This window comes from Ahaetulla prasina, chromosome 5 (genome assembly GCF_028640845.1).
Source record: "Ahaetulla prasina isolate Xishuangbanna chromosome 5, ASM2864084v1, whole genome shotgun sequence".
Classification (NCBI taxonomy): domain Eukaryota; kingdom Metazoa; phylum Chordata; class Lepidosauria; order Squamata; family Colubridae; genus Ahaetulla; species Ahaetulla prasina.
The window spans coordinates 138,956,107-139,095,539 of record NC_080543.1 but is presented as its reverse complement, the minus strand read 5'-3'; the positions used below and the strand labels follow the sequence as shown (position 1 = coordinate 139,095,539).

Here is a 139,433-nt window from a genome sequence, read left to right as displayed (position 1 = left end):
ACACACCCTTTGAATAATTCTCCCCAAAGTCTCTCCCCTCCCTCCCTCCCTCCTTCTCCCCCATGCAAACGTATCAAGGGGTCAGTGTCCGGATTCTGCACAGCAGAAGGGATTAATGCTCTGTTTCATACAAGTTGCTGCTCTTGAAGTTAGTGATACAAAAAATAAAATAAAAAACCCAAGCAGTTCCTGCTACATCGGACAATATTGGCAAAGGCAAGACGTTTCTGTGCAAATAAGGAACTCGGGCAACCGTGGAGGCTCTCCTCTGCCCAGGATCGTGGGATGGGGTGGCTGGGTGGCTGGAAGAGGGTCAGGGGGATGGAGGTTTCCAGCTCCTACGGAGAAGCATCCCGCAGGAAGCCAACACTGCTCCTCGCTTACATCTTGACTCTCCTGTAGGTAAAGAACAGAGGGAGAGTCTATCAAGCAATGTCAAAGGAACATGCCAACTCCAGGCCCACAGGGCCAACAAGCAGGAAACCAGCTTACAAAATAGGAAGTCATTGTTGGCTAAGATCGATTCCAATTGTGTTCATTGTACAAAATCAGAATTATGCTCGGAAATAATTTAGGCCACTCCACAGAAGGACACAGGGGCTGTGTCCATACCAGAGCCTTAAATAAGCTAATTAAAGAGCTAGCAGATATGTATATACATGCAGCATGCTAAGTTTGATTAGGTGCAGGCCTCAGCACAAAGCCAGTCCATTCAGTGAATATTTGGATTAGTTAGTTTATTTTTCAAGACATGGTGCGATCTCAGAAACCAGTTCGTTAAACACTTAAACCAGGTTGAACCGTTGAATGAACCTAGCCTGTTAGCAGCTCTGTTTTAAAACTATAGGTTTCAAGAAACTTTTCCACCTGGTTTTATATTTATGTTGAAAACTTCTATGGAAAAGGCCTTTGTCTTGCCTTTTATTTATTTTAAACAGTTTTCTGATGCCTTTCCAAACTGGAGGGCTTCTTTACGAAGCCTTCTAGATCTGGATATGAAGATCCCCTCTGAGAAAATATGGCCAGTGCAGGTCAGGAGTGCAACATGATGCACGATATCAAAGCGAAGAGGTCCTTCATGCCTTCCCATCTGGTCAAGTGAAGGACCTCGGGTGATCTTGGCTGATGCAAAACACAAAGATAAGCAGAGGCCAACCTCTTGCATGTTCCAGGCTGTACACCAGACTCAAAGTAGCACCCCAAAAGTCAAAAGAACACTACTTCCATATCTAGAAAGCCATCTAGATATGTCCTTCAAGCCAACCAGAAGATGCACTCAACTCAAAGAAGTTTCTACATTTCAGGAAGACGGGTTATTTCAACTGTAAATGAAACTTGGAAGGACTTCTAGCGTAACAGGACATCTAATTACGACAGAGAACCAACACAAGATCAGGGGCATTTCTGAGAAGATAACATAGAACTGAATTCTAACTGTGGCCAAAGATTTATTTATACCGCTTGCTAATTTTAAGTTCTGAAGTGTAAAAGTATACTTAAAAAAAAAAATTAGGTGAGGAAAGCAAAGCTTTTCCTTTAGTGGGGTTTGGTCATTTAACGAGGAGTACCTGCACGCCTAACCTTCCCCTCCACCCACCCACCCCACATACACAAACAAACAATGGGGAGTACAATGCTGAAGACAATAAAGTTCCAGAGGGGAGGAAGAGGCTCCTGTGGAAAACAGAAGAAGCTTCAGAGATGAGAGGAGAGGAGGCCCGTTTCTGGGCCCAGAACCCTCTCCGCCTTCCTAGCCACTTTCTAGAAGCCATCCTAGGGACACTGCTCGCTTGGGATCTTCCTCCCACTGAGTAACACAACAGGGCTGCACCACTTGCCTGACCTCCCGATTCATGTGCCAGGGAAAGGTCTGCCAAGCTCAAGCAGAGCAACCTCAGGAGGGCTTTGCCTCAGTTTGGATTCTCCTTTATTGCTGGTGCTGCTTTTTCCCTTAACAAGGAGAGTTTGTGGTGCAATGAATACAAAGAAGAAGGACAGCAATAGCAGCAACCCTTAGACTTACCTACCGCTCCACAGAGCTTTACAGCCCTCACCAGTGGTGGGATTCAGCCAGTTCACACCACTTCGGGAGAACCGGTTGTTAACTTTCTGAGCAGTTTGGCAAATTGGTTGTTGGAAGAAATCATTAGGGCAGAGAACCGGTTGTTAAATTACTTGAATCCCACCACTGGCCCTCACTAAGCAGTTTACAGAGTCAGCCTATTTCCCCCAACGATCTGGGTCCTCATTTTACCGACCTGGGAAGGCTGGAAGGCTGAGTCAACCTTGAGCCGGTCAGGATCGAACTGCTGCCAGTGGAATGCAGAGTCAGCCGGCCATCCTGCAAGCCAACCGCTGCACCACAATATACAGAACAACAGCAGACAAAGCTAATTTAATGGCAGCCGAAGAATCTTAACATAATACACCCAAAAGGCACAACTCTCCCTCCTCTCTCTCCGTTCAGGGGCAACAAGCGTGTCTGTGATTTACTTGGACTTTAAACCCACAACTGTCCGAGAAGAAAGCAAACTGCCCTCAGCAGCAAAGTCCCTTTTACACGAAGGAGCCAAAACCTGTTAATCTTAGTGCAATCTCATTAACCTCCCTGGGATTTGCTAGGCCAGGGGCTTCCTTAACCTTGTATATCGCTATTAACGTTACTTTAAAATAACACAGCTGACTTCTTTGGATTTTCCCAGGCACAGCTCTCCTCTGACCTTTGTTTTGAACTCAGGGCTATGTAATAATGGAGGCAAAACAGAGCCAGCAGCCCTCTTGGGCAGCTGGGGGTGTTAAAGCCAGTGCAGCCCCAGGGGCGGCCAACTGGATCACAAGGATAATTTGGAAGCAGAGATCGGAAAAAACGCATCGGAGTCAGCAGGTGCAGTGATAATTCTTATCTGGGATTCTAATTCGGTCCTAAAATGTTCAGAAGCCAAACCTCACATAGGAGCCCGCCAAAGGTCTGCCCTGCTGCCCATTTCCTTTGGCCACCACCCCTGTCTTATGTCTGCTGCCATTCCAATTGGCTCTTTCTAAAGGGACTTTTTGGAGCACAAAGGGGCTTGGCGGGCTTTAACACCCACCAGAGTCCTGCTGTGACCCTGTTGGGGCTACAGCTTCACAAAGGGCTCCTGGCACTGAGCACAAAGTCTTCTCGGAAAGGTGCCAGTCCGAAAGTTTTCAGGATTCACAGAGGTTTATTGGCAGCTCCAACTGAACAACACCTGTAGCCACAGCTACGAGGCCAACTGGGAGGCAGATATAGAAAAGGTTGACAATCCCCTGTTGCTCTTAGCAGCAGGACAACAGTGGCTGGGACTGTGGGGCAGGGGAGGTGAATCCACCTTTTTAATAATTTTAAATTGGGGTACTGTGTTTTATTGGGGTCAATTTGACGGTTTTACATTTAAACTTTTAAATTTTTCGGCCATTATATAATATGTTATTTTAATTTGTTGTTTTAATATTGTAGATTGTATATTTTTAATTTGGCTGTACACCGCCCTGAGTCCTTCAGGAGAAGGGCGGTATAAAAGTCTAAATAATAAATAATAAACCTTCCCCTCTCAGCCACTGTATGGGGCACACAGTGTGTGCAAACGGGTGTGGTTCACGTGTGCCATCTGCATTATTTGGGGTAACAGTGATTCCGCTATGGGTTAACTGGATTTGGATGGTGCGAAGGGTGTAGATTAGGAGACTCCCCAGGTCACTTCCAGCCTCTAGGATTCACGTGGTGACAAATTAAAATGGAAACTGGTCAGCCCCAAAATGGCCTTTCCTCATTAGGGCAGCAGCTATTTCATAACACAACTCAACTAGTTTGGTTTAGCATGACCGAGAACTGACTGTGGCACTTTCACCTACCCTGCACCCACAACAGTTGTGTGAAAGTTGCGTAAGAGAAAAGGCAAGAGAGATTAGTGAGCAAGGAGCTGATATTTTAGCAGGAACCTTCAAGACTTCAAAATAAGTCTCGAACTTCCCAAAACTGCATTCTTGCAACAGCCTGGTTAACACAAGAAGAAAGCTGAGAAGATGAAACAACTGACAACAGCCCATCTAAAAAAAGCATAAGTTTTATTATTTAAAAAGCATTTTTTTAATAAATTCCCATATACAGTTGGGCTTTTATAGTATTTAACTAACCAATTTTGTTTGAATGTACAGTACATAATATATGCAGTACGCTGTTAGAACAAGTGAAAAGTAGATAGGCTACATTAATATAGTTTTAGATATTCGTATTACATCTGGCCACCTGTGGGCAAGACCCCCTTTAAGCAGCCGAGAGTTAAATGGCTGCAGTGCAGACATGTAACATTTGACAGACAGGAGATAATCTTATTTGGAGTTGGCTTGAAATGTGGCCTTAAGCACAGAGGAAAAATAGATCTCCGGGGTGCACGGAGGAAAATTCAAAGGACTCAGTTCGGCAAGGACAGCTATGGAGCCAACTCTTTTGAAGTCCAGCGTCTACAAAGACCCTAGTATTTCCAGTAAAAACATTCATATATAAGATTGCTGCCAAGAGACTACCCTCACTGCGTCTGACATGCTTGGGGTCAACTTCTTCCTTGAACTGCTCAAAATAAAAAGTCTGGAAGAAAATATATATATTTAAGCACAGACCATCTGAACAGACCTAAGAGCTTCCAAAATTGGCTCTGGGGCAACTTCAGAAGAATGTGCAAAAGGTCCCAGAAATCTGGTGCGTGAAATTCACAAGTCCTCCACTTGTGGTACTTGTGAGAACTACTGTGGGGTAAAACTGACGGGCACCTTGTCACCTGGTCCACGTGAAACTTTATCCCTTTAGGCCCAAAACTGAGAATTTCTCTTGGTGACAGATGTGAAGAAGCTCCCAAAACTCAGCTGAAACCGAGGCCTCTTTGCCAATCCCGGTTTCACCTGGGGTGGTTTTGTTGTGGCCTTTGGAATTGCGGCTTACTTTTGAAAGTATTTCTCCAGGTACTCTTGAATCCACTTTAACTTGGAGTCAATGCAGATCTGTTTACTGCTGTTTTTCAGTCTTGCACTGCCGAAAAAGAGAGGAAAAAAAAAAAGGTAGAATAGAAAACAAACACGTACATAAATCAAACCCGAATTTGCTAGTTCAGCTTTTGTGACAAGGGACAATAAAGACATCTGCTCCTTATAACATTACACAATGAAAGAAAGTTTTTTTTATTATTATGGTGAAATTAAAACCATTAAAAACATTTGTGGCTATTACCACAAATTGACACAAAGCAGTCTACTTGAGCGATAGCTGGGCCACCTTCAAACCAAGGTCAGGGTGGCCTGAAGTTAAATACATCCAAAGCTTTTGAGTTACCTTCAGAAGGTGTGCGGTAAGTTACATTGTTTTTGTTTTTATTTGGCCAATTTGGGGAATTTTGAACATCTTCCAACCTCTCTATGGAAAAAAAAACCCTACACAGAGTGAAGAACAATCGGGCATAGTTTCTAGCTTCTAGCTGCTGAGCAGAAAAGGCCAGAGAAGGGATCTCAAATTATCATACTTTTTGGAGGTGAACTGAAAGAACAAACTCAACACCATTTTGTACTCTCTGACAGCAACAATATTCAGCAACTCTGCAATGGGAGAACAGTCTGAGAGTGAGCAATTGATAGAGCAATGGAATTCTTATTACTGCTTGTCTGAACTCTTTCATTTGTGCCAAACCATCTTTAACATATAAACATGTCTAGATGAGTAGACCTCAACTGTAGAACGAAAGAGCTTTTCTGATATTTGCTGAACACCTTCCCCAGAAAAGGCTATTTTTTATGAAAATTTCACCCAGAATCTGCTGGTTTCCTCATTACATGAAATACCCCCCAATTCTGAAAATAGGCTGTTCAAGCTACAGACTGTGTCTCACCAGTGAGCTGATAAGGAAAGTTTGAAACTGCTTTTTGTGTTAGTCCTACACTCTACAATGATTGCTTCATTATGCTGCAGGAAAATGTTTCCACAGGACACGTAATTAATCTGCCTTCCTTAATGTTTTCTATTTAGCAATTCACGTTCTCAGGCAGAATTCTATTTATAAACAATATAAGCAGAATATAAATCAATTTCTAAAACCCATCAGTTGAAAATGAAAAGATGAAATACTTCATTTTCACATATTTTACTTTTTCAAGAAAGTTTCAACCACATTTAATAGTAGAACAGAAAGAAGTTAATTATAAAGCTTCTCTATAAAATCACCCAAGTTGAAGTACTTATAAGACTAATTTTAACTTTTCTTCAAATACACAACTATACTTATAAATAAACTGTGGCTCTGTTTAGCATGAGGGAAGCATGTAAGGCTTTGCCCCCTCTTCCTGTGTGGTTTTAACGTTTATCATGTTTATATTAGAGGGATGTTTTAAGGGGAAAGGATAATTGCAGGATGAGTTCTTCTGGATCTTGAAGACCTGGGATACAAGCAGGATAAAAAGTAAGCTAACACTTTTGAACTTTGGTACTGGAGAAAATTCCTGGTAATGCCACAGGCAGCCAGAAAAGTAAACAAATGGGTTGTTAAACAAATCAACTCAAGAGTTCTCACTTGAGACACGGATGACTGGGCTCAAGTGATCCTACTTTGGTCACCTCACATGAAGACGGAGGTCTCTGGGGAAGCCCCCCAGTGCTGGGAAGGGTGGAAGGAAAGGAGACCAGCATCAAAGTGCCCCGTGGCCAAATCATGATCATACTACCATGGGGATGCTGCGATGGCCAGTTGTAAATCTGAACAATTGCTAAATGTGGTTGGAAAGCAAGGTCTATACTACAAAGGGCATAAAACCACAAAACCAATCCCGCCTCAAAGGCAAATCCAGCACGGGAGAACAGCTTTTGCACTTTTCAACAATCAAAACTGATCTGCCAGACCAGAGTCTTGAATGCCCTCTGGCAGATTGTCAAGGGAGAGGGGGCACCATCGGGGTCTCTGGATGGATAAAGCAGATAAGATCTCCTGGAGAGAAACCCCTTCAAGGCGCCCTTATCAGCCAAGCAAACTGGACGGGGCGACTGGTACCTGAATTTGGTGGCTCTGCAGATACCAAGCTAGGAACCCAATAGATTAAAAACAGCATTATTATTATTATTATTATTGCACTGGTGAACTAAACACTTTGCCTCCTTTGATCCATGGGAACAAATAATCTTTAAGATCACCAGGGAGTGAGTATTCCCAGGAGATCAATGATTGCAATCCCTGAATGCCAGAATCTCTGCCCTTCTTTGCTTGCTACCCTTTGCACTGTATCAATCAACAAGCCATATCCTATTCCAGCCTCTGCGACTTCTGACATCCCTCTAGACACCACAAATGGTGCCTTTTTTAGGCTCCTGCCTCTTCCACGCAAGCAGGAAACCTTCTGAAACTCCTTAGGTGAAAGTTAGAAGACCTTATTCTTTCAGAAAGCTCACTCAGACATGTTTGCAAATTTTAATCCATTCTGCCATTAAATCTGCCAAACAAAATTTACAATTTCCTTCGTAAAAGAAGAACAAAACCAGAATTTAGCATCTTGGAAGAATTAATCTGCTCAGAAAAAAAATGCTACTCCTGACAACTTGATTCGCTTCTGTCAGACCAAACAAACAAAACGTAAGTAATGCCTTATTTCCAATTAAGAGTCAATGGGAGGCAGGGACTCGGATTTCAAAATCACAATTAGAGACTGAATTGAATCGAGAGACTAATCTGAGGTAGAAAAAGTCATTTTCTGAGTTTGTAACTCAGTGTTTGGTAACTTTAAGGTGCCTGCTGGGGAATTCTGGGAGTCCACACATTTCAAAATTGTCAAAGATGAGAAAGGCTGCTGTATCTCACGGCCTAAACCAGGATTTCTCAACCATGGCACCTTTAACATGGGTGGACTTCAGTTCCCAGAATTCTCCAGCCAGCTGGCTGGGGAATTCTGGGAGTTGAAATCCACCCATCTAAAAGTCACCAAAGTTGAGAAACCCCCAGCCTAAACCATCCATAAATTATAACTTGCTGCTGAGGCATAAAACTCTTCACTGAACAGATGCAAGTACTTATGGATTTGTTTTTATAGCTGCATCATTTTTATTTCCCAAAAGACCCAGAATCGTTTACAAAAGGAGAATTATAAATGAAAAATAAAACAAAATCAAAATATAAACAGCAAAATACAATAAAATAGAAAATAGCAGCAAATACAACTGAATCAAGAATCCCAAAGATAAAAGCTAATAGAAAACAAGTCTTAAGAGTCTTCCTGGAGGCCTCTAAAAATAGAAAGATTTGCCCACCAGGGAAAGACGGGAGGGAGCCGGTGGTTGTGAGAAAAATGGGGCTGGCTGCCAGTCCCGATCGACTTCATGAAATCAGATTCTGAAGGCTGCATTCCAAGATGCCTTAATCAAGTCTATTTCTTGTTCCTTTTTTTTTCTTTAAAAAGAATCAGTTTCCCATGAAATACACCTTGAAGCATAAATGAAGCATTCAACTGATACGACCAAGGATTAATATGTAAACTAGCTGGATCAAAGAAGCTTCATTTACTCTGGTTTTACAGTAGACAAAGGCCAAAAAAGAGCAAAAGACAGGAAATATTACAGATGTTAACTACAAACCCTCCTGTTGTTCTCAATGAGGGGAAAAGGCAGGCAAACTAAAATACAAAATTTTCACTGGTATAGTGACAGCAATTGAGCAATTATTGGCCATTATCAAGATCATTTCCCATGCAGTTAATTTAATCATCTTGATGAATTAAACCTAAATTTCCAGACGACATAAACCATTTATGCTAAGGAGCCACAAGAGGGCAGAAAATCTTCTCCTGTTCCTTTTCTGATCATTTTTTTCTGTTTACATTCAGGAAGATCTCATTTGAGTTTCATAAAAAGCAGGAGGATAAGAGTGTTTTTTAAAAAGTGGATGGCTGAATTCACTCCAAATCTCTCTCTCTGCTTTCACCATTTCAAATACAAAGACAATTTTTTCTAGACTTAACACCATTCTCTTTTCCAGCCAAAATAAAAATCATAGCAATAGTAACATTTTTAAAACATAAACAGCGCTGAAAATAAACAGAATGACCTCAAATTTCACAATAGCTGAGGGAGGAGGAGAATCAGATCTAGAATGAAAACTGGCCGACTTTTCCACTCAGATTCTAGTTTATATCTTTTATTGCAGACTAATTAAACGCCACCGTTGAATCTTTATCTCGAAATATAGGGAGATTGAGAGAGAGAGTTGCAGTTCTGATGGATGGGGCTTCAGAGCTTCCAACCAGCATCCAAGGTGCAAAGAAGACACTTACATGACCTGAAGGGGGCATCCAGGGACGGTCAAGATCTTCAGGTGTTTGATCTGGGACTTGGCCACTTGGCTCTCAAAATACCTGCAAGGGCATCGGTAAGTCAGGCTGATGGGTTTCCCTGCAGGGCAGAACAAAGGAGAGGCCTCACTCACAAATCATTCCAGCCTTTCTTCTTGGTTGTGATTTTTAGGAGACAAAAGTGGGGTGAGAAACTGGAACAGGCATTAGCGGGTTTTTTTAAAAGGAGCCAGCTAATTGTCCCCGCGCAATTACCCAAGATAAAGGAGGCAGCTGAAAGGCACTTGGCCTCCCCAGTGTTATTCCTGCTAAATAATTTGACCCCAGGGCCACATGAGAAGGCAGACAAGAGAAGAAAGAAATCTCAATGCAACACACACAAACACACACCTCCCCACATATGCAGGGAGAGCCATCCTGGGCAGGGTGGAAGGGAGGGCCAAGCGAGGGCGACAGGCAATTACTGCAAATGCAGGTACAGAGCGGTTCAGCCTGGCTGCCAATTAGTCTTAGGGGCAGCTGTGAATGAATGTTTGAAGTTCTCACTCCCTTTCTCCCCCCCACTCCCCAGCACTGGCACAGGAAGCCTGATGATCCCAACTCCTGCTTCAGAAATCACCATCAAAGATAGGATGGATGCTCTTATGAGACGGTTCCTTTGAACAAGGAATCCTTAGGAGCTGTTCCTTCACTCCTATAAGCATTGGAAGTGTTTTCCTCCCAGCTGCCTCGTGGCAGCACCAGGAGATAAGCGGTCTCGTATCCCCCCCCATCACCCTTATCAGTGAGAAAAGCTCGCTCATTTTAAGGTCAAAGGAAGGAAGAAATTCTTTATGATAGCCCAAAGCTACCAGCAGCACAAAAGAGCCCAAGTGAACATAAAGTCTTGGCAATACTGCAATATATAATAAAAGAGAAACACAGAAGCAATAGATCGTATATGGCAACCCAGAAAGCGAGAGAGATTACTGAGTTTGCAAGCTTCCCCTCCTTATCTACAGCGCAGGCAGCCTGTTGCTACGTAAAAGAGGTTGTTACAATTGTCAATGTGAGAAGTAGCTGGCTGCACCCACAAAAGCCACAGGCGTTGGATGGAGAAGTGTGCAACATAATGTCATTGCACGATACACAAATTAGACTGTTTAGATCAGGTTGTCTTAAAGCAGGTCACTTCATTATGGGCTGTACTGGACACCTATGAATGAGTGTGCAGAGGTGCCCTGGAATAGTTATTAAAAGGGGCACAGTACGTTTATTAAGAGAGATACCTTATAAATGCACAATGCATTTTGTCACGAAGGACATTTTCTGACCTAATTGGGGTTTTTTTTTGGGGGGGGGGAGGAGGAGACCAAACCAGAGTCCAAAATAAGATGGCTTGGTTTCCAAAAACTTCTTTAACATCCTGATAACTTTTTTCTCTAAACTCTCCCGTGAACAAGTGGCATGATGGGAGTCTAAAAGGCCAATGCAACGTTGGACTATATGAACAGAAGTCCTGGCCCAAATCAGTGAAGAGAGTTTGCAAAAGCCCCTCTGGGTGATAAGAGAGTCTGGGAGATTTGCAAAAAAGAGATCAACCATTTTCTAAAAGGCTTCCTATGCAAGGAGTGGGGAGGGGGAGGGTCTGTTTTGTGGTGAAACAGGACAAGCAGGACAGGAACCCAGGAGCTGTAATTCAAACAGGGATTTAAGAGGAATGATTAGGGCTCCCCAATCAAAAACAAAGGTTGCACATCAGCCTGTTGGATTTGGCCCAATGCTGGAGCTTGCCAAGGTCATTTGGAATTGTGAGGTATTAAACAATCCCCTCCAGCTTGCAATCATCTGTAAATTTGATAGGCATCCTTCTGATTCCATCCAATAGAAAGCTGCTCAAAAGGAGCCTGCCAAAGGACCAGCCCCACCTGATATTCCCTGCTCCTTGGGAACGGATCCTCAACCAGATGCAACTCTAACACGTCCGTCTCGGACACGAAGAGATTATGGGGGGGGGGGAAGTGTCCCACCCTTTGAGAACAAGGCACGCCGGATTCCTTGTTTCCTGGGCTGTGCCAAACACTGAATGTAAAAAGAGTTGATAAGGGTTGCTTGCGATAACTGGCTCCAAAGCTTGGCCAACTAGACTGATCTGCAGCTCCCAAGTTTTCCAAGACTGCAGCCCGTGGCTTCACAGTCACCCCAGCCACCTCCTTCCACTTCCTGGGACCCAGTGGGGGCAAAACGACTTCTCTTCAGCAGGGACACCCAGACTCCTGTCAGCCATGGATGCTCACTGGTGACTTTCAGCTTATAACTATTACCCAGGACCTACCTTGCAGGGTCATAAGGGGGGTAAACAGGAAAGGAGGGAGCACTAAATACGCTGCCTTGTGCTGCAAATAAATAATCTTCCTTGGTTTGGAGAGTTAAGATTGGCTAAATGTGGATTCTTGCAGTGCCTTGATGGATCTGGAGCTGCATTTTGCCCTCATTCAATCATGCCAGGAATGATTGGGGGGAAAATGTCAGGCAATGCAAATGAAGTGTTGAAGCAATTCTGCCTTTCCTCATTTTTATTTTCCCCTCCCCGTCTACACCAACCACCTTCTTGTCTTTTATTTCAGTCTTCGCTCCAAATCCTCCTTACAGCAAAAAGGGGGGGGGGGAGGAATCCTTACCTTGTTCTGAGCTTTTGGCTTTTTTTTGATTCCAACCTTGCCAGCCAGCTATGGGTTTAACCCCTTCTAGTCATTAGTCCTTGTGTCTATTTTTCTCCTTGTTACAAATTAATCTATTTGAATATGTTAATAGTGCAAGGATAATTGAAGGTATCCAGCCTAACATTTTACATTAAACGTTCAGTATTATAAAGACCTGAATTGGCTAATGCAAGGGACCCGTGGTCCGGGTGCGGAAGATCCCTGTGGTCTGGGTGCAGAAGATCCCTGGTTGAACTCATGGAGCAGGCATGGAGGGCTGGTTTTACCTGATGCTCTTTCCTCCTCCTCCTGCTCCGCCCCCCCACCCCCAAGGCATGCATACCTCTCTGGGCCCCCTGCGCCCCTGGGCTTCAGAGGAGCAGCACCAAGAAGCCAAAGGAACGGGGTTGATGATATCCAAACTGAACTATTTTTAAACCCATAGAGAAGCATTGATTGTCCCTCCAGGTTGAAAAAAATGTATTCTCTCAGTTTGTTCTTTAATGCAACTTTGAGACATGCAAACAATTTTCAAAACATGAAAGAATTTAGTCTTTCGATACATGAAGTGGACTGCCTCTAGAAAATAATGGGATACCCTAGAGCCCTGCTTCTCTCAACCTTAGCAACATCAAGATCTGTGGGCCTCAGAATTCTGGGAGCAGCAGTCCACAGATTTTAAAAGTTGCCAAGACTGAGAGAAGCACAGTTCTGGAGTGCCAAAATGTATGCAAATCTTACTTGCACCTTTCCTCAAAAGTGCTCCCTCTTTATAGCTCCAAGGAATTCAAAAATTCACGTTTATGCAAAGTTTTTTCCACAAGCACCATGCCATCTCTGTTCAAGGACAAGCTGAGCTGTTCAGAAAAAAAATTGGATTAATTAATTAACTTGTAATAAAAAGTAGCCATATTTAGTCCTCTTTTCTTACTGATAGATTATTATTCAGCTATTTTTCCTAATGCCTAATAAAAAGAAAAGCTTCTTTAGAAAAGATATACCTAGAGAAGTGTGGCTCGTCCATTGTCAGGGAAAATCTAAAATTACAGATGTAAGCACATGCAACGTAATCATAATTATAACCTCCAGCTGGGTTGGAAATCCTGTGCAATCAGGATTCCTAATTTTGCAGATTACAGTTAATCAGACCTTCACAAGAGGAAAGACAAAGAGGGAAGGGAAGAAGGCAGGAGAGAGAAAGAGTGTGTAAAATGCTGCATCTGTGTGTGGACCTATTAAAGCAGGTCTGTTTATTTGCAGGATTACACACAGTTGTGGTATATGCTCTTCTGCGCATTCAGAAACACCTTCTTGTGAATCGTATCTGAAGCACTGCACAACGCTAGTGTGTAGCTTTCTCTCCCCATAGCTAGAAGCTGGAGATACAGAATAATTCAGGGAACAGGATGCAAAGTTATTAGATTCCTTTCTAGCGTAACAAGTTGTGGTTCTGCAGTTGCGCTCAGCAAAAAAGGACATTTGTGTGTGTGTGTGTGAGACATATAACATAACATTGAAAGTGGAGTCATTTTTAAAGGTTGTTTTATGATGTAAACCATCTGCAGACAGAAGTGGTTTATGCTGCCCCTGGGAATATTATGCCTCTGTTTTTCAATCTTGCGCTTTTTACCCCAACTTTGTTAGAATGTGAGACACAAGCGACCTCTGGCACAAGTGAGCCTCTCTGAAGGAAGTGTGTGGTTGTGAGTGTTGGGCACAGCGTCTTCCCTGCTTCTTCCTCTCTGCAATTAAAAAGTGGAAGCCCACAAAGGGGGTTTCTTAGCTACCTTCTACAAAGGGTAGATCTAAAATCCCAGAACTGATTGATCCTCCACATCCTCCACATCAACTAAATTCAATTTGTCCTGCTAAAAATATTTTCTCCTAAACCCCTAAAAATGTCCCTCCACTTTTTGTAGGTGGCTCTCAAGCTGTGCCCCGTTTCCTGAGGGCATCAGTGCAAAATCCCTGGGAAACAATCTAGGAGGAGGAGGATTTGGGAAGAGGAGCACAGGCAGCTTCGAAATAATTTAATCCTGATTTTAACCCAGACTGCCCTTTAGAACAAGAAATGCAAAGAAATGTTGTGTATCTTGCATGCAGATGTGAATTGAAATTCCTTCGGAGAGCCTCCTGAGTGAAAAAGGTCTCAGTGTTTCAGAAATGAACATGAATCTCAGCTAGAATGCTGAACCACCCTTTCTGGGACCCCTGGAAGACCCTCCCCTGGAAGCAGCTCCCCTCTAGAGTGAGAGGGTAAAAAGGGAGAAAATGAGAAGATCCTTCAACATTCCCTGAATAGAAAGACAGAGGAAACCTCCCTTAGAAGCATCCGAGGGGCCTCCTTGAAGGAAGAGGGTGACTCTCAAGGGCCAGATCTGGCTCCTTGCAGTCCTGACCAGAAGGCTGGTCCTCCCATCCACCCACCCACCCACCAACCAAAAGAGGTCTCCTGGTGTGTCCTTTGCCGTTGGCTTCCCTGCCTCCCATCCTAGACCCAGAAGACCCAGAAGAAAATTCTCCGGAGGGGAGGGGGCAAACAGAAAGCTTCCACACTTTCTGAAACAGAGGAGCCCAACCACACACACACACACACTCACCAAACCCAGAAGGGCCAGCAGGGACCCTCTGCAGAGCAGAAGCGCTGGAGGCTTCAAGAGCGAAGATGCTCTTCCCAGGGCAATCGGGATCTCTGCCTGATGCCAGCATGCCCACAGACGGGCTCCAACCTTTTATGCTTGGGGGAGAAAGGACTTCAAATGCTAAGCGGAAAGCAGATTCTTCTGGCTTCTCAACCCACTTTCTTAAGAAGTGAGCGGAGAGGAGGGGGGACTGTGGCGGAGCTTTCTGGGCAGAGTAAGGGGGAAGTCGGGAAGCCCCCAGAGAAGCCAAAGCACCGGACTGCCAACCGGGTCTATCCGCCAGGTGACCACCCCATCCCTTTCCCACCTCTCCCGTTGGAGGGAGCGCCGGGTTTCCAGAGGGGCTCCCCGCCACTTGCCAAGAGATTCAACGCCCCTCTTTCCCTTCGGGCCAACCAGTCCGACTCTCTCCCCTCCGGGCTCAGCCGGCCCTGATCCAGCGCGGCCCTCGCTCGCTGCCCCTTCAGGGATCGCCGTAGCGGAAAGGCGCCCGGCCACTTCTCGGCCCCCTTCGCGCGGCTCTTCGCTTGCCTCCCGCCGCCTCCCGTCCAGCCGCGCCGCCACTGCCGCGCCTTTCTAGACGGAGAGCCCGGAGCCCTCGCTGGCTCAGCAGCCGCGGGACCCCAGCCGCCCCAGGCGCCAGCCCAGCACCTGCCCGGGGGAGCTCGGCGCCCGCCCGGGGCCCCCGAAGCAAGAGGCAGCCGTCGGTCCCGGGAGCGGCCGGGGAGGCTCCGGCGGACACTCACCGCGGGTCCCGTGCAGGGTGGCGAGCAGGAGCAGCAGCAGGAGGGCGAGCGGGCGGCGGTCCATGGCTGAGCTGGGCTGCGCTTGGCGGGGCTCTGGACGGCCCTCCGCCCGGCCGGCCTCTATAGAGGCTGCGGGCCCGGGGGAGGGGGCTTGGGGGGCGGGGAAGGAGGCCGGGGCAGCTGGCTCCACGAGGCCCGGGGGGCCGTTGCCAGGGCCCTCCTTCCTCCGAAGAGGCGGGAAGGGAGCCCAGCCCCTCGATCGCGCCCGCCCCCCCGCCCCCCCTCGGCAGCGGAGCCGGACTGATGCTCCAACCAAGCCTCCTCCCCTCCCCCGCCTCGGCTGCTGCTGTCCGGGCCGGCGCCTTGAACTTCTTGTTCTTGCCTGCCTTTGCCCCCTCCCCTCGCAGCGTCCAGGGACCGGAGCGCGGGGAGGCCCGGCGGGGAGCAGTGCTGCAGCGCCCCCCTCCCCCCCTTCTTCTCCCCGCCGCCCGGGCGGGCAAGTCCCGGGTCTGGGGTCCCGGCACAGCTCCTCTTGGGAAGGGAAGCCGGGCCGGATGGCAAATTTGGGTCGGGATGGGGGAGGTCGGGGGGGGGGTTGCAGTCCAGTCCCTCAGAGGGGTATCGAGGCGCAGGGCTCGCTGGGGGTGCCCGGCTTGGGAGGGCGAGCGACGGAGCGGCTGGAGGGAGCCTCGGAGTTGCAGCCGCTGCGCCCAAGCCCCGCTCTGCCCTGGTCTTGGTAAAGGGCTACGGAGGCTTCACCAGCCCGCCCCCCCCCCAAGTCCCGGGCTTCGGCTGCTGAAAGAGCCGCTCGCTGTGCCCGGCGCTGCTGGGGGTGGGGGGAGCACGCCTTTATATTTAGAGCCAGGAAGGAAATTCTCTCCAGAGCTCCAGGCAGCCCGGCTTCCCCATCCCCGGAGCGCCTGGCTCCATCCGGATGGAAGGATCGGTAGGGTTTCCCACCTCCGGCCACTTTACCTTGATGAACGTATCTTTTCTTTTATGTACACTGAGAGCATATGCACCAAGACAAATTCCTTGTGTGTCCAATCACACTTGGCCAATAAAATAAAATTATATTCTTTAAGGTGGGGGGACTTCAACTCCCCGAATGCCCCAGCAGCTCTGTGGTTGGGGAATTTTGGGAGTCCAGCCATCTTAAAGCCGCCAAGGTTGATAAAGGTTGGTTTAAAGGATGATAGCTTATTTCGGCAGAGGAGGAAATCTGAGCCAAAGGCCCCTCCAGGTGAAACGCTCCGTGGAAGAGAATGAAAGATCTTGTAAGGAGAAGCCACGCTGAGGCTTCCGTGATCACCGGGGAGTGGAGGGGAGGCGCTTTCCACCCATCAAGGTGAATGCCAGGCCCTTCGGTCCTTTAAGAGCGGCAGCCAACAGCCCCTCCCCAAAGAGAGCACGGCTGCAGAAGAGAAAGAGAAAGGCCGAAGGGAAATGACCCAGAGCCTGAATCATCCTGGCAGATGAAGGGATTCCTAAGGATTTCACTGTAATTGTTCTGTTCAGGGAGGAAATCCTGGCCATGTTTGAAAAACCAACCCAGAATGGCATCTCTGTGGCCAGGAGGGGATTCGTGCTCCCTACGGAAGAGCTTAGAGACTTTTGACACAATCAAAAGAGTTTAGAGACCTTTGATTGTGTCAAAGGTCTCTAAACTCTTTTGATTGTGTCAAAAGTTTCTAAACTCTTCCGGGTCCATTAGAAGTCTGCAAACCCAGCACCCAGAGTAAGTTTGCAGCTAAAGAGGAATCTTATTCTGTGGAAATCCATGAGGTCTCCCTGAAGTTGAAGCTGGTATCTACCTGGAGACCTCTGGGCAGCAGAACGGAAGTGGCCACCTCTGAGATGTCCTAATAGTGAGCTCTGAATAGAATCTAAGGACAAAACGATTGGTGGGCAGGCTGAGAGAGAGAGAAACTAGAAGGGCTAAAGCTTCAGGAAGAAGCCCAAGAGCATCAACAGAAAAAGAGGGAACTTCACTCCTGCTGAGTGTTTCTGAGAGAGCCAAAGTTGGCTAGCTTCTGGTCCCTAGGGAGGAGATGCAAAAATTGATCTCTTAGGGGAAAAAAATAGCAGAATTAATTGTTTTGAACTAATTTTATCCACAAATGGAAACCTTCTGTCTTGTTAGGGTACCTGGAACTTCACCAAGGGCTGCAGAAATTGGGTAGACCCTCTAAAAGAGGGATGGTTTTCCTATTAAGCCCCCTTGCTAAGATGGACCAGGAAAGTGTTCTAAGCAGGTGATCGAGGGGCCTGATTTCTGGCAAAGGAGAAGAAGGAGACTCTCGGCCATGACTTTGCCTAGGAGGGAGCCAGGTGGGGCACACCTGCAGAAGCCAGAAGAGCATCTGCACATCAAGCCAAACACGTCCTTTGGAAGAGATCAGAAGGAGCAAACCTTCCACTTCTCCCAGTACAGGGGGAGAGGCCGGGTCTTCCAGTCATGGGAAGGAAGTCCATGGAAGTGGCTTAAATACAGATGAATCTAATCAGAGTCCAGTCCTCGAAGCCAGGAACTGAAACCAGAGAGTCCAGGGAGTCCGAACAATAGGCCTTCAATGATCCAACTTTAAGCAATCTGAAGGATTTGGCAGGCGGAGACGGAGGTGGCAGTAAACAAAAGGGAACCAATTAAAGAGGAGAGAGAGAGAGAGAGATCTTGTTTATATAGGATTTGGGGGACTTAGAAACAGAATTGGTCTGGGAAATGGTCCACCTATTTGGTAGCCCCCCCCCAAACCCCCAGAATCACAATGATGGAGATCACACGTGAAGCACCTTTGTTCCCGTATTATCCCAAGTGCCAGAAAAAGGTTGAGTCATTACTGGTTTAACATGGCTTGAAATGTGAGCACCTCTCAGTGGTGAAGACTTTTAGGAAGGGTTGGGAAAAAATGGCCAAAGCACACCTAGCAGGAGCCGAGTTTTCCTTCTTTGTAGCACAGAAGGAGACACATGTCTCTATTGTAGATCATCCCACAACTGATTAGAGGCCTTTTCCAAGAGAGACCTTTATCTTCCTGTTGGAGGCTGGGAAAATGCTCAGCAGGAGCTGGACTTGCAAGAGCCCCGTGCGCTCTAAGCTGAACGGCCTTGCAGAAGGCGTGCGTGGGGTTCTGAAAACGGGGGTTAAAATTTAGGCAAGGGAATTCAGAGTGATCAGATGGGAAGGTTGCCCCGTTGTCTGTTTGCACACTGGGCTATTCCACAAACATCTACGGACTTTGCTCCCTTTTGCGTGAACGTTCAGGAGAGGCCTAAGAAGACCTGGAAGAACCTCAAACCTTGGAGTGATTTGCTGCCGCTTAGGAAGAGCTGCACTGCAGGATGCAAAACTGAATGGAAAACAAATGACTTGGGAGCCTAAACGGTAAATGGCTTTGCTTTACATGCCTGCATCAAAATGTGGACTGTCAGAAGGGCTGATAGAATTTGAACTGGGAGACTTCATTAAAGTCTGACAAATTAAATGCCTCGCAGCTTACCTTGGGCAGAATAAATTGGAGGAGCATACCTATGTAAATAAGTCCTGCTCTCAACAGTAGGAGGCATTAGGAAAAATGGAGAGAGGGAGCTGGGGGTATGTGACTTTTGTGACCCTCCTGGAGCTCTCATCATAGCTGCTGCACCCTGGAGTGGTTGAGGGAGTGAGGTTGGAGGGGCCCCTTTGCAGAGGTTCTAGGCCAGGTGAGAAGAACTTTTGCCGCTCCTCTTTGGATGATCCTGTGGGGCCCACCAGCTGCTCCCAAGGCCTTAGGCTCCTTTGGGCCTGGCCTTCATGATGTCAGCTAGAGCTTCCCTTTCCTGTAAGGTTGGGGAAGGACATCTCTGAATAACTCCGGATTGCAAAGAACTGGATGTGGTAGAAGAAACCCAAGACAGGCGAGACGTTCGTGCTTCCACAGACGGGACTTCCAGGTTTAGAGAAACGCCTGTCATTCTCCCCCTTAAGAATCAGGTTTGGGGGCGCTCCTGGGTCCTGTCTCTGGGCTGCTCAGCTACGGGACTATAGCAAGGAGGACTTCTGACTAACACCAGTAGACCAACCAGCTGCCTCGTAGCTGGAGGAGAGACCTGATCAAGGTCTAAGGCCGTGCTTCTCAAGCGTGGCAACTTTAAGATCTGTGGCCTTCAACTCCCAAGGCTGGACATTTTTCCAGCCTAGAAGGCAACCACAGGAGGTGGACGGTTCCTCCTCAAGATGCCACTATAATCCCACATTAATACAATCGATAGTTCTCTTCTGAACCTGACTCCAGGCACTCGGGAGGTTTACAAAATGCTTTACACCCAGTTGCAGGAGGAGCAGCTGGTTCACTGTCTTCCTGGCACTCTCTGGTCATCAGTGGACACTTGGTGTGGCATCTGCTAGGGATACTTTTAGTCTTGGCGGTTAATTCTGATTTTTCTATGGCCTCGTGGTGGGAAAAATGCCACTGGAACTGAAGGAAGTCCTCTCTTCATTGTTTATTTATTTAATTAATTAAACGTCTTGGCCGCCCAGCTCCAGTGGGTTTAGAACATATTACTTTGCTTACTCAGGCCTTTTAACCATTTAAACTGTTTAAAATTTAATTATTTAAAGTGCATTGTTTTATTGCTTTAATAAAGTTTTAAGGTTGTTTTTACTGTAATGATATTTCTATGGCTTTAATTGCATTTCTGCAAGCCGTCCTGACCTGTTAAGGAAATGGGCAGCATGCCAACATTTAAAATAAATAAATGTGTGAGAAATGTGGCTGAAGCAGATATCATGCCTGAAGAATCTTACCGAAGAAAAGAGAGAGGATTTTACCTGCAATTCATAAGTTTAAATGTTTCTTCAGTAACAAAAATAATCCTCCCTTTTAGACTGAGCTCAGATAAAGGAAATGGGGCTTGGCTGACATGCATCTGAAGGCAGGATTTTTTAAAATGCTGAATTTAAAGCTGAAGAAGCTCCTTGGATGCGAAGTGAAACATCTTCAAAGAAAAACCAGAAAGTCCAGTTGCCTTTGGGCTGTATTTAAAGGTTTCAAGTCATCTCCTGAGCCCTTTACCTTATGCCTGATGTCTTCTGCCTGATTCTCAGCAGATTCACCTTCAGATGTTCTCTAGCTTCCATTCTCCAGGCAGATGCGTCTCCCATCCGACTTGAGGTGCTGGGGTCTGCGAAATCACCCTTCCCATGGGTTCATATAAGGGGCTTTGGAGCGGATTCTGATGCTTAGAATATGCAGAATACCCATATCCAGCTGCAAAGGTGACCCTTCAGGCTTTCTCTTTTCAGGTAGACAATCCCAAGGTTGATGAGATGCCTTGTCAAGAACTGAGGGGCCCTCGATGCTCTCTGAGCTTGCTTGTTTTCTTGCAGACGTTTCATTACCAAACTAGGTAACGTCATCGGTCCTGGTCTTGTTGATGATGGTGTTACTTAGTTAAGAGTAATGAACGGTCTGCAAGAAAACTCAGAGAGCACCAAGGACCCCTCCTTTCAACCCTGAGCTACAAATATTCTCCTTTATTATATATAGAATTGATTAAAAGTGGAGCACAACTCAATAAAACATTCAAATAATAAAAGATATGTACTTGCTTGGGAGCCACGTGCAGAAATAAATGAATGGCCAGGATAAGCAAAAAGGGAAGGTGGAAAAATGGGCAGAGAATCATAATACTAATAATAGCTGGGGATTGGACTATGACGCTGGAGGCCTGTTGATTGAAGGAAATCGTTTGGGGGGGGGAAGGGAGAAGGAAGGGCCTCTGAGTAGAGAGAGAAACTCAAGTCTCCTTCCTCAGGGAGAGGAGAGCTGGCCCAAGTCTCCGCGGTTGAGTACGGTAACTCTTCTGAAAGAGAGCGGGTTCCTGGAATGGCACAACAGCGCCCCCTACAGCTTCTAACTGAAAGGCCTGAATACACGGTATTGAGTTTCTTCAAAGGGAAAATATGCTCAAACCATCCCAAGTCTAGCAAACTACAAGTGAGAAAAAGTAGTCTGCATCTTTATCTTTTCACTAAAAGTCACGAGGAAAGTAGCCACTGGAATATTTTTTAATTTTCCAGCTCTGGTCAGGACATTCTTTCAAGCTGTATGAACTCGGGCAAAAATCCAAAAGCTGACTCAAAAGGGAGTTTGTTTAGCTAGTCCATATTTCTCAGCCTTGGCCGTTTTAAGATGTGTGGACATCAAATCCCAGAATTGCCCAGCCAGCACTGCTGCCTGGGGAATTGTGGGGTTGACGTCCACACACCTTAAAATGGCCAAGGCTGAGAAACACTGAGCGAGATTGGCAATACTCTTTTTATTTAGAATTCCGTGCGTACAATGGTTGCTTTTTTATATTTTAATATATACTACTTTCTTTTTTTCTAAGGAAAACATCCTAATAATAATAATAATAACAACAGAGTTGGAAGGGACCTTGGAGGCCTTCTAGTCCAACCCCCTGCCCAGGCAGGAAACCCTACACCATCTCAGTCAGATGGTTATCCAACATTTTTTTTTTAATTTCCAGTGTTGGAGCATTTACAACTTCTGCAGGCAAGTCGTTCCACTTATTAATTGTTCTAACTGTCAGGAAATTTCTCCTTAGTTTTAAGTTGCTTCTTTCCTTGATCCAGTTTCTTGTTCAACCTTCAGGTGCTTTGGAGAACAGTTTGACTCCCTCTTCTTTGTGGCAACCCCTGAGATATTGGAACACTGCTATCATGTCTCCCCTAGTCCTTCTTTTCATTAAACTAGACATACCGAGCTCCGTTCTTCATATGTTTTAGCCTCCAGTCCCCTAATCATCTTTGCTGCTCTTCTCTGCACTCTTTCTAGAGTCCCAACATCTTTTTTACATCGTGGCGACCAAAACTGAATGCAGTATTCCAAGTGTGGCCTTACCAAGGCATTATAAAGTGGCACTAACACTTCATGTGACCTTGATTCTATCCCTCTGTTTATGCAGCCCAGAACTGTGTTGGCTTTTTTAGCAGCTGCTGCACACTGCTGGCTCATATCTAAATGGTTGTCCACTAGGAATCCAAGATCCCTCTCACAGGTACTACTATTGAGCAAGGTACCACGTATACGGTACCTGTGCGTTTTGGTTTTTTTGCCTAAATGTAGAACCTTACTTTTTTCACTGTTGAATTTCATTTTGTTAGATAGCGCCCAATGTTCAAGTCTGTCAAGATCCTTCTGTAACTTGAGCCTATCTTCTGGAGTGTTGGCTATTCCTGCCAGCATAGTGTCATCTGCAAATTTGATGAGTTCCCCATCTATCCTCTTGTCCAAGTCATTGATGAAGATGTTGAAGAGTACTGGGCCTAAAAGAGAGCCTTGGGGTACCCCACTGCATACTTCCCTCCATGTGGATGTAGTTCCATTGAGGACTACATGTTGAGTGCGGTTGGTCAGCCAGTTATGAATCCATCTGATGGTGGTGCTGTCTAACCCACATTTTTCTACTTTATCTAGTAGTAGGTTGTGGTCTACTTTATCAAATGCTTTACTGAAGTCCAAGTAAATTATATCGACAGCATTCCTCTGGTCTACTAATTTTGTCGCTTTGTCAAAGAATGCAATAAGATTAGTCTGGCATGATTTGTTTTTGACAAACCCATGTTGGCTTTTGGTTATTACTTTGTTTGCTTCTAGGTGTGTGGTGATTCGTTTCTTGATTATCTTTTCCAGAATCTTCCCCGGTATTGAAGTCAGGCTGATAGGTCTGTAATTTCCTGGATCTGTTTCTTTTTCCTTAGGAATCCTTAGGAATTCGGCCTTCCCTTGGAATCTCTCCCCGAATATCTCCACACAAAGTCTGCCTGGTGCACAGCTATCTGGATTGAGGCAAGCGAGGCCTACGAAGCTCCCCATTTCTCTCTTTCAAAGCCTCTTCCTGTTTTGCCAGGGCTGGGGTGAAGGGAGGTTCAGGCTGCCTTGGTTTCTTACACAGAAGGGGCCCACCAAGAGGGCTTTAAATTATCCCTCCTTCCAGATAGCAGCATTGAGACGTAAAAAGGAGTTTATCCCCCTTAGCATTATGAGAACAGCAGCGGATCTCATCCCAGAAGAAAAAATGGAAGGGAAAACTTGAGTAATTAAGGAATAAGAGAAAGTAATTGTACCGTACCAAATCTGAAGGTTTAGACTGTTAGAAAAAAATTCAAAAAAGACAATATATTTAGGTACCTCTTTCTGAAATAAATGCAGTATTATTGTATCCAATTCTCTTGGGTTGCATAAACTTGGCTTCTCTGAGCATCCTTATTAGCGGATTCTGAATCAAAGTTTCCCAGTTCACCATCAGAGCAAACAAGCTCTCCAGCCAAGACCCACCGAGCTGGCCAAGCTGGACCTTAGCAGAGGTATAAGTGAAACTTCTGAGTTCTGTCTCAAGAGAGGGGGAAAATCGTGTCAAAATGTCCCATGCAGTAATCCAAAGAAGGAGATCACGAGAGATTAAATGATTATTGACACAGTAGAATAATTTGGCAAGGGACGCTGTAGCTCAATGGCTAAGACGCTGAGCTTGTCAATCAAAAGGTGGGCAGTTCAGCAGTTCAAATCAAGTAACGGGGTGAGCTCCCGTTCCTTGTCCCAGCTTTGCCAACCTAGGAGTTTCAAAGCACGTAAAAAATGCAAGTAGAAAAATAGGGACAAGTGAGAAGGTCATAGCGTTCTGTGCGCCTTTGGCGTTTAGTCATGCCAGCCACATGACCACGGAGATGTCTTCAGACAGCACTGACTCTTCAGCTTTGAAACGGAGATGAGCACCACCCCCTAGAGTCGGGAAGGACTAGCACATATGCGCAAGGGGAACCTTTACCTTTAGAATAATTTGTGTATACTAGCAGCCGGTTGTTGTGCATATGTTGTTGTTTGATCTAGTGAAAGTGATTTGCTTCTACTATTGAACCAACGGTGTGCAATTTCTGCTTTTGGTTTGTGCATTTAGAAATGTTTGCTTTCCTCTCTATGTAATGTATATTTTGATAGTCAGACTATAATTTTTGTTGAAACAAAGCTTGTTAAACTTTGGATGGAGGCAGACACATTGGATATATTAGTCCAAGGCCTGCAGCTGGGGCTTGACTCTGAGACAGATTTAGCTTGGAGTTGACTGCTATGACAGCTGCGTAAAATCCTCCTAGGACACCATAAATTTTGAAAAACTTACTCGGGATTGCAAGAGAACTACCCACATGGCACTGCTGAATAGGTGGAATTAAAATGCGAAGGTATCAGTAATTGCCTCTCGGAATAACCCCTCTTTCTGGAAGTCGACAGTTTCACCCGTTTCCTATAAGATACTTTATTACAGAATCAAGTAACTGCAAAATATGAAGAAATGTTTTAACAAGCCAGGAACCTGATAGGAGTATTTAGATTCAGACTGTGAGTTTCCTTTTTCTCCTTTTGCAGGCTGTTCCTTGGACCTTCCAGCTGGTCTGTGTTTCCTGAATGATTCATTCTGATCCAGGGCTCCTTGGTTCTCACCTTCCCGTCTCCAACCCTTGCAAAGGGAAGGGATAAAAACATTGGAGCGCTTGACCACAAATTTATAAATTGCAGGCCTTTCCAGAAAGCATGAAATAATCATGACAGGGGTCTTAAATTACCATGCAAATTGCTGGGAGATAAATTCTGCCAACCCACACGGGCTCTCCAAAAATCCCCTCTCTCTTTTCTAATGCTGGCTGAACAAGATGGAGGAAGGGACCAAAGGATGGACATAGAGACCACCGAGAAGGGCAGGAAGGAAGATTGAGGGAAAGCAATCACCCGATGCAGGAGTTTCCTGGGACTGAGAATTTGTGGTCAGACTTTGAAAGTCCAGAAAGCAGATTTCAGGCCGTTGAGAGTCCATGGCAGAAGAGCTGGGTAAGTAAAAGAAGTCCAGAAACTAATGGGAAATATTTCTCATAAGGGTAAAATGAAAGACACCAGAAGAGCCAGAATGAGTGAGAAAAAGCCAAAGAACATTCTGATCCTATCCATGGAGGAAAGGGGTGGGGAACTATGGCCTCTTCATGACCTGTGGACTTCAACTGCTGACTCGGGAATTCTGGGAATCGAAACATCACCATAGTTCTCCCTCCGCCCCCCCCCCGCCCCCCTCCGAAGTAGGAGATGAGCAGAGGAAAGTCTGGAAAGGGGGTGTCAAGGAAGACTTGTGTTTGGAATGAGTTGGGATTTGGCAAGGATGTCGCAATTGACAACAACAACAACAAAAGTCTTTAGAGTTGCTCAAAAATAAAAGGAAGGTGATTCTGAAGACCAGGATAATGGGAGAAATGTTCATCTTTTTTTTGGGAAAAAGTTTTTTCTTTTTTCCCCTCATAAACGTATCTTAAATGTACAGTTTCTTATCTAGCGTACATATTTTCTTTTCATACTAATACATCCTAAACAATTTAAGTATATCGGGGTTGCTCTTCTACCATTTCATCTCCCTTGTTTTACAACAATCCTTCTTCTCCCTCTCTTTCCTTTCTCTCTTTCTTCCATCTGCTCTTCTACTTTCTTCTTTCCTCCTCTCTTTCTCTTTCTCTCCTTCCCCTTCCTTTCCCCCACACCTTCCTTCTTCCTCCCTTCTAACCTTCTCTCCTACTCTTGTTTCCCCTTTCTTCCTCTCCTTTTCCCTTTCTTCTTTCCCTCTCTCTCCTTCCCCTCTTCTCTCCTCTGTCCCTCTCCATTCTCTCTCTATTGTTGTATTCATTTTCAATTTAGTATTTTCCAAAGTGGTATTCGAGCAATCCCGATTTTTACTTTCTTTTCAATTACTTTTTCATTTTACTAATTTCATACATATCATCATAAATGTACATTTATATAAAAACATTTTCTTTCTCCCCCCCCCTTTCCCTTTTTCCATTTGCACAGGTGTCTTCTGGGTTTCTATTTCTTTTTTGTCTTCTCTCTCATAACTTATCTAATTTATTTCTCTATAATCTTTTATTCATATTTCTTTTCTAACCATAGATAAAATCGTCCCCATGTCTTGAAATACTCCGATTCTTCTTTATCTTTTATTCTTGGTGTTAACTTATTCATTTCTGCACATTCTAAAATCTTTATTACCTCTCCTTCTGATGGGAATTTTTTCTGTCTTCCACTTTTGTGCAAATACAATTCTCGCCGCTGTTATTATATGAATAATCAAATATGTATCTTCTTTGCTATATTTCTCCAGTAATCTACCCAATAAAAATGCCTCTGGTTTTAACTCTATACGTTGATGCGACATTTCCTCTAACCATGTCTGTATTCTAATCCAATAATTTTTTGCTTCCGTACATGTCCACCACATATGGTAATATGATCCCGACAATTGAAAACATTTCCAACATTTAACTGATTTATCCTTAAACATTTTTGTTAATCTTTCTGGTGGTATATGCGATCTATAAAACATTTTATATAAATTTTCTTTATATGTAGTTGCCATTGTTAATTTATAATTCCTTTCCCATTGTTGTTGCCATCTCTCTAGTTCTATTGTATAACCAAAGTTTTTTTGCCCATGTTATCATTGTCTCTTTTACTTCTTCCTCTTCTAATCTGATTTGCAATAAGTAATTATACAATTTCTTAATCATTTTTTCATCTGTCCAGTCAATATCTCGTCCAATTCTGATTTTTCCAAATTAAAACCATACTGTTTCAAATCTTTATTATATCTTGATTGTATTTGCAGTTGTGTATACCAATCTGTCTCAATCCCTTGTTTTTCTAGTTCTTGTTTCTGTTTTAGTTCTCCCTTCTCTGTTAAAATATTCTTATATCTCACAATATCTTTCATGTTAATCATATTTGGATGTATCAAAGCTTCTGTTGTTGAAAGTCACATTGGTATCTTCATATAATGTCTTTCTTTCACTCTCTCCCATGTTGTTAGCAAATCATTCCTTATGTAATGTCTCTGACAATACCCATGTATTTTATTTTTTCCATACCAAAGAAAAGTGTGCCACCCTAGTTGCAAATCATGTCCTTCCAGAGTCAATATTCTTGTATTTCTCAATAAAATCCATTCTTTAACCTAGGTTAACGTCGCTGCTTGATAGTATAGTTCCCAATTTGGTAGGCCAAACCCGCCTCTAGTTCTAGAATCTTGAAGCAGTTTAATTCTTGCTTTTTTTCCCTTGCCATACATATTTCCACATCATTTTGTTCAAATTCTCAAAATATTTTACTTCTCCATTAGTTGCTTTTTTTGTTTTTCTCTCATATTTTTAACTATGATTTTTCTCTTGTCTTTATTAATTTTCAGTCCGCTACTTCTCCATATTCCTCTATTTGCTTAATTAACATTGGACCTGTTTCTGTTGGTTCTTCCATGATAAACACTAAATCATCTGCAAAGGCTTGTAGTTTGTATTCTTTCTTTATTTTCATTCTTTTTATTTCTTTATCTTGTCTTATCTTTCTGTTTAAAATTTCTAATGTCAATATGAATAGCAATGGAGATAATGGATTCTGATGGATCTGCAAAAACATAAATTAAACTTAATGGAAAATGAAGAATTGGCAAATAAAATAAAATCAACAAACCAATTTTTTTTTTGAAAATTTGAACAAGCCAGGATAATGGTTGGCATACAGGATGAAAAAGGAAAAAGAAAAAAAATAATAAATCAATTATTAGATCAAGATGGAAGGATATGCTATCAAAATGAGGAAAAGAAAATAATAATTGAGAAATATTATAAAATTTTATACCAGCAAGAGATGGTGGCAGAAGGAAAGATAGAACAATACTTAGAATAAGCTAAAATACCTAAAATTCCAGAAGAATTAAAAAAAATTTGGAAGACAGAATATTGATGATGGAATTGATGGAGGGAATTAAGAAACAATAGAATGGTAAAACACCAGAACCAGATGGATTGGCAGTTGAACTATACAAAATGTTGCAAGATGCATTAAGCAATGTAATGTTACTAGTATTTAATGATTTATTATTAAAAGCCAGAATTCTGAATTCGTGGATGGAAGCATATATAACTCTTATACCAAAAGAAGAATCAGATTTACAACAAAAAAAGACCAATCTCATTATTAAATGTGGATTACAAAAATTTTGCATCAATTATGGCTGAAAGATTGAAGAGAATGGATTTATATATCCGCATCAGATTAGGGAATAATATGTGAATTATATTAGACACTTTGGAATACTATGAAGCACATCCACAAAAGCAAATGGCATTGTTATTTTTGGATGCACAGAAAGCCTTTGATAATGGCAATTTATGACTACACAATTGCAAATGATGGACTTTGGGGGTAGGTTTATAAATATGGTTAAAACTATATATAAAGGCCAATCGGCAAAGGTGATTGTGAATGGTGAAATGACAGAAAAAGTAGATATTAGAAAAGGAACTAGACAAGGAGAAGTGTTCATCTTGAGGGTCAGAAAAACACTATTTATCTTAGGACACTGAAGACATTTCCTGATATCTGGCCAAGTTATTATACAATGATTATATTCCCACAGCTTGCTTAACCAGGTGAGTTAAAGACACAGCAGCTGTGAACATATAACATACAAAGCTGAATCTATTACTACTGTAAATATATTACTAAAACTCTTGTTTCTGTTTGTCTGTTTGTAACCATTTATGAACCAAAATACTTCAAATGAAAGTAAGTTTTAACTTGTTTTCAATGTAGTTTTTAAGGTATGTTTTTATTCATGTATTTATATGGTTTTATGATGTTGGTGCAAACTTTCCAGAATCTCATAGGTGAAATGGGCAGTGTAGAAATTTAAAAATAAATAAATATCCCAGATTTATTGTAATCAATTTCTGCAGATCTTTCAGTTTATTCTAATTTTCCAGATTTAACGTTTGGATTTTCATTACAATATGAAGCGTCAACATGAATTGAATGTAAAATAAAATCTATTAAACTATTATGAATTTTTATATGCATTCTTTCACATCAGTAATTTTTTTTTTTTTTTACATTTATATCCCGCCCTTCTCCGAAGACCCAGGGCGGCTTACAGTGTGTAAGGCAATAGTCTCATTCTATTTGTATATTTACAAAGTCAACTTATTGCCCCCCCCAACAATCTGGGTCCTCATTTTACCTACCTTATAAAGGATGGAAGGCTGAGTCAACCTTGGACCTGGTGGGACTCGAGCCTGCAGTAATTGCAGGCTGCTGTGTTTTAATAACAGGCTATCTTACAGCCTGAGCCACCCACGGCCCTGAGGCTATTATAATCAATGATGATGATTATAATAATTCTGGAATATTATTTTGGTAAAAGACAAGGCATATGCAGCCAGGCTGTGGGATTTATAGGTTCTAATGCAATAATTGAAATGGAGGGAACATTGTATTGTAAAAAGCAATTTAAGGATTCCTGGTATTGTTTCCCTGATTCCATTAATCATGTCCATGGGTATTTACTTGGTCGACTTGAACACTTCCATACATTGTGAGACTGTGGGAAGTTTCAAAGGGTCGCTCCACTTTGATGAAGTTTCAAAAAGGCTCTTCTTCCCGTGAAGCAGCCATCCAGTCCATATGATCACTAGCATGTGTTCCTCAAAACAGAGATTCACTGGAAAAAATCTCCCGATTGAAAAAGACATTTTTCTCAGGGTGGAAAAAGCAATTTCATATACAAGTAAACCTGGGTACCTTTTTTCCCAGGCTTTTTCCCCTGTAATTTTTGTGATGGATGCCAAAAAAGGTAAACAATTCCCATGTCCACCTTTCCCTGCCTTTGTCCATGCTCTTCTCTCCCTGTTCAGACACCCGGTGAGCCTAAAAGGAGATTTTAACCAGCCAACTTTGATCTTCCCCTCTTCTCTCTTTCCCTCTGAATTTTTCTCCCCCAAAGCACCCCTGCTCACTCTCTCATCCTCACACTTGCTCTCTTTTCACGAGACACAATTCGACACACGTCATTCAGAGACAAACGCACACTCCAAACTCAAACATTCAGATCCTTCTCTCTTTCAGAGACATACACACACCCTCACACACACAGAGATTCATGTTTTCTCACACACCACTTATTTTCTTCTTCTACACACACACATACTCACTCACACACAGACGGACACACATACAATGTTTCTCCCACAAAAATCAAACGCTTCTTTCGTTTCCTTTCGTCTTCTTTTTAATCTGGGAGGGATCTTGGTGGTTTTGCTTGTTATCGTTTCTTGGCTTTTCCCCAACTTTGGGGAGGATTCAACTATTGGATTATACTTTATTGGACAGTAGTGCAGGGTTGGGTTTGTGGGTTTTTTTGGGTTTTTTTGTTTTTTGTTTTGCAATATGGTGTTTATATAAGAAGGCAAGTGAAGGTTGTCTGGATCTGATGGCACCATTTTGTGCTTCATTTCTGTTTACTTATACAATGATCTTGGTGGGATTTTCATCTGATATTATATCTAAACGTTCTGTTGTTGTGACTCAGTTTATTTTTGTAATAGATGCCGTTGTGGGTTATTTCATGGTGATCGGCAAACATTTGAGTAGTGGCAATATGGAACGATACAGCAGAGATAATGGACATGATCAGTAAATAGATTTAATTCACTCTTCAAGAATGACTGAAATGTTGATTATAGTGATATATATGTCTGCTTCGGTCCATTTGTAGAATCCTAGCTATTTTGAGAAGCAGGGAAGTTTCTTTTGATTGACTGTAGCATCAAGGCCAGGGCTGCCCACAAGGTATGGTCATAAAAGGCGAGATGCCAACCTGTGGAATTTCAACCAGGCCATCGCAGCTGCCATCTTGACTTTTTTTAACCAAGATTGAATATGGTTTGATTGGATACTTCTACATCATAGATGTAGTCAATTCTATTTATTTCAAAATCTTTTTATTCTGTCCACAGGATTTTAAAATATATTTAATAAAATAATAAGGTATGTCCGCAACAATAGGTTATAAAATTATTAAAATGATTTCTTTAGCTAATAGAGTCCCTGAGACTTAATATAAGTTTAGGTTAGTAAAACTCCATGTGAAGATTTACGATTAATTGATTTTATTTGTACAAAAAAGAATATAGACTATACCAGCTATAAATGGGGTTGCAGTTTATGGTTATTAAAATTGTACTTGCATTTTTAACATAACATAATATAACAACAGAGTTGGAAGGGACCTTGGAGGCTTTCTAGTCCAACCCCCTGCCCAGGCAGGAAACCCTACGCCATCTCAGTCAGATGGTTATCCAACATTTTCTTAAAAATTTCCAGTGTTGGAGCATTCACAACTTCTGCAGGCAAGTCGTTCCACTTATTAATTGTTCTAACTGTCAGGAAATTTCTCCTTAGTTCTAAGTTGCTTCTTTCTTTGATCAGTTTCCACCCATTGCTTCTTGTTCTACCCTCAGGTGCTTTGGAGAACAGCCCGACTCCCTCTTCTTTGTGGCAGCCCCTGAGATATTGGAACACAGCTATCATGTCTCCCCTAGTCCTTCTTTTTGTTAAACTAGACATACCCAGTTCCTGCAACCGTTCTTCATATGTTTTATCCTCCAGTCCCCTAATCATCTTTGTTGCTCTTCTCTGCACTCTCTCCAGAGTCTCAACATCATTTTTACATCGTGGCGACCAAAACTGGATGCAATATTCCAAGTGTGGCCTTACCAAGGCATTATAAAGTGGTACTAACACTTCACGTGATCTTGATTCTATCCCTCTGTTTATGCAGCCCAGAACTGTGTTGGCTTTTTTAACAGCTGCTGCACACTGCTGGCTCATATCTAAATGGTTATCCACTAGGACTCCAAGATCCCTCTCACAGGTACTACTATTGAGCAAGGTACCACATATACGGTACTGGTGCATTTTGTTTTTTTGGCCTAAATGTAGAACCTTACTTTTTTCACTGTTGAATTTCATTTTGTTAGATAGCGCCCAATGTTCAAGTCTGTCAAGATCTTTCTGTAACTTGAGCCTATCTTCTGGAGTGTTGGCTATTCCTGCCAGCTTGGTGTCATCTGCAAATTTGATGAGTTCCCCATCTATCCCCTTGTCCAAGTCATTGATGAAGATGTTGAAGAGTACTGGGCCTAAAACAGAGCCTTGGGGTACTCCACTGCATACTTCCCTCCATGTGGATGTAGTTCCGTTGAGGACTACACGTTGAGTGCAGTTGGTCAGCCAGTTACGAATCCATCTGGTGGTGGTGCTGTCTAACCCACATTTTTCTACTTTATCTAGTAGTAGGTTATGGTCTACTACAGCATTCCTCTGGTCTACTAATTTTGTCATTTTGTCAAAGAATGCGATAAGATTTTGTATGAACTACTCATTGTTTTCGCAATGGGTCTTATGAATAAAATCCAGATAAAAACGGTGAAATCATTGCTTTCAACACTAAGCGGTAACAATAGACGTTATTTTTTTAATGCTTCCTGCTTTTGAATGTCTCACTTTTCTTCTAGGCAGCAGATAAGTACAGCTGAGTATAAAAATAATGCATATGTTGAAATATGGAGAATGCTAACTGATTTTCTTCAGTAGTCAGCATTATTAATTTTAATTGAGCTAGAAAGAAAAAGACTGATTTTTAAAAATATTGTTTAGACTGAGCATACTGCAGGATCATAATATGCTGATTCCTCCAAAGAATAGGCAGACAGATAGATTCGCCTTGACTGTTTTCTGTTAAAGAATATGTGGGCAAGAAGGGGATAATTCTCTTTAATATTTGTAAATGATCATGACTTTAGATATTTATTATTTTAATTTTCTTGTACGCCACCAGAGCCACTTGCTTGTGAGATGGGTGGCTCTATAAATTTGATAAGTAAAATAAAGAAAATGAAAATTTCCTGCTGCTACCATTGTACTTAACTACAGCTGTGCCACTTCCAGAATTAGGTCTGGAAATACGGATGAAACTGAGTTGATTTATCAATTGCAGTCGGGAATAATCCCAGCAGTGGTATATAATAGGGATCATTTTTAATTGGGAAAAACAAGTTCAATTTTTAGCAAGCCACCATCAGCTGGAAGCAACAGTCTCATTTCTGTTCCTCTGTTTATAAAACTTGACACGTGTTGGTTGCAGATAGACTAGAGAATATTGTAACGAGAAAGGAAAGTAAATATGGAGGTTATGGTACCTGAGGAGCTGTGGCAATACATCATGCACAGAATTTAAGAACAAATTATGCTATTAATAGGAAGGTGGAAGGAAAGGAAAGCAGACTTAGCAGTGAGAAAGATGGACTCAGTTAGAATGGATATAAGTGCAGCCTTGGAAGACATGAAGGAGCCGGTTAAGAACAGATCATCGTGGAGAAAACCTGAATGTAGTCCAGGGGTGGACAATATTCCCAAGAGGCTACATGAGAAACTGGGACTCTTGTGGGGGGCCGAACCAAGAGGGCTGTGAAGATGTGCAGCATGCCTGCACACACACACACATGAAAATGGGGGAGGGGGGAATAGCAGTCGCCTTGAAAATAAAAGCAATGCAGTTTTATTGTGTCCATTTATACACCTATTTACATTTCTAATTTCTGATTGACCTCATGCAGGCCAGACAGACACAGCCAAAGGGCCAGATGTGGCCCGGAGGCCGTAAAATGCCCAAGTCTAATGTAGCATTAATGGCACATTACAGCACATAACAAATGTATCAGAGCCAACACAATCCTAGGTTGCATTAACAGAGGGATAGAATCAAAGTCATGTGAAGTGTTAGTACCGCTTTATAATGCCTTGGTAAGACCACACTCAGAATAACTACATCTAGTTTTGGTCGCCACAATGTAAAAAAGAGGTTGAGACTCTAGAAAGATTGCAGAGAAGAGCAACAAAGCTGGTTAGGGGCCTAGAAACTAAAGTACATGAAGAACGATTGCAGGAACTGGATATACCTCGCCTAGTGAATAGAAGGACCAAGAGTGACATAAAAACAGACTTCTAATGCTTGAAGGGCTGCCACAAGGAAAAGGGGGTCAACTTATTTTCCAAAGCACCAGAGGGCAAGACAAGAAACAATGGATGGAAACAAATCAGGGAGAGAGCCAACCTGAAATTAAGGAGAAGATTTCTAACAGTGAGGACAATTAACCAGTGGAATGGTTTGCCTTTCAGAAGTTGTGGGTGCCCATCACTGAAGCTTTTTAAGAAGAGACTGGACAGCCACCTGTCTCAAATTGTATAAGGTCTCCTGCTTCAGCATGGAGTTGGACTGGAAGACCTCCAAGGTCCTTCCAACTCTGTTATTCTGTTACATGAATAAATCCATATATACAATATATTCATATGTCAAAAATCCAATACCACATAAGAATAAACCCTTATGCTCCATTCATGTCATCCATAGTCACCCTAACGCATAAATACTGTACATACCACACATTTTTCCTAGACACTTGCATTCATACATATTCTCTGCTTCTCCTCCCCAGATTCTTACTTATTAGCTCACAAAACCACTTTTGTATACAAACACTCATCCCACAACTAATACCAGCATCTGCCACATTAATTTTAAAGTAACTTTAAAAAAGAAAGGCAATTTAAAGCAGAAAAGTCATTCTGAAGGAATCTCAAAAAATGTCTCCTGACATTTAAAGAGCTTCATTTTTAGAATCTGTTTTTAATGAAAATTTAATTCTTCCCCATCCTCCCCAACCCCTCCCCCCTGAAAGAGCGGAGTTTAAATTGAAACTGTGCATTGTTTAAAAACCTGGAGGTAACAGGAATCGTAAAGTCATAGAAAGTATATACAAGTTGGAAGGAACCTCAGATGTTATTTGATCCAACTCTCTGCTCAGCACAGCAGTCTCAACCTTCCCAAGAGGTTTGTGATTTTTCTAAACCTGTATTTCTCAACCTCAGCCACTTTAAGATGAGTGGACCTCAACTCCCAGAATTCCCCAGCTACTCACGCTGGCTGGGGAATTCTGGGAGTTGAAGTCCACTCACTGCTGCAGAGCAAGGAGGAGCGGCTTTCCGAGCCATAGGTATTTCTGTTGCAAGGATAACCTGGGGCTATAAGAAGGTTGTTAGGATAAAATGGGGAGGGGGAGACCTTATAGCAAGAAGGCCCCTGCCAAGAGAAGGCAGGAAATGGGTTCCCAGCCCTTTGCGATGAAGAGGTCACCATTCCACCTTCTAGACCGATCCCACTGAGCCCCTGGGAGAGGCATGTTTTTGAAACCTTGTCCTGGGGAGAATTTCTGCTTGGAGAGCAGAGCCTCCCAGCCTTTCACCGCCATCTGCTCGCATCAGCATCCGGGCTCTTTCTCAGATTTCTCAACTTCTGGGCAGCCCTCCGTTCTCCCATCCAGCTCTCTCCGCACCCAACACGCCTCCCCACCCCCTCTCTCTCTCTCCCAGGGGCTGTTTACAGCTCTCTGGTTTCCCGTTGGTGGAAACCTGGTGGTCTGGTGAGGGTCTTGTGAAACTGGGGGAGCCTCCCAACAATCCTGAGCGGGGCAGAAGAAATGCACATCCTTCTTCTCCTTATCCGGTCTTGCAGATTGCAAGATGGCTTACAGATCTCCCGTCTCCTGCCTCTCAACAGGCCGCTGATGCTGGCTTGCAGCAGCCAGATTAGGTTTCCCTGCCACCAGCCCATTTCCTGAGGGGTGGCTGGCTGGCTGGGGATGGGGGTGGGGTGGGGGCTGCATTTCCTTGCCCTTCTCGGGACCAGACCTCCCTTGTGCAGGAAAGTCTCCTCTCTCTTGGAGACAGAGCAGGATTGAGGAGGTGGGAGGACTTTCCCCCTTCTCGGGTCCCTCAGCCAGAACCCCACAGCTCCACAAGGCTTGTCCCCGAGAGACTCTTGTGCTGCAAATGGGCGGCACGACATTGACTGGGATTGAATCAGCTCCTGTCCATCAGCTACTGGCCATTTTTTTCCCATAAGTACAAAAAGCCTCACGGCTGCCAGGAGCAAAACAGAGCGAAACAAACTCATTGCAGGATCCAGTCTGGGCCGGTCACACTGGGACCACCAGAGGTTTTGCCTTCTGAGCTTTCGGACTCATGTCTGAAGCCCATCTTCTCTATGCCTCTCCATGGCATAGGGCCGGGTTACTTACGGGACCGTCTGCTGCCACCGAATGCCTCCCACCGACCCGTGCGCTCCCACAGGGAGGGACTCCTCAGGGTGCCGTCAGCTAGGCAGTGCCGACTGGCGACGCCCAGGGGAAGGGCCTTTTCTGTGGGGGCTCCCACCCTCTGGAACGAGCTTCCCCCAGGACTTCGTCAACTTCCCGACCTTCGGACCTTCCGCCGCGAGCTTAAGACACATCTATTTATTTGCGCAGGACTGGACTAGATTTTTTAAATTTTAATTGTTTAAATTTTAGATTTGGTTTTAAATTGGGGTTTTATTATTTATATATCTATTCGGCCTATTTAATAAGTTTTTTAGACTAATGTTTTACTTTGTATATTTATGTTGTTTTTAGATGGCTGTACACCGCCCTGAGTCCCTAGGGAGATAGGGCCGTATAAAAATATGAATGAATAAATAAATTAATTAATAAAATACCAGTGACTGACCCAGGTTGGACTTTGCAACATTATCCTGGGACAGGTATATTCTCCTTCATTCGTGTTTATTTAATAGATTTATCTACCGCCCATCTCATTGTCAAATGACTCTGGGACCCTCCCAACATCATAAAGGCAGACATAAAAACATGACAAAGATTAAATAAGTTAAAAAGCAAAATACAACTGGGGAGGGGTCGGGGTCTTCTTTATCCACTAACTCCCTCCAGCATGGAATGCCCCCATCGGGACCCCAGGCCAACTTACAGGGTCAGGTTTTAAGACCCTTTTGGAAGCCCAGGACGGTGGGGGTAGATCTCACTTCGAGGGACACAATGTTAATGTAGAGGACAGGAGCCACCACAGAAAAGGCCCTTCCCCTGGACCTTCCTTAGCCGATGGGGTCCTCAGCAGGCCCCGTCCCAGCAACTAGCAGGGAAGTTCCTGCAGTGTTTCCCAATCTCAGCCACTTTCAGATGGGTGGACTTCAACTCCCAGAATTCCCTTGGGGTGAGACGGTTCCTCAGGTAAGTAGGAATTTCCCTTTGATTTACACAGGAGTCCAGGGATCTGCATAGCAAGGTCATCATTATCCTCATGTTATGGCATGTAGACATCTTGGGAAATATGTAAATGGACTTTATAGGAAATTTAGTGTTTTCTTTTATACGAGTTTAGATACATATTGTATATCACGTTTTAATGGTGCCTCTCACTTCTAACGGGGGATTTTAAAATACCAGCAATTCCCAAATTTATCTCACCTTTCTGATCCCCAGAAGTTCTACAATTGTGGAAAATGCTCTTTGTATATCCAAGAGCATGAAAAGTAACTAATGGGTTCCAAAAATATGCCTGCTATTGGGAGCCGTCCAATAAACCATGATAGCATTATGGTCTGGGTTGAATAATGCCCCTTCGTAAGCAATATAAAAACATCTGCTAATCTGGGAGATACAGATATAAATTCTCTTCAGGAAAAAAACTTGGCCGTCAGACAAAAAAAAAAAAGAAATAACAATCTTCAGCAGTATTCAAACAACGAGAGAAATAAAAGTTAAATTCCAAGAGGATTAACTTTTTTGCTGTTTGATTTTTCCAAGCTTGTCTTTGGGTTGGTTCTCATTAACTTTTGTTAAACTGTGTGGAATCCAGCTTTGATTTTCACTTTTTAAATAGTTAAGCTGTTTATCTGATCCTCCTCGTGGAGAGAAATACATTCTGGCCCTCGGAGCTATTAGAATTCCAGTATAATGATTAATGAGGGAATAACTGTTAGCTGCTGTATATTTATTCCCAAGCCTTGTGTTTCTAAGTCACTTGAAGAAGTTTCTTTTAATTTGCAGCTCTAAATCATAGGAAACCCTGAAAGCAAAATGTTAGCGCAGCCTGTTCAGATCAGGATTTTACCCTGGAGAATTAAAGTCATCCATGAGGGTCAGCAGAGGAAACGGACTCAGAGCGTAGAGTCCAGATCCCACCTGAGGTTGACTGCAGTGGAGGGAGCAGGAAAATCGTTTCAAAGAACTTGGAAGCAGAAAAGGCATTGCTTGAAATTAATTTAATCACTTTGTTAGTTTGATTTAGTCAATGACCGTATCTAGGTGTTCCTTGACTAAAGACCACAATGGAGCGCAAACTTTTAGTTGCTAAATGAGACCGTTGTTAAGTGAGTTTTTCCCTATGTTACAACCTTTCTTCCCACAGTTGTTAAGTAAATCATGGCAGTTGTTTGGCTAGTAACATGGTTGTTAAGTGAATCTGGCTTCCCCATTGACTTTGCTTGTCAGAAGGTCACATAAGGGGATCACATGACCCTGGGAATCTGCGACCTTCATAAATATGAGTCAGTTTGCCAAGCGTCCAAATTTTGATCCAGTTGACCATGGGGATGTTGCAATGGTTGTAAGTATGAAAAACAGTCATGAGTCACTGTTATTTTCACTAAACGAATGGTTATTAGTGAAGGATTACCTGTAACAGTTCACCAGATTTATTCAGGTTTCTACTGGGCCAGCAGAAGGCCTGCCCTGTCTTCCCTCTCCGTGTCCCGTGGGCATCACCTTCATGCCATCCCCAGCCTTTGACCGAGGCAGCTTTAAGTGGGCCTTACCTGCACCAGGCGACAACCAGCGCTTCCTCCTTAAGCCAAGACTATTCAACAGCTGCCTCAAGGCGTATAACATCTGGGAAGCTCTGCCACCCCTTATGCTGGGGATCAGGCCACTGAACAGTTGAGGGGAGGATCAGTGTTGGGGTTTATTGACCGTTTCAGACGTCTTGGCCCTTCCTACCCCTGATGATTGGCTCAGTTCTGCTCTTCTGCCCTTAAAGAGCCAAATGAGGAGGAACTCTGTGGCCAGAAGACTTGTGTCCTCTACAGGTTATATAGAATTACATAGAATCATAAGGCTGGAAGGGCCCTTGGAAGTCTCCCAGTGCCACCTCCAGCCCAAGGCAGGAGACCCTCTACCATTCCAGACAAGCGGCTGCCAGTCTCTTCTTGGAAACCTCCAGCGATGGAGCCACCACAACTCCCGGAGGCAAGCCCTTCCGCTGGCGAATCATCCTGACCGTCAGCCCAAGGCTGGAGTAGTGAAACAACTGAGGATAAGCAGTGGCTTTTGTTTATCCCCCACTGCCCCACCCACCCACCCACTTACTCATCACTGTGTCAGACGCAAGGAAACAGGACAGGACTGGCAATGGAGCAGAGTGCCAGTTTTACGCCAGAATTGTTTTCTGCTGACTGGGGGTGATGGAGAGACGGCATCTCAAGCCAGCTCAGACTCAGGGCAAGTCAGCAGCTGGGAAAAGCCACCTAAGCCTCGATTGGGGGTTTTTATATCTCACTAGTTAGGGGTAAATCTAACTGGTCTCCTCACAAGCATGACCCAGATCAGGGCTGTTTATTTCCTTTCATTTTTCCTCTCCTGTTCTTTAGCTGAGGAAAGAGTTGAAGCTCAGCCTTTGGCAGTGCCTCCTTTCTGATCCCCTTCCCTACCACCCAAAATGTTCAGAAAACAAAATCTTGGCTCAAGATTACAAGGAAGTGGGGGGGTCAGAAAGGCAAGATGGCAGCCAAAAATAAAGCCATTTTTGCATACAGCTTGACTTCCTGACCCTGGGGCCGTTGTCTTCCATAGGCTTGTTGGCATCTCCAGACAGTGGAAGAAGACAGTAGTTCTTGGTGAAAGCAAAAATCTTTCCAGAAATCAGAGAGATTAATAACAGCCCAAGTAGATTTGGACACTTTGGAATAATAATGATAAAAGCTAGAATTAGAAATTGGCAATGTAATCATGACCTTCGTCTATGGCTGATCAAAACTCTTTGGGTCGTTCTTTCTCATTAGTGGGGAAATTAGTTGTGGTTATTCTTCCTTAAAATTGCCAGTTTCATTATCCATAATTTGATTCTGTACATGGTAAAGATTTATTTCTATATTTGTATATAATTATAAAAAGTCTAGGATTAAGGGTATCTCATGAATAGAACAGAACAGAACAGAACAGAACAGAATAGAATAGAATTCTTTATTGGCCAAGAGTGATTGGACACACAAGGAATTTGTCTTGGTGGATAGGCTGTCAGTGTACATAAAAGAAAAGACACCTTCATCAAGAATCATAAGGTACAACACTGAATGTTAGTCATAGGGAAACAGTCAATATAAATCGCAAGGATACCAGCAACAAGGTTACAGTCATGCAGTCATAAGTGGGAGGAGATGGCTGATGGGAACGATAAAAAGATTAATAGTAATTAATAATGAAAAGTACATAGAGGTGCCAATGGAGAGACCAAAGCTGAAAAATTATTTTGATAGTTTTTAATTAAAGCAATTAATTCAAAACTATTAAACCATTCTTTGAAACTGAAAAGATGCAACTGAATGAACTCAGGCTTTGGCCCTGCACACCCCTGAGATGAAGGAGTCAGTTTCCATTATCACAAATTTGTATTTACAACTTGTATCTTGGAAGTTTCCTGGCTCCTAATCTTTAACATCTTCCTTACTTTAAATGGCTGGATACTTTTAATTAGTTAAAGAATGAATTAGAGATATGAATATCAATGGGAAAAATCTACCTCTACATTTTACATAAGAATTGGCCCAAAGTTTCAACCTGGTTCAAATGAACCATAAAACAATAGTTCTTTTCCCTGCCATTCCCTTTACAGCATGTCTCTTTTGTATTTTTATTTCTTTTGGGGTTTTTTCCTCTATATATGTATCTTGGATTAATGTAGTTACCTGATACTGTTTGTTAAAATAATAAAAGTATATTTCTAAAAATTACATTTAGTCTCCTGTTAATATTATCAGAATCTTGACATTGCTGTAAATCTAGCCTGAGTTGAATGGATACCAAGAAAAGTATTATCATTTATAATTATCAAGGTTAAAGGCAGGTAATTGGAACCTATAATAAGATCATTATCTGCTTTGAAACAGAGCATAATACAAGCTCCTACAGAGACCCAATCGCTGCGTTTTATTCAGGTTTCCCACCGTTTTCCTACTTCAGGCTGAGTCTTGATTCTCTGTAATTCAAGAATCTCTACTCCATCCCTACGAACTGGTAGCATATTCAAAATTTGTTTCATAAGATGCAAAATAGTTTAACGAATTATCTAAAAGGCAATCTATGGTTACTGTTAAAATCTTAGTATCTGCATTTATCAAGGCAGCAGGTCTACAACTGGAACATAAATAAGGATCATCTCATCGCTTGGAAAAAAACTGTAATATACAAGTAACCCTCCTTGATACTAGAAGTTAAGAGGGCTTTTTTAAAGCATCAGTCTATATTTCCAGGAAAATAAGAGATAAGAAATCTAACATATATTTTATTTGGAACTGAACACACTCAAAACCGTAGAAATGGTGGTAGACTTTAGGCGAAACCCTTCCGTACTTCCACCTCACACAATACTAGACAACACAGTATCAACAGTAGACACCTTCAAATTTCTAGGTTCTACCACATTGCAAGATTGTAAATGGACAGCTAACATCAAAAACGACATCAAAAAAGGACAACAAAGAATGTTCTTTCTGTGCCAACTCAGAAAGCTCAAACTGCCTAAGGAGCTGCTGATCCAGTTCTACAGAGGAATTGTAAGTCTGTCATCTGCACCCCCATAACTGTCTGGTTTGGTTCTGCAACCCAACAAGACAGACACAGACTTCAGAGGATAATTAAAACTGCAGAAAACACTGTGGCTACCAACCTGCCTTCCATTGAGGACCTGTATACTGCACGAGTCAAAAAGAGGACTATGAAAATATTTACAGACTCCTCACATCCTGGACATAAACTGTTTCAACTCCTACCCTCAAAACGTTGCTATAGAGCACTGCACACCAGAACAGCTAGAACAGAACAATTAGTTTTTTCCCCGAATGCCATCACTCTGCTAAACAAATAATTCCCTCAACATTGTCAAACTATTGACTAAGTCTGCACTACTATTAATCTTTTTATCGTTCCCACCACCCATCTCCTTCCACTTATGACTGTATGACTGTAACTTTTTTGCTTGTATCCTTTTTATTTATATTGATGTTGTTTCCTGATTACTTATTTGTAGCCTATGACTATCATTATGTGTTGTAAATGTTGTACCTTGATGAAAATATCTTTTCTTTTATGTACATTGAGAGCATATGCATCAAGACAAATTCCTTGTGTGTCCAATCACACTTGGCCAATAAAAAATTCTATTCTATTCTATTCTATTCTATTCTATTCTATCTCAGTGAAAATTCATTGGAAATAAAGTCTCCCCAATTTTATATGTTTTGTAGGTGAAAGAGTACTTATGACTCCTTGAAAAGAGAGAAAGACACTAAGTAAATCCTGGACTAGCTATCAGAATCACAAAATCTGTAAAAAAAAAAAAATAGATCAATCTCATCCTCCATTGATGAGAAATTGGTGTGATACATTCTGTGTGACACAGAATGCCTTTGATAAAATAGGGTTGTGAAATTTAATATATCATTGGCATTCTCAGGATAAATTATTTACAGCCATAGTTGTATCTCTACCTACTTAAAGTACATTTGGTCTTGGGCTCTAGGCACCTGCAGAAGTTAAAAATCCATAACACTGAAATGACAAATTAGTGCAAGAGATCCTGTTTTTGTTTTTTTAATGAGAGCACAAGTGAATGTTTTTTCCTGGCCAATCAGGGATATTGAACAAACTTACGGCATTATTTAAATCCAGGGGATGCTGAGAACCAACGGAATATGTTCTATTACCTACATTTCTTCTGCCTGTAGTTTTGACAGAAGATCATGAAATCTGGGCACCCAAAAACTGAAGAATCCCCCAAATGTGGATGTTCTTAACTATTATAGAATAGAATAGAAGTTTTTTTATTGGCCAAGGGTGATTGGACACACAAGGAATTTGTCTTGGTGCATATGCTCTCAGTGTACATAAAGGAAAAGATACCTTCATCAAGGTACAACACTTACAACACTTAATTATAGTCATGGGGTACAAATAAGCCATCAGGAAACAATATCAATATAAATCGTGAAGATACAAGTAAAAAAGTTACAGTCATAGAATCATAAGTGGAGGAGATGGGTGATGGGAACGACGAGAAGATTAATAGTAGTGCAGACTTGACAGAGTTGAGGGAATTATTTGTTTAGCTGAGTGATGGCGTTGGGGGAAAAACTGTTTTTGTGTCTAGTTGTTCTAGTGTGCAGTGCTCTGTAGCATCATTTTCAGGGTAGGAGTTGAAACAGTTTAGTGAGAATGTTCTTAAAGATCATTGTTGAAATGCTTTACAAATTCATTATTAATCGTAAGCTACTACCTCTATCTATTCTCAACTCTGGCAACCTATTTTTTGTAAGCCAAATACTCAGCAGCAGCAGCCAGATGTCTCCACAGCCTTTTCCTGAACAAGGAGACATTGGGGAGGTGGTGCAGCTGTCTCAGAGGTCGGAAGATCTTTTGATCCTGCTAGCCATTTTTGGCCTCGTGGCCTCACCATCAAGCTGCTTCTCTCCAGCTGCAGGGGTGTGCTTGCCCTGGCCTTTTCCCCACCCGTGAAGGAAGCTTCTCCTGCTATAAATGCCACAGGAAGATCTTAATTTAGGTAATTTACAGCTCGGATTGTCCCAAGGGAATATTATCTTTCTGGTTTATATCTCTAGGATGTCCTGGGCATGTTGTCAAAGGCCTCGTAACAAGAGGCAGTTAAAAAGGGGCTCCTTTGATACAGGTGAGATGAACCAGGTGGTTTGGCCTGCGGCTGAGATCCAGGTAGGTAGCCATGGCTTTTGTTTAAGCCACAATAAAAGACGGAGCTCTTTGTCTTTACTTGCAGATTCGCCTAGATGCGAGATATGCCCCTGCCAGGGGGGGGCTTCCCTCCCAGGAATTTATCTGTGCTGCTCTGCTGGGGATGGATAATCTGAGATGAGAGGAAGAGGAGCCACAATAAAGCAGCAAGGTTTGCATTTTCCATGCTTTGACGACTGATTGCCCTGCTTCCGAAGAGTTCTCCTCTCCTGCAAAAAGACACAGGCCATTATTCATCTGGGACTGGATGCTGCTCGACAGCAGCCACAGGAGAACGGGGGGGGGGGGGGGGGGGGGGATCCGATTTCTCTTTTTTGAAACTGCTCTTATCCAGGCAGTGGAAACATAACATCCTGCCTTGATCTGCTTTTGTTCTCTGGCAGCATTTGCATGTTGACAACCTGATCCTCTGCATCACACCAGGAACAAGCCTGCCGTTGTGAGGGCACTTCGGCTGCAGTTGAATTGAAGGCCTACCTGCCGTTGACCCATGTGGCCCGTTCAGACACACAGAGATATCAGCCTGCCTGCTTGTAACGCCAGCCAGCCAAGAAAAGGATGGTTTGGCACCAAGTAAAAGAATCCGTAACTGGGAGTCGGTTTTCAGATGTTGCTGAAGTACGGCTTCCAGATTCCCTCCTGCTGAGCTACAGAGGGCCAGATGTGGAATCCTGTGGAACATCTGGGAAGCCAGACACCGTTCGGATCAGCTACAGACGTATCTTCTAGGACAACCGCAGATACAGCTCCAGCTAGCTGACGAAAGTCAATCTGAAGGTACAGAGGTCATGCAAGGAACTTGACCCATGTCCTGCTTCATTTCTGTCGTGGGCAGATTGGGCAGCAGCTGCCATTGCTGTGAGGATGTTCCCCAATTAACGGAAAGCGAATCCTTCCTACTGTGATGAGACCAGTCTAAGAATAGTAACACCTGGAAACACAGAATAACAGTTGGGAGGGACCCTGGAGGTCTTCTAGTCCAACCCACTGCTGAAACAGGAGACCCTAAATCCCTGGAACGCATGCCAGAGGTGGGCACACAGAGCCCTTTCCGTGGGCACATGCACCGCCACCCCAGCCCAGCCCAGCCCCATCGGGTTTCTCCAGGGAAAGAGAAAGAGAGAGAGAAAGAGGTGGGGGAGTAAGAGAGAAAGAGAGAGAGGGAAGGAAAGAGAAATTATATTGCAAACATTTTTCTTTTTTATTGTTGCTAAATGTAATATTTCAAAAGCAGGAAAAAAAAACGAAGGGGCAAAAAAGTGCATTTATACAGTTTTTCTTAGAACAATTAGCTGAACTCCGCCTTGTTACCATTATTTTAGGTAGTAAAACCCCAGTATTCCTGTTAAATTGCCTGTGTTGGCACTTTGCGATAAATAAGTGGGTTTTGTCCTGTCTATCCCTGCACTTTAGACAAATGGCTGTCCAATCTCTCCTTAAAAAACCCTCCAGTGATGCAGCACCCACAACTTCTGGAGGCAAGTCGGTCCACTGATTAATTGTTCTCCCTATCAGGAAATTCCTCCTTAGTTCCAGGGCATTTCCCCCACTTGATGGGTTTCCACCCGTTGCTCTTGTCCTGCCTCCAGATGTTTTAGAGACTCGGTTGACCCCCTCCTCTTTGTGGCAGCCCCTCAGATATTGGAAGAGTGCTATCATGTCCTGTTCTTAATTTTAGCCCAACGTTCTATAAACATCAGATTATTATTCTTTTTAGTGACTGGGCTGCCTCTGAGATTTCTGTCTGAGTAATTTTGACTGGGAGTTAAAAGTTCTGCCATGTTGTCTTTGGGAAGTGATGATGGCCTTGACTTGAAACTCTGAAAGTCCCTGGAAAGGAGATGGGTGGGGGTGGGGGGTGAAATGGGCCAGCAGCCCAACGGCGTGTTTGTCTCTGAGCTTCCTCTGAACAATGAACCCCACGCTGAGATTTCTATGAATGCCAAAATCCAAGGAAAAGTCCTGAATTTTGCAATTCTTATGCACACCAAGTGCCACCGCTGCCCCCTAGTGCCTAATTCTAGTGCTGTTTCTTTTAGTCCAACCTTACTGAATAGTGCAAGAATTTTGAAGGGATGTAAAACAAAAAATAAAGCCATTTCCAAGTCCAGCTTAATATCTGAGGACCAAATAGACAAGTACATTCGGTTATCTTGGCTACATTAGCCGTATGGCTTTCCCTTGCCGTTTTTGGACAATAGAATAGAATAGAATTTTTTTTTATTGGCCAAGTGTGATTGGACACACAAGGAATTTGTCTTGGTGCATATGCTCTATGTACATAAAAGAAAAGATATGTTCATCAAGGTACAACATTTACAACACAATTGATGATCAATATATCAATGTAAATCGTAAGGATTGCCAGCAACAAGTTATAGTCATACAGTCATAAGTGGAAAGAGATTGGTGATGGGAACGGAACTATGAAACGATTAATAGTAGTGCAGATTCAGTAAATAGTCTGACAGTGTTGAGGGAATTATTTGTTTAGCAGAGTGATGGCCTTCGGGAAAAAACTGTTCTTGTGTCTAGTTGTTCTGGTGTGCAGTGCTCTATAGCGTCGTTTTGAGGGTAGGAGTTGAAACAGTTTATGTCCAGGATGCGAGGGATCTGCAAATATTTTCACGGCCCTCTTCTTGATTCGTGCAGTATACAGGTCCTCAATGGAAGGCAAGTTGGTAGCAATTATGAAAGCTTAAATACACTTCTGAGAATGGGTGTCCTTCTCCTTTATTGTAAAACAGCCTGTGCCTCAAAGGTCTCTGCCACCTGTCAATCAGCACCTTACCTGTGTACAAAAGTGACCCAAATTAATGGTCCAAGCAAAATTGGTTCCCAGACTTGTGGAGCAGCTTTGCAAATGAACCTGGTCTGGCAGGAGTTGGGATGCAGGTCTTTATTAATGTAGACATTTTTATACATCCTCATGCTTTCATTATTCTTTGTATGGTTGAGATGCAAACATTGATCTTGATTGATACAAATCTCAGAGCCCGTTGACTTTTCCCGGTGTCGTTGCTCTGGATCTGCGTTAGCTCTCAACATGAGCATAGCTTTTGGGGGCTATGCAGGAGACCTTCTAGCATCCCAGATAAAAGGTCCTCCAAGCTTTTCTTGAAAGTCTCCAGCAATGAAGCACCCCCAACTCCAGGAGGCAAGCAGTTCCACTGGTCATTGCTCTCACCCTGAGGAAAGTTCTCCATAGTTCCAGGCTGCATCTCTCTTTATCCACCCTCGGGTGCTTTGGAGAATAAATCAGCCCCCCACCTCCTCCTTTTTATTGGAAAGCAAGGAAGAGTCGCCCTGTGAGTGCAAATATAAATTCCTGCTCAGACATACAAATGAATGAGGCGGGCAATGCTGTGGAGAGGAACTCTCAGAAGCAACAGGGGGGCTACAGCCCCCTCCCATCCTCCAAAAGCAACCTGCAGCTCTTTCAAAGAGCTATGAACCAAGAGTGATGTGAGATTTTTGACCATCGGAACACCAGTGGTGAGGTGGTCCTGCTAGGTAATCCCCAAATTATTTGCTTAACCTGCCTGATCTTTCTAGGAAATTCCAGATTTATTTGCTTAACAACTTTCTCCTTCGGAGGGTGAAGGGAGACGGAAGAGCAACCGCTGGCCTGGACACGAGGCTAAGCAATGGGAAAGGCTTAGCAGAGGAAATTGAAAAAGAAGGAAGGTTGGGTAGGTGACCATGAAATACCGGAGCTCCTGATTTTGGAGGAAACTGGGAGGGGGGGAGGACAGTCAATGGATACGATCGTTTATTTCTCCTCCTCTTTCCAAAGTCTGCAAGTTCCCAAACAAACTTAGACAAAGGATAATTCTGTACACTCATTTTCTCCTAGAAAGCCACACTGTTTGATAACATTTAATATAGCAAAGATATTTAATGGGAATTGGTTTCTAGAAATGTCCCCCTGCCATCTGTGTATTCCTCTATCCAAGTAGAAGTCCCTTCAGCAATGTTATCCATTGCTTGGACTGCACAATTTCACTCTTCCTGTGGCTGTCAGAGCTACTACCTGCATTGCTATGACTGAATAAGGAAACCCCACAAAAGAAAAACAGATCCCCCCTTTTAGCGGTGATGGGGACACGTGGTGACGAGAGCAACCAGCCGGGATTCTTGGCTGTTGGTCATTCCCAGAGACGTCTCTGCCTTGGACTGCTGCTGCAAGAGAAGAGCTTATTCTTGAGTCACCTGGGGCATCACATCTGGGCAGAAAGGATGAAGGCCGTTTCAGAGGTGCTTTCCTTGGCCAAGCCCTCCAGCTCTCCTCTGAGAGGCAGCACCGTCTCCTCTACCGGTTCCTCAAAGTCAGTGGGCTTCCTCATAGACACAACGCTTGATGAGGAGCGCATGAAGGCAACTGGCCTTTGGCAAGCTTGGAAGAAGCTCCTCAGAGAGCCAGCAAGGGAACTGGATTTAGGGTGGAAGGAGGAGGCTTGCCTACTCCTGTCTCCAGCCATTTCATCTACAACTTCATCACGAGGGTCACCCCTCTCTTCAGGTGCCCCATTTCCTGTATCTTCTTTCCGCTGCTTACTCAGCAGGAAATAGGCTAGACTGGTGAGGATCAGCAGGGTGCCTGGAAAAGTAGGGGGAGGGAGGGAAGGTAAGAAGGATGGTAGGTGAGGCTATCCTGATTAGGATAAAATACATAGCAAAATATAGAGGGAGACCCATTGTCCCATCTAGCAGTTCAAACTACTTGCTTCTCCAGAGGATGGTTTTGATCTTGGATTCCCTCCAATAATTTTCACATATTCTTTTTTTTTTAAATCAAGACTTCCTGATGTATAATCAACTAATTCCTTCCATCTGTTTGCAGGACACATGGAGAGAAAGCTACACTCAGGGTTTCTCTACCATGGCAGTTTGGAGATGTGTGGACTTCAACTGCCAAGAATTAATTTCTCGGCCTGGGCTCAGGACCCTCTTCTCTGACCATGGCCATCTAAGCCTCCTTGCTGTCCGCCAAGGCTATTCCCTCCGCCCCCTGCAAAGGGTGAATTTGGGCGGCCTCCTTTTAGACGGGAGGTCTTTGAATCCTCTCCCAATTGCAGCAGCCCTTCCTGGTTTCTGCACCTTCATCCCCACTTACCTGGGAACACAACCTGCCAGATGTGGATGGGGCTGAGGAAGCAGGCGATGGAGAGCAGGGCATAAGCCAGGAACTTCTGGAAAGCTCCCCGGCGTTTGGCTCGGAGCCAGCAAGCGTCCACCGTGGATCCCCTCCGGGGGCTGCCAAGAGGGAGAGGGGCTGAAGCTGGACAGATTTGCCTCCCTGCTATCCTCCCTCAGCAAAAAATATTGGACATTTTCAAGTGGGAGGGGCCACTCAGAGAAAGTGCAGGTGGGGGGGGGGGCTCCTCTCTCCCGCCTCCTCCCCCACCCCACTCATTCTTTCCTTAGCCTTTTCTCCACTGTTCTCATCCCTTGATGCCCCACTGCAATTCTGGAAACCCGAAATACCAAACTGCCCCTGTCTTTATACTGACCTGCCTCCAGTGCCAAATATTGATCTGTCTGGTCACTTCGGATACTGAATGACCCTTTGTGTGTCCACCTATGTCTCCCCCACCCCCAGGCCCTGCATCTAATTGGAAGGACAGGAACGAAACTCACGCGAAGCAGGAGATCAAAAGGAGGCTGGCAAAGAACGCCACTTCCCAGAGAGAAACAGCCATCCCTGAAATACTAAAGCATGGAGATCGGTTACGGGAGACAACCTGGGGGCAAGCGAAAGCCACCCTCCCAAAAGAGCCTCGGCTGGCCGCCGGATGCCAGGACAGGAGGCTTCGTGCTGCCCGTCTCAGCTAGCCTCCTACGGAGAAAAGTTAACATCAAGTGTCAGAAATTAAGTACAGTAGTCCTCAACTTACGACCATAATGGAATCAGCATGACAGTCATAAAGTGAATTCCCTTACTTCAGCTTCGTAACTTTGAGTGGTTGTAAGTTCAAATGGTTGCTGAATGACCTCTTTAAAGAGAGAAGCAACCTAGAACCAAGGAGGAATTTCCCAGCAGTGAGAAGAATCAACCAGTGGAACAGCTTCCCACCAGAAGTTGTGGCTGCTCCATCACTGGAGGCTTTTAAGAAGAGATTGGACGGCCATTCGTCTGGAATGGCCCGGGGTTGGGCTGGAAGACCTCCATGCTCCCTTCCAACCTTATTATGCTATGTACTATGGTCACTAAGTGAGGACTACCTGTTGCCTTTATCCACAGGGAGGAGGATCATTAAGCTTTATTCCTGTTCCTGTGTTACACAACCTGAAATACTGCTGCTCCTTCTGAGGACAGATCTAAAGTAGACAGAAAGAGAGAGGGGGGGGTCTTTACTTCTTCCCATTAATCTAAGGCTGCTTTTAAGGTCTGGACAACATCAGAACACAAAATTTTAAGATATGCTTTCACATTAAATCCACAAATGGATTCCCACAGCCATTTTGAGATGGGTGTCTAATATAGCACCATTAATATAACTAATGGGGAGGGGGAGTTAATGCATTGTGTCCAAACATGTATATTTCCACATTTAATCAATCTTGGAAGTCACAGTGGATCACCTTCCCCCACCCCCCGGTGATTTGGCCAGCCCCCAGCCCCTTTTCAGTCTTTCAGGAGGCCATCAAGGCCTGGCTTTTTACAAAGGCCCTGGGATAGGATAGGATAGGATAGGATAGGATAGGATGAATGGAATGAAGGTATTTGAGTTTGCTATGGGGAAGATTACAAAAATTTTGCTTTTGTTTGATTGTTTTGTGTTTATGTATTGTATTATGGTTCTACTACTATTGTGAGCCACCTAGATCTGTTTAAGATGGGCAGCCACACAAACCTTTTAAATAAATAAACAGATCTACACAGCCAAGCTGCTTCTGAGGTAGGGCATCTGTGAGGAGTTTTGGAATAAAGACCCGTTGCAAAGTCAGTCACTCCTTTTCCACAGATCAGAGAATGTGTGAACCGAAAAGGGCCTCCTTGGCTCTGGCTTCACCAATAAATGAAAATAAAATATATTTGGTCCAATCTCTGGACATTCCAGGATTAAAGGAGCTGACTGAAATGGATGTTATTTACATAATCTTATGAAAAATGACATATTCATGTAAATCGATACGAGTTTCTTTAAGTAATGTGAGATTTGAGCTCACAATGAGGTTAAGGCAACATAATTTTTATTTTGCTTGTCTTAAGTGCTACATTTTGGGCTCAAATCCACAAGAATATTAACTTAATATGAATTCATTTGAGATGTATATGTTCCTCTTGGCTACACCCCCAATGTTTTCAAACTTTCAAGACGTCAAATACTTTTCATGCCTGGAGGAACAATCAATAACGTTTAGCATTGGGAGGATAAATCTGTATCACATTCACAGCAACGGATAGTTTACTTGTCAATATTTACATCAGAGCTTTTCCTTTGGACAACTCAAAGAGGGCATTGGGAGGTGGTTTATTAGTCATATTATTTTTTTCTTTCTGTCCCTTAATTTTGATGTTTAGTTATATTGCTTTGGTTTTACTTTTTCTTTTGTTAGTATTTCTTTAAAAAAATAAAGACAAAGAATGTGGAACAATCATGACTGAAAGCTTTAAAACAAAACTCTGTGTTCTTATGTAGCAATCGGCTTATATTTGATTAAAAAAATAATAAAGCACAGAGCAGTTGGAAAGATGGGGGGGGGGGTGTTTCTAGAAGGAGGAGGGGGAAAACAGAGCCAGTCCGGCCTAGCGGTTAAAGGGCTGGCCTCAAAACCAGGCAAATGTGAGTTGTAGCCCTGCTTCATAAAGTTGTGTGCTTGGTGAGCTGTCTAACAAGGAAGAGATGATGGAGAAAAAAGCAGGAAGGAAGTGGGGGGGGGAACCCTCATGTGTTAGAAACACAGAGAGAAGTTTTAGAAGGAAAGAAAGATACCCAGAAGCCACTGATGAGGGAAAATGAGCTGCCTTCCTCTTGGCCTCAAATGCTTTGCAGAACTCGTGTGAAATCCTTGCAAGTAAGCTCTGCCCCCTTGGCTGTAAGGAACCTTGGGAAGGCAATTATTACTATTCACGGACATAAAACTGAAGCAATCCCAGATGCTATTAAGGGAAGCCGATAGATTTATGGTGTGAAACCCATCAATGCCCATCCCAATCGCTAAATGGAAGTTGGAACCTCTGCATTCAGAACCTCCACATGGCCTTCCAGAAGGCCAGAAGTAGATGGGCTTTGTCACCTTCTGGTCAGCTTTGCTGTTAATAAACATCCAGAAGATAAAACACTGAACTAATTCAGAAGGAGCCTTTTATTCATCATGCAATTGGGGATTCAGAATGCCTCCCCCCCCCCCCCCACTTGATCATAATTTAGAATATCAAAGGCACCCCAGACATAGTTGGGCTACAATTCCCACAAGATACATCCAAGCCAAGGGAGCGTAGTCCAGCTGCAAGTTGTTCAACAACCCTGTGGACTCCCCTCTATAATCACTGAGGCCAGGATGGGATTCAAGAGGGGCTCCGATCCAGCAGCCATACTCACAGGAGATAAAGAGCCAGGCTCTTGAACTGCCCCTGCAGAAGCCTCTCGATGCCCACACCGAGGAGCACTGGAATGCAAAAGAAACACAGCAGGTGGGAGCAGCTTGTGGAAGGTGTCACCTTAACCATGGAGAGGTGTCATCCATGCTTCCAGGGAGAACAGGAGAGTCGCATGTGGCATGACACCATGGTGCAAATAACACAAATTGCATAACCTAGATTGCTTTTACGGTATGTCACAGCACATATAATGTTATTGCACCTCACACCAAACTTTGCACATCACATTGCAGCAGCAGCAACATTAGCCTTTAAACTCCCTGGAGAAGCTTTTCCAGAGAAAGGAACATTTGTGTGATGTCACATTGTCACCCACTTAATTGTGTCTGATTCAGAGACTGCCGGGACAAGTCCCTGCAGTGTTTTTCAGAGGTGGTTTCACAGGGCTAAGCGAAAGTGACTAGCAAATGACACAGTCTTTAAGCAAATCCATCCTCCAGAAGATGTGTTGGAAACTGGAAATAAACACTGGTTTTCAGCAAAAAAAAAATAAATGCCATAAATTGTGGTCACATAACTACAGGATGCTGCAAACAGTTGTAAATGCAGGCTGGTTGCTGAACAGCCAAAATGCTTTCCCTCCCTTCCCTTCCCTTCCCTTCTTTCCTTTCCTTTCCTCTCCTTCTTTCCTGAATGCTTATCTGTATTTCGTACTTGAGCCCCAAAAGTTCCTTCGTGAAGCGCCAGTGAACAGAAGGGGTCAATTCCACCCACTGCGCTGCCAATCCTGAATTCCTGAAGTTGGCTGGGCGTCTAGCAGAATTGTCCCCAGTTTTCAGAGACACATTCTGGTGGGTCAGGATGAAATCAGCACATTTCAATAACTGAACAACTCCAGGAAGGATCAAATTTTACAACAAATCTCATTATGCAGCCACATTCTTCTTCACTCAACACCTGCAAATATGCAATGAATTAACCCATCAGATCTGGGAGTCCAGTCCTTGACCTTCCATTCGCATTCCTTTTTGCACTCTCGGTGCTTACAGTTCATGGACGTTCCCATAAAAAGGCTGCCACAGAGGGTACACAAATCACTAATTTACAAGAAGAGAAATGGCTGAGGTCACTCCCTGCCATAGTAATTCTTCATGTCTAAAGATATGGTTCTGTATACTTTTACATTCAGTGGTCTTTCTTTCTTTCTTTCTTTCTTTCTTTCTTTCTTTCTTTCTTTCTTTCTTTCTTTCTCTTATACACGATAGGTATTTTTCCCTCTTCATTTCCGAGTATGAAAGAATAGAAGAAATTAATTAATTAACTTAGGAAATCCCATAGCACATAGAACAAACCATCTTCCAAATAAGGTACATGACACCGTTCTTCAGTTACAGCTAGAAAGTTTTTTTTTAAGTCTTCTCGGGGTCTCTCTAATCTTTTTTTTTAATATCCACACATTTTTGTAGTTACAAAAGGTTTGTGAAATGCAATGAAGACCTTCACAAAGAGCAGCCATAACGTAAGTGAATCATACAATCCTAAACCTGGAAGAGACCTGTCTGTCTGTCAAATCCAAATTGAAAGCTATCTGAAAGATTTTTTTCCCAGTCTCTGCTTGAACCCATTTTGTGAAGGGAAGGGCATCGCCTCTTTGGCTGCAAGCACCAAACTGCATTTTTTATTAAGAAGCTTATTCCTACGCATTCAGTGAGAACCTGCCTTCCCATTAAATTGTTTTTGAAGTTCACACCCTGCGTTATCAATAAAGGCTCTTGATTTTCTTTTGGGAGGTGTCTTTCAAGCATTTGAAATGTGATCTGTATTGTATTCCCCTCCAGCTGCCTTTGGTTAAGGTGAAATAAATTAAATTAAATATCCCAAAGGGGGTGGGGGCTGCAGCAGCACTCCTGTCAAAAGGAGCAGGGGCTGGATGGGTGCTGGCATGTATTTAGGACGGTGGCCCTATCCTGGGGCCAGGGGATCACCAATTGGTCACTTTCCCAGCCAGCTTCTGACAAGCAAAGTCACTTGGGGGGGAAGCCGGATTCACTTAACAGCTGCAGTGTTCTGTTTAGCAACTGTGGCAAAAAGGTCATAAAATGGAGCGCAACTCACTTAGCAACTGAATGGCAATTTTGGCCTCAGTTGTAAGTCAAGGACTACCTGGAAGGACATCTGGAGAAGGCTATCTATGAAAAAACACCTAGAAAATGGGACCTATTTATTGATGAAGGAAGTCTAATAATGAGGTGGGTCCTAAGAGGGAAGAGGAGGGAAAGGAAGAAATGGAAGAGAAATGATAGAAATTGAACAATGGCAATAGTGGAATGTGTCTGAGAAAATGATTTTAATCCTAGCCTTCCAGATGTGGGTTCAGCACTAGATTACTAATCGCCTCACAACTATAACTTTATCTTCACTTGCTTGGCTTGGTAGAAGTTTCACAGACATGGCATAGAAGGATTAAAAACCGTTATTGCACTGGAAAAACAAAGCAGTACTAAGCCATTGTTTGCCAGGGATCCTTTTTATTTTAACCTCAGAGGTTCCACCTGCCTCCCTTCTGAACCAACAGAGCCCTGGCTTGGTGCTCGGTGGCCTCAAAGCCAGCCAGGGTCTTTGTTGACATGGTGGCCAACTTTAGCCTAGGAACTGGTGGAGCCCACCTCAGCCTTTATTGAAGCGGCCCTAGCCCTAGCCCATGCCCCTAGCCCAAGCCCCAGCCCTATATTATGACCCAGACCCAAGTAGGTAGCAGCAAACTCAGCCCGTGATAAAATAAACTTTATTCGAACAACTGGGAATTACTTCATTCCCAGCGCTCCCAAGCACATTCTTCAGTTATCGCAGACCTGAGTCCAATTAGGCAAACTGTCAAAGGCCCTTCACAAAAACACGGAGCAAAGAACGCAGCTACAACATTGTTTTCTGGCAAGCTGAAACACAAGTGCTGGTCTTGTTTTAAGCCTTATGGGAGGGGCCAATCATCTCTTGGCCCTACTCCCGAGTCGTCCTTTTTGCTTGGGCTGCTCTTGCCTTCTGGCAGCTCTTCTCATGCATGCATTAGGAACAGGCTCCTCCAGTTCCTCTTCCTCACTATTATCAGTCTCTGGAGGCTCTGGAGTCCGCACCTCACTTCCCCATGGCCCTGGCCTCACCTCAGCCTCATCGCTGTCCGATTCCGTTGCCAGCACCGTAAGCTGCTGACAGACCACAACACCCTAACCCTGAAGGTTTCTCGTGAATAAATGTGGGTCTCAGACAGGACAGCAACCGTGCCTTGGGCCTTCTCTCATAAGACACCTGTTGCAGCTAATGTAGATCACTGTTTATGATATTTTATTTCTCTATGTTATTTTGTTTGCCATGATTTAAGCCATGTTTAAAGGTGTTTATTGAGAAGCACTTAACACATGGCAACCCCACATTCCCATTACTCCCTCTCCAAGCAACACAGTCTGCAGTATTCGGGGCACTGAGTTTTTACCTCAGTTGACTAGTTACCTGTAAACTCTCTCTTACAGGAAGAGACACAATCTACTTTCCTTCTTCCAAAGTTTTCCTTCTTACAGTTTTTTATCCACTTCCAAATTTGATCCAAATTTCTCAACGAAAACTGGTAAAAAGCACAAAAACTTAAAAGGGCAAAGTTAATTGCTGTTGTTTTGTTCCTTCCCGGGAGCCAAGCTCTCATCGTGCCCATGAAACCTACGAGAAAGCTCTCAAGCTGCGCACATTGCCAGCAGCAGCCCTTCCATAGGAGAAAGAAAAGCAGGGAAGCTGCCCCCAGCAATGGTTCTCACCTGCTCCGGTCGAGACGCCCAGCAGTCGGCAAAGATATTCCAGCACATTCCAAGCCACGGTTTGTTTCATGCTAGGAAAGCCTTCCGAGACTCTGAGGTGATCCCTCTGTTTAGGGGGACCTCAGGAACAGCTGGGCTTGGGCCAGCTTCCTCTTCTAAGCAAACTAAAGCCATATTAATTCCAAAGACCGAGCAACACCCCCTCGGACCTCCTCGGACCGGCTAGAACTGCACCTGAGGGGCTCCTGGTGAGCTTTTCGTGCTGCCATTTATTCCGCTTTATTTCAGAGGGCAATTAATGATTACTGAGCAGAACAAACACATCAATTAATGCCTAAGGCTCTTTGGGTGCCATTGCAACGCAGGGCAAGCCCACCGAATGCGTGCCAGTGCCTGGTGGCTGTGGAGCCCAGAACCAGGCAGATTAATTGCTATGGGAGGAAATCAGAGGCTTAAGGCTTCTCCCCCTCTGGCCCAATACGTTGCTAAATAGCTGAAAAGGCTACTGTGTTATTAGCAGGCCGTTCCGCTGATTAATTGTTCTCACAGTGAGGAAATTTCTCCTCATTTCCAGGCTGGATCTCTCTTTAATGATCTTCCGTCCATTATTTCTTGTCCTCCCTCAGGAAAATATCAAATATCAGAGCATTGCTTTCATGTCACCCCAGCCCAGTCCTTCTCTTCCTTGGCTAGACATGCCAAGTTCTGTACCGGAAGGTTACCAGAAGGTTTTGCCTGGGTGGCCAATTGCGACCGTTGCACAGGTTACTAGCTGGGTTCTAGAAGCCATTCCAGCTGCTGTTTGTAGTTTGAAAGGCTTAGCACAGCTCAGGACTTGCGTATCTCAGAGACTCCTGAAAGGCAGGTAATACCTGCCTATCCAGTGGGTTCTGCAAGGGATTCCCTTCAGGGCCCAGCTCCAAAGAAATGTTCTCTTCCCCAGCCACAAAAACAGGATTTCTCCATTGCTGGCCTGCTCCTTCTGAGCCCACCCCCCACCAAATCAGACTAGCGCTACCTCTGTTGAGGTTTAGCAAACTCCTGAAGTCCTGGTTCTTCTAGAAGGGCCCCTGATGTGGTTGGAGCCTCTCCTGTCTTGAGCTAACATGATTGCATCGATTTGTGGATTTGCATTTCTTTGGCACGCTGTGATGAGAGAGAATGTTATTGTTATGTTTGCCAGGTTTACTGTTTTAATCCTTTTTACTATAAACCAGGAGCCTGCGTCACATAGAACCGATTGCATTGAAGTGGGCTGTAATCCTAAATAAATAAGGATAATTTGATATCCATGAAGTCAGTCAAAGTCAAGCTTGACTTGAAGGAAGCTTTATTTATTTATTTATTTATTAAACTTCTATACCGCACCATCTCCCGCAGGACTCAGGGCGGTTCACAGCCATGTTTAAAATACAACAATATAATAAATAACAATATAAAAACAATTAAAACCAAATATTAGATGGCTGAATCACTAAAACGGTAAAACCGATTTAAAACCCATTTAAAATTTCACTAAAATATTTCTTAGTCTAGTCCCTAAGAACTAGTTCCTAGTCGGTCAAAGGCTTTACTTTTGCTAAACACTAAAGTTCTTCTTGCTTACTTCCTGTACTCTATGCACTGGTGTAGATAAGTAGAACGTGGACTTCACATGCATCTTCCTGGGTTTTTTTTTTTATTAGATCCCTTGAAAGCAATTGCCATCTTTCTTTTAAAGCTCACAAGTCTTCACTCAGGCTTTTGATCTCCACCCTGGCAGGACTCAGTTCCAGGCCCTCAAGCTGCAGCCAAGCAGCTTTTCAAGAATGGCCATTTTTCTCCTGCCAGCAATTCATCATAAAGAATTCGCAACCTCTGCTCTCAAATGCTCTTTCTGCAGCCATAAATATCTAGTCAGGCTTTGCCAGCTTATATTGTTAGCGCATTCCCACCCGCCTCACACCTAACCCCTGTTTTATGTCCTTCCACTGTTTTCCTCTCCCTTTTTTAAAACTTCTCTCTCCAGACAATAATGCCTCGTACTAATAGATTTATTATTCTTTGAGATAAGGCAGGATTATTTTTACTGCAAAGATAAACATGGCAACTCCCTCGGAAATTATTTATGGCCGGTATTTAAAGGACTCCTGTCTCTCCCTCTGCAACCTCTCTCCTCACCCCATCCCCCCCTTTCCTTCCCTCCAACACCCTAATAATTGCATGTGTGTAAAATGCTCTTTTCTCGCAGGTCTCCTTTGTACCTCAGATAAACTACTAGACTATTATCTACCAAAGTTTAAGTGCCAGCAAAAGCAAGCCATTTTTAAACTGCCACCACACAGTTTTATTTATTTATGCATCTTGGAAAGCAGAAGGACCTTAGTTCTAATGATGTACTTAAAGAAGAAGACAAGGTTCAGCTTGTCTACAGGCTGGGCTGGTTCAAGGTGCAAAGGGTCCCTGGGAAGAAGAACCCTTAGAATAACCCTCTCTAACAAAAGTGGAGTTGGAACTTCAGCAGGCAGAATCGTTAACCAGACAAGACCAAGGGCCAGGAAAAGAGGTTGGCAATAAATAAAATCAAAGTAGAAGGATCCAGAGGTGATCTGGACCCCAAAACAGACTCCAGATTGTTGCAGAAATGAGACCACACCAGCTCTTTATCGAAGGGAAAGGTTTATTGCGCAAGGTTCAGCAGCGATAACTCTAGATAACTCAATGTCTGAACCCGGAAGGGTTGTTTCTGCATAGCTTTTATACATTTGTTATCAGGACATAAATCAGGATACAAATTCAATAGCAATTGTTACCGTATATGGTTAGAACAAAGACCGAACAATGCAGAAGAGCTGAAGGCCGCTATTGAAGCATCCTGGTCTTCCATAAGACCTCAGCAGTGCCACAGGCTGAGAGCATCCATGCCAGGCCGCATTGAGGCAGTAAGTGATGCAAAAGGGGCCCAAGCCAAGTACTGAGTACATAGGCATGCTTATACTTTTCAGAGGTCGGACATTGTTCTATGTAAAATCCTCGTTTTATTGACTTCATGTAATATTCTAATTTTCTGAGATTGTGAATTTGGGGTTTTCATGAGCTGTCAGCCATAATCATCAAAATTACGAGAAATCAAGGCGTGAACTATCTCGCTTTGCATGTACTGAGTCGATCTCATATATTAGTTTCACCTTTTAAGTTGCATTACTGAAATAAATGAACTTTTTGCACGATATTCTAATTTTTCGAGTCTCACCTGTATACCTCCCCCTTGATGGGTGACTTGGTATTTTCCCATTATTACTTCGGTCAAAGACTAATTACTTTATTGTTCTACTTTAAGATCACTGGAGTCCCTGGCCTGTATCGCACCTGCCAGGCTGAACTCCTTAAAGCCACCTGGGACCAGATTGTCCTAAGAGCCAGCCAGGAAAAGGCTGCTTTGTTTTCTTGCAAAACCCATCCGGAGCCCTTTTTATTATTTATATTTTATTTTATTATTTTACTTTCTTTTTCATTATTTTCTTTTATTTTCCCATTTATTGCAGCCCCCCCATCTCACAAAAGGAGGGACCCGGGCGGCGCGCTTTGAGTCCAATTCTCTCCCGTCTCCCGTCCGCCTCTCTCTCCTCTCCGCTCCGCCCCGGCTTTTGCGCGGCGCCCGAGCGGCCCGGGAGCGCTTAGCCGAGCGGAGCCGGGACTCGCCCTGCACCACCGCCGGCCAGGGAGGAGCGTCGGTCGGGTGCTCGGGCTGCATGGCGGGAGCCGGAGCTCCGAGCGGGCCGCGGGTGCTGGTGGTGGGCGCGGGGGCGGCGGGGCTGGGGGCGGCGCAGCGGCTCCTCCGGGGCTCCCGCCGCTTCTCCGCCCACCTGCGCCTGCTGGAAGCCTCGGGACGCGCCGGGGGCCGCATCCGCAGCGCCCACTTCGGTGAGCGGGGACGGCGGGCGGAGGAAGAGCCGAGGCGAGGCGGGCAGGCGCGGGGCTGGCTCCCGGAGGAAGGCGGCCCGGGCAGAGCCGGCAAGGGCAGGGGGGGGGGCTGCCACCTCCGAAGAGCCGGGCTGCCAACCAGGCTTCCCAAGAGCTTGAGAGGGGGGGCGGGATGGGGGCTCGCTTGCAGGGCCAGGGTCTCAACCAGGAGGAGGAGGAGGAGGAGGGGGGGGAACAATGCCATCACCCCCAGGAACCCTTCTGCCCCAGGGGGGAGGCAGACCCAGCCAGGCCCTCTGCCACCCGTGGCTGTTGGGGAGCTTGGATGAAAGAGGGGCTACTTTCCTCCCCCCCCCCCAGGAAAGGGCGTGGTGGAGGTGGGTGCGCAGTGGATCCACGGCCCTTCCAAGGAAAACCCCGTCTTCCAGCTGGCAGCGGAGGCCGGCTTGCTCGACCAAGATGCTCTGTCGGAAGAAAACCAGCGGGTGGAAGTGCAGGGGCATCCGGCAGGGCCCTTCGCCTGGTATTCCAGCCAGGGCCGGGAGCTGAACCCCGAGGTGGTGGATTCCATGGGGAGCTGCTTTTCGGGTCTTCTGGAAGAAGCCCGGGCCTTCATGCACGTGGATCACCCCCCGGTGCCCAGCGTGGGGGAGTACCTGAAAAAGGCCATAGCCCGGAAGCTGGAAGAATCGCCCGACGACGAAGAGACCAGGCGCCTCAAGTTGGCCGTCCTGCAGGCTTACTTCAACCTGGAGTGTTGTGTGAATGCGACCGACAGCCTGGACGAGTTGGCTCTGGGGCCCTTTGGGGAGTACATCATGCTCCCTGGCCTGGACTGCACCTTTCCCGAGTGAGTTTCCCCCCTCCCGACTCTGGTTTTAAAAAAGAATTAATGAACTTCCAGTTCTTATTTCAACCCCAAGTTTTTTCTGGTTGTCCTGGAGACGCCATTGCTCAGAAGTAGGTGTTGGGTGTTAGCTTTGGAAGGACAAGGTGAGTCCCACCCCAGAGACACGTGTGTGCTTTTGCTTGTGGGAGTTTCTGTTAAGTAGATGCACTTCAGCAATTCCTTTACCTGCCCCACACCTTCTATAATCTCTCCTCTGGGTGGAATTTTAAAGTTTATTTCCCTCCCCTGTTCTGGTGCTTCTCCTTTTTTATAGAGGGCATTCTGGATTCTGAACCTCCAGTTTAATAAGAGCAGATCGGCCCCAGAGTACATTTCAGGCTGCCCACTTTTGTGTGTGTTCCTCCTAGCGGTTTTCAAGGTCTCACAGACCACATCATGGCGTCTCTACCCAAAGGCATTGTGCTGTTTGACAAGCCGGTGAAGACAATCCATTGGGGAAGGTCCAACTTGGAGGAGGGCTCCACAGGCCGGCTCTTTGGCGTGCAGGTAGAATGTGAAGATGGAGAAATGTTCTTGGCAGACCACGTCATCGTTACGGTGCCTTTAGGTAAATCTCAGGGGCTGTCTGCACGGGGCCAGCTTGGGTCAACATTTTTCTGCACTAGGACACAAGAGATTTACTTTGGCTGCCTGGTCAATGTGTGGCTGCCTGGTTAGCAAGCAGTCACCTGGACAAGGCCCGGGAGAAGCCCCCTGAAGAGGAAACACTTGGGACACTGTTACTTTAGCTCTCAGATCTGACAGAGTCAAATTGTAGGGCTATGTTTTTACAGTTTTTTGTGTATCTTGCCTCAAAAAGGCAGGGACCAATGGCATCCATATTAAAACTGAGAAAGATTCAGTGGACCACACAAAGTGGAATCGATGCAAAGTTAGTCCCTGACATGTACATTTTCTTTAAAGGATTCAGTTTATTTAATGTCACTTTGTTGCTTTATTTTTTAAAAAATGTCTATAAGTGGTTGCTTATAAAAGCATGTTCCGTGTATAACACTGGAACATTCCTATAGAAACAAAAATTATAAATGAATTTACTTTAGAATGGCTTGGCTGCATGTATGCATATGTTTGGGTTTGTATCTCAGGCTCTGAGCTGCTGATTTCTAAAGTTATGTTTTCTCTCTGAAATCAGGCAACGAAGAAGTTAATGTTGAAGCAGAAGCCACCTCCAGCCCTGGAAATGGAACTTTGTCCTCCATTTTATCAAATGAGTTCCTCATTCCCTCTTTTTTTAAATTAGAAGACTGAGAAAAAGAAGGCAGGCAAATCAAAATACTTATTTTTCCACACGAAATAGTGTTAAGTCCCTCTTATTTTTGATATCTGAAGCATTTCTCTGGCCTTCATAACCAATGAACCATAAAACACTATCAGACAAACAGTAGATCATCATATTTCCTGGGTGTCAGCTCCTGTGTTGTTCTTGAATGTTTCCTCAATGAATTTATTCAATAAGGTTTGGAGGCATTTCCCTCCAATTCTGGTTTGCTCTAATCTGCTCTATCATTTCCCTCTTTGTAGGTTTCCTCAAAGAACACCAGGAGTCTTTTTTTTGCCCTCCTCTCCCATCCCAGAAGCTGGAAGCAATACGACATTTGGGTTTTGGGACTTCCAATAAAATTATTTTGGAATTTGAACAACCATTCTGGAAGCCGGACGCTGAAATAATTGAGGTGGTGTGGGAAAACAAGTCCCCACTAGAGGAGCGTCCTGCTGATTTGAGAAACACCTGGTTCCAGAAGATTGCTGGCTATGTTGTTCTCCAGCCCCCTGAGAGGTGAGGGGAAGAAGAGGGATTGAAATGGGCTTCTTGGGAAGGGAAGGGAAGGGAAGGGAAGGGAAGGGAAGGGAAACTCTTGTGGGAGCAAAGCTTTGATCGTGCCATGGATCTCAAAGCAGGGGGAACTCAAGGCTGGGCTTGAAGCAGGAGCAGCAAACAAGTTACAGTACTCCGTAACCCATAATGATGTTTGCTATCCGTCCGCTAATGCTATGTTATTTTACTATAGATCTTGCAACTCAGAGGAGAAATTGAATTTATTTATTATTTCTGAAATTTATTTGCTGCCTGCCAGTCAGGTGGAACTACAGAAACTTCTTGGATGAGAAGTGAAATGTTTTCAAAGAAAAAAAACCCCAAAATCCAATTTCGTTTCGGAAAAAGCACCCTTGGGACTTGCTTTGCATTGTTTTTCCTCCTGTCTTTGAATTTACAGGCACGGCCATATCCTTTGTGGCTTCATCGCTGGAAGAGAATCTGAATTTATGGAAACCCTGTCAGATTCTGAAGTTCTTACAACTTTGACTCAAATATTTCGTAAAACAACAGGTCTGTGGTCTTTCTGGGCAAGTGCCCGATGATGTGTAACCATGCCTTAGTATTACTCTTATTATCTATTAAATTATATGCCAGCCATTTCACGGTTCAAGGCAACTCTGAGCAGCTATCTCAAGATTCTGCTGGAAAGGTGGGCCTAAATTTTCTACCCAATTTGGCAGGGAGGGAGGATGGAAGGAAGTTCCACCCATCCAGCCTTCCCTGAATATCGCAATTTCCTGGTGGACTCTATAGTATCAAATTGGTAAAAAAGATAAAGGTGTAATTCGAATGAATTCCGGAGTAGAAATTAAAAAGTTAATTCCTCTGTGTTTGTTTTGATCAGGAAATCCACAACTGGCTCCTCCGAAGAATATACTGAGATCTAGATGGCATAGTGAACCTTACACCAAGGGATCCTACAGTTATATAGCTGTAGGAAGTTCTGGGGATGACGTTGATCGCCTTGCTCAGCCCCTCCCGGAGGACACCTCTGACTCCAAGGTAAGACCCATGGTGGGTCTAGAGCAGCCTTTCTTAGCCATGGCCCTTTGAAGATCTGTGGACTTCAAATGCTACATTGAAAAGGGTTTTGATGGATAAAAAATTGGTTAAGATTTTATGCCATCTTTATTTAAATAACTCCGGTACGGTGGACATATCTAATACTCCTTCCTCCTCCTCCTCCGCTTTTCCCCACGACAACATCCCTGTGAGGTGGGTTGCACTGGGAAAGAATGACTGCCTCAGTCACCCAGCTGGCTTTGATGCTTCAGGTGGGACTGGAACTCCCAGTCTCCTGGTTCCTAGCCTTAACTACAGCAGCGAGCTGGTTCTCTGCTCGAGTTTGAAAAGCCGGTAAATTGATTGGCTGATTATTCCTGTCAGGGTCAGGGCCGAGCGTATTGTTCAACACCCACCCACAAACACTTCTCCATAAATAGAAATGGAATTATTAAATTATAAATTAAATTGCGAAACCAGATGTAACAACCTCAGAAGCACCAGGAAAACCATCAAAAAGCAAAGCAAGGCTTTGGACTTGATTCAGTGCCCTGAAGCGGATTTGTCACATCCCGAGAACCTTTCGCCACGGCTGAGTTGGGTTAGACCCAGGAATAACATTTTTTGCCCTTTCTCCTCACAGGTCCTGCCCCAGCTTCTCTTTGCCGGGGAGGCCACCCATCGCTCCTTCTTTTCCACCACCCACGGGGCCTTGCTCTCCGGCTGGAGAGAAGCAAACCGCCTCATCCATCTCTACGACTCGCTCCTGGAGGCTCCGCCTGCCAGGCTGGAAGTTGGCAAGTGACACAGCAGCGCCTTTTTCTCTGCTACTTTTCTCACCAAAGATCAGAAAACGGTTGGGAATTCTTTTAATTAGTCTGATGAGGTTCCAGGAATCTTTGCTCTGGAGTTAATTACTGGGAGTATTTTTGTCCAGATATGACAACACTAATATCCCAACGGTGTGCCTTATCCCGTCTAAATAACCTTCTGCTTATGTCGCTATTTCTACCTCATCTGTTCCTAAAATGCTCCTGAAGTCACCACCTATCATGGAAAATGAGCCGACACCTTTAACTGCACTGGCTAAATTTATACAAAGCATTAAGCCACAAATTAGGAAACCATATTTTGGCTCACTGAGTCACTGATACAAGCATTTTAAGCCATTTTGGGAATTATTTGGCATTGACTTATTACATGAAAGAACCTAGTCTGTTTGTAAGTCTAGTTTATAGCTTGGTCTGTTATACCAATGTGATGATGTGATAAGCTATGGATTTCCATTCTGCACGAACCCACCTACTGTCTTAAACGTACTTTTTACAATACTCCCACTATGCTGCCAAGGTGTGTCTGCAAATTGTCTTCTCACACTGTGCTGAGCAATGTACGTGTGTCTGTGTTGCCTAATCCGCTTGTATGAATCCAGTCATTTTAACTCTGATCTGTTTGAAACATCTTCATGGATTATAAAGTTGATTTGTTTGAGAGAAACTCTAATGTTAGCTGTACTTATTCACCAATACAAACTGTGGGTTATTAAAAGCAGGTGTTCTATGTCCTTATGACTGGGATTTCAAACTGGATTTCTTCGAGGTCCGGATAAGCATTGTAGTTCTCCTCTGTGAGCGGGGGGGGGGGGGGGGAAGCTGGGGAGGTGGAGCTGGAGTGGATGCCTCCTGCAGCACTCTGCCAGCCAAAAACGGGGCCCATGGAGACCTCCCGAGGCTCCCACACAACCAGTTTTCAGCCTCCAGCAACACTGTGCCAGCCAAAAATGGGCCATGAGGCTGCCAGCAATGCTGCTGGGGGCCAGGGAAGCTGAAAACGGGTCGCAGGGGGCCCACAACTGGCCCGTTTTAGCTGGCAGAGGCACCGCGGGCCGGTCTTTTGATATTTCCAGGCCGGCCCCATGGGCTGGATTTAAACACCCCACAGGCTGGATCTGGCCCGCAGGCCTTGAGTTTGACACCCCTGCTACACAGGAACAAAAAGCCTGGCATTTATATGGCACGCTTATCCAGTGCCAAATAGTTTCTTCAAAGCAAATCAAAGTTTCTGATTTCATGTCGCCTCCTGAACATTAAATTAACCACAGTGGTGAAGTTTACACAACTTTCCTAGAATGCACTGTGACTGGCTCATGTATGAGCCTCTCTGCGCTCATTCCCCTCTCAACCTCTGCTGACTTCATGGAGGGATTCTTGTATTCTTCTTAGCAACAGGATGAACTCAATGACTGACGCTGCATTCCAGGATGCTTTGGGGGGCTCTTCTTCTCCTAGTATTGAAATTTTTCTGCTGCTCTCACATCCAAGTATTAACTAGGCCGTCTTGATGTGTTCTTACACTGTCTGTATAAGATACATTTGCTGCCTTGGTCAACAAAAGACTTAGAGTATTGTCTACAGAGCTCCATTCTTTCTCATTCGATGTAATCTCTACTAGCAAAGTTGATTGAAAGAAAATGTGACCAAAATATTATAAAATGTTAATATCTAAAATATGCTTTCATTGCTTTCCCCAAAATTGTCACGTAATTTGTATTTTATAAACCAAACCCTTTGTTAGAAATTCTGGTTTTCAGAAACTCAGTGGTGGATGGTCATAATTTCAAAGACCCATTTGCTTCAAAAACCACTTGTGGTATAGGGAGTAAGATGGTGACACATGTTCATTAATCACTTTTCTAGTATTTTATGACACTGTCATTGCTGAGTTAATCTTACAACAGTGATAATAAATTGTCCACTCAGACTTATAAATATGCAGGGAGAAAAATCTTTTTATGCAAGACTCAAAATTCTTCAAAGTGTCCTGAATAAAGCTTAAAGCATATGTCTAGAGCATGTTCTTCTCCTATAGAGAAAAATGAGAATCCTCTGGCTGTTATTCTCTATCGGTCCTTTTGCAGGGCAAAAAGTCTTTTCCAGTGTGGGAGGAGATGTGCCTTAAATATTTGGCCTATCACTTTCTTACATTTCTCAGCCTCACCATAGCTGTATTCACAACACATGTTAAGTCACATTTTTGTTTGTTTTGTGCAAACCCAGCCCAGAGTTTATAGCCCACATAGCGCAATGTGTGAATCCAGGAAGTTGAGTTTTCTGATTTTCAGCTAAACTAACCAGGCTTAAGTGCACAGAGTGAAATATAGTCAGAATTAAAGCAGCAGAAAGAATCTCCACCTGGTGATTTCAGGAAGCACTGGATGATCACAGCCTCTTACATCTCAAAAAAACAAAAACAGGTTGGATACAGAACGTGGCTGGGAATTAGGAAATTATGGTTAACCAAGCAAATAGCGCAAACACAGCCTGTGGCGAGGAAAGCCAGTCACGCTCCCCGTGATTTAATAACAGCCGCACATCTGGAGCCTTCAGGAGACGTGTCTTGGAGCCTCAAGATGGGTGCCGGGCCTCTCCGTGGCAGTCTGGTCCAGGAGCAGCTAATACCAGTTGGTGCAGCAGATGAGGAACCTGGCGTCCTCCAGCGGGGCCAGGAGCCAGGCCTGGCAGTAGCTCTTGGGGTGACCGGCCTCCTCAGGAGGCAGCTGCCCCGGGCTGCAGTCGGCATCTCCCTGGATGGGCTCCTCCTGCTGATGGGCCTCGGTGGGGTCCAGCTCAGCTGCTGCCAAGGGGTCTCCGCGGTCGGGGGAGCTCATTGCCAGGGGCTGGGAGGAGGGAGAGAGAGGAGAAGGGAACTCAAGGCAGAACCGCCACCTGGGCCACCAAGGGCGGCACTCGACCCCAAAGGCAACCCTGACCCTACGGAGGGGGGGGGGAGGTTGCCCCACCTTTGACAGCTGAGACACAGGCGAGAGAGGCAGGCGGTAGGCAGGAGGGAGGATGGGTGGAGGGAGGGAGGCATACATTGTGTAGAGAGAGATGCACACATTTTCGATCTAGAGAGAGAGGAGACAGACAGACAGCTCAAGGGGGGGGGGATCTCTCCTCCCTCCTGGGCGGGGGGTGGATAAGGGAGCCGGGCTGAGAGACGCGGAGCCCCCCAAGGTCATCCAGCCGCTCCCATGCCGCTGAGCCACCCGGCCAAAGGCAAGGAAAGGCCTGCCTGGCGACGCTTCCTGGGGGTCTCGGGAGGGCAGTGGGGGGGGGGCGCTGAGCTCACCTGCTCCTCCTCCTCCCCGGAGGGCTCCTTCTCCGCGCCTTCGGGCTCCAGGGCTGCCGAGCGCCCGGGACGCCGCCGCCGCCGCCTCTCCCTCCTCCTCTGCTTCCTCCTCGGCCCTGCCGACTGCAGACTGAGCGCCGGCCACGCCCTCCCACTCATGGCGTCACAAGAGCCCCCCTCCGGCGGGGAGGGGCTGCGCAGACGTCATCCGGGGCGCCCGCCGGGCCTCGCTGTCGTCATCCGAGCGCGCCGCTTCGGCGGAGGATCCTCCTGGGTCCCCGGGCGGCGCAGGATGCGGCTGGCGGCGCTGCTGCGGGCGGCGGGCGGCGGGGGCGGCGGCGGGAGCTGGCGGGAGCGCTTCGAATGCGGCGGCCGCGACGTGGCGCGCTGGTTCCCCGGGCACATGGCTCGAGGCACGGGCGGGGCGGCGAGCGGGCGGCGGGCGAGGGGCCTCCGTCGGGCTGGCACGGAGGAGGTTGCGACGATGCCTCTTTCCTCCCGCAGGGCTGAAGGACATGAGGAAGAGCCTGCGCGCCGTGGACGGCCTGCTGGAGGTGCACGACGCCCGCATATCCTTCCTTCCGCCGGGCCCCGCGGCGCTCGCTTTGCTCAAGGGGGGCTTTCACCGCCTCCGTGGAGCCTCCTTGGCCCGGCACCCTCTACCCGAGCCTTCGCCTCTGCCTCGGGCGTCCCAGAGACGGAGTGGTTCTGGTGTGGAGCCGGCCCTGATATGCCGGCACAAGGCAGCCCTTCGTCCGGGCTGGTATAAGGACTCCTCTGCCTTTGGGGCTGGACTAGAGGACCTCCCGGGGCCCTTCCAGCCCTAGGATCCTAAGGCTATCTGTGCAGGCAATATGGGGTGCATGGAAGTGTCTGGCTGAGATGATGCAGTCGAGATCAGGGATCTGCCTCCTTCCATCCAGTGGCCGGCTTTCCCCCCCCCCCCCCCCACACACACACACCTGGCCTGGCTGTGCGGAGGACCACAAGGCCTGTTTCTGCATAGTTTTTGACTCTTCCTTCTCTAAGGAAAACCTTGATCAATCGATCTAAAAGAGATCATTGCGCTGATTGAGCGGTTGGGGTTGGTTTGCACCCAACAGGTGGATCCTGAACACAGACCGTTCCCGCTCTTGAATACCAGCTCCAACCAGGCTGTGCTATGGGGCAGACCCTCTGGGGGCTTCCTCTCTGTTCCCCATTGCTCTGTCTGCAAGAGAGACCAGCACCATGGTGCATTGTACTGTCTCTCAACTGAAGAACAGCCACAAAACCTGGCAAGGAGGCAGGATTGGCAGGCTGGATTTTATATTCCCTACCTGCAGCATCTCAGTCTGCCTCTCCCAGATACCCTGGATTGTCCACATGGAATATTTTGGATGCCAAAACATCCCTCCTCTTCCAGAACACCTGGGCTGCCTTAGCAGAGGCAGGACCATGAGGTAGAAGCCAGGTCATGAGAGCATGTTCTTGATAAACAATAAGTAGCCCATCTTATTGCTGGGAAAGGAAACTGCATATGGGCTCAGAGTCCAGAATTTTGTTCGGTTCTGATCTCCAGCCTTTTGTTTTGGAGACACTGGTTGCCCTTTTTCACGGTTTCCACAGCTTTTTATGTTGGTGAGGCAGGATTTACCTTTGTGGGAACCATGCTGGTCGTTGCTTTCTTCCACTGACTCATTTTCACCACTTTCTTTAGAACAGAATAATTAAGGTGGCCAGCCTATAATTTCCTCCGGCCTTCCTAAGTTTTGAATTTGAGAATGATAGAAGTTAGGCTCCCATGCTGCCTTCACCTACCAGTCTTCATGGTGCAGGTAGTAAATCTGCCCCCTGTGATGCATCTGGATTGTGGGTCTTTGTTTCCTTAGCACATGCACATTCCACTTTCCGGGCGGAATCCTGTCCTGAAGGAGGTCCTGGGAATCCGTCCACATTTGCTGGTGTTGAATAAAATGGATTTGGCAGATCTGACCCACAAGTCGGTGAGTAGAGTCTTGTCAGTTTTTCCTCTTTCATAGACTGCAGGCTGAACCGGAGTTTGGGAAACACCCTTAAGTGTCCAAATAAGGGGATAGGATGGGAAATAGTTCTTTCAGCTTGGATTGCTTGTTAAAATGTTGGCCCTGTCAAGCAATTCATGCTAACGTTACAGTAGTGAATTTGAACTCTCGCTGTTGTTATTTTGTATCTGATTTCAGATCTGCTTTTGCCTGTTTGAGAACACCTGGCTTCTTCATCAGACTCTTGCCCTATTGATTATTTTATTGATTAATCACCCTCTTGCCTTACTAATATATTTGATTACGCTGGGTGGCTATAACAATCTAAATTATAATAACAACAGCACTAATACTTCCTATGAATCTCTTTGATATGCTTTTAGAGAATTCTGGAACTATTGGAAGAGCAAGGTTTGCAGCACGTTGTCTTCACTGATTGCTTAACAGACGAAAATATCAAGAAGGTAAAATTGCAATGTACAAAATTATATTCTAGTACAATAAGCCTGGGTGACGAGAGCTCTTTATTCTAGAGCCAATCTTCTGCTTGAGCAGGGGGTTGGACTAGAAGACCTCCAAGGTCTCTTCCAACTCTGTTATTCTGTTCATTGAAAGATAAAGCAATGCAGTTGGTACAAAGGAGTCGTGGAGTTAGCAGCCTTTTACCTTTCTTAAATGAATGAATAATTGACCTTGGCTCTAGTAAGTTTTATCTCGCAGAAGAGCTGCGGGGGAGGGGAAAGAGAGAAAGATAAGGTGGCATGGAGTGTTAGTTCCCTCCGTTGAGGAACAAAAAAGACCTGCAGTTCCATTGAATCTGCCTTTTCTTTTCTTGCAGCTTGTTCCCATTCTCACAGGACTGATCAAAAACAGTCAGCGTTATCAGAGGGCGGAGGTGAGTTAAACTGGACATTTGGAGAACAAAAACATTGCTGTGCTTTTCCTTTGTATTTAAATAACCACTTGCTCAAGAACAAAAAAGACCATCCTGTTCCTGATGTTTGGAATGGATTTGTTTTTGGTGGGCTTGATTAGCACTCCATTAGATCTGCCCCCTGTACGTGTGTGTGTGTGTGTGTGTGTGCGCACACACATGCATACTTGTGCACCTTCACGTCGGTCTTGATGACCACCCTGGACAAGTCTCTGGTGGCTCAACGGACTCAGTCTGTCTGTTATTAACACAGCTGCTTGCAATTACTGCAAGTTCAAGCCCCACCAGGCCCAAGGTTGACTCAGCCTTCCATCCTTTATAAGGTAGGTAAAATGAGGACCCAGATTGTTGGGGGCAATAAAGTTGACTTTGTATATAATATACAAATGGATGAAGACTATTGCTAACATAGTGTAAGCCGCCCTGAGTCTTCGGAGAAGGGCAGGATATAAATGCAAATTAAAAAAAAAGTCCCTGCTGCTTTCTTGGCTTCCAGGTTTTTCAGAAGAGATTTGCGGATGCCTCCTTCCTAGGGCTGGGAGAATGTGGCTGGGCCAAGTTCACCCAGCTAGCTTTGGGCCTAAAGTGGGATTAGAACTCACACTCTTTTGGTTTCTAGCTTGATGCCTTAACCACTCTGCCAAACTGGTTCTCTAAAGTTATAGGAGATAAGAGAGAGAACCTGAAGATCATGAGCTCACTTTATTCAGGATGGCACTTTTCTTGTCAGAAGGTCTGGATAGTCCTCCTTTACTTTCCTCCCTAAAATTAAATAAAATGGCAAATAATTGCCTTGACAAAGACAGTCATGAATCAGAGCAGACCCATCCTGTCTGTGTGTGTGTGTTCCTATTAACAAGTTCCTCAGAGAAATTCTAAATTTTACAAAGTTAACAAATAATTGACCATTTTCTTGCATGATGCTTTAAAAGATGAGTCCCTTTGGCTTCCATCTTTTCCAGCCCCTGGGAATATTTCTTTCTGAAATGCAGATTTCATTAAGAACAGGTGTTCAGGCCCAGCAGATGTTCAGGGCAAAGGCTCCAGGACACACGGGGTGGGCTTTTGTAGGTTGCGCCTTTCCAGCCTTGTAAGCATCTCAAAGGAGAGGAGAAATGTTTCCTAAGGGTTGTTGACAGGCCCAGGTTTCAAGCATCATCGGCCTAAAGTTAATGGGATCCTGGATATTGAGAAGGATGTTTCCATGTATGTCGCTCTCCGGAAATCTGCCAAAATCTTTCTTTTCTTTCTTGCTTGCTTGTGCCAAGCGTGTTGTCAAGGTTTCTTTCCACTGTTTCTGATTGGTTCCAGAATGTGGATAACAACATCATGGTGATCGGTGTGCCGAATGTGGGGAAATCCTCAGTCATCAATTCACTGAGAAAGCTACACCTCAGGAAAGGTATTTCCTGTTCCTTCTGGTCAAGCAAACCGATACATTTGACTAGCGCATTCAGTAGAATCGGTATACAAGGAGGAAAGTCATGAGCACGACTATAATCCTGAAAACATGGTGGAACTTTGTGGAACGTTTCACATCAGTGATTAGTGATCAATTCTTTTGAGATTTAAAAATTTTAAAACCCAGCTAAATAAGTTCTTGGAGGCCAAGAAAAGAGTTGTTGCGGAGTGTGAGTTTTTCAGAAATCTGTCCAGCAATAGTGGAAACTGGGTTGACACAGCTACGTGGGGATGGGGCATCCCTGCTTGGTTGCCAGAAAAGGACTGGTGAGCCAAGGAGGAGCCAAGATCTCCTTTTAGTTATGGCCTGAAGCAAAAGGGAGAATTAGTTCCTCAGACAGTGACAACATGACAAGCTGAGCGCTTGCGTCTTCGGTTGCACCTAATTGTGTTTTTCCTCCCTCCCTCCCTTGCCCTGCGACAAAGGAAAAGCCACGCCGGTTGGTGGGGCACCAGGTATAACCAGAGCGCTTCTGACCAGGATCCAGGTAATCCAAAAGTTTCTGCACCAAATGGGGACAAGGGCAGAGACTTGGGTTCGAAATGGAGATCCTTAAGTAGAGAACACCTGAATACAGTCCAAGGTAGTGGGGGGGCGGGGGGTGCCCGGGAGAGCCGATCATTTTTAACAAAGCTTGGTAGATGCACCCTCTTTCTTATGCCCTCTTCTCCCTTGTGACCAACGGATAAAAGGGTTGATCTTCTTAACTGAGCAGCTTCCTGTTTCATTCTCATTGGAGAGGATAACCCGGGAGGGATAATGGGGATTAATAACATGGCATAGTCCAACACCTGTTGACTTAGAGGTGCATGTCCGTGTAATTTTAAGGGTAAATTGAGCTACATTTCAGGCCTTCGTGGAAGTAAAGAATTGCAACCAAATCTAGTAACCAGTTGTTGCATTATAACAGTTTTTGAAGCAATATGTCTCAAACAATTGTGCCTTATGTCCCGAGAGCCACTTTGATACAGCGGTTAAAGATTCTAGATGCTGGGAATTTAATCCTGTTTTAGGTATAAAAGTTGGTGGAGGAACCTTGATTTTGTTAGTCATGGTGGGTAACTAAAGAAAACGTAAAACAAGTTGATGTCTTCAATCAGCTCTTCGGCATATCGAAATCGTCATGTCCTATAATTCTGTCTGGCAGTTTTTGAGACTGTAAAACTGAATCCGATACTTTCCTATTCCAGGTGTCTGAAAAGCCCCTCATGTACTTGCTGGATACTCCTGGGGTGCTGTCTCCCCAAATTGAGTCCATTGAGACAGGGCTGAAGCTGGCACTATGTGGTGAGAGGACTCTGAGTAGTCTTACAATATGAGACACGTGGCTATGCACCGATGGGACACCCTGTTTTGGAGATGGCTAGTAGACCAGTACAAGATCTCACCTCCACCCCATCTAGACATTGTTTTTTAGCCATTTTAACATCAATGTTAAGGTCTTAGCTATTAAAGCCTGATATCTTAAGGTTTTAATCCTATAATTGTTTTCTTCATTATTTAGAGTATTGTAAGCCACCCAGGGTTGCTTGGAAGAGGGTTGGGTAGCATATACATTTAATAAATAAATGAGATTAAGGACCAGAATTGAGAGAACTAAATTCAAGTTCACCCTCAACCACGAACCCCCATTGGCTGATGTTGGGTCCCTCCTTCCCACTATCCATCCCCCTTCGCCAGATTGTAGCAAAGATCAAACGAAGGAAGATCCCCATGGAAGCTGCCCCGAGCCCTTGAAGAAAAGGCAGGCCAGGCAACTGAACATGAAAATGTGAATGATAGGGTTGGTGGGCGAAGGAGCCTTCTGGTCCTGCTGGATGAGCACAGAAGGGCCCTGGAATCAATCTGCTTTGCCAAAAACGAGGCCAGTCAGCAATCACTTTGTCCAGCAGTTTTGACTTAGGCTTCTCTTTCCCTGTAACTCGTCATCTGCTCCTTTGTGTAGCCTAACTCTTCCTTGTGTGAAACTTACTAGTGGAGGGTGACATTTGCTGTTTCCACAGCCTTGAGAGTCTAATTCCTGCAGTGTTTGTCTAATGTCTGTGGAGTCCAGGTGTGTTGCATCCTCTCCAAATTGACATCCACCCTTAAGTCTGATTTTCCGGCTCTGTCACTCGGTGTCTGGAGCTTTTTGGGTTGCAGCCATCGTGCCGCTGCCTGCCCTACTTCACCAGCAGGTCTACCTCTACATTTTCCTGTCCTGCTTCCTTTACTCAGGAGCAATTCGTGATCACCTGGTGGGAGTGGAGGTCATTGCTGACTACCTTCTGTATGTGCTGAACCAGCAGCAGCAATTCAGGTGAGACGGCCCCTGAGCTTGTGTGTGGGCCACAGGGTCCCCCTCCACAGGGGGACCCTTAGGCATCTTCCCCCCTCCCCCCATTCCTATTCTGCAGTTACGTGGAGCGTTACGGGCTGAGTGGCCCCTGCGATGAGGTGGAGAGTGTACTCAGAAGCATAGCACGGCATCTGGGCAAGGTGCAAAAAGTCCAGGTCCTGACTGGCACAGGTGAGTCCTTGTCCTCTTGTCACTAGGAAGCTCTCTGGCCACAGGTCACCGGGGTGCTTCTGAAACCACGAGTGGGCGTTGGCAGAGCCCAGGGATGGATGCTTAACGGAGGGCCGAGCTTCAGTAGACCAGGTTGTCCTGACCCTACAAGTCTGAAGGGTTTTTATTTCTCCCCTTTTGGAGAGGAAAGGCCACCCGGGCTGAGCACTGAGGCTTCTCCTCCCTTCGGCAGGGAACGTGAACCTATCGGTCCCTAATTACAATGCGGCAGCCTGTGAATTCATCTACACCTTCCGTAAAGGGCTTCTGGGGAAGGTGATGCTGGATCAAGGGAGCGAGACCCTTGACTGACCTTCCTTGCCCTGCGGTTTTCTTCTGGAGACTTCCCGGGACCTACCAAGAGCAGGAGGTAGAAAGGCTGGGCCAGAGCGACATGCAGTGACGGGTAACTCCCTGCGCTGCTTTGTGAAGGCCTTTGCTTTCTTCAGAAGCTCAGCTGGGTTGGGCCTTGCCACGTCCGAGTGGCTATTACAGCCGGTCGTTTTGGGTTTATGCAAACTCCCTTGGAAGAGTCTCCCCTTGGACTTCTTTAATGACTCATCCTAGATCATTTCATATCTATTTTCCTGTCCTCCGTGCCGTATCTTCAGGGGACGGACACTCGCTTGTCTCGGATGACAGAGGAATAGCTGGATAGATCTATTGTTTACCCCTTATTTAAAAAGAACTTTGGATTGCTTTGTGATCTGTTCAAACCACATAATCAGATACATTGTTGCAAGTTAAACCATCGCTATCCCGTGTTTTGCAACGGAGCTGTATCCCATAGTTTTGGCTTCCCTTTTCGGATATTATGAATAAACAATTTTAAGATTGATTTTCCATTGGTATTGCACCAACTTCCCTCCTGCCAAGGAAGAAAGAAAGAAGAGTATAACTCCATCAAGGATGCAGAAGACACAAAGGATACAAGGAAGAATAGAAGGAAGATGTAAACTGAAGCATCCAAGAACTAAGAAGAAACTTTCTGACAGAACAATCGGCCGGTGGAACAGAAGCTGCCATCAGAGGTTGTGGCCGCTCCATCCCTGGAGGTTTTTAAGAAGAGAATAGACAGCCACTGGTCTGAAATGGTCTAGGGTCTCTTGCTTGAGCAGGGGGTTGGACTAGAACAGGGGTCTCCAACCCTGGTCCCTTTAAGACTGGTGGACTTCAACTCCCAGAGTCCTTCAGCAAAGCAAAGCAAAGCTGGCTGAGGAACTCTGGGAGTTGAAGTCCACCAGTCTTAAAGGGACCAAGGTTGGAGACCCCTGGACTAGTACAGGGTCCCTTCCAACTCTGTTATTCTATTCCATTTTTCAAATTGCAGCCATTTCTCTCTCTGATAAAGTCTTAATTTGTATCAACTCAGCTTTTTGACTGCCTTTTGCAAGACAGACCAGTCTTGTAATCAACAGTGAAATATTGCACAAAACAGATGGTGACTTTCATCTCATGTACTTCCTGTCCACATCTTCAAAGTGTACAAATCCAAAAAAATTCAAAATATCAGGAGCAGCAGTTGCTGAAGTCACATCCCAAGATCCTCCCTCAGAGTTGGAGTCCAAGTTGAGACAGGCAGATTTTCTCTGCCAAGAATAATGCAGATTGTTCACGAGGCTCTCCTGTCCTGGCTCCTCTCTTGGAACAGCTGTCGGGGCCTCTTCTGAGGAATGCAGGGGAGCCAAAAAAACCCCAAGGCCCTTTGGCTGCCTCCACTGCAGCTGTAAAGATCAAAGGGGATTTTCTCCCAAAAGGCAATGGGACTTTCTTGGTTTTTTTTCCTTGAGGACGTTTTGCTTCTCATCCAAGAAGCTTCTTCGGTTCTGGAGTTCTGAACTGAAGAGGCTTCTTAGATGAGAAGCGAAATGCCTTCAAGAAAAAAAACCCCAAGGGAGTCCTGTTGCCTTTTGGGGGGAAAAGCCCCTTTGGGACAACCATGACCACATCAAAGGCTGTGGTGGAAGGAGGGTCCCTGGCTGAGGATACGGATCATGAAGAGAATTTTGGCATCGTCCCTGATCAGAGGCAGTGCAGAAAGGCTGCCCCATTGCAGCGGCCAACAGCTGTAACGGCAGGGATGAGTCCAGGCGTTAAAAGCTCACCCAAGGGGACACCATCCGGTGCGTTTGCCATAATGTCCCTTCCTTCACCTGCTCATCATTGGAAGCAAAACCTGCGCATTCCCCCCCCCCCCGAGCCTTACAATCCAAAATATCACACATACACCAGGCGATTGTAATGACTTTTATTAAATGAGCTGATCACCAGCAGATAAACGAACATCAGGAACCGTTCCTAGTTCTGTTTGCACCCAGACATCATTAGGTATGAAATGTATGAAAATGTTTTTCTTAAAGGTCTTGGAGCTGATAAATTAATAAGATAAATCAGGGCAAAGGTCCATTTGGAGCAGCATTGCGTGCAACACGGGATCCATTCAGCTGCATCGGGGAAAAGTTCATCGCCAGGGAAAGCCGCTGTGTCTTCTCTCTCATCGCTGGCATTGAAGACGCGTCTCTTGTATGTAATGTAAAATTCATGGCCATCAAGTCTAATAGCTCTACAAATTTGTCTAATCCGTTTTATAATCTTCTCAAGAGCCGTCATAATATCTGAGGGCAGCAAATGTCGTATTAACCACGCAAAGCTGTTTATTGGACCTGAATCTCCCTGCTGAATTTCTGAAAAGACTGGCAGATTTTCAAAACCACGGTGGTCCGGTTGAAAGGAGATGGCTGACCCAATTAGCTGTTTCCCCAAAATGAATTTTTAGTGGCCTTTGAGGGCAGAAATCTCCCAGCCGAAAGACGACTAAGACATTTTTAGCATCCCCCAGCTGTTCCAAGGGCATTTGAGAAGATTTTCCACAGGAAATAAAATCACATTCATACCAACAACCACCATGGCGTCCAGCTTGGCACCCAGCCCTTTCTGTCCTCGACCCTCGCCACCTTCTGCCTACTTGAAGAACTCGGCTGCCTCTGGGTGATTCAGCCGTTTGCACCAATATGGCAACTGCCCCCTTCAGCCACTTCAGGACACAAAGCTTCTTAGGCTGCTTGTGTGTGACAGGCTGGGCTCCCCCCCCCCCCACCGTTTTGGCCAAAAGAAGAGCCACCTGCGGCAGGCCGAACTCTCTCAGTTCAAGGCTGACAAGGAAACAGGATTGAATTATAACTGATATTTCCCCATAGTAGCCTTGAACATGATAGATGTTAATACTGATGATATTTTGCTTTTGCTCAAGATAGCAGACGAGGTATTGTCCCCTCACTTGAACCTCGCAGTCACTTTGTGATCTATAATTTGGCCTCAAGAGAAAGGAGTGGCCAAAAATTGTCCGTGGTTGAGTCCGACTTGCGTCGGGCTCTTCCCTGTCCAGCACATTCTCCACGCTGACCTCCGAGCTCCCACCTGGGTGGATCTAGTGCGGAATGACTCCGAAGTTAAAAGCTCCTTTGTTGGAAAAGGCACCGGAGGGAGGAATTCTTCCCTAGAGATCCACCATATAAAAGTAGCAATAAATTGTTGGCAGAAGGTCTTTACGTCTTAATCATTACAAAAGAGCTGCATAAAGAATTGGGCAGGCAAATAATGGCCCATGTGACACCGCATCTCAGGCTGTCCACCAGCAGACACGGACCATTCCCCTCCCCCTTTGGATTGACCTTAGCATGGCGGTCTCAGTAAATAACTAAAAACCTGGGAAACCAGCCGAGGATAGGAGTGGCTTGTAATGTATTTTGGCACCATTGAGTAAGTCGTCGCAGGAACACTCGCCCCCCCCCCAGTTCACTTGTGGGGAGGCTTAGGGGAAGAGGCTGCTCAGCAGAGGCTCTGAGTGTCAGAGGGCCCGAGGCACCAGGGCCACACACCAGAGGGAGGCGGAGACGTAGAGGAGGGGCCAGGGACCGGGGTGGTGAGTGCTCCCTGCAGTGTTGTTGCTCGGCTGCATCTCTCCGTACTGGGGGCTGTCTGGGCCCCCCATGCTCATCCCCGCTGCTGCAGCTGCTGCCGCAGCTCCTCCTGCAGCAGCAGCGGCCGCCACACGCAGGGCTGTCCCGGAGGAGCGGTAACGGGGGGCAGACTTGGACCGCCGGGAGGTGCCCCGAGCGCTGCCACGGGCTGACCCACGAGCTCCACCCCGGCCCCCTTTGCAGACAATGCCCTCCATGAAAATGGCCAGCAGGAAGAGGAGAGTCCAACACATGGTGGGGCTGCACGTCACCCTCATAGTCTCCAGGAAGGGCCCGACCTGCAAAACCAAGGGGAAAGAGGGGTCAGCCATGGTTGCCTGGATTTCTCTGCCTTTAGATTTAACCCTAGAAAGCCCAGAGTTTCTCTGGCTTTGCGTAGACTGGCATAAACCATGAGGGTTGCTGTTGCTTGGAGACTAGGATATCTTGGTTTGCTTCCAGAAATGATCTAGACTAGAGCTACCCAGTTTCTCATCAGGCAGGGATATACGGACTCAGACTTGGAAGGGGCCTTTGAGGCCTTCTAGCCCAAGCCCCTGCTCAAGCAGGAGTCCTCGCTCCATCCCAGACAAATCTCTTCTTAAAAACCTCCAGCGATGGAGCACCCACAACTTCTCTAGGCAAGCTGTTCCCCTGGTTTATTGTTCCCGCTGTCAGGAAATTCCTTAATTCCAAATGGAGTTGTCCTTGGTGAGTTGCTTCTTGTCCTGCCTTCAGGGGCTTTGGAGAATAGGTGGACCCCCTCTTCTCTGGGGCAGCCCCTCAGATACGGGAAAGCTGCTCTCCTGTCCTTCTCTTCACTAGACTAGCCATGCCCAATTCCAACAACCTTTCCTCTGGTATGTTTTAGCCTCCAGCCCCCTAAATCATCTGTGCTGCTCTTCTCTTTCTAGGATCTCTGCCTCTTTTTTTTCCTATCCTGGTGACCAGAACCGAGTGCAGAATCCAAGGCTCTTGCCACTAACCCTTCACAGGATCTTGCAAACTAACTGGCTGCCCTTGAATTGCAGGAAGGTTTACCCATCTGCTGAGCTCCAACATGGGATGGCTTTTTTCATGCAACCTAAATATGGTGGCTTGTTTATTTAGGGCTTGCCATGAAGTGTAAACCCATCTCTGTGCAGCCTATTGCAAAGCCAGGGTTAAAATAATGGATTTAGCAGGCAGGGACAGAACTGCTGGGCTAGGCTTTTAAAATAATCCTCCCCCGACGCAAATTTCACCGCAGAGTCTGATTTATTCTAGGGATCGCCTCCCCCCAGGAGAACGAGGGCTGGAAGGTCTTCGGGACCCCATCGCTTTCCCTGAAGCAGCCGCGGCTCCGAAACCAGCCCCTCACTGGTTGACCCCCTTCCCCCCCCTCCCCCCGGGGCTCTGCTAGGCGGAGGAGATGGACCCAGAACTGACACCCCCCCGCCCCGCGCCCGGAACCGGCATTTCCTTCCATCGCCAGCTGGGGAGGGAAGACGACCCCCCTCCCTCCCTCCCTCGCGCAGAAGGTGGCTCCCCTCTCCCTGAGCCGCGCCGTGGAGGAGGGTTTACCCACGGGTACAACGGGCGCTCCGGGCTTTGCCTGCCGCTGATCCGCGCCGCTCCGAGCTCGCTTGTTCGCCCGGGGCTCCAGAAGCGTCGCCCGCAAGCAGAAGCCGCAGCCGCCCCGACAGCCCCGCGCTCGGCCCTCCTGCGCGGCTCCGGCTCTTCGTCACTGCGCGCCTCCCCCGCGCCTCCCGGTGGGTGAGAGGGGGGGCAAGGACGGACCCCTGGCAGGCAGCGTCGCCCTCCCCACCGCCCCTGCAAGGGTGGGGGTCTCCCGAGAGGCGGAGGCTCGTCTTGGCCGCGACCCTCCCTGGTCGGAGAGGGGTTTGGGGCTCCCCTGGGCATCCGAGAGGTCGGGGCTGCCCCCCAGGCATCGGAACCCACCGGGGATGGGGAGATCAGGAAACCCTGAGAAATGAAGAGAGCATGAAAACGCCCCCCCCTCCTTGGAAAGACTGCTGGGTGTGGAAGGAATCGGGCCAGCTCTCAAAAATTAGGGGGACAGGGTCCTTCTCCCTATGGGGTGGCTTGGGGAAAGTGGGGGACCCTTCATTCTTTCAGTTGTAAATCATTTGTCAGCGTTTTAAAACGTGTATTTACTTCGTGTATTTATGGGTTGGCATTCCTGGAAGCCTGCCAGCAGCCCAGCATAAAAAAAAAAGCCCTCCGAAGTAAACACATGATAAACCCACCCGGAAGGGCCAAAGGAAAGCAACCCCTTTTGTCAGCAGCTCACTCCAACGTTCCCAGCAAGCCTCCATCCTGGGCTGGATGGGAGGAGGCGCAGTGGCTCTCCAGGGGGAGGGAGCTGCAAAGTGGGGAGCAGTGACTGCCCTCTTCCAGAGTCGCCCCCCCCCATGGCATTCTCAGATGAAGGGCACATGGAGGGAATTGGCCCCATTCAGTTCAGGGGACCCTGCAGAGGATAGAAAAACAAGGTTACAATGGAGGCTACCTTTCGGCAATCAAAGGCTGATCTTTGTATCATTGCGGCCAACAACCTGATTTGCCGACACCCTTGACCTATTGTGTGAAGACGGGAGTGGGTGGTCCCTCAAAGGGAGCCCTGCAGGGCCTTTCAAAGGGGATCATCTCTGTATCTTCAACAGCGGCTGCAGGCAGCCAATGCAACAGTGGGAAGGAAGGCAGGAGAAACATCCGAGCTTAGATCAGCTGCAGCCTTTGCATGCTCAGGGGTAGCCCCACAAGAAGCACAGCATTAAAAGAAAAGATTCACATGGCATTTCCCCCTTTGTTCCTCCCACCACCCTTTTCGCCCTTGGAAACCTGCGCACTTCACCCCAGACCTGCTCGTCAGTCCAAATTTCTTTATAAATGACACATTATGCAAGAAGTCAATCAAAACAAATTGCTGCATTTAAGGACTGCAACTGTCTATTTGGCTGTTTGGCAACAAGGTTGTCTCCCAGAGTGATCACTTAAACATGAGCCAGCAGTGTGTGGCAGCAGCCAAAAAAGCTAATGCAATCCTTGGTTGCATAAACAGATGAAGTGTTAATACCAAGGCCTTGGTAAGGCCACACTTGGAATATTGCATTCAGTTTTGGTCGCCACGATATAAAAAAGATGTTGAGACTCTGGAAAGAGTGCAGAGAAGAGCAACTAGGATGATTAGGATACTGGTGGCTAAAACACATGAACGGTTGCAGGAACTCGGCATGGCTAGTTTAATGAAAAGAAGGACTAGGGGAGACATGATAGCAGTCTTCCAATATCTCAGGGGTTGCCCCAAAGAAGAGGGAGTCCAGCTATTCTCCAAAGCCCCTGAGGGTAGGACAAGAAGCAATGGGTGGAAACTAATCAAGGAGAGAAGCAACTTAGAACTAAGGAGGAATTTCCTGTGAGAACAATTAATCAGTGGGACGGCTTCCCTCCAGAAGTTGTGACTGCGCTGGAGAAGAGACTGGTCAGTCACTTATCTAAAATGATGTAGTCTCGTTGAGCTCTGGGGTTGGACTAGAAGACCTCCAAGATCACTTCCAACTCTTTTCTGTGTAAGTGGTGGGTAGAACATGTAGATGAGAGACATGGAGTTTGTTTCAGCCTCAACTCTGGTTTGATTGTTTTTTGCTTGTTTTTCAAGAGTTATGAGACAAGCAACAAAAGGCAGCTCTAACAGCAGAAGCTTGGCCCGCGTGCAGGGTCAGGCCTGGAGGGAGACAGAAATTGGTGTTTAGCCTCCTGCCCAGTTGTGGCTTGAGTCACCATTTAATGGCCTCTAACCCTACTCTGGGAAAGAGGCAGAGAGGGCTTCTGTTACCGTACTTCCCCTCTGACAAAATAAAAACAGGGAGGAGGAAACAACCTCTCTCTTTCTCTCTCTAAGCTATCCATCCATCCATCCATCGTCTCTTGCTCTCTCGGAGCTCTCTCTCTCCGGCTTCCCCCCCAAAGAAGGCATCCCCTGAGAAGAAGCCCAATTGGGCTTTTGAGCGCATGGCAACGAGAGGCCAATATGGAAGCGCCGGAGAAATAGACTAGAGCGGGGAATGCAAAAGGCCGCCAGGTGGCGCTCTTCCACCACGATGAATCCGCCGGAGCTCTTCCGAAGCGCCTCCGAGAGGAATTCGGGACCTGCGTTTGGGGGGAAAAGCCTGGAAAACCCAAAAAAGAAAAGAAAAAGACCCCGCGTGGGGCCGGCCGGCCTTCATTCAGCAGGAGCAGCAGCGGGAGGGGAGGGGAAAGAGGGACCCCGCCAAGCCCCGGCTTTGGCGCCTCCCGCTCTGCCCAGACGGCCGATGCCCTCCGGTCCCCCCGGGCCCTCCGGGTGGGCAGAGGCGGCCCTTCCTTAGGTGGCCAGAGCCCCCGCGGAGAGGAGAGGCCTCGGATAAGCCCTTCCAGCCCCGCACCGGAGCCCTCTGCAGCCAGCCGCCCACGGAGGGAGGAGGCGCTGCGCTCTGGGCCGACGCAGAGGTCCCGGGCGGGGGGGGAGGCAGGAGGAGGCCGGGAGAGAAAGCAGCCGGGCCTTGCGGGGGGGGGGCGGAAGCCCAGGAGGGAAAGAGGCTCCCGGGGCCCCCAAAGGCCATCCGCACGGGCTCGGGAGCCGCGCGCAGGGAAGGGAGGGGGCCTGTCTTGGGGCCCCGGCCGCCCCGTCCCCTTCCTCCGCCTCTTCCGCCTTCGAGGCCGGGGAGGCGCTGGGCGCGGCGGCGGCGGCGGGCGGGCGGGCGAGCTCCGTCCCTCTCCGGCCCCGGAAGAGGCGGGGCGGCGGCGGCGGGTCCTGGGCCCGGGCGGGCATGGAGCGGCTGCCGGCGGGCGCGGCGGTGGCGCTGCGGGGCGGCTGTCCGGGCTCCACCAGCTGCGGGCCCTGGGAGATGCGCGAGCGGCTGGGCGCCGGCGGCTTCGGCAACGTCTCCCTCTACCAGCACCGGGTGGGTGGGGCGGGGGGGCTGCGGGGAGGGCGGGAGGGGGGTCCTGGGGCCGCTCCGGAGCCCTCCCCCCCCGGGCCGCCTTAACGCCGCGCCTTCCCCTCCCTCCCTCCCTCCCCTTGTCCGCCGCAGGAGTCGGGCGCCCGGCTGGCGGTGAAGGCTTGCCGGCTGGAGCTGAGCGCCAAGCACCAGGAGCGCTGGCGCCACGAGCTGCAGATCCTGCGCAGGTGGGCCCGGGGCTCCTCCGCCCGCTCGCTCGCTCGCTCCCCCGGCTCTCGCCTGGCCCGGGAACCCTCTGGAGCCGCTTAGGGGCCCCGCGGGGAGGAAGGGCCGCCGATGCTGAGGTTGCTTTGCAGCCCCCTCTAGGATCCCCCCCCCCGTCAGTCAAGGCGGGGAAGGCGCCCAGAGCCCCTTCCTCCTCCTCCTCCTCCTCCTCCTCCTCTCCTCCCAGGGCAAGCAGCCACCCCACGGGCTGGGGCAAGTGGCCAAAGCCAGCCAGCCGTTCTGACTAAGGCAGGACTGGAACCGCTTTCCAGTCTGGCGCTTCAACCACTAGCCCCAGCTGGGGTCTCCTAAGGAGCTTCTTCCCTCTCGGTCCTCAGCTTGAATCATCCCAACGTGGTGAAGGCCCAGAGCCTGCCGGAAGACCTGGATTTCCTGGTGAACGACGTGCCCCTTTTGGCCATGGAGTATTGCTCGAGGGGGGACCTCCGGAAGGTAGGGGCCACTTTGCCCTTGGGGGGGTCCTTGCCTCCCCCTCCGTGGCTACCTGGAGGAAGCCGGGAAGGGCGCCTGGTCCTGCTCTAGAGGCAGCTGGAGTCCCGCCCGCGTCTGCTTGAGGTGAAATCCCTGGCAAAAGAGAGCTCCGACTCTCTAAACCTTCCAAGCGGATGAAACGTCTGTCTTGTGCTTCTACTCTTCAGTGGCATTCTGGGCCTTAAGGCCGTCTCTCCTTTGATGCCGGTGACCAATTTTGGGACCCGGAAGCTGAGCCACAGAGCCAAACTCCGATGGCCCCGGGACTCTCCCGCTCCTTTAGCCTGTCATTGTGGCTCATTATTTCACCTCAATTGAATTGAAAGTCAACACTCGTTTTGTTGGCCCAAATATGTTCGCCAACACAGTGCTTGCCAGTAACATGTTTTGTCTTTTGAGCTCTATATGCTGGTTGTTAAAATAGAACAATCCTATTAACCTTTGTATTATTACTACCGTTACCGTTTCAGCTGCTGACTGCACCTGAGAATTGCTGCGGTCTTAAGGAAAGCCAAATCCTTTCCGTGCTGAGTGACATTGGTATGCCAGCCATGATATCTTTTCCACGATAAAGAGAGTTAAAGGTGTTTTGTTTCCCAGTTTTCTTATTGTGCCTCGAAGCTCGTTCAAAAAGCCAGCTGGTTCTGAATGCTTATTAATAATTAATCTGTATTGATTTAAACCACAGAAGGGTCTTGGGACAGAGGTTGGGGCATCTTCTGGATTTACCACTGTGGTCAAAATGATGAAAGCCGAATCAGAAAGTGTCTCTAATGTTTTTTCTAAATGTGTGCTTTTTTTTTCTTCATAATTTCTAGGGTCTGGCATCCAGTATTTACATGAAAACAGAATCATTCATAGAGATCTTAAACCAGAAAATATTGTCCTCCAGGATGAAGCCGGGAAGGTGAGTGAAACGCTCCGAGTGTTGCAGCAACAAAGCGTTTAGAAGGTTGCAGTCAGTTTTTCCAACAATTGTTCCAAGAAAAGTGCCACAGAAAGGAAACTCCCTGCCCAGGCCCCACATCTTCTGGACAGACTTTGCAAGGATCGGTTTGGAGGGAGTTTTGCTGTCAAGACACCAGTCCTCTTGAGGAGGAATCAGGCCCTGGGCCTCCTTCGTCTTCCCCACCTGCTCTTTGGAAGCACAAGGTGCCCTGGACTTTGGGCCAATCGCCAGGAGGTCCTGAGTTCTAGTCCCGCCTTAGGCACAAAAGGGGGCTGGGTGACTTTGGCCAACCCCTCTCTCTCTCTCTCTCTTTCTCTCAGCCCAGCCCACCTCACAAGGGTGTTGTTGTGAGGGAAACAGGTGGAGAAAGAAATATTAGGTACCTTCATTGTCTTTAATTAGTTATACAGTCAATAAAGGTGGGATATAAAGAAGTATCCACAGGTGGTGGCTGAGGAGCTGGTTCTCCAGCATGTCAAAAGACATTTCAGTTGTCCTATTCCTTCCTTCCTTCTCATCCGATCAAAGGAGAGGCTCTCCCTGCCTCTCTCATCCATTTCAGACACTGGACTAGGAAAAAATGGAGGAACACCCCCCCCCACTTCTCAGTTCCTGAAAGAGTGAAAGAATGAAGAAGCTTAGGTGAAAATATGACTTGGAATGTGATTTAATTGCCAGATAATCTACAAGATCATAGACCTGGGATACGCTAAGGATCTGGATCAAGGAAGCTTATGCACATCTTTCGTGGGGACCTTACAGTACTTGGTAAGATCTGAACACGAATTGCGATGTGTTCTGTTCTTAACTGTGGAGGTTGATTTTTATCCCGATTTCTGCTCTGTTGTTTAAGGCCCCTGAACTCTTTGATAATAACCCTTACTCCATGACTGTGGACTTTTGGAGCCTCGGGACGGTCATCTTCGAGTGCATTACGGGGTTCAGGCCCTTTCTGCACAACCAGCAGCCGTTCACCTGGTAGGTCTCTCTGACTCGGGGGACAATGGGGTGCATTTCACCTTTGCCAAAGCTGGTTTTGTGTCTCTGCGCACAAAGGGACATCGAGGCAGCCCTGCTCTCTTTAAAGGCTCCAGGAGATAGGACAGCCAGCACGAAGACGCAGCAGGGAAGGAGATGCAGTTCCCTTACAAAATGTTCTTTCCCCATCAGCTGTAGCTCCAGGAACATCTATTTTAGGGGAAATGGAGATATTTGGCACACGACGGCCTCTGCTTGTTGGAGAGGAATTCCTTTGAATTCCAATCCTAAGTGAGCCCCTGCTCCAATCCTAAGTGAGCCCCTGTGCCAGGCCCATATATACACGGAGGGATGAAAATACCAATAAGACGGCCACAATTGCACAGTGGATGCCCCACCCTTGTTTAGGTCCATTGTCTCTGCTTTTTGGCTGTTGTGGGTGTCTTCAAGTCCATCTTGACTGCTAGTAACTGTGTGGACTAGTCCCTGTGAGTTGGCCTTAAGGAGTTGGATCCAAGATGATATTGAATTTTATTTCTGGCTTCTGGAATATCCCCTACCGCCTTCAATTGTGTGTCGTTTGCCAACCTGATATATCACCCCTCCAGTTCCTCATCCATGCCATGAATGAAATGAAAAAGAACACTGGTCATCTCTGTCCACTGGACACCTCCTTCCAGGAGCTTTTTTTCTCTTAGAAGCAGGTGCACCTGCTAGATGTATCATCCGGCCCATATTTAAGTGTACGCTTGCTCTGAAGTGCCTTTTGTAGGCACACATATTGTCATGCAGTTGGCAGCAGGGGAAGGCCGAGCATCGCTCTTTTGGGGAGGGGAAGGATTCATAAGGACTTGGATAGGTCCCAGAGGGGTCTTCTGAAGGTCACCCATCCGGCTCCTGCTATGGACATCATCGGTTCCAAGATACCAACTGTTTTTTAATATTTTGATCTCCATCCTCCTTGCTCTTTTCCCGTAGGCATGAGAAAATCAAAAGGAAAGACCCCAAGTGCATTTTTGCGTGGGAAGAGATGACTGGGGAAGTTAGATTTAGTGCTTATTTGCCAACTCCAAACAGCTTGTGCAGGTAATATTCATTCTATCGTTTCTCCTTAATTGGTAGAATTCCTTCCTTCCTCCCTCCCTCCCTCCATCCTCCATTCCTCCCTCACCTGGGGGAAGACCCAAGTCCTCATGTCCTTTGCATCTCCAACAGGTTGGGGGGCTGTTCCGATTTCAAAGGGGGAACCTCATTCCAGAAGATCGAGCAGCAGAGAAGATCACTTTGGGGGTCCCAGCAGATGGCATTGTTTAATCAAAGCGCCCTGGGGCCCACTGATCCTGCCGGATCAAATTCACAAGGCAGAGGCTACGAGAGACTGGTGGTCCTTCAAGTAGCCAGGCCGCAGAGTGGGGCAGGAAGGTGATAGCCCGCCTGGTGGTCTTACATTTTCCTTTTGTGTTATGGCTTAGTACAATTGTAGACAAAATGGAGCACTGGCTTCAGATGATGCTGACCTGGGACCCCCAGCAAAGAGGAGGCGGAATAGACCCAAACACGAACAGCTACAGGTGTTTTCAAGTAATGGAACAATTGTTGAGTCTGAAGGTAAGTGGACAGATTATACATTTCAGTTAAAAACTTTAATTACAATTACAATAAATAAGCTTTCATTTGCTTCTTTGATTGAGTCTTAAAATGCTCAAACTTTGTAACATTAAGACAAAATATTTGCCCTTGCTCATAGGAAATAAACTAATTGAAACCATTTTCCCAGTACATATTTATTTTTCAAATAACAGGAACATGATTGGAAATTGGGACAGCAAACTCTAGTTGTTACAAATCATAGGTTTTTTCCCTCCAATTTTATTTTGAGCATCTTAAATTCTGTCTCTCCTAAATTCACGGGGGGCTGGTGAAAAAATCTTCAAAAAAGAACATTTTCATTTTCAAAGTATTGAGTACTTTGATGTTTCTTTGCGGCTTTTTCTTTTCAGATTGTCCACATCTTAAATATGACGTCTGCCAAGATCCTGTCGTATTCTCTGAACCCAGAGGAAAGCCTTCATTCCCTGCAAGTTCGAATTGAGTCCGACACCGGAATCAGCTCGGGAAATCAGGAGCTGCTGCTGGAGATGGGAAGCTGTTTAGACCCTAGGAAACCAGCCTCTCAGTGTGTCATTGATGGCGTAGTAAGATTCCTTCTCGAATTCTGACAAATGAGGCCTCTTTATTTGCACATCTGTGATAATGATCACCGTTCATAGCAGTCAGGCAGAATGTAAGAATTTACCTCACACAAATTTCCATAAATTCTGATTTATGGAAGAGGTTTGCTGTCACCTGTAAGGCTTTTGATAAAAGCTCTGGTAAGATGCATCCTTTTCTTCCATTCCATTTTGGTAGACTATAAAATGCTGCAAAGTTTAATACTTTAGAAGCACCAGAATAACACGAAGGGGTAAGCATTACGCGGTCTGAAAGTTGAGTCAAGGCACTGGGACTTATTTTCTTACTGGTTTGAGACATTTCTCAGTTACATGTTCAGGACTCGACATCCTCTTACGAAATAATAAACAGTCAGAACTTCTATTGAAGGAAACCAAAACATCCAAGGACCAACAGCAGGTAGAAGTCCAGAGAGCTGATAGTTGGAAAAAATGAGAGGAAAAGATGAAGTTGGCCACAGACCAGAGCTGTGAAGGATAATTAAAAAATCTCAAGAGATTGTCCCTAAAGAAGTCAGAAAGATCAGAGATGGAAGTACATAGCAATGGCACTTAGACTTATACACCGCTTCACAATGCTTTACAGCCCTCTCCAAGCGGTTTACAGAATCAGCCTCTTGCCCCCAACAATCTGGCTCCTCATTTTACCGACCTCGGAACAATGGAAGGCTGAGTCAACCTTGAGCTTGGTGAGATTCGATCTGCTAAATTGCTGGCAGCCGGTGATCAGCAGAAGTAGCCTGCAATACTGCACTCTAACCACTGCACCACCGCAGCTCTTGTCACCTTCTGCTCCCGTCTCCAAATGTTTCTCCAAGAACAATCATCCAGAAGCACCTGGAGATTTCAGCAGAAGATGTCGAAGATCTTTCTATTTGCTGTACCTTCTTTCGTGGGTAGAAAAGGCCTTTTTAAATCTTGGCCTTCGTCTTCTTTCTGATCTCTCCCTTTGTGTCGTCCTTTGTGCTGTCTTGGCAGATACAGGAGCTTCCCAGAGTTGTTAAGGCAGCAGGACTGCAGGGTCCCCACTGGTGTGGGTCCTCCCCCAGTGGCTTCAGAAGAAAAGCCCTGGCTTGTGGCATTTTACCAAAGATACTTTTGTTGGTTTGTTTTGCTAACCTTTCGTAGTTTCCCTTATTGATTCTTTCCTCAAAAAATAGTTTAGGATTAAGGTTAGGGTTTGCGATTCAGCGCTTGGCTGAACTTATCCAAGCTAAACTCTTCAAAAAAGCAGATGCTGCATTATTTTTCTGGTGTAAGAGAGAACAGACTGGATCTCACAGATATCCTCCCCTTGTTGGCTCAAGCTTTTTTGTTTTGGAAGAATAAGTTAGTGTTTGCAAGGAGGAAGGTGTCTTTGCACCACTTAGCGCAAGAATTGGAGATGTTTGTTAATCGTTTAAATAAATCACCTAGATCAGACTAGGTTCTCCCAGGCTCCTTTTTTAAGACTTGTAAAATAAATTAAATCGTTACAGAATTTTTCACTCTGTGAGTGTGTATGTATATCATATATGTATGAGTTTATTCATTTATTCTTGCATGTTATTACTGTTTATCTGGATTACTGGTACTTTCTCAAGGTTTGCAAGGAAATGTTTTGATTTAATGATTTCTCTTCTTTACCAGAAAGGCTGGGATAGCTACATGGTATATTTATTTGATAAAAGCAAAACTACATATGAAGGCCCTTTTGCTTCTAGGACGCTTTCTGACTCTGTAAATTATATTGGTAAGTTTGTCTCAGTTTAGTACTAATTATTAGTTATTCTAAGATTTGGCTACAGCCAAATCTTTAGGAAAAACATTCTGCAATCACCTTTGAGTCCTTATTAAAATATCAAAGTATAAAAAAATACTAGCACTAAATTAGTCAGAAGAATGTACAAGCTTCCTCGTGCCCCATTCCTCGTTTTCTTTGAATTTGTAAACAATTATGTGCAAATTGTAAATATTGAATTCAAAGTTGCAAAAATATGTCATGTTCAACTCCCTGATAAGCAGGGATTGTGTCAGCTTTGGTTCCATCATGAATATTCTTAAATTCAGTGTCTCTCTCCCTCCTTTCCCTTTTTATAACTTTCAGTTTTTAATACACTAATAAGGATAGCCATTTTTTCCTCTCTCAGTAAAGGACAGCAAAATTCAGCTGCCTATTTTCCAGCTTCGGAAGATCTGGGCTGAAGCTGTGCACTACGTCATTGGCCTGAAGGAAGACTACAGCCGCCTCTTCCAAGGCCAGAGAGCTGCCATGTAAGTCCCAGGTGCCCCTGAGGAAAAAGGGCAGCAGTGGGAAGGGCTCGGACAAAACAGGGCTGTGGGGTCCGATTAGCAGCCCTTCCACACCTTTCTGTGGCCCCCAGTGGTAGGTAGGGGTAGGTAGGGGCATCCGTTGGGGAGTCCCAAATAGCATTGTAACAATAGCACTTAGACTTATATACCGCTTCACAGTGCTTTACAGCCCCCCTCTAAGAGGTTTACAGAGTCAGCATGTTGCCCCCATCAAACTGGGTCCTCGTGTTTCCAACCTCAGGAGATGGAAGGCTGAGTCAACCTTGAGCCCGTCAAGATTGAACTTCCTGGCTGTGGGCAGAGTGTAGCCTGCAATGTTGCATTCTAACCACTGCGCCACCAGGGGTCTCTACTCATGTATGTTTATGTGTAGTTATGACAGAGATTAATGCAAACTTCTCTTTATCCCAACCTCTAGGTTGAGTCTCCTGAGGTACAACACCAATTTAACCAACAGGAAAAACAACATGATCTCAGCATCACAGCAGCTGAAAGCCAAGCTGAATTTCTTCCAGCAAAGTATCCACCTCGACCTGGAACGATACAGCGACCAAATGACCTATGGAATCTGTAAGCCTTTGGCCAGTGATGGCCCCAATCATGCTGATGAGCTTTTTTTGGGGTGGGGTGGGGGTGGGGGGGCTGCCTGCTCAAGGTCATCCAGCTTCTCTGGGGGGTCTGGCCTGCACGTTATCGGGATCAAACAGAATCTTATAACTGAAAATGTTTATCAGCCAGTTCATCTTCTTAACATCTACATCCTAGAGAGGTTTCCTAAATACAGAACTCCCAAGTTCTTTCTTGTTTGAAGTGTACAAAATGAGTTAAATTTCCAAAGTTCATCAGTATAACTACTTCTGTTTTGGAGCATTGTTTGTTTCAAAATGAGCGTTGCTCATTTTCAGAGAATATGGTATCTGTAAATTAACTCCAGTCTATTTGTTTAAGCCTCAGAGAAAATGTTAAAAGCTTGGAAAGACATGGAAGAAAAAGCTTCCCTCTGCGAAAAGGTAGGGGTCAAAAGAAGAGTGTATTGTTTTAGACCTATTAAGAGTTTTAAATTCTGAGATAGTATCTTAATCCGTGTATAGAAAAAATAGGAAATTAATCAAAAATAAATAATTAAAAATAAAGATAGGAAAGCGATGAAAAGATTTCCATTATCCGAAGAGCATTGCTTTTAACCTACATTTATCGTTATTGTTACCAAATGTATATTTTTAATTCTCAGACAGCACCTCACGTGTAAGGAAAGAATAGGAAGCTAATAACAACTAAGCACCCCTTTCTTCTTCTGCATTTCATTACCACTAATACTGAGACGAAATGATCCTCAAATAAAGTCGCCTAATTTAGTGTGCTCGGCCATTGCCATTCTGGATGGAGAGGAAAATTCTCCCACAATTGTCTCTCTGGTCAAAATGGTATTTAGGAGCACTCTGCCGGTAACTCAGACATCACCTTGAGTCTGTGAGGAAGATGTTCTGTTTTTCCAAGGTTTCTTCAATTGAGAACATTCCCATTTTCCCCATTTTTACCGTTTATTATTCAAAATTTAGGCCATCTGGCCCTACTTGCTACTTGGTGTGGATGTTTCTCTGCCTTAGCAATAATTAAGAACCATGGACTTCAACTCCCAGAATTCCCCAGGCAGGAATTATGGGAGTTGCAGTCCATACATCTTAGAGTTGCCAAGGTTGAGGAAGGCATCTCCAGGGCATCTCCAGCAAATAACCATCCAGCTTCAATTAGAAACTCTCAAGCGAAGGAGATCCTTTTATTCTGTCTGATGAGAAGAGACATTCAGTTAGGTGATTATTCAATGTGAAAAATAAAATCCCAAAGTTATCTTCAGTCTGTCAGAGCGGATTTTATTTCTCTTTGCAGGTGGCAGATATCGGCTCTCTGGATGAGCAGATCATGGCGCTGCACACAGAAATTGTGGAGCTGCAGAGAAGCCTCCATGTGCGACGTCAAAACGATGTAATGGAAAATCTGTAAGAAAACAAACTTTCTCGTTACGCCACTAACTTAGCAGCAGGAGGCCTTATTATTGATAATTAAGCTCTACTAAGCATCATTAATAGCACCGTAGCTAATAAACCTGGCATGTGCCCCAAAATGTTATAAGTAGATGTACCGACCAATAGGCAGCTGGAGACCAAAAATGTTTTATCTCTTGATTTGGCTACTCAGAATCTTCTCTGACCAGGGTCACCCGCAAACACTGCCCCCATAATCTCCTGCCTTTCATGCGGGGGCAGTTCTATGTTGCCAGCCTTCTCTGCTTGACTCTTGGGAGCAAGAGGCCAACATTCAGTGGCAGAAAAGCTGAGTTGGAAAGCTGAAAGGCAGAGAGAGCTCCGTTCGTAATCATCTTATGACCAGTTGCTTGGCAATTGTTGGAGGTGATTGGGGGGGGGGAACCACACACGGACTTATGACTGGCCAATGCAATGGTCACTTCACCACCACTGCAAAATAGGTTATGAAATCAGGTCAGTCTCAGTCCCCCGATTTACAGCTGTCACGAGATATGGCCGAGGTGGGCAGGCTCCGTTACAGTTGTAACTCATGGACTACGTCTGTTAAAAAAGGATCCAGTATTTATATGTTGAAACCCACCATGGTGCTATTAAGTGGCCCACTGATTTGGTCTGAGGGGAAAGCCGAGAGTTTGGCTAAGCTGGGTGTATTAAACATTTGCAAACAAAACATGGTCCAGCCTTAAGAGGATCACTTTTATGTTGTGCTGCTGCTTCTCCTAATTGCACAATTGTTCCTGGACAGAACTATAAAGATTTTAAAGATCTTCCCTTTAAGGTATAGCAGATCAAATATCCCACCGTTTTATTGAGAGTAAAAAAAAATTTTTATTAAAAAGTTTTACCACAGCTTTAACAAATAATTACCCTCCACCTCCCACCCTTCACCCAACCCCCCCCCCGACTTCCCAGAGCAAATGCAGCGTATAGCATTTATAATTATTCATAAACTCCCATTCCTCCCCTAGAACCAGAACTCCCTTATTTCATATTTAATTTTTTTTAAAAAAAGGGAATACTGTATACAAATACAATTATTACTTTCTAGTCATTCATATGCTATTTGATACTTTTTAGTCTGATATTTGTTTTGAATATATTCTATCCATCTTTTCCATTCCACTATATATCTTTCTTGTGAATAGTCTTTCAGATATGCTGAAATTTTTGCCATTTCTGCTAAATTCGTTACTTTTAGTGTCCATTCTTCAATAGTAAGTAGGCAGTTGTTCCTTCTTCCAGTATTGTGCCACAAGTAGTCTGGTTGCTGATATTAAGTTTAAAATTAATTTAGTCTCTATTGATGTACAGTCCGTAGTTATACCCAATAAAAACAATTGTGGGGTAAATTTTATCTTCTTCAAAATATTTTGCATAATCCACCAAATTTTAATCCAAAATGCTTTGATTTTTTTACAAGTCCACCATATATGATAATAAGTAGCATCATCACAATCACATCTCCAACATTTAGCTAGCAAATTCGGATACATACACGCCAATTTTTTTGGATCTAGGTGCCATCTATAAAACATTTTATAAAAATTTTCTCTCAAGTTTTAGGCTTGCGTAAATTTAACATTTCTAACCCATATTGTTTCCCATGTTTCCATCATTATAGGTTGTTGAATATTTTGTGCCCATTTTATCATACAGGCCTTAACTAATATTTTTAAGCTCCCACTCTTACTAAAAGAAGTTAGTACCTGTTTTTTACGTCTGCATTTCTACACCTTATGAAGCCCCCGGCCTCTACTGAAGGGGAAGGGAGAGGGAGTGGTGCTTACAGCTGCCTTGTGTCTCTCCACAGGGAACAGAGAGCCATTGAACTCTACAAGCAATTGAAGTCGAGGCCTCCAGGTATGTCCTCCTCACAGGGAACACCTACAACAGGCCCAGAAGAGGGCGTGGCCATCAGCAGAAACTTTGCAAAGGAGCCTGAATAGATGGGCTCAGCATCTTTTGGGAACACAAAAGATTTGCTACACCTCATAAAAACAAAACTTTTATGAGTTGCACCCTCTGCCTCTTTTTCATGTTGCATCTTTCTTTCAAGGTTTTCTAAGTTTGTACGGTCATTTCTAGGTGTTCCTGCTCCAAAAGTAAAAATTTAGACTATACAGGCTGTTCCTTTGGTGATGCTATTGACACATATCTAGCCAGATACCTCATTATTCCCTTAAATGGAGCAGTCTCTGGAGCACTTTGGGTTGAGGAAATATTAAAAAGGTGCAATATTGGAAGTCTTGTTCGATGACAACAAAATTATACAGTCCTGTTCACTAGGATTTCGGATGTATCCAAAGAGTTAAAAATATATTATTCTCCTTGTTAATGCTAGTTTAAAGTGTGTGGCTTTTCTTTTGAGGTAAAATCTGATTGCGAAATACTTTTTTATGTGGAGGAAGTTTCATATTTGGAGAGATCTCTCTTTCAGACCATGTATACAGTGACAGCACAGAGATGGTGAGGATCATTGTCCAGACAGTCCAGAGTCAAGACTGGGTCCTCAAGGAACTCTTCAGGCACCTCAGGTAATCAGGCAGGCACACCTGTGACCCACCCCAAGTCTCCTTTTTCAGTCCCCTTCAGTGCCCAGGTAGCAGCATGACCAGGAGACAAAGAAAATCTCTTGGACTTTGGTTTGCTTCACCTTTGCCTTGGTCCGTCATTAAAAAAATACTAAAAATGTGGAACGAGTCGTTTCCAGTGTATTTGTAGTTGATCCAAGCTTCTTCATAGTTTCAAAATACGCTTCCTTAAATTGATCTGTTGTATCTTGCAAATGAAACAAGCCTCTTTAGAAAAGTCTGGCTCTGAATCCCCCAGTGGACAGTCCAGGGGCCCAAATTGGCTGCAGAGAATGCAGGACGTTGCAATGCAACCATAGCAGGTCCTCTCGGAGAAACTGGTTAAAAAACATTTTATCATTGGCATATTTTCCATTTGATTGTCAAAACAGATAATTCGTTTTTTGAAAAAACATTACTGGAAATAATAGACTGAATTTATATATAGCATGCAATTTCATTCAATTTACAGTGTGTGTTAACTCTTTGTTACTAATTTTAGCTTAATTTTAATAACGAATTTAGGTTCTTAATGTTGTTTATTTCTTTATTACTAGTTAATGACATTTTAGAAAGCTATTGTTTATGTGACTTATTTTAATTCCTGATTTACTTACCTGAATTATTTATCTGTCTTTTATTCTTTTTTTTCATGTGCTCTCTTGTGTTTGTTCATCATGCGTTTTCTTTAAAAAGTTCAATAAAGGGAAAAAAGCCAACAAGCAGTGAAACGGGCCACTGTAGTTGTGAAGCTCCAAAAAAACTTTTTTTACACCTGTTTAATTTCTCTTCAAGAGAGTGGCAATAATTGTTACCGTTTCTAAGAGGGAAACAGTCTGAGAAAGTCTTTTATTATTGAAAAGATGGCTAAGCAATCGGAGCCAAGACATTTGTGTGAAAACAATGAAAAAAAGAAGGGGATTGAAGGAAGATTAGCTAGAGAAATTACTCTGTCCACTTCTTGGCTGTTATGGAGGTCACAGAATCCCTAAAAACATTCCTGAATTTGCCCTCGATTTGCTCTGGATCACCTAGTACAGGGGTGGGGGTCAAACTCTACTTCATTGAGGGCCGCATCAGGGTTGTCTTTTACTTTGTGGGGGGGCGGGGGTGTGGTCGGGGGAGGCATGACCAGCTCTGTGCCACTCACTGAGGCTCCATTTTCAGCTCTGCATGCCTCCTGCAGCCCTCTGCCAGTGAAAACGGAGCCCGGGAGGGCCACATGCGCCCCTTCCCACCGAACTCGGTTTTCACTGGCAGAGGCCTGCAGGAGGCCAGCATTGCCGAAAACAGAACCCGGGTGGGCCCCACACAGCCTCCCTGAGCTCTATTTTTGCTGGCAGAGGCACCGCAGGCCACTCCTGTGCTGTTTCCAGGGTGGCTCCACAGGTATCCCCATGGGCCAGATACAGCCCACAAGCCTTGAGTTTGGCACCCCTGATCTAGTACCACTACTGAGGGAAAGGACCGTTCCCTGCCTTCTAACCATCGCTTTTCTTTTTGAATCACAGCAAATTGCTGGGCTGCAAACAGAAGATTGTTGACCTACTTCCCAGCATTGATGTGGCTCTGAACAGCATCAAGGAGGCCGACAATTCCGTCATGCAAATGCAGGGAAAAAGGCAGAGAGAAATCTGGCACTTACTGAAAATTGCTTGCGTAAGGATGTGGATCAACCAGGCCACGTTGATGAATATCCAATACAACCCATCAACTTTATAGTATAAATAAGCGTTGCATTTGTCTTATCAGTTTGGCAACATTGCTAACATATAAGCAGAATTTGGTCCAAATACTAGCCTGGACTTGTATCTGATGGTTAAGTGGAGAGAGAAAGAGAGACTGTCAGGGTTTCATTGTACATCACCCGGAAAAGCTGAGTACAGATTTGGACAACACGGCATGGCAGGGTGGGCCTTTCTTAAGACCCCATTTTATATCCCTAGATTAGGCAAGGCAAAAACGTTTTGAGCACAAAACCACACATCTGAAAATTTGGGTGTGACCGATCCTGATGATATTCAGATGTCCAATCACACTTGGCCAATAAAAATTCTATTCTATTCTATGTCGACCAGCCCCGCCCTTGTTATTGGTCACCTCAACATCACCTGCTAAATATCAACCGTGAATGGATTTGTGTTGTTCTGACCCCGCATTTCCCACAGCTGTTTAAGGCTTGAGAGCCTCACCGTATCGGCCACCCTCTCGGCTGTGGTCGTAAAACCGAGCTGACCCATCAGTCTTTAATCCCAGTCAGCAGTTCATCCAACCTTTGAATGCCAGCAGTACAACAGCCGAGTGCAGCTTATATGTTTTTTCATTCTCAGGTGTCTAGAAGGAGGAAATGGCGCACCACTGACGCTCCTGATGGGTGGGAAAATTACTTAATGCTCTGAGTGCTGCTGTCCAGAGTTTAATGTATGCTAAACAATTCCAGAGTTCGGTCACTTGCACCAGTTTTTCTGCTGGCACAACAAACCAGGTTCCTCATGATGAGTTCGCAGCATCGTCCAATCAGAGTAGTTGAGAATAAATGCAGGACGCAGGTAATTTGGCTAAAGGCCTGCATGTCTGTTCTAACATCACCTATTTTTCCTTTTCCTTATAGACTCAAAGTTCTGCTCGATCGGCCAGCTCCAGCATGGATGGTCCCGTTCCGTCCTCTGTGCCCGTCTGGCTCTCCCAAACTGCACCGCCCAATGTGCTACAGCCGCTGCCTTTCGTGGAAGCCTCTAGAAACACGTAAGAGACAGGGGAGGGGCTCTGCCTTCCTGCTAGAAATCCTGCCTCAGAGCTCCTGCCAAGGAAAACGATTTAGCCAAGAAGGCAACATACAAATAGAATGGCTTCCACTTTTAACAACTTCAAAGAGCCATGTGCTCCGAATGCACAATTAGTAGAATAAAGAACATCTACTGTCTATGACATGAAATTGAAATTTAAAGGAAAAAAGAAAATGCTTGAAAATAGGTCACCATTTACGACCATAATTGTGGGCTCAATTACCGTGGTAAGTCAGGGGCTAATTTAATTCATATTGCAAAATTTCATCCTCCCAAAAGAAAACACCTGGGATTAGGATTGCTGAAGAGAAGGAAACTCCTGATTTTGATTTGTGTATGTAAATAGTTTCCTTTATTGTTGAGAATAGCTGGAGTAGAGAGCAGCCATCTTTGTTCTTTTCTTGACAGGTTGAATTTTGCACATTTGTTAGAAGAAAATCTAAGCTATCTTGACAGTTTTAGCGCTGTTATACATGAAGCGAGACACGACCAAAATAGCAGCATGATGGTGAGTTGAAGCCTCCCTTCGACACTCATACTTTTAATAAATAATTCATTTATTAAGAAGAAAAGACAGCTTGGAAAGTGGGTTATTCACTAATTCAGCTAGAGAAACTCATCTACTTTAGAAGAAAATGAAGATATCCAAGCAAAAACTTTGCATAAGCGTTTTGGTAAGGAAGGCATTTGATGCTTCCTTCCACTTGATCTTATGTGAAAAATTCTCCACGAGTTTCCTTAAAGGAATTTTGAGGGACTCTGAAGGAATTTTGCAGCTGGGTGGGATGCAGTGAACAGAGTGATCGGCCCCATCCTGTGAGTAAAAGGGAATAATAAAAGTGAATTTTACAATATACTGTATGGTCCTTTTAATAAGGCCAGCAGTGGGGAAAACACAATTCTCTTCATTTGGCTAGCAGGTATTTTAGGTGTCCTTTTCTGTGCAAGAGAACTGTACAACAGTAAAGAAAACTCAGAGATTGTTCCTCAAGTAGTTTGAAATTTAGACCTTTTATATCGATTACTGCATAACAACCCAGAGAGCCCTTCAGTTTATTGCCCTGTTTTCTGTTGCAGAGTCTCGACTGGAGTTGGCTGGATTAAGAGTGTCCGATGTTGCACATCCGTATTTGCAAAAATGGGCCTTTTAACTTAAAATACCTCTTTCCCTTTAATTAAAGAAGGACCCAGATTGAAGATTTTGCATCTTTATCCCGTTCTGGAGGTTTTGGAAAAGTGGCCCTGCTTTTCCCTCTAAAGCATCACAGATAGAACGTCGTCCATCACAGGATCTGTAATGCACTGTAATTAAATACCCCCCAAAAGATCACATTGTGCTAAGGCAGAAATCATGAAAGATGTAAAATAAATTATCTGTTATATACTGTATTAATAGAAGAGAATATATGTAGCTCAGAGTTGAGCTGTGAAGTCTTTGGCGCTCTCTGAGTTTGTTTTCTTAACAGACATTTCGTTACCCAGTTAGGGAATAGCATCAATGATGCACTAGTTGGGCAACCCCCACCATCTTCTAGCATGATGGTGATACCTAGTTTGGTAATGAAACATCTTAAAACAAACTCGGAGAGCCTCATGACTCCATATAGTTTATGTACACGCCTTGTGAATTGTTCTCTTTTCTATGACCCTTGAGGAAATTATTCATAGTATATTTTTAATGAACAACATTGGGAGTATTTTTGTAATATATTAAGCAATTTCTTTTGTTTTCACTTTGAAAATATCTGACACTTGCCCTCCACCTAAAAACAATAGCTTACAAACGTCACAAATAAAATAATCTCAACAAGTAAGAAATCAGCTTGAGTCTTTTATGTTTTTGTCGAACCATCTGTGAATAAAAAGTTTAATAAGCTAAATAGTTCTCTTGATATTGAGAGTAACTTTGCAAAACTCTGCCATGTTGACTTTCTGGGAAATAAGAACGCCTAGCCTCGTCCCACCAAATGTTACCCTGAGGTTCATGGCAGCCGATGGAGGCTAACTCAGAGGGAGTAATTAAAGTACCAAGCTAGAAACCGGGAGAAAGTGAGTTCTAGTCCCACCTTGGGCACCAACCAAGCCTGCTGAATGACCTTGAGCCAGTCACTGTCTCTCGGCCCTAGGAAGGAGGCAAGGGCAAAACACTTCTGGGAAACCTTGCCAAGAAAACAGCAGGAGCTTCTCTGAACAGTCTCCACAAATAGAATCTAAGGTGGGATGCGGGGAAGGGGTGAGTGAAAGAAAGAAATTCAAGCAGTTACAAAATACACACCGTGAACTGCATTTAAGAAGCTTAAGGGATGCTTGTAATATGATTTCTCTGTGTACTTTGTGGCAGGGTGGGGGTAGGGACAGCACGCATTTCCGCAGCTAGTGAGGGGCTGCTGAAAAAGCCCCATTGGGTGTCAGCCCTGCGAGGAAGGCCAGCCGAGCAGCACACCCAGAATCACCGGCTATGGCTTTACTGTAAGGTTACATTAACAGAACATTTTGCAAGCCTGAAACTACATTACTCCCCTCCCCCCCACCCAAAAAAACCCCCAACACTTTTACAACCCCAGAAACTAGGCAGAGAAGCTCCCTGGGAAGCTTGTAAGTGGCATTTGTGTGGCCCGAGATGCTGCAATGATTGTCAATACCTACCAGTTCCAAAGAACCCAACATTTTGATTTTGGGGGCCCTGCAACAATCATAAGTGCAGAGACTGATTTTTACAGTCACTTTTTTCACTGAACAGTCATTAAATGAATGGTCTTAAGTCGAGGATTACCTGTAGAGCCTCTTAGTTCAAATGTGGTGTGAAATCTAAGTGTGTTGCATAAAGAGACCTGAAAAGAAACTACGGTATAGACGGAGGGAAGATTTAATGATTTCTATATGAAGCTAACTTAGTAGTTTCCGTACTACTAAAATGAGATTGGCTTCCCGCAATCTTAACTTCTCTCTCTTTGTGCTACTTCTTGTTGTGTCTTTGGTGCATTCTTTCGTACACCTTCAATACCTGATGCAGGTCAGCAGCTTCTTTTGAGGAATCAGAGTCCAGGTTCTTTAATACGTTCTTCACGTTGGTCAAGATTCTGCTGATCTTCTCCAGCATGGAAGGACTTACCAGGTGCTTCCTGGTTCCATATTGCTGAAGGACCCAAAGCATGTCTGGATCCTTCAACTGCCAAAAGCCATGAGAAAAAAGACAACACGGATTAAGAAAACAACACGGATTAAGAAAAATTTGAAGTAATGGAGGAGGGAATGGATTACATCATTATAAATCCATAATGTGAACACCAATGCTTCCTTCGTTCATATTTTTGCTTATATATATATAATATAAATATAAATATAAACTAACTTGGAAGATATGTTAAAGGAACAGAACAGAGTTTCTGAAGAGAGATTTAAAGAAATTATGAATAATATTCATGGTGTGAAGGATCAACTTAGAGAAGAAATTAAAGAGACTAAAAAAAATTAGAGAAGATTTATTGATGGTTTTTCAAGGTTTGGCAAAAAATTTGGAAGTAATGGAGGATAAAGTGGAAGTAATTAGTCAAGCAAATCAGTATTTGGATAATAAAGTCGGACAGCTCCAAAATAAAGTGGATAAAAATGAGGACCTTGTGGTGGTATTGCAATATAGAGCGTGGAGAAGGCTTTGAGAATTAGGGGTCTCCAGGATCGGAAGAAAGAAGATCTTTAAAAAGTTATATCAGAAGCCCTAGCTGAAATGTTAGGAATGGATCCTCGAGAAGTTGATTTTCAAATTGATAAGGCATACAGGGTTAATTCTTGGGTAGCAAGGCAAAAAAAGCTCCCAAGAGATATTGTAATTTATTTTTTGACTTCTACAATGAGAAATCAGATTTTGCAAGCTACACACCAAAAGAAATTGCAAATAGGAGAACAGGAGGTGCTGGTTTTGAAAGAGATCCCTGCAAAAATGTTAAAGGATAGGAGGGACTTTAGATTTTTTACACAAGAGCTCAAGAAGCATCAGATTCAATATAGATGGTTCCAACTGGCTTAACAGTATTTTTTCAAGGCAGGAGATATCGAATTGATACTGAGTTGAAAGCAAAAGATTTTCTTTTTAATGTATTGAAAGTGGATGTAGAAACAGTGGATAAAAATGAGGACCTTGTGGTGGTATTGCAATATAGAGCGTGGAGAAGGCTTTGAGAATTAGGGGTCTCCAGGATCAGAAGGAAGAAGATCTTTAAAAAGTTATATCAGAAGCCTTATCTGAAATGTTAGGAATAGACCCTCGAGAAGTTGATTTTCAAATTGATAAGGCATATAGGGTTAATTCTTGGGTAGCGAGGCAGAAAAAGCTCCCAAGAGACATTGTAATTTATTTTTTGACTTCTACAATAAGAAATCAGATTTTGCAAGCTACATACCAAAAGAAATTGCAAATAGGAGAACAGGAGGTGTTGGTTTTGAAAGAGATCCCTGCTAAAATGTTAAAGGATAGAAGGGACTTTAGGTTTTTTACACAAGAGCTTAAGAAGCATCAGATTCAATATAGATGGGAGGTTCCAATTGGCTTAACAGTATTTTTTCAAGGCAGGAGATATCGAATTGATACTGAGTTGAAAGCAAAAGATTTTCTTTTTAATGTATTGAAAGTGGATGTAGAAACAGTGGATAAAAGTCTTCAAAAAAAACAGAGTGGGGAAGTTGAAACTGCACCTGTGATGTCAGTACCTCAAGAACAACCTCATTATTTTATTTATTAAATGTATAGACCCACCGAACTTACCCCAGGTACTGTATATTAAACCCCATTAAAAAAAGCCCCACCCCCCAGCCCCCAACGCAGCAACCACACAATCAAACCAGCCTCTTGATTGGCACCATTTCCATTTCCATCCGGGGTCCTCAGGCCCATTGACAAAACCACATTTTTAAGGCCTTTTGGAGAAGCAACAGAGTGTGGGGCCAACTGTACCTCATGGGGAATGATGTTCCATAAGGAAGGGCCCACCACCAAAAAGGCCCATATTCACTCACTCATTCATTCATTCATTGGCCACCCATCTCACTACTCTGAGCAGCTTACAGTTACATATACAGTTAAAACATAACAAATAAAAACAGACATTAAAACCAAGGACACATGGGGAGGGTTGGGGGGGGATCTGTTATTCTTCCATCCTCTCCATCATGCTGTTCCCCCACTGGAGCCCCAAGCCAATTGGCAGAACCACATCTTCAGGCCCTTATGAACAGGTAGGAGGGTTGGGGCCAACCTCACATTGTAGGGGGGCGAGGCGTTCCAGAGGACAGGAAGCCACAGCAGAGAAGGCCCTCCTCCTGGACCCCACCAGCCGAAAAACTCGGGCGGAGGGGACCCCCAGCAGGCCTCCTCTGCTGGGCCGAGTTGGACAGGCCAATCCCAGTGGGATAAGACAGTCCCTCAAGTAGCCTGGATCCCTGCCATGAAGGGTCTGACATGTGATCACCAACACCTTGAATTGCACCGGGAAGCAGACTGGTAACTTTTCACAGTCCTCCCAGATGACAATCCCCTTCACGCCCTGACTCCTGGTCCTTGTGAGCTGGGTGGGCGTCATAGGAGAGAGGTGATCCTTACCCCTTGTAAGAGGGGAGTCCCTGCCCCTTACGATGTAGACCGTCTGACCCCCTTTGCCTAGATCTCCACCCATAAGCAATGTTTGATGTTGGTGAATGATCAAAAGAAATTGCACCAAAAAGGCCGGCCCTACTTACTTTCAGCCGCGCGCCAACGTTGAGGTGGAGACAATCATGAAGCTTTGTAAATGTGAAGAAAACCTGATCCTGGGCTTTAATTTTAACCTGGATATAAACGTTGAGTTGAAGACAGATGGGCTGGAAAGGAGGTGCGTGAACGTGGCCCTCGGTGCCCCACCAGTTCCAGAACTTCTGCCGCTGTCCTTTCTTGTCAAAGACGGAACCGTTGCAAAGGTCCAGGTGCAACCTAAGGCAAGAAAAGCAACATGAAACAGGACTGAAGGTGTGTTTTGGATTTCTAGTGGGAAAAAGATGCACGCAGCAGTAAAACTGCTCAAGTTACAATAATTTTGCGCTACCTTCATTGCCTTTATGTTTTACGATCTACACCTCCCACTGGAACTTGCTGAGATGGGTGGTTACAGAAACCAAATAATGAAATGCATCTAGCTGACTTTAGGCCAGTCCCTCCCTCTCAGGCCCAGGAAGAGCGAACCATTCCTAAACCAAAACCTTGCCAGGAAAACTGCAGGGAGTTTATTACTTACCTCTTCCATAAAAAGCTTTGCAAATGTTTGAAACGGTTGCAAGAAAATCCTGCATTGTTTTGCTGAAAACCTTCGATTTGTGTGCTCTACATTAGGAAATGTCCACAGAAGATTTTAAAAAACCAAAACTTTTGGCTCTCAAAGCTCTGCTCCTTTTCACATGCAACATGTGCAAATGTAGTCATAATCTCCCGTATTCTTTATGATCACAATCCAAACCATCTGAATTCCGATTAAGATTTATATAGCTAGTCTTCCATTTGTGCCCCTTTCATTTAGTAACCATCCCAAGTTGCAAGTGCACTGAAAGAAGTTATAAGTGTGGTCATAAGTTGAGAACCCCTGACGGTCATTCTGTAAAGAGGTTTTTATTTCCCTTTGGGCATCTGGCTCCTCAAGAACGCCTCAGGACACGGAATAATTGGAGCCTGATCAGCGCCAAGTATGCCACCCCGGTAAGCATATTGTAGCTTTTCCTCTGGTCTTGTCGTTGCGTTGTACAGTTGTATGCTGCTTAAAGCTCTTTCCTTCCTTTCCTTACCTGAGCTTTTCTTTGTGCTGGTAGTGCGCTGCGTGGCCCTGGTTGGTGAAGAAGGCCAGAAGTTCCTGGTCCTTTCTGTCCCCGAGGATGCTGTAGGTGAACTGGGTCTCCCTCACGTAAGTAATGAGGAGGGCAAGGCGGCCTGACGGGTAATTGAGAAGGAGCTAAGGAAGGATATGGTTTATTCCAGGGGGCGGTGTAGGTATATTACAATATTATATGCTTTAGTAACATAGTCTTCATTTTGGTAATTTTTATTTATATTTATTTTTATGGACAAAACTATTCCTGGATGAGCTTTATGGAAGAGCCCAGCAGCAAACACAGAAACGGACATTGATTAGAGAAGCACCTCAGAAAGGACTCATCCTGGCTTTCTTTCCACCAAGCCAAGGGTTCTTCATCCCCAAACCGAGAGGTGTCATGAGAAATTGCTCCACCCAGCCAGGCTCACCAGGCCTCCCTATGCTTTGACATGCCACTCACACATATGGCCATAGGGCGCTTGCGTCCCATAGAAAAAGGAATTTTGAGCTAAGACCTCTCCAAACCATCCATCCATCCTTCCTCTACCTCAGGAGTGTCCAACCTTGGTGAACTTCAATTCGCAGAATTCCTTGGTTGGGAATTCCACAAGTCTTAAAGCACCAAGATTGGAGACCCTGGCCTGCCCTAAATGTTATTTATGGGTGGATATTAGACTTGGCCCGTTCCATCCGGAAAAAGAAGGAAGAATATATTTCCATCGTGATAGTATCTTTTCACAGGCTCGAAAGGGTGGCAAAGCTGAGGAAGAAAGCAGAAAAAACAGGGAAGGCAAAGGAGTTCTTCTGAAACATGGCACACGCATGTGATCGCATGACCTCCCTGATATCAACCATGCTGCACAGCCACCAAATGAAAGGGGGACTTTAAGAGGCCATCTGCCCGCCCCCCCCCGAGACACAGTTGCATAGTGATTGGGGTCTTCAGCTTCCAACTTGTTTGTCTGAGATATGACAGTTTTGGGTTTGTGAACTGCCAGAGCACCTTGTGAGTTGGGCATCCATAGAAGTTGAATAAATAAATAACACAAGAAAGTTAAAGTTCAAGAAATGGATATTTAGGATGAAAATAAGGGAGCCGTTTAACAGATAAGATATGGGGAGACAGAGCTTCTCTGGAATTAATCATAGTTACCTAATAGCTAGTAAGAATCAATTATATGAAAACAAGATATTAATAGTTGGAAGCAAAAATCCAGATGGCCACTAGATAGTAGCAGAGTTATTTTTCTAGTGGTCTTCTGAGTTTTTGAAACCCAGAACTGGAAATGGTAGACTAGAAGACAGGACTTCTTCCTGTTCAACTGGTTGCCACAGAAAAGACAATTTACTTGCACCAGATGTCTGCAGTGTGGTTGTTGGTTTTTTTGGTTTTTTGTTTTAAAAAGCCTTTTGGAACTGGAGATTGACGTGAACGTTGGCCAAGAAGTGTTATCTGCCCACCTGGATTAGGAAGGTGAGTTTGAGGGAGCCCAGCTGCCAGAAAGGAGCAGGGAGAGGTGGGTTCGTGTCCCTCCTCAGCTACCGGAGCTCCCTGAGTGGCTCTGCCTCTTCCTCTCCCCCAGGGCCATTGTGGAGGGAGGGGAAGCTCCCCCGAGGCTCCCTGGGGCTCCTGGGCCGAGATCAACCGAGTGCAGCTCTTTCTGTATGTGTGTGTGTCAGAGGAAGCACGCAGCACTTCTTCCTTTTTCTATCGAGTCAAAGGAAAAGGACTGAGGGGATTCCGTCCACTTTTCCAATGAGCCTTTGGCCACTAAATGAGGTCACTGTCCGCTAGGAGAGCCACCTACCTTTAATTGCTCAGCTTTGAATTCCAAGTCAATCTCCAGTAGCTCTTTGGGTTCTGGATACCGTTTCTTTAGGATTGTAGTTTCTGGTTTGGGTGGGTAGTCTGATAATTTGAAATGAATTTTAATGCCTGAAATACAGTGAAGGGCAGATTAAATAGTTTGGGATTTCGGCAAGGATTCCACAGGATTTGCCTCCTTTTACCCAAGTGAAAAGGGAAGGATGTTTCCTCATCCTGGCCCTTCTGGAGAGGCAGGCCTTATTTGGGGGAATGAGCCGGCTGGAGAGGGGCTCCGGAGGGTCATACTCACATGGGCCAAATCTTATGTATTGCATAAATATCTCTCTGTATCGCTCAAAGCCTCGCTCCTGTAACCTAGGAGAAAAATATTGGAAAATAAGCCATCAGTAGCCAAGCTGCAAGGCATTTCTGCCATAAAAGCAGCTGCAGGAAATGGGCACAGAGAGACCCGTCAGTTCCGTCAATAAGGCAAATCAGAGAAAGCCGGCCAATCTCGGTTTTTCTACGGAGCCAAAGAAACACAGAGGGGCCAGTTTCCTCCACCCTCTTTGGGACCCTTCCCCATCTGGCCTTATCCAAAAGGTCTTGTCATTCAGGAGGAATATGGTACCGTGTTTTCCGGAAAATAAGACCCTGTCTTATATTGTTTTGAACCCTGAAATAAGCGCTTGGCCTAATCTTTTCTTATCTTTTATGTACTCTTGAGAGCATCTGCACCAAGACAAATTCCTTGTGTGTCCAATCACACTTGGCCAAGAAAGAATTCTATTCTATTGCCATGCGCTCAAAAGCTCGATTGGGCTTATTATCAGGGGATGTCTTATTTTGGGGAAAACAGGATAGTTTTGTAAACATCAGGCTGCCACAACTGGGCTGCAGTTAAGCTGGATGTCTACTACCCTGTTTCCCCCAAAATAAGACATCCCCTGATAATAAGCCCAATCGGGCTTTTGAGTGCATGGCAATAAGGCCAAGCGCTTATTTCAGGGTTCAAAGAAATGAAAGACAGGGTCTTATTTTTGGGGAAACATGGTAGCTTCCACACATTTGCAGCCCTGAGCTGATAACATGACTGGTTTATTTAAATCACACTGATACTTGTACAGTTAGCACAGGGGGCCCCCAAGGTTGTGTGCTCTCCCCACCTCTCTTCTCTCTGTATATCAATGACTGCATCGCATCTGTTAAACTACTGAAGTTTGCAGATGACACAATAGTGATCGGTCTCATTCGAGACAATGATGAATCCGCATACAGACAGGAGGTTGAACAACTATCGTCGTGGTGTGACCGAACAATCTGGAACTGAACACACTCAAAACTGTAGAAATGGTGGTAGACTTTAGGAGAAACTCTTCCATACTTTCACCTCTTACAATACTAGACAACACAGTATCAACAGTAGAGACCTTCAAATTTTTAGGTTCTACCATATTGCAAGATCATAAATGGACAGCTAACATCAAAAACCTCATCAAAAAAGCACAACAAAGACTGTTCTTTCTGCACCAACTCAGAAAGCTCAAACTGCCCAAAGAGCTACTGATCCAGTTCTACAGAGGAATTATTGAGTCTGTCATCTGCACCTCTATAACTGTCTGGTTTGGTTCTGCAACCCAACAAGAAAAACACAGACTTCAGAGGATAATTAAAACTGCAGAAAAAACACTTACTACCAACCTGCCTTCCATTGAGGACTTGTACACTGCACCGACCCCTCACATCCTGGACACAAACTGTTTCAACTCCTACCCTCAAAACGACGCTATAGAGCACTGCACACCAGAACAACTAGACACAAGAACAGTTTTTTCCCGAAGGCCATCACTCTGCTAAACAAATAATTCCCTCAACACTGTCAAACTATTAACTAAATCTGCAGTACTATAATCTTCTCATCGTTCCCATCACCCATCTCCTTCCACTTATGACTGTATGACTGTAACTTTGTTGCTTGTATCCTTATGATTTAATTGATATTGTTTCCTGACTGCTTATTTGTACCCTATGTCTATCATAAAGTGTTGTACCTTATGATTCTTAATGAAGATATCCTTTCTTTTATGTACACTGAGAGCATATGCACCAAGACAAATTCCTTGGTGTCCAATCACACTTGGCCAATAACAAATTCTATTCTATTCTAAATAAACTGTTCCACATTACCCTGTTTCTTATATAAACTATTCTGACCTTGCCAGACTTAAATGTGGCCACGCCCAGGGCTTTATTTTGGAATTTTGTGTGCCTGACAAAGTCACACTAAGATAGGGAAAAAAATATTTTGCAGGGGATGGTGGAAATTAAGCATTCGGTATGGACTGCAAAAATTTAGACGACTACTAGAGGGTAGCAGGGTAGCTAGAGGGTAGCAGAGGGGGGGCTGAGACAACTTTGCTTACTCTTCTATTATCATCCTTTTAGTGTTGTTCTCCATCGTTGTAAGGGACAGTCGGGCATGAGGACGGATGTCGATTTCGCTGCCTGGCCTCTCCATCAGCTCCTGTATCACACACTGGAAAACCTCTTTGTAGGTCCTGCAACACAGAAACTACAAAGGAGCCCCGGGTTCAGAGGAGGGAGGGCCGCCACAAGGCCTGCTTAGGTCTGGCATTTGCCTTTCAGTATTTAATAATCTCAAGGAGAGAATATGCTGGTTTCGTGTCCTAACGTGACTCATAAGTGCTTTTTTAAAAAAATAAAAAATGGAAAAGCTTGATTCCCCCAACAGCTAATTGAAGGACCTTCTCAGCTTGTTCAACGTGAGCCATCTGTCTCTGCACTGTGGCTGAGAACCGTTGTCCTACAGACCTGCTTCCCCAGATGTTCCTGGTGTTCTCCCGGACCGGGATTTCCCTAGATGCCTTGATCTTACTTTTCATGGTCTCTTCAGCCATCCCTGATCAAAAATCCCAGTGAAGCTGCTAATATGTATTTACTTACACAGATCGATTTCTCGCCTTCATCCCATGGACTCTAGGCAATATACAGATCATCATCATCATCATCATCATCATCATCTTTCAATGACCCCATAACCCCTTGCGGGATGGAGTCTGGGCAACTGAATGGAGCCAGCAGGGTGTTTTAATGGCCGGATGCCCTTCCTGTCGCCAATGTGGAGTTTTTTTTCCGGCAGATATATTCTCAGTGTCTAGGCAATATACAGACGTATAGAGATACAGCCACGTATAATAAAAACGATAATATAGAGGCAAAAATGAGCATCAGCAGTTTTGACTCGGCTCTGCTCACACTTTCTAGAGCTAACAAACAGCTCCGTCCGTTTCTTCCTTCTTTACTGTTCCGCCTAGTGACAGAAATACTAGCACAGCAAGTGCTTTATAAACAAATTTCAAATTTGAGGAATCATTACAGAGGGTAAAAACTATTTATTAATTTTAATTTTGGGTGATGTGGTTCTCCTCCTCTCTAATGTGGCATAGGTTTCTTAGTATATAAAGTTTTTAGGAAGGTGTTGTATTTTATGGGTAATTTTTAAAAGTCAGGTTTTTGCGCTGACAGTCCTCCTAAATTGAAAACATTATGTCTAGTATCATAGACATTTCTGTTTGCCCGAGTCCTTATGAGGCATGGCAGTATAAAAAATGTAGTTAATACATATTTCAAATTTAAATGCCTTAAGTGCTTAGGATTATATATACCCAGAATTTTTCAAATCTTCCTTAACATTAATTATGGTAATAAGAGTCATGTTACAGACAGATATGCAAATACGAATTTCCACTCAAGGAATAAAAATGGCACAATTCTTCTCTTAGGTAAAATACAGGCAGAGCTGAAGAAGTCACAACTGCCATGGAGCCCTCCCCTCGTGGTCGTAACTTTGGATAGCTAGGAAATGGGTCGGTCATATGATCGATCTGATTTTACAACCTTTTTTGCAGCAGCCATTAAGTAGATCAATAAATTGCGAATGGGCGTGGTTTTACCAAAAACTGGAAACAAACACCAATTTGCAACAAAACCACCATAAATATCACTAGAGGTGGTGCAAATGGTACAGAGGTGGCTGGGTTGCTGAGTGCCCGAAGGGGGTGGGGGGCGTCAGGACCTCGAATCTGAATGGTAAGTCACCCCCCACCCCAGGTAGCTCCATCAGAACTTGGAATGGTCACTAAGCAATCGGCTGTAAATGAAGGACCACAATCTCAGGATACCTGTCACCCAGGGGTGAATACTGGTTCTGAAAGCCAATGCATGCAATTTTGTCTCTTCCAAAAATAATGATCCTACAGAGAAGCTATATGCCATTAGCAATGGATGCTTTTACGGTTTTATATAGTATAAGCTTTCCTCCAAAGTTTTATCAGGAAAAACCTGGTTCTCTGCACAATCAGTTCATCAGGAAACCACGATGGCCAGACAGGGAGATGTCTGGAAAGGAAGGAAGACCTACGTGCTCCATCTTCTCTGGTTTCTCCTCCAGTTCCTCTGGGGACGGTAAAGGCTTCAGGAGGGAGGTGCAAAACTCACAGCGACCCATCAGGCACAGATCACTGACCGGATGCTCCTCAAAGACACAAAGGCGTTAAATCTTTTTGCCTCAGGTTGAATCAATGGTGCGAAAGGTTTCCTAGGTAAATTTGCTTATACACAGGTCACCCTATATGACAAATGGCTTCTACCTTCATGACAAGCATTGTCCTCATTCAGCAAGAACCTGACATTCACAATGGGGTGGAAAAACAGGGGATGTTGTGCCTGAGTTCTTTTCAGCTATATTGGTGGGTTTACATAGAGGAGGAAAAGTGCAGCAACTGTTAGCAAAATATGAAGATAGCCCTGGAAATCAGGAGGCAGCGCGGAAGAAATGGAAGACTGTCCCATCCTGACTGTCCTGGGTGCCAATGGGAGGGAAGGGGGCACAGGCATTCAAGGCTGACTTTGGCCTTTCAAGAAGGCAGGGGAGGGATAGCACAAGAAATGCTACAATTGTACTTTTATCCAAAGAGACTATAATAACAAGACCTTGTAGTAACGAAAGGCCAAAGGAGAAAGGAGCTGGTGGATCGATGCTTATTGGAGATGACAAAGGGATCTGCCTGAGACTTGGTGGGCTCCGGGTGGGCCCGTTCCTCTCCTCTCCTTGGACAAGGTGCCCATGGAGAGGAGCAACTGAGGAGGGGGGGGGGCTGCTGGTACTTCCAGATGACAGCCATCAGGCCTTATTGTTATGACTTTTATTAGTCTCTTGCTTTGCAGGTGCACTGAGAGCTTCTGCACCGGAGACAAATTCCTTGCGTGTCTCAACACACTTGGCCAAATAAAGAATATTCTTATTCTGTTCTGTCTCATCCCGTCCTGTCCCATCCCGTCCTTCTGTTCCGTTCCGTTCCGTCCCATTCCGTTCCGTTCTGTTCTACTCTACTCTACTCATGTGGGATGCCCTTTTCTATTCCTAAATAATTGATTCCCCACTTGTTCCTCTGATTCTGGAACACTCTTACTAGCATTTAGTGAGACTCCTTTAAAACTGTTCCCCCCCCCCATTTACTAGCCATATAAATTCTCTTAAATAAAATAAAAAATACATAATTTTCTGGGGCTTGGTTGGTATGCCATATTTGAATTATTTGGAATCTTAATTAGAAATGTTGGATTTTCTTAAACCTCAGATTTATCTCTTTGGATAATTTTGCAGAAGTAAGCTCTCGCGCCCGCTTTCCAAGCAAAAAGCTTTGAATTTGCTTGGTGTGTTGTGTTATTTTTAGTTGCAATAAATATACTGAGTTTGCATCAAAAGCTGGATAATCTTGCTTCTTGGGAAGAAATAAGAAATCTGAAATCTCACCTCATCTTGGACAAAAGACTTTATCTTCTCCTCATCAGAAATGCTTTCTTGAAGTTGACAATGCAATGTATGAAAGGGGGAAGAAAAGAAAAAAGTTAGTCACCAAAGCAGAGAACCCCCCACTCAATAGCACTGATGAAGTTACCTAGTTGGGTTGTGAAACGTTTGCAAGCAAACAGCCAAGCTCAGAGAGCAGCAAAGTCTCCAAAATTCATCTTTTTTCCACAAAGAACAAACCAGGTGAAACGATATATAGAAACTCTCTAGGAAACATTCTGAATAAACAAGACTCATAGTTACATCACCATTTTTAAATAGAAAACCAAGCTCCCAAACTGTGAAAAAAAGATCCACAAAAACAATGAGAAATAATTACCAATTTAGATATCTGAAAACTTAGCCCTGAGAAAAATATAATTTAAAAAAATCCAAAAAAGTATATAAACCTCTTTTTTGGCTCTGTCGAGATGATCTAATTCATAGACACAGGTGTTTCTTCACCTCTATCATACGCACATTCCTAGACTAGCAATTGCAGATGTTGTTGGCTATGCTCTGGTTCTCAACCGTGGCCATTTCAACTCCCAAGGCTGCCTGGGGAATTCTGGGAGTTGAAGTCCACACCTCTTAAAACGGCCACGGTGGAGAAACAACGCTCCAGCATATAATATGCTGTGATTTATCCAGCAAGGCTTGGATGAGGTGGTTTCTGCTGGTACTCTGGGAGGCAGGCCTTGCATAAGCTGCACTCGGAGTAGAGAAAGCCTCCTTGTCTCCTGCAAGCCCTTGGCTCACCTCCTTCCTGCTGACTGTCTCGAAATGCCAGTGGTCACGGAGTTATATGTAATAACTTGAGTCTTAATCTACAGGTACTGGGGGGGAAACGGCAAAATTTTGCAGAGACAAACAATTGAGGAGCCTTTACCGTTTTATTTCTGTGTTGAACAACTCAGGGTTTCAGAGGAACTTTAAAACAGGTAGTCCTCAACTTACGACTGTTCATTTAGTGACTGTTCTAAGTTCTAACAACACTGAAAAAAGTGACTTATGACAATTTTTCACACGACTGTTGCAGCATCCCCAGGGTCACACGATGAAAGTTGGCAACTGACTCATATTTATGACGGTTGCAGTGTCCTGGAATCAAAGTGATTCCCTTCTGCCACCTTCTGACCAGCAAAGTCGAGAGGGAAGTCAGGCGTGTTACTAACTGAACCCCTGCAGCGATTTGCTTAACCACTGTGGCAAGGAAGGCTGTAAAATGGGACAAAACTCGCTTAACAACTGCCTCACTTACATACGGATACTTTGGGCTCAATTGTGGCCGTAAGTCGAGAACTACTCGTAGAACATAGCATACCAGTCTCCAGCTCGGTCTCAGATGTTCCTTCCTCTCCTGCATGATGCAATATTTCTGCTGAATAACAACAACAAAACACAACTATAGTCCTGAACAGATTTCAGCCTTCAAGAGAAGTCATGTAAGTCCAGGTACAAGGAAGGGGACAGGAGAAGCAACACCAGGGAAGCATTTGGGGTGAAAAGCGGACCTACAAGACAGAGAGATTACAAACTAGTGCACGGAGCTTGGCTTAATAAAGGCCTTGGGGATCCTTTCCCCTAAATGCGGTTCTTCTCTTCTTTCTACTCCCTTCTTCCTCTTGTGATGCTTATGGATGAACAGGGGACAAGGAAGAGCCTTCCTCTTCCATCCAGAGAGGGAATTCTCAGGAAAAGAAGCTTACTATAGCTTTCAGAACTATTTAGGAAACGTCATCTTTAGTCCATTTGAACTGGTTCCCTTTAGGGTGAGACAGGGGATAGGTGGCCAAGCCAAATATTTTTCCAATTAGCTCTGGATATTCAGAGTTCAAACAGATGCTGGCAGCATTTTCAAACTTCCTTCCTTCCTTCCTTCCTTCCTTCCTTCCTTCCTTCCTTCCTTCCTTCCTTCCTTCCTTCCTTCCTTCCTTCCCCTCCCCTCCCCCCCTCCCCTCCCTCCACAATTGGTTATTTCAATATTAAAATCTATTATATTTGTTAACATTTCTAAATCATTCATAAATCCAAATGGGATTGGAATTGATACCACCCAACTTCTGGGATATTAAGGAAATAGCACCATTTTTGCAACTTACTGCCTTCTGTGGTCTCACTTTTGTCTTTTCCGTCTGTACTTCTCTGCTCCTTCGTCTCTATTTCTAAATGATTATGACAAGAATCAAGAGAATTGCATTCATTTTGTCTCTCACCATACCTGGGCCCATCTAGCGGATCTTAGAACATGTCTGTTGAAGAGAATCCACCTCTTCTCTGAGCCATCGATATCACCCCTGAATTGCTCTTACTAATTACAAGGGGGCAGAGGAGGGGGCTCTAGCAACCCCCTATTTCCTTGTCCCCAGCCCCCTCCTTGGAAGCCCAGCCTCTCAGCCCAGTTTCCTCCAGAACTTACTCAGCTCACTGGAGTCTTCAGAGCTGACCGAGTAGCTCCATTCAGTCTGAGTCTCCAAATCAGCAACTTCCCGTTTTCTGCAGGAAGGGAAAACAAATTCTGGAAGAAATTTCCTATTAGGAAGTATCTCACAAATGCTCAACTCTTATCAGAGGACTATTTATTTATTTATTTATTTGTTTGTTTGTTTGTTTGTTTGTTTATTTATTTATTTACTAACTGCTGTAATAATTTATATTCATATTTAATTACGATAAAGAAGTGTACTTAATTAAATTAGAAATTGCACCAAAATACATTTTTACAAATCCAAGAATCAACTAAAAATGTCACGATCTTGTCTATAAAGCAACTGATATTAGTTAGCTTGCCATATTAGTTAGCTGGCTGCCGGAAGAAGCCTGCCTGAAATATCAAAACAATCCAGAGCAATCAAAGCTCCAAATGATTTCCCACAAGCAATTGTTTTATTTATTAAATTTATGTGCCGCCCTTCTTGCTCTCCAATTATAAATGAGGGGAGCTTCAATCATACTGTCCTGGCTACTGTCTTGACTTTGTTGTCCTTATTTTGCAGATATGACACTGAAATATATAACTCGATAATATCATCAAGTATATGATGCAAGGAGAGAGAAAAATGACACCTATTAGTGTTTATTGTCTCATTGCCTTTCAGAATTAATACTTTATCTACAAATGTTTTCAAAATACTTAGACAAATATATTAAATCCATTTCACAAAAATAAATTATTTTAAAAAGCATAAGTGTACATTCTTGGAAGTAAGGCCATTGAAAACAGCTGAAAATACATTCTGTATTCATTCATTCTCTATATTACGAATCTGTCAAATCAGAGTATGTTCATGTAATTATGTTGGTGACAGTGCCAAAATAAATTGCTATATTTCTAGCTAACCTATATTTGTTACACCCTATATACATTCTAAAGCTTTCAAATATCAAAAATGAAAAAAAGGAGAAAAATAAGAAAGAGAACAGTTGAATTTGATTCTGCCTCTCTCTTGGCTGTAAGGATTACAAAAGATCAAACGAATGCTCTCCTTCACTTCCTTAAGTCCTGCGGCAACAGATGTCATCATTATCACTGGCTCCATTGGAGGGTCTAATAATTTAGGAAAACTAGATCTGGATAAATGGAATTGGAGCCACTAGATGGCACCACGCATTCGATAGTACTGTGTTTCTTTGCTGCCATCTAGTGAATGTCCGAATTTTTGCAGCTCTGGTTGCCCTATTTAACGAATTACTTACTTTAGACAGACCTAGTGCAATTCCTGCTATTGGAAAGGATGTGACTGAAATAGGCAGAAATGCCTCTTACTTGGGTGGCTGAATTTCAGGAACTGGAGCTGACAGAGGTCTTGTCTGGAAATCTGCACAGAGGGAGAATTTTTTAAAAAAAAATCATAATAAAAGTGGAAAAGTTGCTTTCATCAGCTCTACAAGACATAGTACAGGATTATCCACTAATTTGTAACTAAATCCTCAAATATGTTAAAGTTGTCACATTTGATTTTTGTTTAATTTGTTGGTTAGATGGGATTTTTTGTAATGAGACTTTAAGTCCACTTACTTAATGCATTCCAGAATATTTCATGTCAGGGATTATGTCTCGTACCGTGTCTGTGGAAGACATTTTACGTGTGTCCTTATCAAGGGGACAAGGAGAGGGACCTTGCAAGCTGCAGACCTCAGAGACACACACGTTCCAATTGTTTTGCAGAACATCTTTTCAGTGTGCAGGAGAATTTGGGCGGGGAGGGGGAAGATGGATTTCAGTCCCTATTGATGAAAACACCATATCCCATTATCACTTCCTTGACTTAGACTAATCCATCTCCAGATGCTTTTGACCTTTAAAATAATATTTAGTTAGCCATCTTGGGCACAGGTTGCACAGTTTATGGAAGAAGCTCACGGAATGCACTTCCAGGTATATATATGGAAAATAATCTACAGCTACCTTTTCCTAAAGTTTGATCAGCGTTTTCTGGGTAACCTTCACGAAGAACTCTTGATTCCTCTTCATTTGATACCGCCTGCTCCCTGCTCCCCTCCGTCTTGGTGCCACTCTCATTCAAAAAGCGGTTACTTTCTTCAATATATGTTTCTATTGACCACTGAGCAAGATCCGATTTAGCCACAGGGGCCTCCTCCTGATGTTTTTTGACATTTTCCACTGTGAGAAGAGAGCTGGAAAGCTTACTACTCTCTGGCTTGGGTGCTGGATCTGGGGATGCTTCTGAAGGCAATGTTTTTTTGCTACCAGTTTTTGTGGGGTTTGGGGTCTTCGACATTTTTCCAGGGCATGAAACAAGACTGTTTTCTGAAAGGAAAACCATTGTTATATTATTTCTTCAATTAAGATAAATGTGCTTTTCTAAGAAATCATGCAATATTTCAATCAATATTATAATATTTATTTGGTGCTGTTTTTGAACTCACACTTGGCCCTGAGCATCAAAGATTCCAGAAGACATTACAAAATACATCAGTATGATCTTCAGCAAGTTTTATATTCTCACTCTGGAACTCTAGGTGAAGCTCCTTCGCATCACAGAGTTCAGAGCTGAAACAGCGCGCATATAATTCCATCAAAATTGGCTTTTTCATGGATTGTACTAATAACAGAATTCTGTTATGGGGTACTTGATCTCCTGCCGGAGGACACAACCAAGGTATGAGTGATAAAGCTAAGCTGGTGAGCATATTCTTTATTATTAACCCTCCCCAAAGGGAACAAGAATGAAAAGGAAACAAAGAAACTTAGGGTTTCAGCCGCAGTGGGATTATGCTGTCCAAATTGGACAGTAAAACAACAGAATTGGAGGTTGGAATCCATACCATAAAGAACTCCCAGGGTGGGGTTGCCCTAACTCCCTTTCATAATTCCCTGAGATCACTTAAGGAGAAAGAACAGTTGTTTTAAGGACAGAAAAGAGATACGAACTCATTTTAATAAGGCAATCTCTAGTTTTTAATACAATATTGAGTGGGTCTTTCTCTTAACTCTGTCCAGTAAATTACTTGGATGGGCGGCTTAGTAGTTTAGCAGTAGCTCTGTCCAAATACAACAAAAATATTTAAAAGGTAACATGCAAAACAGTCAAGATTACATCTACCCCTCCCAGGCTAAACTTGACATAGTATCTGATATTCAGCGATACCCCAGCTCTGTGGTAACTACGATGTCAGTGGGGAAATTTCCAGGTGTAGAAAGATTCCTTATGTACCCTCAGAATGAAGCATCTAGGTTGACGGAAGATTTCCCCAAATTGGCCAACCATTGAGGACTGGGTCTTCCATAGAGAAGAAGCCAGAAGGACAGCAACCACCATTTTATATCTCACAAATGGAACACAGCTTTTAAAGGCAGGAAAGCATCAAAGGATATCAACTCTACTAGATCACAGTCCTATCAACTTTGTTCTAGCTATGGAGAGAATATCAAGTAAAGATTGGAAAATCATTCAAATTCAGATTCAAATCATTGATTGGTTGGCTTAAATTGGATTCATTTGATTGAACAATTCAGCTATTGGTGATGTGTGGTTTTTACCTACCACTCTGCTGGCACTAAAGAGAATGGCAGAAAGCTGCCGTCACTATGAATTTTGCAGACGTCCCTGTTCCAAAGGATGGTTCACCACTCAGTCAGCATCCTTCTTAAAATGTACGACTGGATCCTTTGTGAAAGTCCATGAGAAAAGCATGAAGGTAATGAAGCTCTTTTGCACCTTGCCTTCCTAGCAACTGGTATCCAGGTCTAATATTCAGAAGATTCCATGCAGCCATTGTGACTAATAGCTACAGGACAACTTATCCTCCATGACATGATCTTGTCACTTGGTCACATCTTACACCATCCTTCATTCCATAAATGAAGGCTGTAGTGCAATTATATATACATTATCAATCACCCATTGTGCATCATGAAGTCACTTAAGGAGGCTTATGGGATGGTGGTGAATTCTACTCTAGTAAGATAAAGGGAGAACTTTAATGGGAACATTTATTTATTTATTTTATTTGTCACATTATATATAAGCATAAGCATGAAATAACTATACGATATATAAGCATATATATAACCATAAGTATGTAATAACTATATGAAATTGTATACAATCAAAGGGAACATTAGGACAGGAACGGTAGGCACTTTGGTGCTCTTATGCACGCCTCTTACAGACCTCTTAGGAATGGGGTGAGGTCAATAGTAGATAGATAAACATCCTCGGAGTTTTTTGCCTGGAAAATTCTGGATGGGCTGGTTCAATAAAACTTTTTCTTGTTTGCTATTAATTAATATTTATCAAATGTAAAACATTTTATCATATGTAAATCTGTTGCATTAATGGCGTTAGTATTTTATTTATTTATTTATTGCATTTGTATACCGCCCTTCTCCCGAAGGACTCAGGGCGGTTAACAGCCAATTTAAAAGATACAATAAATATACAATAAAAACAAAACTAAAATTTATATAAATAGTGGCCAAAATTAAAAACTAAGTAATATAAAAACTAAAACCCCATTTAAAATTACTTAATCAGGCTAGCCCAGCTCAATGGAATAAAAGAGTCTTCCGTTCACGGCAGAAAGTCTGAAGGTCGGGGAGTTGGCGAAGCCCCGGAGGCAGCTCGTTCCAGAGGGCAGGAGCCCCCACAGAGAAGGCCCTACCCCTGGGGGTCGCCAGACGACATTGTTTCACCGACGGCACCCCAAGGAGGCCCTCCCTGTGGGAGCGCACAGGTTGGTGGGAGGCTGTTTGTGGCAGTAGGCGGTCCCGTAAATAGCCCGGTCCTAAGCCATGGAGCGCTTTGAAGATGGTAATCAACATCTTGAATTGCACCCGAAAGACCACCGGAAGCCAGTGCAGCCCACGCAGGATAGGTCTTATATGGGAGCCACGAGGTGCTCCCTCTATCACCCGCGTGGCCGCATTCTGGCCCAGTTGGAGCTTCCGGGTGCTCCAATTAGATTAATATTGAACAACAACCCCCTTTGCAGCATTGAATAGTATTCACTATTAGCCTTGAGATTCATTTGGCCCTGTTTTTTTAAAAAATACAAATAAGTAAACAAACTCTATTGGCCTTGAAACTCATTCTTTCCTGTTTGTCTTTAAATAAATGCTGTTCACATTGGGGCTCATTCAAACGAACATTACGTTTATTCTGAAAAATAAAATGAATACAACTTGTTTCCCATTTTTAATAAATAAATGAATAAGTGTTACTAGTCTTCATACTTGAAAAAAAGATTTAAAAATGCATAAAAATGCTGTTCCTGTCACCTAGAGACCCAATGTTGTTTCCTCTGTTTTTGAGAGCATATGCACCAGAGACAAATTTATTTTTATTTATTTTATTTATTTATTTATTTTATTTTGTCACAACAATATATGTAGGTATCATACAAAAAGATTATATAGTAAATAAACACATATATGGGTAAATATAAGGAGGTATAAGCATATATATAGGAAGAAGAGAAAAACAATAGGACAGGAACAGTAGGCACGTTTGTGCGCTTATGCACGCCCCTTATGGTCCTCTTAGGAATGGGGTGAGGTCAATAGTAGAAAGTTTTTGGTTAAAGCTTTTAGGATTATGAGAAGAGACCACAGAGTCAGGTAAAGTATTCCAAGCACTGATGATTCTGTTACAGAAGTCATATTTTCTGCAATCTAGATTAAAGCGGTTGACATTAAGTTTAAATCTATTAGTTGCTCTAGTATTATTGCAATTAAAGCTGAAGTAGTCTTTGACAGGAAGGACATTACAATAGATGATTCTGTGAGTTAAACTTAGGTCTTGTCGAAGGCGACGGAGTTCCAAGTTTTCTAAGCCTAGGATTTCAAGTCTGGTGGGATAAGGTATTTTATTGTTTTCAGAGGAATGGAGAACTCTTCTTGTAAAATATTTCTGGACACGTTCAATTGTATTGATGTCAGAGATGTGGTGAGGGTTCCAAACAGGTGAGCTGTATTCTAGAATTGGTCTAGCAAATGTTTTATATGCTCTGGTTAGTAGTGTGGTGTTTTTGGAAAAGAAGCTACGCAAAATTAGGTTTACAACTCTTAGAGCTTTTTTTGCTATGTATTTGCAGTGGGCTTTGGCACTTAGATCATTAGATCAAATTCCTTGCGTGTCCAATCACACTGGCCAATAAATTGTATTGTATTGTATGTTGCTAAATAAATAAATACCTAAATAAATGCTATTAGCCTTGAGAGTCCCAGAGGGGATTTTATTTTAAACACAAATGGATTTCTGATTTTTCTTTAAGAAATATCAGAAAGTCCAGTTGCCTTTAAAATAAAACATTTGGGACAACCATGTCGTGTGGATGAATGAGACCCTCCATAGACTTTAGTCTCATTGTTCCTTTTGATTTTGAGGCGCCCCCTCCTCCAAATAGCAACTGAAGGGAAGAGCCATGTTGGGGTACTCTGGGGACCCTGCAGGCATTTCGGGGTGCGAGAAAATGACCCTCATGCAAATAACGGCATTCCAAACAGCTGCAGAGCGGCCTTGAAACCGTCGCCCACGGATCACTCTAACGTTCGCAAGTCTAGGGTCGCGCTCCCCACCCCGCCGGAAGTGGCTCCGCTCTCGGCGGATGTTGGCCTGTTTCGGCTTCCGTAGGCCGCCGGGGTTCTCCTTCCGCCTCGTCGGCGCTGCGGGCTGGCCGGGGCCGAGAATGGCGGCGGAGCGGCTGAGCTGGTGGGAGCGCCCCGAGCGGCCCTTGGCGCCTCTCAGCGAGCGGCAGCGGGACTCGGTGCTGGAACTGCGCGGGGCCTCGCCGGGGCTGCCCCTTCCGCCCGAGGTAGGCAGGCGAAAGCAGATCCCGCCTGGTTCCCCGCCACGCCGGGATGAAATGTTGCCTCGGCTCCCGCTTCGTCTGGATCCTGAGGGAGGGCGGGCGGAGAAGTCAGCGCCGGGGGCCTTGTGCGAAGGGCGGGCTTCCCCTAGCAACGGGCTAGGCAGGAGGAAAGGAGGCCACGCGGAAGCCCCTGGAAAGGGCTGTTGGTAGCGAAGCCCTGGGCTGTCTGTGGGAAGAGATGGGGTGCCCTCCCCTCCCCCCCCTTTTGCAAAGCTGAACTTGGTTGTTTTCTTCGACTTTTCATTACCGAACTAGGTAACATCATCAGATAATGTCATCAAATGTAAGAAGTGCACCTCACTCAATTCGGCCGTGTCATGCGGGAGAATGTGCTGGAGAAAGCAATTATGTTTGGAGGAATTAGTGGTAAAAGGAAACCAGGCCTCCAAAGAAGGCGGTGGCTGGACACCCTCAAAGCTGGCCTCAGCCAGAGCATAAAAGAACTCAAAAGAAGCAGTGCAAGATCAGAAGATGGCCAGAGAATCGCCAAGAGTTGGACACAACCAAATAGCTAACATCGTCATCATCATCATCATCATCATCATCATCATCATCATCAATGGTCTAGAAGGGAGTGGGGTTTGCTCTAGCAAAGCCTCCTATCAGTGATGATGCCTCCTAGTTGGGTCATGAAACATCTGCAAGAAAACCATCAGGCTCAGAGAGCTCCCAGGACCCCTCACTTCAACCCTGCGCTACAAAGATTCTCCTATTATTTCGAAAGCTTACAATATAGAGAAACTGGGGAAAGAAAAGTGAAAATTGTATCAATATTAATTGGAATTTAGGATGTCAAGATTACATGGGTAAAATTATGCAGCTTGCCTTTTTTAGCATGACCTGATTTAATATTACAGTTTGGCTCTTGGACCCTGTGATTCTTATTGCTACTCAAGGATTGTGGTGTATTTATCAGGGTCTGATTCTCCCTTGGTATTTAAATATGACTCGATTTGAATGTGTATATTGTATGTATACATATAGTATTTAAAGACTTTGCTTCAATTTTTTATCACTTAGCAACCAGACATGATTTACTTGTACAATACTGTCAACTGCCAGGAGATTTATAGGCTTCACAGGCTGGGAACTGAATTTTCTTTTCTTTTAACAGCTACCCATAGAAGATTTAAATAGCCTTGTCCAGCCATCATTAACGGTCACCCTGACGGCCACATTGCCAGAGTCTACAGAGAATATTCTCTTGAAAGGATTCTCTTCTTTTGGTATGGAAAATGGAAGAATTGAAACAGCGCAGCAGGTAAAAAAGAAACAAAGAAACAGTAAGCTCTTTCTGATTCTGGTATTATACAAAATACCACAGACTTGAGTGGTTGTGCAGAGATTCCGTTGCAAAAGGAAAAGGTGACTTGGTTCACACAGGAAGAATTTGTGCCTTTCTTTGACTGGCCAGAACCAGGAAAAGACGCCTTTGATTTAAGGCGGTTTGGATGGCTGCAGCAACAAGCAAATTATCTTTTCCTTTTCAGATTCATATCCCCTGCGCAGCTCTAATTACTAATTTGGCCATTAGGTTTCCAATTCCAGTTGGGACTGAAATAAGCAGTTCCTGGATGCCTGGTGCATTTCTCTCTTTTCTTCAGTTGGGTCATTTTGAGGAGTTGGGTGATCTCCTTTGCCCCCAGAACTCCAGAGTGGGCTTCCAAGTGACGTTGATGGAGTAAATTTCACTCCCTTTGGCTTGGGTGAAAAGGAGAGGAAAAATGAATGATGGGATTTGGGAGGGAAGAATTGACAAGTTTATGTGAATAGTAATAATAATAATAGTAATAGTAGGTGACAGCCAGTTTGATGATGTGATTAAGGCACCTGGCTACAAACTGGGAGACACTGAGTTCTAATCCTGCTTTGGTCACAAAGCCAGCTAGTGACCTCCTGTCAACCCCTGGAAGAAGGCAATGCCAAACTGCTTGTGGGAAACCTTGCCAAGAAAAATGCAGGCCCTGATCCAAGAAGTGGATACAGTTGAATGGGAGGGAGGAAATGGAGCTCTCTTCCGATTTTGATTGACATTTGATAAAGCCTTTCCTAAAATATTTCTTCAACATTTTTAAGAGAATAGCAAACAATAATGAGAACAAAATTGTCTGCTTCTTCTGAATTAAGGATGATTTTTAAGAGCTTTGTCCTTTCATTGGTCTAGTTCTTCTCCTGGTTTGATCAACTTCATACACAGATGGATCAAGATGAGGAGACCAAATATCGGTATGTATGTATATATATTTTACTTCCCTTAATTGTAAGGTGAATATGTGTAGTATCCATCAATAATGACTAAAGCAGCTGATATGAGCTTAATTCCTCCAATATCTTGTACACTTAGCATTGATTTCTTCCTTTGTATTCCTTATGTATTCAATAAGGTATTTGGAACTTTAAAGTCATTTTGTATATTCTGTTATTTCTCCGGTTTACACAGAGCTATTTTCTCTTGATTTTTTCAATGAACTTTCTCTTTTTTAACCGTCTCCCACCCCGTGTGTCCTAGTTTCCCCAAATGAACCATAGTACGCATAAAATTATCATACTGCACGCTGTAGCTATACAACAGGCAGTCCAAAATTTGTTTTATCAATTCTCCCATTGCTACTACAAACACTTAAAAGGCGCTGTGGTTTGTGTGTTTCTCCAAGGCTGGCCAGGGCAGCTTATTCTGGATTTGAAGAGCAGTGTGATGCCATACTGAATGATGTGAATTGTGCTCTTCAGCACCTTAAGTCACTGCAGGAACAATACCTCTTTGTCTCAACCAAAACAGGAACCCTGCACGAAGCCTGCGAGCAGCTATTAAAAGAGCAGGTAACCTCAGGGTTGAATGGCAGAAGATAAGCTTAGACTTCTCATGTCCCAAGGCCACAAATGGAGGAACTGATGTTTTGGAGGAGTCTAGTATCATATTCCTCAGACCAGGTATTTTAATAAACTGTTACACAGATAGTGGTCTACCACAGTGAACAAGTAAGAGAAATGGTTATCATAGTTATCTTTTTAACCTGCCTTTTATATATAATTTATATATATATATATTTTTTTTCCACAACAATCACCCTGTGAGGTGGCTTGGACTGAGTGAGAGGGACTGGCCCAAAGACACCCGGCTGCTTTCATGCCAAAGGGAAGCCTGGACCTCCCCATCTCCAGGTTTCTAGGCCAGCACGGATCCTGACATCAAACTGGCACTCGTAGTGCAACGCCTGGATCTGAATTATGAATTAAGAAATGATTGATTAACTTAGTTTTTTACAATAGTGTTATTCTCTTCTGTGTCACACTGTCACACCAAGTTTATATCCAAATGAAATGTTGGGAACCATACTAAAATGCTAATATAAATAACCTATAAATCTGTGATTTTTAAGGGGCAATTCCATGTTGTCTGTGATAACATGCTTTTAATTACCTGCTAATAAATATTTCATTTTTTTTAGTCAGAGCTTGTGGACCTGGCAGAAAATATCCATCAGAAACTGTCCTATTTCATTGAACTGGAAAATATTAATACAGTAGGTACAATTGTTTAGCCTCTCCCCATTTCTTAAAAAAAAACCCAGTCTCTGCATTTGAAGTTCTTTCTAAAAACGTATAATGAAGGTCAATAACTAGTTCTCATTTAATCCTGTTTTACTAGATTGAAATCTAGTGAACAAATACACATAGAACTCATTAAAACTTCGTTTCAAGTAACAAAGGGTAAGATTTTGTTCCTTGGAAGGTTTTAATTTTATCTTTAAAGACAACGAAAGAGGAAAAGCCTAAAATGCATTAAAATGGAAGCGCGAGACAACAGCAGGTAGAAGGTGGAGCATGTGCAAGTTATCTCATTGAAGGAGCTCTCCTTCAGCTGCCCTTCAGAGTTCCCCTGGTGCTGAACGAAGGGGGGGGGACTCACAACGGGCTCCGATCGTTGCAACCACCTTTGCAGTGTCCCCGGGGTCGCCATTGGGGCACTTGGTGGATAATCCAGAGTTACAGAGTCCTGCAGTGACAGGATGGCCCTTCATGACCTTCACAGACAGCTTCAGACAAGCCAGCGGGGGAAACCGGCAGGAGGTGGGAGATGGCAATCCGTCCCCTGGGATGCCACAGCCATGCAGGACTGGTGCCTGAGGACGGCAACTGAGGCTGCCACCGCTGCCCTTCTAAGTCTCAGCCGTGCAATTGCTGCGCTTTAGGGCAGCGGGAATTCCACCTACACCCACAGATCCCTCCTCCTCCTCCTCCAGAGTCCTCCTTTTCTGGTCAGAGCATTTTTGTCTTCCCCTCCTAGAGATACCAGCTGGCATTCTTTCCAAGCCCCTTCAAGGGCTGTGGATTGTGGTTCCTAATTCTTTTATGTTGAAGAGAGGTAGAAAAGTGTGATTAAAAACTCTCATTCCAAAGGGAATATTGAAAGTATTTTAAAAATGGTACAAAATAATGAGTATTTTTTTAAACGCTGGAGAGCATATAGTGTAATAATGGTATCAAATCAAGATTTCTTCGGTTGTGCATTTTTATTGACTTCTATTCTTTGCTTTGCCTCCCATAAGAAATTGAATTCACCGACACTGTCTGTTAGCAGTGAAAGCTTCATCCCGATGCTGAACAAACTGGACGACTGCATAGCCTACGTTTCCTCCCATGTAGGTATTGCTCGTATCCTTATTTTTATTTATTTATTTATTTTTTATTTTATTAGATTTTTATACCGCCCTTCTCCCGAAGGACTCAGGGCGGTGTACAGCCGAAATAAAATACAGAGTATATACAATTAAAAGAAATTAAAAGAAACTATTAATAAATGGCCGATAATTTAAAAATTTACAAATATTTAAAATCTCTAAAACCCCAATTTAAAATCAACTATTTATGCCAGTCCTGCTTGAGTGAATAAGTATGTTTTTAGCTCACGACGAAAGGTCCGAAGATCAGGCACTTGACGTAAGCCAGGGGGGAGTTCGTTCCAGAGCGTCGGTGCTCCCACAGAGAAGGCCCTACCCCTGGGAGCCGCCAGCCGCTTTCAAGGACATTCAGGGCGCTCGCTCCATCTTTTCCATTTTTGTTTATTTTTGCACAGGCTTTGTGTAAAGAGTCACCTAGAGAGTGAGACGGGCAGTGTATACATTGGATAAATAAAAATATTTCATTAATTTCTGTCTGCAGGATAGATGGATCTGTGCCTTACAGGCCAAAGATTATGTTCTTTTACTTTTTTCCAGTAATTGGGTCAAGGGTGTCCAACCTTGGTGACTTTAAGACCTGTGGATGCAGGCTGGGGAATCCTGGGAGTTGAAGTCCAGAGGTCTTAAAAGTTGCCAAGGTTGGAGACCCCTGACTTAGGGCTACGAGGAAAGTGCAGAGGGAACTTTCAACTATCTAGAATGTTTCTGCACATTCAGTTTGAAGCATGAAATCCATCATTCCCTTATTTATTATTTAACTTTTTTTATTTATTGTTCCTCTTCTTATCTTTCCTTCTTTTGCAGCCAAACTTTAGGGACTGCGCTGTGTATTTGGCAAAGTGCAACCAGTGTCTTTCTAAAGCAGTGCATCTTATGAAAGCTTTCACGGTGAACACCTTACAGAACCTCACAAATCAGTTAATGAAAAGGGTAGGCTATCAACTCACGTACATCAATAGTATTAAATCTGTCTTCAAAGAGAATTTCTGCAAAAATTTCTTTGATGGTGCCTTATTGGTGACACAAGGATGGGCAACTTTTTTTGGCAAAATGGTGCATTTTCCTGTGGGATGAAATAAATAACTATCGTTGGTGTTCTCTGTTCACCCAGGACCCCTTTCCATTTTGGTAGGATTCACATTCAGGGCAAAGAGATAGAATAGCAACAGCACTTAGATTTATATACTGCTTCACAGTGCTTTACAGCCCTCTCTAAGCGGTTCACAGAATCAGCATATTACCACCAATAATCTGGGTAGATTTGGAGTCAGAAAAGCCCAAAATAGATCAAACACTTTTTCACAGAACTCTCTCTTCCTAGTTCGACCCTGACCGGCTCGAAGTTGACTCAGCCTTCCATCCTGAGGTAGAAAAAATGAGGTCCCAGATTGTTGAGGGCCATAGGCTGACTCTGTGAACCGCTCAGGGTTGTAAAGCTCTGAAGCGGTATAGAAGTGTTAAGGGCTATTGCTAGGGAAGTCTTAGTTTTTCACTGCAGTTTACTTTTTTGTTGTGCTAGTAGTTTGTGTTTCCAGGTTTTGATCCTTCAGCAGATGCCTCTGCTCTAGAACCAGGGTTTACCTTCGGTTTCTCCTCAGCGCGTGCTTGTGCTTCCCCGGTCTCCTTCAGGGCCTGTCCTTAGGGGCTCCTGAATAGCATGGCTACTTCCCTTCATTGGAGACTTTTCAGGGACACTGTGATGTCACAGATGGGTAGCAGCGGCAGTGGAACTGTGAGGTCACTGGAGGGCGTTATCAGTCTTCATTGGACATTTCAAGGTTGGGCTTCCAAGGAGCAAGAGGTGCCTTAGGCCACCTCTTCACATTTTGGGAAGAAGCTTTCGGCCTTCAAGTGGGTTGCTGGGGAATAGCTTCATTCAGCTACCAGGGATCTCCAATAAAGAGTAATAATAGTAGCTCCTTCTTGGCAACTCCCCGCCCCAAAAATGATGACTGAGACGGAATTTCTAAAAAGCTCTCCTCTAAAATCTCTGAAATTGGCCTCCAGAGTTATTTTCTACAATTGGAAGATTCAGGGTGAAGAAAATACATATATATATAGGCTTTTGGATTCTCTTGTCTTATATGGATTTGTATAATGTTCTCCCCCACCCCCCTATTGTGAAATAGCACAGCATGCAGATAACTTTTTGGTTTTTTTAGGATCCTTCGGTGGCTCCAAATTCAGACAACGCCTTTACATTGTTTTATGTGAAGTTCAGAGCTGCTGCACCCAAAGTCCGGGTAAGTCTAAATAGTAGAGGGTGACTGTCAGAAGGAATACAACATTATTGTGAAAGGCTATTTACTTACTCGTTTTGTTTACATGCGCCTCTACGCCTCCTGGGATACACTGAAGGTTGACAAAGGCACTTAGTGCTGACGGCCACCTTCCGAAACTCTGCCAAAGGTGAAGGGTAGGTGCTAAAAATGCTTCCGTCCCATTAGAAGGCTGCATTATAACCGAAGTCAAAGCTAGCTCTGCCAGCTGCACTAGCAGCTGGTTCATTTTGCATGATCGTAGTTGACAGCCAATAAATCCTCTCTTTATAGATTTGAATCAAACTTTTTGCTACCACTTTGTCCCTGGAATTAGCTGCTTTACTTGATCATATTTGGATTTTCGATTTGGAATTTTATATTCTTTCACTCCTGGGTCATGAAATTATACCGAACCCTTCACCTTTTAAAACACTGGGAAGTTTGAATTAATAAGATTGCAGAGAAAAAACTATTTAGAAGGACAGGAAGATGAGATTTTTCACATGGGAATTTCCTAAATATTTCTTCAGAAATGAGTCTTTTGGAGTGCAGAGAAGATTCTGGGTAACTGAACAGGATCAAAAGAAAACAGTTGAAATGGGAAAACTTTACTTGATGGATCATTTACCTTTTTTTTCCTCCTTGTTTCCCTAGACACTTTTTGAACAAATCGAGCAACGATCTGAGAAAATGCCGGAGTATGTAGACTTATTAGCATTTTATATTAAAATTAATGCAAAATACTGTTCTGTGGATTGAGCCCCAAGAAGGTGCCCTCTGATCCTCGAGCACAGCAGGCCTGGTTGGGGAGACCCCCTTCTGGCCCCAGGAGGTGGTCCCTGGTTTTCCTTGGACCGGGAGGGCGTCCTTTGGCCCCACTACTTCATGGCCTTGCAAGCAACTGAAGTCAGATGAGGATAAGAAAATATATGGTGATTTTTTTAAGTCAATGACAAGCATGCAAGAGAGGAAGTTTGGGAATCAGCCTGTTTCTGTGCGCTTAGAATCCCCTGTGAAGACCCTAATATCTCCTTCAATCACTTTTAGTTTCTGGTCTCCCAATTATTCTCATTGCACTTCTCAAAAATCTGTTCACATTTCTGTGGTTTTGTTTTTGAACCGTATGAGTACTAGGGATCCTTTAAGTCCAGGATAATTTCAGTCTGTTATAATTCCCTCCTCCTGTCCTGGAACCCATAGAAAGAGAAATGACACACCAGAGATATTCCCAAAAGTTGCTGAATTCTGCCTAAGCAGAACCGGGCCACTTTCTTTTCTTTTTAAAAATACTTTTTATTAAAACAGTTTTACACTGCTAGAAGCCAGTGCAGACTGAAATCAGAAGAAAAAAGAATAGGAGAGGAGAAATACAATGTGCAAAAAGGAAAAGAGAAAAAGAAAATGGAGAGAAAGGAAGAGAAATGGAGAAAAAAGAATAGAGAACAGACCCCCAATCTTCCTTGCAACAAGTAGAGGCAGATTAATGGTTCCTCATCCCCTATGAGATTACATGCATAGTTCTGATAATGCTCCCCCCCCAATTCATTTACCAGTCCAAAAATTGCCATTTCTGTCCAGTGTTGGCAAAAAGTCCATAAAGGCTTCTAGAATGTTATAAAACTATTCCATAGTTTAGCCACAATCAACAAAGCCAACTTTATATTCCTTTCTTTTGCTTCTAGCAATGGAATGGAAGCAAGCAATCGTTTGCTAGTTTTTTAAGCTGAAGGTTTGTGTGGTTTTCTCTGCTGGGGATTATTTTTAGGTGACTGGGCAAAGCCGCATCCTGTAAGTGGGTGAGGGCATAGATGGCTGTGTATTCCCAGGGTTTTAAAAAAAAATGAAGATCACTGAAAGGCCTTTAAAATTATTCCTAACCTTGAAAATGGCATGCTTCAGTCACTTCTGGTGGTTGGCTAGATAATTTCAGTCATGTGACTGCAGGCCCCAAAAAGTCATTCACTTTTTACTGCTCATTCTTAGCAGAGAAGAGGCATATAAAATGCATTGAGTTTACTACCTCTAAAATTTAGTTTCTCTCTGAAATTTGTTATTTCTCTCTCTTTTCCCCCCTTTGTCTAGATACCGGCAACTATTAAATGAAATCCACCACTGTTACCTTAATCAGCGAGAACACTTACTGGGGCCTAGTATTACTAGCACTGTCACAGAATTAACTAATCGAAACAACAGAGATCATTGTGCTCTGGTAAAATCATATTTTTTGCTGTTTAACTTACTTTCTTTGTATTTTCATTTTTTAAAATGAACTATTGGCTCCTTTTGAATTTAATAGAAAAATACTTTGCTCACATAAGTATGTTGTTTTTTAGCTTTCAGTGAAATGTGATTTTTTCCCTCAATTTTATCATGCAGCAAGCCTATTTTTTCTTAACAATTCCAAAAGAGATCAAAATTGCCTGGGGAACTTTGATTTTATTTGGCCAATTTGCTTATAGGCAGACACCTTTTTAATTCACTGTGGTTTGAAAGATCCTAGAGAGAGAGAGATAATTATTTAATTAATGTTGGCTAAAATGTGAGTGGCGTGTGTTGAGTAACTGCGTTTCCCAACCTGAGTTGCAATCGTGATTTATATCTTGACTGAAACTGCAAGCAACGTTTCTTTTCATAGCATTGGGTGACAATCCAGTCCATAAATTTAAGGCTTGGACAGTAGAAACAGAGAAGCCAAGGCTGAGCCAGCAATGTGACTTGAGTGCTGCTGTGGTCTGATAGCTCCTGGATTTGCAGTGAACTATTCTTCACTGCCAAGTCAGGAATCCTTGGTACCATTTCAGCATTAGGGGAACCGGTTCAGGGACCATAACCAATATGTCTTAACCTAACTGCGCATCTATTTATGACTGACTTCAGGTACGAAGTGGCTGTGCCTTCATGGTTCATGTGTGCCAGGATGAACATCAGCTTTTTGACGAGTTCTTCACAAAACCAACACCCAAATTGGAGTAGGTGACCCATGTAATATTTTCTTTTATTGGCGAGAAATGACCTATTTTATTCATCCACTTTTAGCTGGATACATTAGGTTTCATTTCTGGGTGGAAAGGGCTGGCCATCTATTAACACTTCTGATCTTTTGGTATGTTTGTTCTTCTTTTTAAGTGAGCTCCTGGAAAAGCTATGCTTGTCTTTATATGATGTCTTCAGGCCACTGATCATCCACGTAATTCATTTGGAAACTTTGTCTGAACTCTGCGGGATCCTTAAAAATGAAATGTTAGAAGATCATGTGCAAAACAACGGTAAGTGTAACAAATAAGAATCAAACAATCAAAATAAGAGCATACATTTTAAACATGACTGGATAGTGTGTACACAGGTAGTCCTCGCTTTGTGACTGATCACTTAGCAACCTTCCAGAGTTACAATAGAACACACATACACACACACACACACTCTGAGCTCCTTACAATCAGTTTCAAAATTATACCCCTGCAGTTATTCACCCTGACATAACTGACTGCAAGGATGTTGTACCACCAATCTTAACATTAGTAACTAACATTAGGTAAATATATACAAATAAAATTGTTCTGGTTTTATTCTTGGAAGTCTATCCATTCTGATGGATAGACTTCCAAATGCAGAGGCAGTTCGTTGTTCCCCAGTTGGAAAATGAAACAGAACGGCAAGTAAAGAACATTTACAATAAGAGATTATTCCTAAATCCAGTTCAGGAACTTTTAGGGCAATGCCATTTTCATCCGGATAGAATCAGTGCAATGTTTCTCAGCCTTGGCAACTTTGAGGACCTGGTGACTTCAATGCCCATAATTCTCCAGCCAGCATGAATTCAGCTGAGAAAGGCTGAAGGCTGAGAAAGCAGCGGTGTAGTCTGTGTTTGATGATAGTTGGGAGAAAGTTGCAGAGAGTGAGAACTTCTAATTCTTTTCACAGTGAAACAGCTGGGTGCTTTTGCTGCTGGAGTGAAGCAGATGTTGGAGGATGTTCAAGAGCGGCTGGTTTACAGGACCCACATCTACATTCAGAGGGACATTCTGGGCTATCAGGCTGCCCCTGGGGACCTGGCGTATCCTGCCAAGTTGGTGATGATGGAGGTAAGTGGGGCGGAGGGGCGGTTTGCAGAGGAAAACAAGGTGCCATCTCAACAAAAGGATGATGAGCCTGGCAAACGCAGCTGGTACATTCGTGTTTTCAAAGTGATGTTAGAATGAGGCCTCAAACGTTGCCATGCTGTCACTGGGCTTGGAGCATCGAACTAGGTTGAGAAGCTCATGAGAAGCTGGCACAAAGTTGTGTCTGTGTGGACAACTAAATCTGTGTAAACATAGAGATAGCCCTCAACTTACAATTGACCTGAAATTTCAATCGTAGGTCGTTAAGCAAAATGCCCACTCTGGAATGGCAGCTTTCTTGTACGCCAATATTGATGGATATTGAACAAAAATGATATTCTCTCACTAAGATTCAGTATAATTTCAGTCAGTGGTTCTGCCACACCAGACGTTATTTTGCAGAAAGATCTTTAACTCCAGAGAGTCAATTCTGTATTGAGTGAGATCAACACGGAGGACAGGGAGAAAGAGCTGGGTTAAGATAATTGTAACGAGTAATAAAATAAGCAAAAGTCTTTTATGGGCTCCTTCACAAAATGGGTTTTTCCTGGTAGCAAATTGCCCGGAGCTTAAAAGAGGAAGAGAAGAAGTGGCCTGCTGAGGCTTCCTTGTCAGCTGCAAAGCAGGAAGATCCAGACAGCTGCAGCGAGGTAAAACTTGGTATGTATGTGCAGTTGTGCAAAGTTGTGTCCTTGGAAAAAGTCTGCTGCTAATAATTGTATTTGGACACCCGAATCTCAGTGTCTAGAAAGCCCAGGAGGGAAACAAACACAAACCACTTCATCGGCTTGGCTGTATGGATCAGTCTCAGGTTTTTCTTTGAAAGATTAGACTAGTTGTTACTTTAGGCTGTCATTTTCTGGACGTTGTTTGGTTTAAAGCATAAAGACCAATTCTTGCTTTGCCTTGAAAGAGCCTGGTGCTTCAATCCAAAGGCATTGAAAACACTCTTGAGATAAGAAGAAAAGGGCAAAACCTTCCTTTTGCTCCTAGTACAGTAGATGTTGTCCTAGGGTGCGATACGGAGATGATCCCTGACTATCGGATGTTTCTTGAGCTTGGCACCTGGAGGTTAGCTGGCTGGGGGATTCCGGGAGTGGAAATCCACACGTCTTCATGTTGCTAAGCCTGAGAACCACTGATCTAAACCACCCCACCTTCTGCATTTGCAGATACGCTGGAACCTTGTACTCCTAGAGCCCATAACGCCGTGTCCCCTGCGGATCTCCACGGGATGTGGTACCCTACTGTGAGGAGGACCCTAGTCTGTCTCTCCAAGCTTTACAGGTGCATTGATGTAAGCAGTTAACACTTCTTCTTTTTATTACATGTGGAAGAACACGAATCTTTTATGAACTTGCCCTTTCAGATTTATGGCCCGATAGGTTCGGGTAAATAAATCACGCTTAACCAGGTAATGTGAGGGTGCCAGCTGTGTAACTTGTGTCCGTCCCCTTCTCCAGGGAACGGTCTTCCAAGGATTGTCGCAGGAGGCGCTATCGGCCTGCATACAGTCCTTGTTGGTGGCTGCAGGTTCTATTGCTCAAAGCAAGGTCAGTTATAAGCACTGGCCAGAAGCGGGAGGAGAGGGGGAGTCATTGGGTGCTGGATTCCAGTGGGGTGGGGGGGGGGGCAGAGGGGTTTGCTCTGGTGAAACAGAGGCCTTGAGGCACTCTGGGTGTCCCCAAAGCTGCTCCTGGTCAGTGCTCTGTGTCCACCTGCCTTGACATCTGATGTTGTTGTATTTTAGACTCAAATCGACGGGCAGCTTTTTCTAATAAAGCACCTTTTGATTCTTCGTGAGCAAATTGCTCCCTTCCACACTGAATTCACAATTAAGGAAATTTCGCTGGATCTGAAGAAAACCAGAGGTATTGAACTGTGTTGAAGGGCTCTAATTTAAGGTGCAGCCCAAATGTAGCAGGGCTGAAAAACCCTTCAGCCAAAGCTCTTCCTCCTGACCGATGCCGGCCCTGCTGGGAAACAAGGCCGGAATGAGGTCGGCTAAATGTACCTTATGATAAGGCTGCCTTAACAGAATCGTGCAGGACTTCCTGCCCTCCGTTGTCCATAGTGGGTATGTTTGGTCAGAAATTGGAATGGGTAGATAGGGAATTGTCCACTGTATGGTTTGAGTACAAAATGCACTTCAGTAAAAACTTACCGATAGGCTGAATGCCTGTGGAGATTCTCAGTCATCCAGGTCAAGCTTGTTCCAGAAAGGCTCCACAAACATCCTGCAGAAAGCACAGCTCCACAACACACTCCTTTCAGCAGTTCCAAGAAGGGTCCCCTCCCATTTGCACTACTCAGGTGACCCTGAGGACACAAGTAAACCTCCAAGTGACCTCAGCGGCTCTCTAAAAGGACGCAAATGACCAGCTGTCTGCAAGGCGTATAAATCCTTCCATTCCCCACCATTCAGTCAGAGCTGAAGAAGCTTCTTGGATGAGAAGTGAAACGTCCTCAAAGAAAAAACAAAGTCCAGTTGCCTCTTGAAAAAGCACCTTTGGGATTATCAACAGACTGGATATTACTAAGAAAACATCAAAATTACATACTGCAATGTGTGGAAAGCCTATGATTTCTATGTGATCTTCAAAATTCGCATGAGAATTCTTAGAAGTTCCATTTGATTTGAATTCATAAAATAAATATTCATAAATATTCCTTAAACCAGTTCTCTTTTCTCAGATGCTGCCTTTAAAATCCTGAATCCCATGACCGTTCCCCAGTTCTTCAGGCTAAGTAGCAACAATGCAATCATACAGTTCTTACTGGAGGTAAAAGAATACTTATTACAAATTTCAGCATGCCTGGGAAAATCACTTTGGGGCATGGGGAATTCTGAAGATCCCTCTGCCTTCTTTTTGTAGGGCACGCCAGAAATAAGAGAGCATTATATTGACTCTAAGAAGGATGTGGACCGACACCTGAAGCTGGCTTGTGAGCAGTTCATTCAGCAGCAGACTAAACAGCTCGTCGAACCCCTGCAGGAATTTCTGTCAAAGGTGTTAAAGTACTAGAAATCCACTATTGTCCACAGTTTGACCTATTTAGGCTTGAAATTCAGTTTTTATTTTGCTTTCTACGAAAGAGAGTAGCTGTGCATGGGCAGATTTGCTTCTGGAGCCCAGTTAAAGCACTCCAGAGCTGAAGAAAGCTTTTGAGCCAACGGAAAGGCTCTCTCTGGGATATCATATATCTATTTAACACCTATTTTCTCTTCTTTTCCCTCCTTCAGGTTTCAGCCTTGACCGCAGTGGCTTCTCAGAGGGGTCCTAAATACAATCTCTCGCAGCAGCCTTGGGCCCAACCAGGTAACTTCTTCCAACATTGGAAAACTCTTCAATCTGCCCATGAGATTGAAGGCTTTTTAAATAGAACCACTGTTGCAGGTTTCATTCGGTAGCTACAACCCACGGGTTTGGGTTGCTCTCCAATTAGCTCTAATCTGTTTTTGATTTATTTATGTAAAATTTAGCATTAATAGAAGAAATGGATTTTGTATTTTAAAGTGGAACCAGTCTTTGGGATTGCTCAAAACTGTTCCAGAAGAAATTCTGTAGCATGAGAGCCTTTGTGTCTGTTTTATTTACAGTGAAGATCAATGACTTGGTGTCGTCAACCTACAAAAGAATAAAAACAAAGTTGCCGCCAACCTTACAGAGTATGTCGCTTTATTTGTCCAATAAGGACACCGAATTCATCTTGTTCAAGCCCGTTAGGGTAGGTCTTTGGGAGCATTGGATGTGACTTGTAAATATGTGCGTAACACATTCACCTTTAGAGCTAACATGCACGGAATTCCTGTTTTCTATTGTCATGCTCACCATCCTTGTTGTCACTGTCAATTATATAATTAACAGTATAATTTATATATAAACCTTGGCAATTTTCAGACAGCCTGGCTGGGAAATTCTGGGAGTTGAAGTCCACACATCCGAAAATTGCCATGTTTGGGAAACCGTGGTCCCTGCCATCTCTCTCCTGCTTCCTCCTTTTTCTTTATAGATCTCAAATGAATGGTCCAAATTGGCCCTTGAATCCCTGGGGCTGCATGTGTGTAGGAGAGAATTGAATGGTGTGACTTAAGTGCTTGTAAGAGTGTGTGAAGGATTGTTGCACAACCTTGGAGCTCAGTATTTGTGCACACGTTGCTTTTAAGATAATGAAGTCACAAGTATTTTTTTTTCTTTTCCATTAAGAATAATATCCAGCAAGTGTTTCAAAAGCTGCATGCGGTCTTAAAAGAAGAATTTAGCAATGAAGATCTCCAGATCATAGCTTGTCCATCAATGGAACAGGTTAGCTAACAGTTTATTTTCTTGTCTTTTTTTTTTAAAAAAAATCTTTCTTTAAGAAAAAAAACTATTTGTCCTTTATTTTGGGAGTAAATTTTTAGGTACAAAAATTTATGGGGAGAATTTAGAAAGGATGGATGGGGGATACGGGTAGTTTTAATTCCTGAAGAAGTAGCAAATGGACATCTGCCTTCTAAATCTTCAAGAAAGTTATTTGTGCTTCTAAAAAAAAACCACTTTTGTCTTTCAGGTAAACCTCCTTTTGTCAGTAACAAAGTAATAACCTGGTAGCCAAATCGCACAACGCTGCTTCATACCATCCATGGTAGTCGGAGGCCACCAGCATGGTTGCCCTTCAGATGGCTTTCGCCTGTGTGCAGAGCTAGTGTTGCTGTTCTGTAAATTCAGAAGCATCCCTAAAGATTCAGAAAAACCGTCTTTTTCCCTGGCAGCAGCTGCCATGATGAAAACAGCCGTCCTCCTTGAATTCCTCTGCTCCATTTCGTATCCAGAGAAGAGTTGCTTTTCCAACTTCCTTAAAATAATTTGGAACAACCCCAATTTGGAGAATGGATGCCTTTTTTTAAAATAATATTTATTAAATTTCCAAACATTAAAATACACAGTACAAAAAAAAACATAATACACAAAAACAAAAAATATAAACAAAGACAGACGCAGAGAATGGATGCCTTTTATTCATAAACTGTACATCAGGACCACTTTGAAGTGTATATAAAAGCCTTCCCCCAAAATTTTTAGTAATATTGCCAATAATGAGCACTATTACATTGTTCATACCTGTCAATAAATCTTCAGACTTTGTAGAGTGTAAATGGTAATGGTGAATTTATGGAAGATGCTATATAACCAGATGGTTGTATAGGTATAGCACTTAATGTAATCTAATTGAGACATCAGTGGGGTGGTTTTCTCTAAAATCTGTATACTGATGAATGCTGACATTGTTCTGTTTTTATTCCTTACAAATAGATTGCCTTGCCTTAAAATTATGTCTACAAGTTATGCAGAAAATATGGTGCAATGGTAATAAATTCCTGTTTAATAGGTTATGACTGAACTAAAATTAATATGGAAAATGTGATGTGGGAAGATTGTAATTGTAATTGAAGTGTAAAGCTGCAAGATCTAGTACAAAAATAGAAACAAACTATTTTTTTCCATAATTAAATCTTTACTTGAATTGGAGCAGTGTGTGTGTTACTGTGAAGTTACAGAAAGACATGCCTTTTCTATAAATTGATTGTTGTGCATTTTTGCCAGGCATGAAGAAGTTGTGAAGTTTGTATTTTACATCTAGTATATATTGTATCATAAATAAGATAAAAAAAATTATATTGTTCAGGGAACCCAGGTAATTTTTAAATGAGGTTTGTTTATACATCTTTCTGTTTAAAATATTTATATTTAGA

General features: G+C 44.4%; 8 protein-coding genes across 17 annotated transcripts in view; 4 read left to right on the top strand and 4 right to left on the bottom strand.

The window, feature by feature from the left end:
- CXCL12 (C-X-C motif chemokine ligand 12) overlaps positions 1 to 15,725 on the bottom strand; it is a 17,817-nt gene extending 2,092 nt beyond the window's left edge. Inside the window, exons 1-4 of one of the 3 annotated variants that reach the window (XM_058186347.1) lie at positions 15,400 to 15,725; positions 9,313 to 9,430; positions 4,958 to 5,044; positions 1 to 396 (exon numbers count right to left, since the gene is read on the bottom strand). The exon at positions 1 to 396 is cut by the window's left edge and continues 2,092 nt beyond it. In XM_058186347.1, coding sequence (XP_058042330.1) covers positions 381 to 396; positions 4,958 to 5,044; positions 9,313 to 9,430; positions 15,400 to 15,463 — 285 coding nt within the window. In that variant the 5' untranslated portion in view covers positions 15,464 to 15,725 and the 3' untranslated portion in view covers positions 1 to 380. Of the gene's footprint in view, positions 397 to 4,953; positions 5,045 to 9,312; positions 9,431 to 14,611; positions 15,369 to 15,399 lie in introns of those variants that run through there. The other 2 variants (XM_058186345.1, XM_058186346.1) reach the window with 2 other exon arrangements.
- Positions 15,726 to 46,576: 30,851 nt separating this feature from the next.
- TMEM72 (transmembrane protein 72) lies at positions 46,577 to 56,657 on the bottom strand. Its single transcript, XM_058186125.1, has 5 exons — positions 56,588 to 56,657; positions 52,786 to 52,852; positions 49,877 to 49,948; positions 49,353 to 49,492; positions 46,577 to 48,836 (listed from the first exon to the last, which is right to left on the bottom strand). Exons 1-5 carry the CDS (start codon positions 56,655 to 56,657, stop codon positions 48,457 to 48,459), a joined length of 729 nt encoding a protein of 242 aa, XP_058042108.1. The 3' UTR covers positions 46,577 to 48,456.
- Positions 56,658 to 59,255: 2,598 nt separating this feature from the next.
- Positions 59,256 to 65,718, top strand: PAOX (polyamine oxidase). 2 transcript variants are annotated; one of them, XM_058184659.1, is made up of 7 exons: positions 59,265 to 60,490; positions 60,851 to 61,340; positions 61,748 to 61,947; positions 62,922 to 63,177; positions 63,617 to 63,729; positions 64,064 to 64,221; positions 64,865 to 65,718. In XM_058184659.1, exons 1-7 carry the CDS (start codon positions 60,319 to 60,321, stop codon positions 65,024 to 65,026), a joined length of 1,551 nt encoding a protein of 516 aa, XP_058040642.1. In that variant the 5' UTR covers positions 59,265 to 60,318; the 3' UTR covers positions 65,027 to 65,718. The 2 variants fall into 2 exon arrangements, 1 of the variants encoding a protein (XP_058040642.1); XR_009155288.1 differs by lacking the exon at positions 63,617 to 63,729 and having other exon boundaries at positions 59,256 to 60,490; positions 64,865 to 65,002.
- Positions 65,719 to 68,373: 2,655 nt separating this feature from the next.
- On the top strand, positions 68,374 to 78,690 carry MTG1 (mitochondrial ribosome associated GTPase 1). 6 transcript variants are annotated; one of them, XM_058184665.1, is made up of 11 exons: positions 68,374 to 68,765; positions 68,857 to 68,923; positions 70,235 to 70,337; positions 70,739 to 70,819; positions 71,194 to 71,250; positions 72,601 to 72,691; positions 73,177 to 73,238; positions 73,942 to 74,038; positions 74,969 to 75,050; positions 75,148 to 75,260; positions 77,660 to 78,690. In XM_058184665.1, exons 1-11 carry the CDS (start codon positions 68,510 to 68,512, stop codon positions 77,686 to 77,688), a joined length of 1,038 nt encoding a protein of 345 aa, XP_058040648.1. In that variant the 5' UTR covers positions 68,374 to 68,509; the 3' UTR covers positions 77,689 to 78,690. The 6 variants fall into 6 exon arrangements, with proteins under 6 accessions (XP_058040648.1, XP_058040644.1, XP_058040647.1 ...); XM_058184661.1 differs by lacking the exon at positions 77,660 to 78,690 and adding an exon at positions 75,493 to 76,137 and having other exon boundaries at positions 68,857 to 68,906; positions 70,224 to 70,337; XM_058184664.1 differs by lacking the exon at positions 77,660 to 78,690 and adding an exon at positions 75,911 to 76,137.
- Positions 78,691 to 79,083: 393 nt separating this feature from the next.
- SPRN (shadow of prion protein) lies at positions 79,084 to 83,507 on the bottom strand. The gene is made up of 3 exons (XM_058184666.1): positions 81,552 to 83,507; positions 80,822 to 81,223; positions 79,084 to 79,557 (listed from the first exon to the last, which is right to left on the bottom strand). Exons 1-3 carry the CDS (start codon positions 81,714 to 81,716, stop codon positions 79,147 to 79,149), a joined length of 978 nt encoding a protein of 325 aa, XP_058040649.1. The 5' UTR covers positions 81,717 to 83,507; the 3' UTR covers positions 79,084 to 79,146.
- A 515-nt stretch (positions 83,508 to 84,022) lies between these two features.
- Positions 84,023 to 100,626, top strand: CHUK (component of inhibitor of nuclear factor kappa B kinase complex). Its single transcript, XM_058184658.1, has 21 exons — positions 84,023 to 84,204; positions 84,334 to 84,428; positions 84,804 to 84,918; positions 85,428 to 85,497; positions 85,776 to 85,864; positions 86,585 to 86,674; positions 86,760 to 86,884; positions 87,863 to 87,970; positions 88,357 to 88,492; positions 88,885 to 89,079; positions 90,745 to 90,847; positions 91,245 to 91,368; positions 91,826 to 91,977; positions 92,356 to 92,417; positions 93,295 to 93,404; positions 95,263 to 95,312; positions 95,890 to 95,986; positions 97,534 to 97,681; positions 98,634 to 98,767; positions 99,217 to 99,316; positions 99,886 to 100,626. Exons 1-21 carry the CDS (start codon positions 84,070 to 84,072, stop codon positions 99,910 to 99,912), a joined length of 2,265 nt encoding a protein of 754 aa, XP_058040641.1. The 5' UTR covers positions 84,023 to 84,069; the 3' UTR covers positions 99,913 to 100,626.
- Positions 100,627 to 101,764: 1,138 nt separating this feature from the next.
- Positions 101,765 to 118,059, bottom strand: ERICH6B (glutamate rich 6B). The gene is made up of 13 exons (XM_058186273.1): positions 117,726 to 118,059; positions 117,084 to 117,135; positions 115,737 to 115,813; positions 115,420 to 115,482; positions 114,583 to 114,698; positions 111,887 to 111,997; positions 109,869 to 110,017; positions 107,756 to 107,820; positions 107,447 to 107,574; positions 106,311 to 106,398; positions 105,613 to 105,766; positions 104,542 to 104,770; positions 101,765 to 101,977 (listed from the first exon to the last, which is right to left on the bottom strand). Exons 1-13 carry the CDS (start codon positions 118,057 to 118,059, stop codon positions 101,765 to 101,767), a joined length of 1,779 nt encoding a protein of 592 aa, XP_058042256.1.
- A 4,361-nt stretch (positions 118,060 to 122,420) lies between these two features.
- On the top strand, positions 122,421 to 139,204 carry COG3 (component of oligomeric golgi complex 3). Of its 2 annotated transcripts, none has more exons than XM_058185810.1 (23): positions 122,421 to 122,596; positions 123,768 to 123,914; positions 124,818 to 124,879; positions 125,308 to 125,473; positions 126,103 to 126,177; positions 127,204 to 127,296; positions 128,140 to 128,265; positions 129,498 to 129,578; positions 130,251 to 130,294; positions 131,679 to 131,805; positions 132,474 to 132,565; positions 132,723 to 132,862; positions 133,518 to 133,678; positions 134,251 to 134,356; positions 134,869 to 134,993; positions 135,160 to 135,249; positions 135,447 to 135,567; positions 136,391 to 136,479; positions 136,573 to 136,707; positions 136,941 to 137,016; positions 137,298 to 137,425; positions 137,905 to 138,003; positions 138,994 to 139,204. In XM_058185810.1, the coding sequence occupies exons 1-23, from the start codon at positions 122,471 to 122,473 to the stop codon at positions 139,006 to 139,008; spliced, it is 2,424 nt and encodes an 807-aa protein (XP_058041793.1). In that variant the 5' UTR covers positions 122,421 to 122,470; the 3' UTR covers positions 139,009 to 139,204. The 2 variants fall into 2 exon arrangements, with proteins under 2 accessions (XP_058041793.1, XP_058041792.1); XM_058185809.1 differs by having other exon boundaries at positions 122,422 to 122,596; positions 138,251 to 139,204.
- The last annotated feature ends 229 nt before the right edge of the window (positions 139,205 to 139,433 follow it).

Excerpts from the sequence above, each read along its gene's own strand:
- PAOX (XM_058184659.1), top strand. The coding sequence starts at position 60,319 with ATGGCGGGAGCCGGAGCTCCGAGCGGGCCGCGGGTGCTGGTGGTGGGC. Across the intron at positions 63,730-64,063 it reads AATATTTCGTAAAACAACAG|GAAATCCACAACTGGCTCCT; the intron begins GTCTGTGGTCTT and ends TGTTTTGATCAG. Across the intron at positions 64,222-64,864 it reads AGGACACCTCTGACTCCAAG|GTCCTGCCCCAGCTTCTCTT; the intron begins GTAAGACCCATG and ends TTCTCCTCACAG.
- MTG1 (XM_058184660.1), top strand. The coding sequence starts at position 68,510 with ATGGCGTCACAAGAGCCCCCCTCCGGCGGGGAGGGGCTGCGCAGACGT. Across the intron at positions 70,338-70,738 it reads CAGATCTGACCCACAAGTCG|AGAATTCTGGAACTATTGGA; the intron begins GTGAGTAGAGTC and ends ATATGCTTTTAG. Across the intron at positions 75,051-75,147 it reads AACCAGCAGCAGCAATTCAG|TTACGTGGAGCGTTACGGGC; the intron begins GTGAGACGGCCC and ends CCTATTCTGCAG.
- ERICH6B (XM_058186273.1), bottom strand. The coding sequence starts at position 118,059 with ATGTCGAAGACCCCAAACCCCACAAAAACTGGTAGCAAAAAAACATTG. Across the intron at positions 110,018-111,886 it reads AACCAGAGAAGATGGAGCAC|TTTCTGTGTTGCAGGACCTA; the intron begins GTAGGTCTTCCT and ends GCTCCTTTGTAG. Across the intron at positions 107,821-109,868 it reads AAAAGGATGATAATAGAAGA|GTTACAGGAGCGAGGCTTTG; the intron begins GTAAGCAAAGTT and ends TTTTTCTCCTAG.
- COG3 (XM_058185809.1), top strand. The coding sequence starts at position 122,471 with ATGGCGGCGGAGCGGCTGAGCTGGTGGGAGCGCCCCGAGCGGCCCTTG. Across the intron at positions 131,806-132,473 it reads ACAGAGATCATTGTGCTCTG|GTACGAAGTGGCTGTGCCTT; the intron begins GTAAAATCATAT and ends GACTGACTTCAG. Across the intron at positions 132,566-132,722 it reads AAACCAACACCCAAATTGGA|TGAGCTCCTGGAAAAGCTAT; the intron begins GTAGGTGACCCA and ends CTTCTTTTTAAG.
- SPRN (XM_058184666.1), bottom strand. The coding sequence starts at position 81,716 with ATGGGGCCAATTCCCTCCATGTGCCCTTCATCTGAGAATGCCATGGGG. Across the intron at positions 81,224-81,551 it reads GGCTTGCTGGGAACGTTGGA|GGTTTCCTGATCTCCCCATC; the intron begins GTGAGCTGCTGA and ends TTCATTTCTCAG. Across the intron at positions 79,558-80,821 it reads AGCGCCCGTTGTACCCGTGG|GTCGGGCCCTTCCTGGAGAC; the intron begins GTAAACCCTCCT and ends TTGGTTTTGCAG.
- TMEM72 (XM_058186125.1), bottom strand. The coding sequence starts at position 56,657 with ATGAAACAAACCGTGGCTTGGAATGTGCTGGAATATCTTTGCCGACTG. Across the intron at positions 52,853-56,587 it reads GGGCGTCTCGACCGGAGCAG|TGCTCCTCGGTGTGGGCATC; the intron begins GTGAGAACCATT and ends TTTGCATTCCAG. Across the intron at positions 49,949-52,785 it reads AGCCTGGCTCTTTATCTCCT|TATTTCAGGGATGGCTGTTT; the intron begins GTGAGTATGGCT and ends TCCATGCTTTAG.
- CHUK (XM_058184658.1), top strand. The coding sequence starts at position 84,070 with ATGGAGCGGCTGCCGGCGGGCGCGGCGGTGGCGCTGCGGGGCGGCTGT. Across the intron at positions 86,885-87,862 it reads AACCAGCAGCCGTTCACCTG|GCATGAGAAAATCAAAAGGA; the intron begins GTAGGTCTCTCT and ends CTTTTCCCGTAG. Across the intron at positions 88,493-88,884 it reads AACAATTGTTGAGTCTGAAG|ATTGTCCACATCTTAAATAT; the intron begins GTAAGTGGACAG and ends TTTTCTTTTCAG.